Genomic DNA, 130,696 nt, shown 5'->3' on the forward strand with positions numbered 1-130,696 from the left:
ACTACACACTTTTTAGGCCCTTGAAAATCCCTCAAGTGAACCCATCCAAGAGTGAAAAATTACTTGTGTCTATGACTGATGTCCACCCTATACAAGTACAAGCAGGGATAGTTTCAATTAATTTATTAATTTAAGTAAGTAACCAACAGATCCAGATTCACTTCATAATCACGTAAGACAAACTATATCTTCACATTTGAGAGGAATGGTGGCACATTTGTAAGAAAAAGCAAGCAAATAATCAGTCAAAATAAGTCAAAGTTGTTGCAGATTAACTTTTCTGGTGATGTCTGATCAGCTCTTCATTTCAGCTCATTCTGGCACCAAAGGCCCCCCCAAAAAAGGTTGTGAATCACTGATGTACCTGTCAGACATTAAACGGGGAGACCATAACGTATGGCGGACTTCTGTTCGTCGCTGTATCTCATCTCTGGCTTAATGTAAACCAGATGTGACGGATGGTGACTTTTCTCCAGTCTTTCATTCGCTACCGACGGATGCTGACCCGGGGCGTCATGGCTGCCCGGGGTCCCTGTCGGCCTGCCGCCCTCTCTCCACCTCAGGGACGCTCAGTTCCAGCGTTTTAACATGGTGATTAATCACACACACGGCGGCGGACGTGCTGTGCTGAACACGGCCAATCACCTCCATTAAAGCGGGGGAGCTCCGGCGGACACAGAGAGCACTTTGTGCCGGGGAAACACTGGTCATTGTCCGCTGCGAAGCCGACAACCTCGGCCAGAAGACCGCATGTGTGCCTCATTTCCTATTTCATATCCTGGTTTGGTTTACCAGGATTACGTGGGATTAATATAATAGATCACTGTGCTGTTATTTTACTGCGTCTATGATCAATTATGGTTACTTCACTAACAAGAAGCAGCAAAAAGTTTGTGAGCTTACTTTAGCCTATTGTACAAGCGTTTCTGGTGATAGCCTGGTTAATTACCTCAATTAAGGTCATTTACTTACTGAGTTATTTACTTGCTCAATTGATATGCTGCAGTTTAGCTCCCCTAAGTGGTCTCTACCGCCCCCTACTGGTTTCCGTCGCGAACGCACTGTGCATTGCAAATACAAATGTGATGTTCATATGCTTGAAAAGAGATACAACAATTACAGACAAAAGAAGAAAGAAGAAAGACAGTACTAAGAGTACTTTACTTTTCAGAGGTAAAAACAGAAGTGCAACAAAATGTACAGCAGCAAAAGTCCCGCATGTATAAGATCCTGCCAAAGTAAAAGTATTATCAACTAAATTTCAAAGTGCTGCAGAAACGTAGCCCTTTGTGAACTATATGACAAATAACATTATCAATACTGACAGTGGAACTAGTTTTAACTAAAATACTTTATATACAGTTAGGTATTTAAATCCAGTGAGGAACACAAGATAAATCCAGGGGTTATGAGATGATTAATATGGAAAGAAGAAAATTAGATGTTTTTTTTAAAATTTTATCTTTTATTTTGTCATGTATTAGAGAATTTTACATCTTTATCCAAGTACCAAAACTCATGTTTGAATGAAAGGTTGTGAGAAGTTTACAGGGAGAATGTCTTCTTGCTAACAACTCATAGACATCTGAAGCTCCAGGGGCCCCATCTAGGCTCTGAATTGAACTTTGTAGTTATTATCCAAAACCCCCCAACCCTAGGGAGGGACTAGACAAAAATGCCTTTGATGGTCTTCAGCTACTATATATGATAAATTTTTGTGTACTTTTGTCTGGTTACAATGCAGGAAGCTGAAAATGTACATCAAAAACAGCATACATATTGATCTAAAGATCTGACAACCAACATGATTAGGTTTTCTGGGTTGTCATAAAAATGGTAAAAAGCTTCAGAACAAGGATAAGCAAACTTAGAGGTGGGATTGCTTTTGTAAACTGCTGTTTACAAGGTCAAGAACGAACTGTCAAACTCAAGGATAAATGTTACTTGAGACTAAATTGGATACACTAAACCAATGTTTTAAAAAAAAAAAGTATGAATAAAGTTTTTGCAATAAAATGTTGCTTACTATTCCTGATGCAACCTTAAAATAGATTGTCTTCCTTAAAAGAAAACAAGTGACTACTGCTTAAAGCCACTCAGTATTGACAGGGTAGCTAAAGAAACATTTGAGTACACTTAAACACACTTCCAAAGTGTTAGGATAGGAGAGGGATAATTCCTAGTTTCACCCTTGCTTGCAATATGCAATTATGGTTGCGTCTCATGAAAATATGGATACAACGTTGGCCCAACCACACTATAATGTTGGATGCCACACATCGTCATATGCTGCTGTAAGACTGTGTACTGATGTGAGCAATCCAGAGAGTTGATAACAGGCAGTCTGGATGCTGAGGGAAGCAGAGCCAATCAAGAGAGCTGTCAAAGAGGCTTTTCATTGGCCCTGCAGGAAGCTGGGCAGCAGTGTCACCGATGGGGACTCTTCAGTCTGGCAGACATACAGGCGGGCAGAGCCGGGTGAGCGCCCTGGCAGTGGAAGTGGAGCCGGCATTCTGGTGGGGAAGTGGCTGGCACCAGGAGCAGGCTGGCCTCTCCAGTGGCAGAGAAGGAGATCACACACACATACACACTCTGCCACACTCCTGCTGAGGAGCAAACGGAGGCTGGCAGGGAGGACTGCTCCTGAAAAGCTGCCGTTGTCTGGTGATGGCTTTCATGTGAATAGGAACCTTAATAGGCGTTGTGTGACGGCTCTCGCTGCATGCTGAGCACTGAGTGATCCTCTTCTGTTGGGTTTTAATTAATAAGCAATGTCTGAAGGCTACAATGCACTTGGAGGGACAACACAGTGACTCCTTGGTGGCCTTGATGCTGTTTGTTTTTGAGTCTTACTCAAACTCCCACCGAGGTGACCGCATACGCTGGGAGGTGCTTACATTTTTCATAAACTATTTTCACTCATCATAACAAAATAAGAACACTTTTAGGTCTACCAGAGTGCTGTGGCTTTCAGATATGATACTCAAAGTATGGAACAGCAAAAGTTGGTTAACTCTCTACTTTTTCTGATAGTCTTTCACAGCCTCGTTTTTCCTCCAAGCTGTTATGTTAGTCAACTTGGAATATTGTTAAATTAATGATTAAACACTTGGTTGGATCATTTTTGAGTTTGTAGTTATGTTGTGCCTTTTTGTGGCCACTTTATCCACAAAAGTGACTAGCCAAGAGGATCAGCGTGCCCGCAGTGCAGAAAAAAGTGCTTTATAATACTAAGCAAAGCACCAAGTCAGTACTATGGGCAATAGATGCATCAAATGTCCACAAACTATTTTTACAGCGTTAACCTTTGTTTTGATGACACCATCTCAAACATATTTACTGTAATTTCAAACGACAGATGATATGAACCATGAGGATAAGCAAAGTGGGTCTTCTAACAGTTAAATTATGGTCCAAGGCTGCCACCTAGTGTTTTACAAAGACTTCAGCAACTGAGATCCACCCATAAAATGAAGCGCTGGTTTTCATAATATAAAGGCAATGCTTTGACTCCAGCAAGAAATCAAACAAAGGTGTGAAAGAGAGTCAAATTCAGTAAAGTAAAAAATTTGATCATACATTTTGTAGGTTACATGGTTTCACAAAATCAATTTGTTCTTAAGAATGACTGACATGTACCCCAAAACTCTATTTTTTACGTTCTCAAGAGTGGACTTGGAGGTCCGTTTTTAATCTGCGCAGTGTGGAAGTGAGTAGTTTGTGGAACCATGCCGAACCTAATGCTGTGTCTGTGCTACAAATATGGAAAAAAACGCTAGTGTGCACCAAGGAAACCCTGAATGATCAATAACATGATGCAGAAAGGAAACACTTCCAGTTATCAGGACAAAGGGTAGTAGGACATCATACAGCAAAGATCATTTTAATGGTCCCAAATATTCTCAACAACTAAGTGTACACTCATGTAAAAGGGAAAAAAAATGAGAAGATATGACAAAATTCATCACATCTAGAATTCCACTCAATCTTTAATCAAGACGGGATTACAAATTCTCCAAAAAATCTGCAGTTTCAAAGGGCAAAAAGGGTAAAACTAGCTCACCTACTGAGGTCTTTAAAAACCTGTTCAAGTGTGACTGAAAACGTCCTGAACATTTAAAGGCAGGTCTTTTTTGTCGTCATTTACAAAAAACAGGAGAAAGATTGAGAGACAAATAGACAACAAAAAGAAAATAATGACGAAACTGCTGGCTTTTTTTCTCTTCAGAGAAAGAACGTCCGCTGAGGAACGACGACACTGATGACATCATCAAACGACAACAAGGACAGCTCTTTGCCTCATGCTGCCTCCCATCTGGTCCTATATACTAACTTAAGAAAAAATAAAGACAAAAAAAGCAACAGACAAAGAGAGGAAGAAAGAGCAGAGGAGAAAAGAAGTAGAAAGAAACAAAGAGGAAGGTGAATTCTGAGGAAGGGAGACTGTGGGTGCAAGTGGTGGTTCTGGGTCTGAATTGGCCAACCCATTTGGGCCGCTATGATGTCCTTCCCTGAGTGGGGGTGGGGTGGGGGCAGTGGGTTATGGTCCGAGCTTGCAAGCTCTCTGGGATTTCACTCTGTGTGTACATGTGTTTTTGTATGTGGTCTTTTCCTCCAGTTGCTAATGACCAAACTCTAACCGGTCTCATGGAGTCCGAGTCTGCTGACGATCTGGTGAGTCATCATCTTTTCTCCCCCAACTTTCACACATCTGTTCCACTTTTCAGACGGTTTTTCACTCCTGCTTTCCTGATTGGCACTTGTATAAAGTGGGCTAGTCTGAGGAGGCTTTGTATCCGTTCGCAGTCCGCTCCTCTTTCGGCCACCCGCTGAAGGCGAGAGGTGGCTTTCATTCATTCAAATTGTTCACAAGTTTGATCGTTCCTGTGTAAAGTCTATGCGCTGAAACTGCCTGAGCGGAGCACAAGCTGAGACAGTGAAGCTTCTTTAGGAGCTCAGTTTGGATTTCTTCGAAGGTGGCAGAGGGTCCTCTTTACTCTCACCATCCTCCTCATCTTCTTCCTCCTCATCATCATCGTCAGGATAGTCCACCAGTCCCACTAAACCTCCCTAAGGAGGACAAGAAACACACATCCAATTAGTCACACTTAGTAGATTGGCGACTGTAAGCAGAATAGCAGCTCTGGTGGGTTTTAAATTTAAGTGTTAAATTGTTTCTCTTCACAACTTTACAATGCCCATTTCTGTACTGCAGAAAACATGCATGCATACATGCTGTGAAACACATATCCACATAAATGCAAGTTACAGAAGTTTGCCTGGTTGCATCTAGTTTCAAAAGTTCTGAGGTGCACAAGTGAGGGCTGAAACAACATGTGGGGCCTTCACGCGCGAGGCAAGAGACACCGTGACGTCATTTCTGGCATGTAGACCATCATGCCGAGGACACGGCATGAGCATAAACCAGGCATTACTCTCTCCCCCTACATTTTTCCTCATCTAAATAAAGCTATCAAGTACAAATTCTGTCCAGTGGCACTGTGGTGGTTTTGATGACCATTCTTTGTAATACACAACAAGGATTGTGGGAGTTGTGAGAAAATTAACAGTCCAAGTGTGAAGATTCATAGTTAAAGCTCAGTTGTCTCTCTGTTTCTTCCTTTCAGTTAAGTAGTGTTTGCTACAGAACTGTTATTGTGCAAAATAATTTTTGGCTTTGTCCTTAAAACACTGTCTCTCAACAACACTGAAGATGAGTGGACGTTTTTCACAGAGGATAACTGAAGCTTAGGAGCCACGCCTCTACCATTAACAAGGTTGCAGGTACCTTTGTGGTTACAGCTGTGGTGGGGGGTGAGCTCCGTGCCCCTGAGCCTGGAGAACCCGGTGATCCCGGAGAACCTGGGTTCAATGAGGCAGAAGAAGGAGGGCTGGATAGGCTGGTTTTAGTGGAGCCAGAGAAGGCGAGCTTGAAACTGGGGTTCTGCCTGCCTGATAAGCTCGATTTTCCCAGTACGTCTTTGTCCTCTGGGTCTTTCACTGAGTGAAGAGAAGAAGTGGTCAAGAAAAGGGTCATTCTCCTCATTTAAAAGTCCCCCCCCACTACAAACAAGAACCTGAACTTATGCATTTATGCATTGTACCTTCCTGGACCACAGTTGGTTTAATCTACAGGAAAATACTGGGACCATATGCCGTGGATACTTATCATTATTGTCCCCAAGCAGCACTAAAACAAAGTATCACAAAGTATCTGGCAAATAACATGTAAATGTTTCTGTGAAAATAACCTCTGCAAATTTCCACACAGTCTGTCAGCAATGCAGCACACTGACCCAATCTAAGCACAATGATGTTGTTTACAGATCTGCTCTTTTGCCTTTGAAATGCAGCAGAACTGATTTCATGTAAGATTTTGCTTTATGCACATCCTCATTAGTTTGTCTCTTTCATTTCCCATCACGCCAGGGAATGCCAATGCAAACACATACCAGCACAGATCACAAGTCTTTTCCTGACAGCATTCCCTTCACTGTCCTTCTCTAGAGGCTCGTATTTGTCACTGATATTTCTAACACTTGCTACAACCACAAAGGCGCAGCCTGATGTTTTGACATTTTAAAGTTGTATAACAATTCAGCAAATCAGGGTTGTTGTTGGATTACGATTGATTAACAAGCTAGGGGACAACAGAGACAACTTCACTCACGACTGCTTTTGATAAATCAATTCATTCATAGCACATGCAGTGCACCCTTAGTACTGACTAAGGGCGGAAAGCATCTGATGTGTTTTCCATACATTTCTTTCTCTCCATGAACTTGCTTATAGGTTCCATGAGGTCTTCCTCTGTCTTCATCTTGTCAGAAGGAGGAACCACTGCCTCACCATCCTCGAGGTCATCCTCATCTGTGTTGAACCACATCTCCTCTTCATCCTCCAGTGTCCGAGCATCACGACGGAAGCGGTGGTTCCTTAGGATGGAACGCATGCTGAAGAGGATAACGCACCGTCAAAAAACAAAATTACCATACATTTACAGATGACATACCAAAGACATCATTTCTTAAACTACCTTTTCCCATAGAGAACATTTCACAATAATAATAACAATAATTAACCACATTTATGTAGCAGTTTTCTAGACATGGCTACGAAGTACTTCACAGAAGATCAAAAGAGATAGATAAACAAGCAAAACACATCAGATAAAAACATAGGAGACAATCTGCAGATTAAAAAGATGCGATGAGATGAGATGAACTTTATTGATCCCGCAGTGGGGAAATTCACCTGTTGTGGCAGCTCAAGAACACAAGAAATGTCAGCATAACAGCAACAGTAATACGAGTGTAATAGTTGCAGTAGTCGTGCAGCCTTGGTTTTCTCACCTATCCAGTTTGGGGTTGTCTTGCCTCTCTCGCTGCTGTTCATACCGCAGCTTCAGGCCCTTGAATGTCTGCACATAGTCCACATCCTCCAGAGCTTTCCAGTAATTCTCTACTATATGAGCTGTGAGAGATTTCACATCCTCCTGGGAGCAATGGGAGCAGAGAGAAAGAGGGGTGTAGAGACCCAATAGAAGAGGAAATGGTATGGCGAGGTAAGACGAGCAGTTTAGAGTTTAGGCAGAGCAGAAGAGCAATGAAACATGAAGAGATGAGCAAGGAAGAGAAAGAGAGAGGGGAGATCACACCAGACAAGTTAAAATGAATCAATGAAACATTCATCACAAGTTTTCACTTTCGGAGATGCGGTTACACAACCTATGAATACTATTATTATGAATACTACTATTTTTACAGATCTCGTAGGATAATCTTATAAAAAAAATGTATGAAAAGTCATTTCAGAGCAAGTCACCTTTACAATCAAGGGAAATATGATCAAATGTTAAGTATGTAGTTACAGTAAAATGACAATCAATTTACCAAACCACTTGTCAAATGGAAAAAAAAAAACTATTTACAACTGAATGAGTCAACTGAGGTGAAAATGAGTAAATGAGTGTATGTGCTCAAGTGAGCAATACAAAATCCTTATGATACTGCAAGACAAGCATGGCTTTAAGATTTTCTGTTGGACAGGTTTGACAAGGTGCTCAGCTCCGAGGAAACAAAGACAGGAAAGAAAATCAAGGATCCGAAAAAATAAACAAAGAACAACGAAAAAATTATTTTTCCTAAACCAAAGCTAGAGGCAAGCACAGGCTTGAGCTATGGTGAACTACTAGTTCCTATGGTTCTGTGCCATAAATTCCTGTGTGTCATTTAGGTGTTAATAAACAATGCTCCCATCCTGCCAGACACCTTTATACGTGAAGTACTTTCCTTAATACTTCAAAATTTTGTGATCTATTAAAAGAACTAGAATTACTGCCTCATGGCTGTATGCATTCAAGCATCAGTCAAATTGCAGTTTACATCCATGTCTGTCCAGACTTGTATTTACATATGTAGTGACTGTAGCGGTTGGCTACAATGCTTCAAATATGGCTGTTAATGCAAAAGAGATACAAGTTCTAAAAATATGGATGCCTCACACACAAAAGATCAGCATCTGACCAAATGTGAAATATAGTCATAAAAACGTGGGCACAACACCTATCTTAAGTGTTACAAATTTGAGGGAAAAATGTTTTAGGATAAGAGAGAACTTGGTGTCACAGTCCAATGCAACACAATCAGAAGTGACATGAAAGTACACGTTCTATAGGAAAAAAAGCAATACTTACAACACGAACGTACTCAAACATCTCAATGATGGCTGAGTTCATGAGATTGTAGCGTGAGCCATTGTTGAGGAAGGCCTTAATGACAGGCTCAAAGAGAAAATTTCTCATGATGTAGCGATTGTAGAATTCATCCTTCAGACCAATGATCCTCCGCATGAATCGTAGGGCACCTGGGCAAAGGAGATAAAGAACAAACATTTGAGTTGAAAACATTAATTTATGGTGCACAATTTTGTCGAGGTTGGTAGGTACTCAGAATTCATGTGAGACTTACATAGTGCCAGGAAGGCATGCTGAGAGGCAGTAAGCACCAGTACCCTCCTGAGAATGTCCTTGTTGATAATGTAATTCTTGATGTGGTAAGTGTGGTGCTCAACGCAAAATGTCAGCAGCTCCAGAATCAAGGCCAGCAACTGGGATGTTTGAAAATCATCTAGGAGAGGAATGACGAATAGTATGAATAGTAAGCAACATACAGATTTGCGAATTCAGCTCAAGTGTTAAAATACCAACACATATGTAGACACACACACACGCGCGCACACACATCTCATCTCACAGGTATTCAGCACCTTTGCTAGGTTTTTCTTCTGTGGTGTTGGCCAGGAGTGGAGCTGAGAGGACGTGCATGCAGTGCTTGTAGAAGAAGCTCAGGAACTCTGTCTTTTCTGTTTTCTGGAAAGGAAAAAGGACATAGTGTTTTTTTTTTTTTTTTTTTTTTACAGAGAAAAATAACATAACTTTGAAATATTCACAGTGTCTTGTGTCTTTTAAACAACAGTAAAGATACAGAGGTCTGGCCTAACCTGTTACATTAGTGGCACTGTGTAATACTTCTCAAGAAAAACTTGACTGGCAGGAAACTCCAGCTTTACAGTTTGGAATCCCCCCCCTCTCGTTATGCATCTGTACTATGTTCTAACAGCCAACATCCACAAATGGAGAATAACGTTCTCTTTTGCATGTGTGTGAAGTAAATGTGGCACTTGTGTATTGAGTACACTACTTCACTTTGCTAATTATAAAGTCTCCTTCCAGTACTGCCTAACGTGAATGGTGAACCCACAGTTATCTTGCGAGGAAATCATCTTTTTTTTTTTTAATTTTATTATTATTTTTTTTAAACAAAGCTGAAGGAACATTAATGTGTTTTTTACTTCATCCAGTTCAACTGAACATAACTGAACAAGCCACACCTAAACTTTTCACACATACAAAAGAGGAACATATGTTCAAAGTACTTCCGGACAAGCTGTATGTAAGTACCAAGTGCTCAATTTTACATTTAAGCCACTGTCTGTAAAAAGTAGCGTGTTTAGCAGTAGTGCACAAACTCACATTTGCAGTAGCTAGCATGTTCTCAGGGTCCACCAGAGTCCGTAGCAGACCCATCAGCTGCACCGCTCCACCTAGCTCTGGGTCTGTATCACAGATCATGTGTTCAATGATCAGGTTGATGAGGAGGATGTCCTGGAAGGCCAATAAATAAGCATTAGTAACACAACACCTGTGTTTTATACATTTCTGGCTGATTTTGTTCATATACTCACGTCATCATTTTGCTGAGACTCTTGCATGACGAATTCTCGTACCATGGATGGGTTGTACTCCACCAGATAAGAGAAAATATCTGTGGCTGCCCCACGGACCTGAACATCATCCATTCCCTGTTTCATGAACATACATTATATTGGTCAGTTCATTGTGAAGTGTGGAATCAATAAAGTCTTAGCTTATCTCAAAAACTAAATCGAAACAAAGGTGGCAATAAAATAGGACCCAAGTGTACTTGATTTGTCAGACTTACCAATTTCTTTCTTTTTTTGTTTTTAAATCAGTTTAGGTGTGTCGAGAGGAAGGATATATGAAGTAAAGGTTTGGGCAAAGGTGTACTTGTATTACATGTATGAGTATGAATATGTGTTGGTGAACATTTTACCTGCTTAATGTATCTGTTCATACATTTCCCCCTGATTTGCAGGTGTTATGCATTCCATTTTCCCCCCACAAATTTCAATTAAACAAGACAGAAATTTGTACCATGGGGCACAAAAACAAAAATACAACCAACTGCATTTTCAGATGCTGGCTAGATAGATCATGATAGTTGCTATTCACTTTCAGTGCCTGAGTGTTTTAAGGAATTGTTTGTTCCTCGGAACCTCGGTTCTATAATTCAAAAATGAATTAGCTGTAAATCAAGTGAGCTTTCTTGTGCTCATCATGTTCACCGTTCTGTTAAACTGTGATAAGACCACTTTACTAATCAGCAAAATAAATTATCCCAGATTGAGAAGCAGTACAAGAGCATCCTCTCTTTCCAAGCTCTGACCTTCCCAACCTACCACTCACTCACTCTCGTATACAAACACTAGAGACACTGCAGTCTACTTATTATTCTTTTATTGCATCTGGAAAGGTGGGGAAGTTTGCAATATCAACATTCTGGTAGGATTTACATCCACACAGAAATGATCAGGAATGTGACATTACCACTTCTAAATGAAGCAATGTCTCAGTGTGACCAAAAGCCAGCCTAAAAGGGTACTCTCCCCACCTCCACGTAATACAACCAATTATTAGATGAACCAGTTTTTTAAAAAAAATTTTGACTGGACAAGGCAAGGGAAGAATTAATACAACCCAAAACAACCTTTCTACCCTCCTAACAAACAATACCATGACAACCTGCAGCACCCACTCGGATCCTAATGACTGTTTTTAATTTTTGTGTGTACTCAACTTTGTATGTTGACTACACACTGCGGCAAACCTTGAGGTTTAACAATACACAGACAAAAAACAATATCTGGTTTGTTTTCTTGCGGTGCCAGTTCAGTTGCTTGTTGAGGAAAAAAAAATGCTGTGTCATGGTCCTTATGAAAAGTTATGAAATACCCTTAAACTAGAGGATAAAACTTTTTATGACACTCTGTTTCACAAAAACAGATGAACCAGAAAGCTGCCTTCTCAGTAACAAAATGTAATTCAATACCACAGTGAAGGAAGACTCTGTTTCCTCAACATGGTGTTCAATCCATAGTCAGCAACTGTCATTGTAAGGAACTGGTGCACAATTGTATTAACATACTACAAACACGCCAATATAATTTTCACTGATAACACTAGCTTATTTCTACTTAGTCTTATTTTTCGTCTCAGAGTATGCCACTTAATGCAACTTTAAATTTAAGGTACATTCCATAATCCTAATGCAAAAAAGGACTGCATCATTACCGACACTATCAACACCAACAGCACATTTCTTAGCATGTCCGAGCAAAAGTGCCAAATAAACTCAACGCTGATTTATGTTAAAACCGCGGCACTCACCAGTATGACCTCTAGTGCAGGTAGAATGCCCATGTTTGACAATGTCTTGAAGAAGGCGTCTCTGTTTTGAGGTTGTAACGTTTGTGAGAATGCACAGAATTCCTTTAGGAAGTTCACCTATAAGAAAGAAATTAACTCTCTGAAACAAGAGACATTAAGAAAAATGTATTCAGTCAATAACCTTGAATGACAAGCTTGCATACCAGTTCGTGTCTTTTGTCGTCATCTGTAGCCTCATCTGTTAGCTGTGCAAAGAGGTCAGTCAGAAACTTCTCATCATCCTGACATTGAAAGGGAAGGGGAGATAGAGGAGTGAGTATCACATAGAGGGAACAAATCAGGATGTGGGAGAGGAAGGAAAAAAAATCATCCTATGGCTAACTGTACACTGCTAATTCTACTGAAACAAAGTTGCTGATCTACAACAATGTGACTCAGACTCAAATAACCAGGAAACAAAAATGACATCCACCTGATTTACCAACAACAGCACTGGAAGTTGTAGTGTGACATGAATATTCATTATATACATTATACATCTTTAGATTAAACTCACAACCTGAAATCACATGTATCATCAAATCAACATGTATTTTGTTCACTGTAACTAAGTACCATTACAGTCAATCTATTTTATATACAAAGCCAAAAAACTACTTTATGACATTTATGTGGTTTTTCCTGATGAGTTATGTACATAAGGTACTTAACACTGACAATTCAGATCCGATCAGTTATACTTGTGATTTACTATTTCCAGTGCTGGTATAAATTAATACAACAATTGGTCTTTTAATTCTGACTTGACAAGACTGCGTCATGGTAAGTGAGTGGAAAAAAAAAAAAGGTCCGTTTCAGTAGTGTTTAACTTCAGAATTTCACACAGCACAGCGTACCAGAGTCAACAGCGAGCCAGTTTCAGTTTTCCTCTAGCGCAGCATAACTGATTTACACAACACTTCTCCATCTCTATGGAGACAGCCATACATAAACACTGCTGAGTTGACACAGTACAAAAACAAAATGATCACATGACCAAAAAAAGACTAGCAGACAAACTCAGACTGGTAAAGCACAATCAGCCAAAAATAAAACCTCTGAACAGTCCTACAGTTACTTTAATTTCCAGCCTGCACTGCATAAGGACTAAAAATATGCTCTTATGTTTGCATTTTGATGTTAAATATCATGACAGCATTGCCTATTTGTCTTAAGGTCGTATAAATTCTGTATCCTTTGTTTTGGTTGAGTAAATTTTAAAGTGACAATGTGGAGCATACATATATCTTTTTTTAAAAATAAACACACTTCACCGGCAAACCTTGTAATACATGTCTGCCTAGCTCACCTGTAGCATGCCCACAATCTCCACCTTGTTGAAGAAGATGAAGGAGTGCAGGGTGGACAGCATGTTTTCCTCAAAAACAGAAGGCGTGGGCAGCACCATGTCCTGAATATACTGCACCCGGTAGGTCTGGTGTATTTTCTGACGCAGTTCTGGATCAGAGATGGGGATCACCTCCTTAAAGCGGGCTGTCTTAGTTAGAAACTCCCGATGCCGCCGTGGCTGCGGGAGGGCTGGGTCAAATTCCAGACAACCAATGACGTCCATGATGCATTCATCAGAGAACATAACCTCAAAGAGTGCAGTACGATTGAGCAGGAAGATGCCTTTAATGATTTCATACATGTGGTGCAGTCCCTCTCTGTTCTCCAAATCCTCACATACACGGAACAGCTCCAGGAGCTTGCGAATGTAGCCCTCATTCTCCACAGCCAGAGCCAGTTTCTCACGCCGCAGTGGTGACGGAAGCGAGGAGGCCACAAGCTCAGCCAGGTCCTCCAAGCGGTTCAGTTCACATGGTGGTAATTCCAGACCTGGTGACGACATGTCTTCAAAGCGCTCCTCCTCAGACTCATCCACTACATCCTGGGTGATGTCCACCGATGGGTCTTTTCCCTGCACCTTAACAATGAGAAACATAGAAGTGAAGAAGAAAAGTAAGCAAAACCATCACCAGGAACACCCAAACACCCTCGATTTCAAATGCATGTAAATAAAGCAGACAAACATACACTCACACAAAAAGAAGTACAGTTACCTGGCATATTTTCTCCCAGATTTCATCACAGCCAGCCTTCTCCTGGAAGCTGAGTGCCAGATCATAATTTTCAGCCTCCGACCACACTATCAGTGTATCCTTTCCAAAAGGAAAAATAAAGCCAGTTTACAATCAGTAAACAGAGAAGGAAAAGTCAAATTCTACATGAGCATGCTACATCATGTAATGTGCTTACCTGTTGTTTCTGGTAGGCTGTGTTTGGGTTGATTTTTGACTCCAGCAGTAAGGAACCTGTCAGGGTAAGAGTGGTGTCAAAATGACTTTCAGGAGGATAGTAATTTAGGGTATTTGCTATGTACAAGTGAGGGTTACATACATACATATATCAATTACTGAGAGACTACTGTGGTTTCCAATAGACCAGAGGTGATTTCAAAGTAGGCAATGCGAATTGCCAGTTCCCACGACATTAGCTCATTTGATAGCCTTACCATCACTCTCCGCTCGAACCAGAAGAGACGTGCCTTTCAAACGCTCTACATAGCCCGAGGAGACGTGTCCGGTCCCACGGTCATCCCACTGTCTGTCCTCATTGAGGGTGTAGACTTTGACTCGTCGACGAGTGTCTGTCATCCTGGCAGGTAGCTGAAACAGGTTTCCCCCTCCGAACCTTCTTGGCTTTTACAGGGTATCTGCTTCACCTAGTAACGCCACAACTTCAATTCACTTTATCGTTATACACCTGCTCACTTCAACAACGCAGTCCTAACTCGCGCCAGGGGTCATCCAGGATAACAGTTCTTTGAAGGAGCTTAAAAGTATAACACCTGGATGAATATCCGGGAAGATTCCCCGATCGACTATGCAGTCACAACCAAAATATGATTGTTTTAACGAGCTGCCTCAAAACTTATCTCGCCCTAATTATAGGCAACGCGCCACATAAAATCAGCTTACAGACCATTGTAGCTAATGGCTGTCTAATTTACAGTGCGGATTGTATTGGCGTTAGCTAACGTGTTAACGTTAACATACAAAACCAGAGCTGGCAGACACTGCAAAGTTCTAGCACATAGTTGAAAGGAGTATTCATACTAAACCCCACCGTTACGATCTCAGGCTCCCGAAACCCTCTGCCTGCGTAAAAGATTAGTACAGTGTGTACGCTGGCGGACAACGTTTGCCAGCTACGTTAGCTAGCGAACCTATCGAGTTAACTAGCTAGCTAGTACGCTAACTGCCTACACTGCACATATTCACCGTTAAACGACACGCCGAGGCAAAATGACAAGAGCTGTGGATTGATAACATTATTTCACACTTGCGGATCGCAGACAACGTGTTTACCTAATTGTGTCTGAATAATACGCCAGCTAGCTAGCGTTAGCTGCTATTTCTTCCCAAGTGTTCCGCCATGTTCTGGCTCGGGGCCGCGGAGAGACCAATCTCTCCTTACAGATATTCATGCATCGCAAAAATTATGCAAACCAACAAACTGCAGTCGTACAATTACTTCAAGATTTCGCTTTACATCATAGTGCTATTTGCCATTCATTCCCGACGTCTTGCTCAGATAACTGCTAACTGCCCCCCCGTGAGTATTCAGCCATCTTGGGTCCCTTCAGAGTCAGTACGGGGTTTCCAGCACGGCAACAACAGGGCAGCCCGCCACATTTAAAGACACAGTAACACAACAGGCCAGAAATTGTATCAAATCTAATACCGGTGAGCAGAATGAATCTCCGAGAGGCTGCAGCAACATCTAACATCAAACATCATTCTGCCCGTTAACTTCTATATAATTTACCAGCTAGTTACTCTGCATCCTGTTCAACAGGTAGTCCAACCATTTGACATGAACTTGGATCCAGAGAGATACAGACACTTGTCGCAATTTTTATACTTACTCTTTGAATTAACAGTTAAATGTAATCCTCATTGTACATTGTACAAATGTTATATATGTACACAAGAGACACTAGTCAGAAAAAAATACTTTATTTTACTTAAATCAAAGAAAACAGGATCAAGGATAGCTGAAATCAAATTCTACGCAAAACAAAATGTATACAAAAACAGCATTTTACATCACAACTATAGGAACAATAGCAGTAACAGATGAGATATGAAAAAAATCTTCTGTAATTAGTTAAATTGGTGGGTCAGTCAGTCTGCAGGCATTTATCTCAGTCATAAATAAACTGCCTACATTCAAAACAGCATGTTCAGTAAAAAGATCATATAACCTTTAAGAAAATTGAAATCACACTATTAAATGTTTGACAAATAAAAATTTGGTTTTATCCAGACTGGCAAGAATTTTTCCATGCAGGATCCCTCTCATCAATAAGTTAGTCCTTGCAGCCATTAGCCCCACTCTCATCAAAGTATAACAAATTAAATAACATATATATGCTGCCGAGTACGACTTCATCTCTATATAAAGCCGAAGACTTCTGACGTCAACCATTTTTCAAACCCCTCCTTTCCCCAATGTACAGTAAACCCTTTCAAAATGAGTGTAGCAGGACATCTCTTCACTGATGCCTTTACTTTGCTGCTTGCTGAGCTTGACGCCGCAACAGGACATAAATCTTCTCTTTGATCCAGTCTTTGTTGTATGGTTGGTACGTTTGAGTGTCAGCTCTGTACCTGTATAGAAATTTCAATTTCTTTTAACTTGAAGTAAAATTCAATGCAATGTTGTTGATTTATTCAAATCATACTTACACAAGACAGCTCAGATCTGCCAAGTCGTCAATAAAGTCAAACAACTGACTAATGTCATAAGTGATGGAGGGACTGTTTGGATTCATCCTCTTCAGATGCTCTTCATACATTTTGCAAACACCTAGAATAAGGGTACAAGATATGCTGAATAGAAGCAAAACCATTTATAAAAGTCTGCGTCTAAATAAAATAGCTCAGATGGTATATATAACAACAAACCTCATTTTGTGTATGAAGCTGTTTTCACAACAATGTGACAGGATTCATTAGACTTACAGTCAATATAACTACACTATTTCACTAGAAAGGGAGACAGGATAAGTAAGAAAAGAATGAATAAAAAGGGCACAGTTGTAAAACTGAATTAATACATTCTGACAACCAACAACTAATGTTTTAAGTCATTTTGGCATTTGAAAAAAAAGAAAAAGAAAATTTGCTAATGGCAACGCTCCAGTGGCTCTCTGTAGGTCAAGAGACTAGCTTGCAGTTGAAATACTACAGGTACAATTCCAGTTTATGTTATGAGTTTCAATATTTTGCTGTACAGTAAACTTACCATTCACTAGAACTTAACTACAAAAACATCTCTCCTTATTGTTTGTATGTACAAGTTAAGGAATTACTATGCTTACACCTAAATTATTTCAGTGACTTCATTTAGGAATATTGTTGAAATGAAAATGTGATGTTACAAATGGTGCGAAAAAGAGAAGGTGGTCTCAGATTATTTACAGACTTATTACACCCATAAAAACAAAAGTACACTTATTTGTGAAAACTAGTTTAAAATAGCTCAAGACTTACCTTCCATGCATTCATTCACCGATTCATAGTCAGCATATGTGCGGCCCTCGGGTCTCTTGGTTGGCTGGACTAGCAAAATTGTGTGCGACTGTAAAAATGATTAATATTATTTAATACACACACAGCAATGCCAGCTCTTTACAGAACACCACATTTAACCGAATTTCACACGCAGTTTTGTGATTTGATCTCATACACCAAGCATTAAGCGTAACCTTCACCCTAAGGGTTTCAAGTATTGACTATAAACGGTTTCCAGCAGAGGGTACTGTAACGATAGCGTAGTAGCTAGACGTTAACAATATGTGCCGAATATTTTATCTATATTTAAGCGAACAGGTGTGAGTTTATTGCACATTAACGTTAAAAATAGATGCTTTAAACAACAAATGAAACTGGACGAAATAGACACTTGACAAAGTAGCAAACGTTAGCCTCGTAGCCTGTTAGCTTAGCAATGACGGGGTTAACAGAAGCTGATATAGCAAATACTACGAGTTTTCCCTCTTAAAGCGTAAAATAAATCGCTCTTACCATGTTTGTACTGACACGGAGAGTGTCTATGTATTAGGGATGCAAAAAAACAAAAGCAGTCGTTGTTAATTGCTTCTTGACTCCCAGAGTAGTGTACCCGTTGGAAGCAAAATATTCACGGGAAATGAAATAGTCTTATTCCGGTTGTATGTGTAGTGCCTTCAAAATAAAGTTCTGGTTCCAAAATAAAAGCCTTGAAAATACAACAACAATCTTGTTTATCATTCATGTCTAATGTGTACAGAAAAGTAGAAATACTCTATCACAAGTCAAACTACATTAGAATCTAATCTTAAAAGGAAAAGAACTTCAAATGCACTGTAATTCCTTGTGTCAGTGTAATAAAGGAATTTCTTTGTTTTCCAAATCTTTAACAATGCCTGATATTTTAGAAACTGATCATATGTTTTGTGTGTAAAATCATAATCAACAAAGTTGTGAAATAAATGTATCGCCTCTTTAAATGTAATGGAATAGAAGGATAAAGTACAAGCATAAAATAGCATAAAATGAGAATCCTTAGTCTTTAACTTCATCAGCCTGCAAATTTTGTAAGTTGCATCACACCTCTGTGTTTTTTTAAAAAAATTGAAAGTAGATGGAGACACAAGATAAACCACAGCAGTTTTTTCTGTGGGTTACTGGATAAATGAAAATTTATTGATCAGCTTTATGATTTAACTCGGGTAATCACACTGACATCATTTGAGCCCTGATCTATAAGGCAAAACACATAAATGAATGACAACTAAGAATGACAAACAAAAAGCCAAAGATTAAAAGGTAATAAAATCAGAAACGTAAGCTTGAGCCGTATCACTATCATATTGTGAAGCTATCTGCTCATTTTGAATGTAAAGGCCAATGCTAAGATGAAAGGTAGGATGTGGTAATTTTTTTCAAAGCATTTTTGGGAGGAAATTATACATAATCAAATTTCACGTGATTGTCTGCAGAGAGAGAGCACTGACTATTCCATGATTTGGAACTATTACTGGTGAGCACGGTTATGCCCTTGCCCTTGCCCTTGCCCTCAGAGAACCTCTGCGTGACACTGTGCTTGGGGTCTGTCTGCGAGGTGCAGGTGGGGGCTCCCTCACAACACCCCCACACTGTCTCTTGCACTCTTCCAGGGATACAAAGTTATTGCCATTGCCCTGGCAGCTTCCATACCAGAACTCAGTGCATTTCCTAGTGCCTGAGTCATAGTAGAAGCGGACCTTCCAAGTGTCACAAGGGCCTTCATCGCGGGGCAGAGAGCACACATCACCAGTGGATGGAGAGCCAGGAGGTGGTGTTGTGTGCTGCTCAGGGAGAAAAACAGAAAGAGAAAGGCAGTAAAGCTTCCAGTATATCCAGTACATTTGGGAGATATAATTAAATTAAATTATGCCATTGTGATTCCTTGAAGTTTGGGGAGATTGAAACAATTGTGATTAAAACTTGTGCAGCAGAGGTTTACATATGCTCATTTTAACTCATTAATATGGGTCATCAAAACTTCTCCAGAGCCAAAGAAGAGATATTGCTGTTTTTACAGGCTGATTAGCACTTTCCATAAAGAATAAACTGGTTTTGACTCATGAAATCGGTTTCCCCTTTAATAAACCTCTAATGTGTTTGTTGAATGAGATGGCAAATGGATGCAACTCCTACCACAGTTGTTACAGTCGTCTGGTACTCAGGACATCCAGCTCTTCCAAATCCTTGAGCTGGAGTCACTCCATCCAAACAACAGCCGTACCTAAGGAAGAAAGACTCTTTTGAACACTGGAAGTAATCTACTCCGAGCTAATATGCAGTTCATCAGGTTAATTTATGTCATCTGTTGGTTAGAAGAATTGGATCTAGGAAGTGCAACCTGGTGCGAACACAGTCGTCCCGGGGGCAGCCCTCATTCCTGGGCCCCGTGGCAGATGTATGGCCATCAGGACAGCAGCCATAGAAGGACTGTGCACAGAGAGGACCAATCACAGCAGGGTAATGCTCATGTGCAATGTTAGTTTGTGGCCTGGAAGCTAAAACGCAAAAACAGACAAATATGTGGTCAAACAAGCATACTGCTATTGTACATATTATAGACACGTGCCAATGTGTCCTTTTACAAAGGTTTAAGACTAAATTTGGCAGTAGTTAAGTCTGGCTGGATATTTTTTTAGAATCAAAACTTGACTTTCAGAAGTATGGTATTAAAAGAAACACTATGACTTTGAGAAAAGCAACAAGAAAGCAGTGCAGTCGTGGTCTAGACAGTAGCAATTACAATATATAAGGGCACATAAGGACACATTTGGATGAATTCACTCAAAAATAATCTGAGTGATACCTTTCCATTCATATTTTAAATTCTTTGTGCACCTTCTTTATGACTTCTTTGGCGACACATAAACACATATAAAATAATTGCATGTTCAAGCACATAAAGAAAGAGAATATCATTTCAATAAAACATCTCCCACATGCTCTACATACCTGAAGAGTCACCTGGAACATGGGGCACGAATCCTCTTATGGTGGTCTCCTGTCCCCTTGGGTCCTGTACACTTGGAACCCCTAAGGAGAAAGTGCATTGGCCAAACACAAACAAGCATTAACAATCACACTAAAAAGAAAAAAAGATTGTGGAGTTGGTTCGACTCACTCTGTGCTCTGGGGCAAGGCTGTGAGTTGCATGTCTCCACAGAGATGGGTCTGCTAGCTACTCCACACCGGGCGTCTGGGTAGGGGTTCAAATCTGTATCAAAACAGCCAACCCGCCTCTCCCTCACTCCTCCACCGCAGCTTCTGGTGCACTGCAGCGACAAGACAGGAAAGATTAAATCGTGTGGGATGGAGGGGAGATTAAAGTTTTTGTAGTTGCTTCATTTCACCTACCAGTCCATAGTCAGTCACATGCCAGGTGACGTGTGTGTGACAGGCAGGTCTGCGGCAGGTCTGGACCGAAGGAGGTCTTGCCAGTCCACTACAGGCGTGGTCAGCCAGACGTTCACCTCCTGGTCCCACGCAGAGCACTTCCCTCGTCTGCTGGCCTTCCCCACAAGTGACCGAGCACTGACCATCATATGCAAGCAAAAAGATTAAATTATCTATATATCGTAACCAAAACAATTTTGATACCTGATCATTATGATCATTGATAAATGAGACCATGGACAAGACAGTTGGTGGCCTCTATGTCATAGCAGTGGTGGTTGTTAGAGCAACATTTTTAAAGGTTTTACAGCACTGACCATAAACTGTATATATGTTTCCCAGACATTGCATTGCAAGTATTTTCATCCCTCTTGGATACTACTAAGTGATATGACAATGACATTGATTGGTGCACTCATGACACATTTTGCACGGTGCAGGAAAATAGGCTTTTAGCATATTTATCCTTTGAGAAGTCTATTTTTGTAATACCTTTCTTTTATTTTCACAGTTTAATGTCAGAAACAATAGGCTAATATTTGTCTGTTGTGATCAGTTTAAGTTTTTTGCTGTGAGGTACAAACCACACTGAAGCTGGAGACACTGTACTCAGCAGAACACGGATGCATGTTGCAGGCCTGCTGGCTCTGTGGCCGCTGCAGACGCTGGGTAATGCAGTGAGACGCTTCCACCACACGGGGGTTTGCTGGATCCTGAACCCAACACTCCACGCTGCGATACTGCATGCCTCCATTGCAGGTGGCGGAGCACTCGCCATAGACACCAGTTTTGTAGATGTATGTGAGTGTCTCCCTTGGGTGAGGAGCAACAACAACAGGAGCTGCAGAGTGTACGGAATTAGTGTCGTCATCCAAGCCCATAAACTCTCCATGGATCAGTATCTGGACAGAGAGAAAAATAAATTAAAATTTCTACAGCAGTGTTGAATGAAGGAGAAGTGGGCTTTTGAGCAATAGAAAATCAACAAAAGGAAAATCTGAACTAAATTATGGGTTACCATTTGAGAAAAAAGAATCTGTGCTAAAAACCAGCATTCTGAGCCAATTTACTTCTCATGTAGGAAAACCTACCGATGAAGAGAAACAGACAACAATATTCTATAGATATACAGCACGATAAAGCTCTGAAAGTTCCCACCCTGCAGGTGCCATCCACACAGATATCAGTGCGGCCCACATAACACGGTGTCCCATCCACCACTGCAGGTCTGTGTCGATAAAAGAAGTTCTGTCCTCTCGGGACACAGTTCAACTCACATGGGTTGGATGCTGCAATACAGATACAGCCATTACAATTCTGTAGACTCTAACGTGGGTGTACGGTACATAATAGGTCTTATACCTCCATAATAAGGAACCCATGTGTGACGTTTTCCCTGAAAGTCCATCCTGTCAAACTGGGAGCACTGCTCCTCTCTGAAGTCCCTGGATCCGACTGGACATTCCTGCAGCGAGAGAAAATGTTGAATTATTAGCATATTTTTGGATACAGTTGTGCAGGTTTAGTGGGTGACTGTAATTTATAAAGAGGACAAAAATAGTGTAAGGATAATTACATGAGTATTACAGGTTCTGAAGGACTTAGAAGATCCTATGCAGTTATGTCCTCCATCTGTCCTGCAAGAGAGAGGAAACAATACTGTTTGCATGCAAGTTAAATTTCTCTCTTTCTTGTTAAATACATCTGACTCTATTGAACATGTCTAAAACATTTCAACATGCATAATTTGAATGATCATCTATAAACAATGAAGTCATAACTTTAAATAAAAGGGTTAATTTAAGAGAAAGGAGAGTAATAGATGGTTAAATCATAAAATGATGTTAAAACATAACAATGTGCTACTTCTATTCCAGATAATATGCAAGATATGTGTCGATGTGTCCTACCTTGAAGTGATACATTTCCTGGTTCTCACTGCCACTCCTGTGCCACAGGTGCGACTGCAGGGCCCATAAGCTCCAAACTCTCCCCAGTAGTCATGGACTGGCCGTGTTAGCTGGGAAAAAAAGAGTAAAACTCCTACTCACTCGGACACTGGAACACATACTGCTCTCACACACCATATCATGGCCCACCACGAACCACTGACACACACTAAGAGCAATCTAGAGTCACCAGAATAGAAACTATAACATTTAGCCACAAACCGCCTCTTAAACGTTGCGTAATGTGTGTATAAACCGTCTGCATCACTGCTGGCGAGTGTGTCTGAAAGTAAACATGTGTGCTTTTTCATGCTGAGATTTGGACATACAGTACCTATACAGTACGTCTAAAATCTGGTTATTTTATTTTTAATTTTCAATTCCATTCAAATAATACATTTTTATGAATATTAGTAAAAGTGAATCTCACAGTGAAAGCAGGTCCAGCCAGCAGATGAAGGAGACCCAGGACTTGCAGGATGTTCATGTTCACAAGCTAACCGAAGAACTGCTGAGGAGAACAGCAAATAAACAAGTAAACTTTCAATGCAAGTAAATCCATTCATCACATGCATCTGTGTCACGCAGACGCTGAATTACTTGATATCCTTGGTGATTTCTTTGATGATATTTAATACATGCATCCATTGTGCAAAGCTGGATAGATTAAACAGCTATCAATAACTGTCGGCAGATCTTATTTTGTCTTACCTCCTTGAAGTGAGCTCCCAGCTGGTCGTCCAGCAGACGGAGGGGTGTGCACCTCAGTAGTGAAGGTAGGCACTGACACTCAGCTTTTGTATCTCACCCTCTTTGCTCACCAACACCACAACCCATGAGGTGTCAGATTTCAACCACACAGAGAAACACTTTTTTTTTTTCCTCAAAAGACTTCCACTTTTGGATGTTGAATATAAGCTGTGATTTCTTCTATTTGGACCAGGGTGTTATCAGTTAAGACCCCTCAGGCTGCCACACTGCTTGTCTTGTAGTTTTACAACAAGTCTTTTCATTTGCATATGCATGTTTTAGTTCAAGAAATCATCAAAAAACGAAAATTTGCTTTTGGTCAAACAGGTGAGTAAAATCAAATACAGAAGACCAAGAGAATATTTTGATATTTAAACATAATTTAATGGTAGCTTAAATAAACTGCAAACAATAATATCAGTTAAGCTTTTACACAAGAACTAAAATGAGATTTAGGGTGAGAAAGATTGACTTTTTTCAGGTTGCTGACCACTGAATGTCCCTTTCACACATCCCTTAACCACTAAATACAGACCAATAATTCACAGAAGAGGAGCCAGTGGGAGGTAAAAATCACCCTAAGGCTCTATTTAGGTTTATTTCTGTGAGAAACCACAGTGAAGCGTGACCTGGATGGAAACAGAATATGGAGGATGTACCAACAGTGAAGTTAGACCAGTCATCTGGGCCACTGAGAGTAACATATATATTTAACTGTCAACAGAATACCTTAGTGATGGAAAATCATAGCTGTGTTGCCTGTGTTTGTTAGTGGGTGGGCAGGAAGAAAATGTGATGTGACAGAAGAAGTGAAGGTAAACCATTTGTTGACAGGCAGCTCAGGCTGGAACCTATGCTGGATCCAGTATGAAGGCAATGCAGCAAATTGTACCCTCGTTAGGCTCATAATATTCTTGTTTTATTTAAACTGTGATGTGGAGGTGTTGACAAAACTTTATGGTTAGTTTTGGGGCTATAACCTATCTTAATTGATTGTGTGATATTCACAGGACTAAGTGAAGAAATACAGAATCATGCATTTTACATATTGCTTTTCAGTAAAGGTGGTTGTCAGATAAAGACCTATAAAGAAAGCTGCACTGCAAAAAGTTTCTATAATGCCATGAATCTATTTAAAGCATTGTAAAGCAGCATTTAAAGCCATGAAAACCTCAGCGTTTCACACCACATCCACACCCAAATCAAATTTTGACTCACACATCCAAATCCAAAATCACACCCTCTGAAGTTTTTTTGCTTTCTCCTCAATGAAAAACAAAGTCCATCAGCTGCTTTCTGCCCCTCAGAGCTGCCGGTTCAGTTTCTGTGCTTGCTTCTCTTTGGCTTCAAAGGCACTCTTGGTGCTGAACAGGTCGTCCACTGTATCTATGATTTCCTGCATTTCTCTGGACAAATCCATGTAGCTCTCCTTCAGGTCTTCTTGCTGCTTCCTCAGTTCCACCGCCGCACGCATCAGCTCGGTAGCCTGGTGGCTGCAGTGGCCCCGCAGCTGCTCCACATCTGACAGCAGCACCTCCATGCTCTTCATCAGCTGCTCCAGCCTGTTAGCAGTTACTTCAAACCCGGATGTGTCCAGAGTTGCGACCTCGGAGTTGTCCGGAACCTGGGCCCCAGGCTCGGGGTCTGCCTTTGCCTCCATCCTTCTGATATTGCTGCTCTCAGGCACCTGATACTCAAGTCAGACCTCAGTGAATCAGATATCTGGAAGAAAAGGGAATCATTTAGCTGGTTGCCAATGACTGTTAAAGGTCAAAGGGTAGAAAGAAGTCAAATTTTGAGACAAAAGACTGAGAAATGTCAGAGCTGCTTCAATACCCTTTCTCTCACTCTCAGCTGGTAATTAGTTTAAGCTCCTAGCATGGGTGCAAAATTCACTTTGGACTAATCTCCTCCGCTTGTGCACCTGCGTATACAGTGTGTGTGTGTGTGTTCGGGTGCCCTTTCACTGACGTGTTGTCCTGTAATCCATTTAGAGCAGCTATCCTGAGCAACACCCTCCCCAGTCCAGACCAGTGGCTCGGGTGAGCGACAGGCGGGACATCAGATTACGCAATTCTTTCCCTCCTCCCAGCCTTGTCGCTGGCGTGGCTGTCTGAGCAGACAGATTAACTCCATCTTCATGAACTCGTGTGGGTGGCTTTGACTCACATGCATACACTGGTAGAGAGAATATAATCTTTTTTTTCTCTCCTCTCTGAGCCGTCTGTGCTTCAGCCTCCTTTTCCCTCGGGTGTTGATCTAATAATGCACCTCTCACTGTGTGTTAAACTCTTGTGAATTCGTGTAGTAACGCCAGTCAGATTTGAGGACACAGAGCTGATGCACAGCACAGCAGGTTAGCGCTTTATAATAAGGTCATTGTAACAAGCATTAGGTAATAGGTGATAAGGCTCTCCTAAGTCCTTCAAAGATGTTTATCAACGTGTGCTACTAAGATGGTATAACTGTAAATAATAGCATCATAAATACGTTTATTGTTAGATTATAAGAAACAGTTTATAGATTGCTTAAGAACATTAACAAAAAAATTATGGGTTAATGCTATCGACTATATATTTTGTGCATTTATTGAAAGTTAACTTTTTTTATACTTCAGTTTACTTTTTATTTGCAGCGATTAGATCTAAACATTTGTTCATTAAGGTCAATAAATCCTTCATCATGTTAAATAGATTTTATTTCTAATGCTATTATAAACAGTTATCAGAAACTCGAAAGGCTTTTATAAAGGTTCTTAAGTGTTAACAAGTACTTATAAATGTCTTATAACCTATAAAACACATATGACATTAAAAAGAACTCTGTAAGAAATTATAAGGGTCTATGACCTGTCAACTATTACTTATTAGTTGACAGGTAATCTAGTACCTATTATTAATTATAATATTAACAATTATTATTTATAACTTTTTAGGATCTTCATTTATTCACTCCGTCACAGATTTATCTGCCTATCTTTGTGTTAATAGCTTACATGTGTCAGTTAAGCAGTGCACTAAAACATGTAGTGCTGACATTACTCAGATGATCATTACAAATATTTATCCAGGATGTAGGATGAGTTTTACAAAAAGGATGTGAGATGTGAAATGACGACCCCTGATGGCTCGTTTGGTAAAGGAGTTAAAGACACAGCAGCATGTTAAGCCATATTTCAAGACAGAAACGTGTTTATCTGTGAAAGCAAAATATGAAAACTTGCATTTTATAGAAAATTGTGATTTGATAATAAAATGTTGATGCTTAAGTAGTTTGGAAAATGTCAATAAACATGTGTGAAATGCCGAATATGTTAATTTATAAAGATTTTAGATTCAACAACTTACAATAAAATTGAATATTTTTTAATCTATTGGAAATAATGCAGTTATTTATTTGTACTCTCATTTAATCTCTCATTTATATACAAGTTTATATACTAGTGACTTTGGGTGAGGTGACTGAAGCACGTGTTTAACAACATGTTAAAGAGCCAGAAGAGGAATCTGCCATTTAAATGGCTGTAAAGATAAGAAGCTGAAATGGTGACCTCACCACCAGTAATCTCTTATCAATACAAACCAACCCGTGCAGGGAGGCCAGCGTCAAGGGACGACTACGCTCTTTTAGTAACTTCAGTGTAAACATTAGTTGTATCAGAGGATCCTTAAGCAATTATTTGTTTTTGGAGTTTTGGATCATTAACCATAAAACCTCTCCCACCGAAAACAGATCAGTTAATTAGCTACAACAATAATATTATTGTAAAAAAAAAAAAAAAAAGGCCTACTTGTGCATACAGTAAAGCAAAGCGTTGAAAGACAATACAGAAACGAGAATATAGTTGCTTTGTTGTACATTAGATCAATGCAAAGACACCATGGAAAGAACAGAACTTTATTTGTTCTACAGGTGCAACTGGGAAAAACTATAGCCAATAGTCATTACCAAAACATAAGGCAATTATACTGTACATAAGGTAATTATATGTGCATATTATCCACATTAAAGCTTTATAGCTCTGCAAAACTGATAGAAACAACAATAAACAAGAAAGGTAGAAGGAACAAGAAGCATAAGGATACTTCTTCATCAAAGCATAACAAGGCTTCAGATATTAGTAGCAAAAATCCCAATCACCACAATGGAGCGAAGGAAGAAAATACAGTTATTTGTAACATTGTAGTAGAACTACTTTTAAACTAAAACGCATATTTTAGCGGACAGAATTACACATATGAGCATGAAAAGAGACCATTAACTCTTACTTGTTTCTGTGGTTAGGATGTTTCAACATGTGAGCTGAAGATTAGGTAGATATTGTTTGAAGCGTGGATCCCGTCCAGAACAAAGCAGCTCTGCCCACCTCAGGGCAACTAAACTCGCTCGCTGTGACGACGGTTGTGGTGTTGCTGTTCGTAACGAAGACTTAATGCTCGACTGTTAATCAGCAATTCACACAGAAACTTGTGTGAGTAGTGCAACAGATGTCATCCGTCTAGCCTGCAGCCCAAAGGCATCTTTAAAATTTCTGATTAACTTAATCCAATGAATAATTCTAATATTATTTTATCATTATTAAATGTTTTAAAAAACATGTGTTTCAGACTTTCCATCTCCTTTATTTTGTTTATTTGAATGGCTTTTCTTTCTCTTCTTTTTTGTTTTTTGGCTGTGCTTTCTTAGACTGCTCATACTATTATACTGCGTATACTGTGTCGGGTCTACTGAGGCAAAACTGACTTTATTTAATGGTTTATACAAAATAAACATGTGGATTCAGTTAGAATTAAAAAACAATATTAAGTGGACTGCTATACATAATTCTTCCCAGCAACATTTAATAGCACATGAAGTGTCTGTTTACAGTTTAATACAAGGTGCTTTTTATGCTGCTTTTGATTTCTATACTCAAGTATATAACTGATAGATTAATAGGTCTATTGTCATGTAAAAGCCACATTACAGAAAGTTAGATTATTGTTCTAACTTCAGTTTGACAAGCGGATCAAGAGACACCGACACAGTGCCGAAACATTTTTACAACACTGTTTTGATACTAATTTTATCTAAATGAAAAGCAGAAACTACATGAAACATTTTTTCATGTAGTTTTGTTGTTTTCATGAAAGTTTTTGTTTTTCTTCAAAGTCTCCACGTGAGGGCAGTGTTGTCATTCATCGTGATTTTTCTGACTCGTCCTCTCAGGAAAGACGCTTGGGCAACTGTGGTCCTGTATGTACCATGTGTACAGTCTGCCTCCACTCTTGCATGTATGTGTTTTACCTGCTCTTCCATATGAACGTGAGTACATCATCGGTGGGTTTGAGTTACAGATACGTGCTTGTAAATTCTACAGGATGTGAGATTTGCTGCACATGCGACCATTTAAGTGTCAACATGTATATTCATGTGTGTTTCTCTGTCTGTGAGTGCTGTGGGGGGGGGGGGGGGGTTCAGTGGTATGGATTATTTCACCCTGGGTCGTATTCAGAGAAGCCAGCCAAGCGTGAGGCGGAGAAGAGAAAGGGGGCATTGTTGTGGTCCAGATGAGTGTCATAGGTGCCTCAGAAAATAGATTCACTCCTGGGGGGTTTAAAAGAAAACACACTTGCCACAACCGCACGACATCCCAGACTATGACCATGCTTGAACCCCTTTGACAATAATGAAGGGATTTATGTTTCAATCTGTATGTGTCTTTCGTTTGCTGTAACTGAGTGTTGTTACAGTACAGATTACCAAGGAGTAGTTGACAGAGAAACGAGAAAAAAATAAATGAAAAGTGTAAGTATTTTGTCTGGTCTGAATTAAAATTATTTGACTACTGGGGAAATTCCTGGAGGTAATTCTTGTTTACTTGAAGAAGCATGTGGTGGGGGTTGTCAGATCAAAGTACCACAGATAACACTGTCTAAATCTTAACACTTTCTGGCACATATTCCATCCTAGTGTGTGGAAAAACTTGGAAATAACTTTTGATTCAACCACCTTGCCCTTGTCTACCTTGCTACCTTTTTCTTTTCCTTTTCTTTGTCTTACACACACGCAGTCTCCAGCCAAACACTCCCTGTCACTGAAAGAATGGGAGAGTTATGGGCCAGCGGCTCACCTTGGCTACCTCACTCTTCAGGGTTCCTTGAGAGACCAGGGGTTTGCCACGATGTTCTTACCCTCAAGAAACGTTACACTATTTATGGACTCTGCTGGGTGGGCATGGGCCTGTGATTTATGGCTCTCCATCTGGTTCTGTGGGGTCATTGTTGTTCATGAGATGGACGGTCATGGGTGGAATCATGGGGATTGGCTTGTGGTTAAAGGGGGTAAGTCATACGTGGGGAGTTTGACTGAGCATTGGGGGTTGGGCATTTATGAATGAGTGGATGTGGTTGAAGCAGTTAAAAGTAAAGGATGAAGAAAAGCCTGGAAAGATTTGACTGGATTTGACTGATTGTATGGTATGTGGTGTTTAGAAGCATGAGAACTGCAGTACAGTGTGCAGAAATAAATGCAATAAAAAAGATCAACAGACACATTACACAGAGGCAGTTAGTTAGTTACAGTTACAGAAAGACCAACTGCATGTCTGGTTAGCAAGTCCAGTAAGGCCTCTGCTTCCTCCCAGTCCACTAGTGTATAAGGACTGCATATAGTAAAACTGTCATGGTTAGACCTCGAAGAACAGACAGACAGAACAGAGGTGGACCAAAAAATTCTCATTTGACAGGATGATCTTCAAGATCGTTTTTAGCAAAAAAGAAATTCAATTTGCTTAACATAACGCATTAAAACATAAAACCTGCACTACTGAAGCAAATTATTATGTGTAATGTGAAAAATGTCACCATAGTGATGAACCCACAGCTATCTTAATGTGCACAACATACAGCACCTCTGAACACTGGACCCTTTACTTAGATAAGAAAAACTTGTTGAAAGTCCTTTGACAGGAAATAACAATCACTATTTGGAGAAACATAATGACAGCATAAGACAGACAAAGTTCAGACTTACACAGCATGAAGAATATTGATGACAGAACACATAAAACGTCTACATTATAGAACCTGGACCACACACAGCCTCTGAACCATGATGACACGGAGATAAACTTGAAACTATTTTTAACTACATTAAAAGATAAAAACTGAGAAAAAGGACATCTGTGGTTCAGCATCATACTCAAGAACACTGCTTGGAAGGCCAAACCATCTAGTCTTCTCCACCTTCAGACACGGGATGTTTTCTTTGAGAGGAATTTCTATTTAACCTGTCATTTAGCCTACTGTTTCTTTCAAATTTCAGTCCCTCTAGAAAAGAACGACAGCTAAACACCTTTTAAGAAAACTTTGAAATGCATGCAAATGTAGAAAAACAAGATTTAGTTTTTAAAAAATGTGAAGAAAAACAACTAATCTGCGCTCCACCCCGAGACCTCAGATCTGGATCAGTTTTCTCGAGACGCTGCCTTTTTCTGGTAAACAGGCGGGATTCCTGATCCTGTCCCTCCAGGGGAGTACAAGTGCATGAATAGCTAATGTTCTAGTGAAACCTCCCCTAGTTTCATTTGATGCCAGAGAATTTCCTCTCCACTGACAGAGAAACAAAAATGTGAAGTTTACGCAGCTCATTGTCAGAAATCCAATTCAGAAATCTGAGTCAGATCAGAAGTTTGAATATTTCCTTCCAAATTTGTCTGGGAGAACAAACCCAGACTGTGGAACATGTGTGATTTATGTCCCTGCTGAAAGAAACTAAATATGACTCATCTTACTGGTATGTATAAGTTGTGTTTTTTGGATGCTTTAATATAAATAAATCTTATAAAATGAAACCATGTGGACTGGGCCAGAAAATAAAATCAGTTGCTAACAGCGGTGATCCCGATCAAAGGCTTTGGAAGGTAGGCAGGACCTTCCTTTTCAAATTCAAATCACAGAGATGTAATTTAAGGTGGAACGCATCAAGTTGACCTTCTGGTGACTTGTGTCCATTATGAATGCTTAATGTGTTCCAAGTGTCAGTCAAGTGAAGCATTTGGCCCTGTTCATGATAAGCGATACACATTGACATTGATCTGCTCACCAACCCATAACGCTCCATTGTTGGGTCTCTGTTACACCTGATGTGAGATGACTGCCAGCGCTGCACTCCCTTAACAGAGCTTTAATTGTTGTATATCCCCTGCACATTCTTGGGCTTTCAGTTTCTCTTCAGCACACACTCACATGCACACGTTCATACACACACTAACAGATTGAAGCAACAGTCAATGGACATAATTTTTTCTTTCCAGTCCCGTGACGTGCTACACTTGGCTAGCTGTATCCACAAATACAGGAATACGACTTTGTGGTTTTCTTAAGAATAGCTGGCTCTAAAGTGAAACCACTTTTTATCCAGACAGAGTTGAGCAATGACAGCAGCATGACAAACACTTACTGCCATATGTAAAATTAAAATCCCAGCTCACTTGAATCACACTTGAGGCATTGTGGAGTACTACTGCATATGTAAGAAAAAAAATAAGGTGTACCAAGAAACTGCCTCAAGCGATGCCCCTTGAGTCAGCATCAATTGGAGACCAAAAGTCTGAAAATGAAAAACATCTGGTGGATATAGAGGTAGAAAGAAGCTAGAGGCTCAAGGCTATCAGCCACAGCTAACACAACACACCCTGAATCTTTCAGCGGCCGAGTTGCATTGTGGGTAATGAAGGCAGGTTTTCACAAGAAAGAAGAATGAGTAGAAAAAATGGGCAATATTTATGGTTCTGCTGAAAAAGATCCTTTTTTTGCCCTTCGAGCATCTGACAGTGTTGAAGAAGTGCAAGTTTTAATCAGTGGTCTTTTGACACAAAGTAATGTCTGCCTTCAACCCTTTGTCGTCAGATTTATTTTTTGTATCTGAAATTAGTCCCTTTAGTTTGAAGGAAAGTAATGATCAGAGGAAAGCTTGAAATTTTGTGGAGCAGGAGAAAATCGCATCCCTCAGACTTGCATTTTGACCTCTAAGTTTGGCACCACTGTTCATTCATATGAGGAAAGCTGCTATCCTTACCATGTAAGACTGAAAAATTAAAATGTCCGTTCTCATTTCCCACACCTAGACTACACTTGCATCAACTGTCTGATAAACCTTCTTGTATCATAGGTGCTGCCATGTTTTTCTTATCTTCTTTTTGGCCACTTCCTGCTTCTGCTGCTGCCAGGACCTCATTTACTCTTATTCAGGGCTGGGAAACGGGTCTTAGACACTGGGGAAATCTGGTGTGCCTCTGCTCCTCTCACAGCTAATTAGTGTGTGAACTAATTGCATAGCTAACTTTAGCAAAGCGACAGCCTAGTTCCATCTGTCCGCTATCTATATTGCAGTGAGGGAGATGGAGTAGAGCCTTCTGGTCACATCTGAGCTTCTTTTAGAATTTTCTAGCAAGAACTTTTAACTCTGAAGCCTGTCAGCTGGTCTTGCCGGGTTCATATGATCTTTTGTCAGTTTGGCAATACACAAAAGGAAAAAGAGACCTTCTGCAATTGACCGCACTCACACATCTGGTTTACTCAGACTCACCATCAAGTTTCCAAACATGGCTTTGTGTCTTGGAACATGGACAAACTAAAGCTTTTAAAACCATCTGTTTGGATGGACAGACTGACATTTTGGGATATACACTTGTTGCCTTTTTCACAGAGATCTAGATGACAAGCTTAATACCAATCTCAGCATGTATACTAAATATGAAGCAGGCCACCAGCCAGTTATTTTAGATTACCATGCAGACTGGAGAACAGCTAGTTACTTCTCCAGCCAAGAAATAATCCAGCGATCTTCTCATGTAAGTTTCAGCAAGAACCTGAATATATGTATTTCCAAGTCCAACTATTCCTTTGAACTGTTAAATTTGTTTCCCTTTGAAGCATCTGCACTTACTGTACTGTGGTGTTGCAGTCTATTGTGAAACCTTTTTGTACTGACAGTATCTCAAAGATATCTCAATCAAATATAAGATTACACACTGCTATATGCAAATTTTCAAACTGAAAAGTTTTACATGTTCTCACTTTCGCAGCTCGATTATAATGGTCCTTATTTAATGCTTTAAACACTGCGGCCTTTGTGGTGAATGAAACCAAAGTTTGTCTGAGGTGAGCCAGAGACTCTTGGGCTTTGCTGGCCTAGACTTCCCCCCGATCACTCTCTCAGAGCTGAGGCTGACGAGGAAAACAGACACCCATTTCAAACAGACCCCCCACCTACCACTCGTCTTCCTGTGGTCAAGGTTGGGTTGGTGGATCAAGGTGCTCCCCTCAGTCAAATATGATATGTACGCAGTCAGCAGATGACAGGAGAGAGAAACATGAAGCAAGATTATGAGGGACGGGCTTAAAGTTAAGGTTTTTAGGTAACATTGGATCAGGTTTCTGGGAAATTAAGCTGTACACAGTGGGACCTAATGTCTAACGTATTTGTTAAAGTGAACACGTAAAAGCATCAGTCACAAGAGATGGTGGCAAAGTGGCACCTGGTATAGAAATGTCCATACCAGGTGCAAAGTGAATGCCATTCAATGGCATAATGTGAGATCAGAGGTCAAGGTGTGGATTGCTGCTGTAGTGAGAGACGTTAACTCTTTGGTTTGTTTCTGCATTTTGTCACTTTAATCAAATCTGCAATTTCCACATTTTGTGGAAAAATAAAGGGTTACCATTTCAGAAACTTTCTGTATATTAGGTTTTAATAAGGTCAGGTGAATTAATGAAAATTGTTGCATTTCAAGCAATCTGCATATGTGGAACCTCAAACAAAGTTCAGTGTCGACAAACAACATATGTGCCAACAAAAATGGATGTAAACTGAAATGGAAAAGGAAACTGAGAGCTCCTCTTGTCCCTAAATGTTTTGTTTTTGTTTGTTGTGATGAAATCTGAGAGGAAATTAGTCTTTTTGCTTAAATTAATTTACTCTGCGGTTTCTGTGATTTATCTTACAGCTCAAGCTAATTCTCACATAAGCACCGATCATCATTCATCATCATTTTAGTTAGAGCAAATTCTGCAAAGACCATTTTTAGCTTGTGACCCTTCATTTCAGTCATTGATAGACTAAGCAGCAGAGTCAGGTTAAAGAACACGCGTCGTTCCTGGGATCATCCTTTTTTACTGCAGAAAGTTGCTTCACCCAGCTTACATCATCATCTCTGGACAACTTGACACCAGATAGTGATGTAATGAAAATCTGTTAAAAATAGAATAAAAGGACTGGGAGGTACACCAGATTAGGTGCATTGAAATGTTCTTCACTGGAGGTCGAACACTAATGGATTGCGTAGCTCCAGGTGTGTCTGTGCTCCTCTCACACTCCTCCATGCCTTTTACGTAACGCCCAAGTTGTATTTCTTCATTGGGGACTTCAGTTTACCGTTGCAGTTGTTGGCTTTACGTCGTGTACATGCGGGCAACATGGCAACTGTTTCTGATTTTATGGATATTACTTGGCTGATAAGGAAGGTTAAATTGTACATGATGGATTTGCAAAACATGTCCTAAAAGTTTTATCTGATCACCCTCCTTATTTTGTCATGAGATGCAGTTCATGCTGGCACCTGCCAGCCACCTGCTTGTATTTTCCAAAAGATTTTCATTGTTGATCAGTGAACTTGATAGAATAACAAAGTGTAGACGTGTGTTTCCCAAAGGATTCTCGAAGAACCCTATGATAGAAATGACAGACATGCTGTAGCTTCTTCCTGTGCTGATGAGATAGCAACCCGCTGCCTCTCTGTTTCACTGAGTGTGAAATATACACATGGGGGGAAGATGTGGTTCAAACACCTGTGAGATCAAACTTCCTGTAACCTACCACTACCTGCGGTCTCTGAGACTCTTGCTTGGACATAAGGAAAAAGCTCTTTGAGCTTTGTTGTTGAGACAAACTAAAAGCAAAATGAATGTGCAAAATGTGCAACTTTTGTACATAAATAAAATAGGATATACGCTCTTTGAAAAATGTCATTCAGTGGTGCATATGAGATCAATTTACCTAATTAGTCTTTCCACATAAGTTTTGTGGCTCCTTTCACTGGAATATTTGGTGTGCTGGGGTCTTAAAACAGCAGTGATCACAATATAATCACTCTTTCAAAAATATCTCACATTTGTCAGCATATTTAGGATCTCACTTGTTTGCCGCACGTAAAGAAAGCCCCCACTATTTTCTCACCACATCAGCATACATAAAGCGGGTGCCACTTGGGCAGTGATCAGAGATAGCATTACACACCCTCTTAGGCATTTCCTGTGGCGTTTCCTGCTTTCTTTATGACTTCATGTGCTAATGTCCATTAATCCTGTCAAACTCCCGACAGTTCTTTCTGTCTCAGGGTCCGATATCACAAAGGCTCTCTCACTCCCGCTCTCACAGTTGTAGCTGTCAACTGAAAGCAGCAGACTGGGGCTCCCAGTATTTTTCACAGCCGATGGTAAAGATAAGCATTCTAATGCGTGTAGGTGTGTGTGTGTGTGTGTGTGTGAGGGAAAAACACAGATTTGCAGTGTATCCTGCTCAGCCCTAGGGGGAAAAACTGTCTGGGAAATTGCACAATTTATGCCAAGCTGTACAAAATCTGCATCAAAACATCAGTATGAGAGTCCTAATCTAAAGTGATGCTATAGTAAAAGTCATCAGCTCCCAGTGTTGGAACCTGCAATGATTTCTTTCTGTATTGTTATGTCTGCAAGACTTAATGAAGAGTTTTTCAGGACCAACATTATGCATGTGTCATCTGATTAAAACTCTCAGTCAAGTCTATAATGATTTTTATTTTGACTACCCTGATCGTCCTTTCAGTTACAGCCTTTGTTTGTGAGCCTATTTTGGGCTTTTCATCTGCCATATTGCCCTTTGACACCATGAACACCAGACATCTTTTATCTCTAGCGTGACACAAATCAACAGCAATCCTTGCCACGTCTCCTGCACCGTCTGCCAGATAAGCTTCACTCTAACCACCTTGCCATACAATATAGCACAAGTCAGCTGACTCACACACTAATTTACAGATAGAAACTCTAGAAACCATGCACGCACATGTCTCTCTTTCAAGGAAAACCAGCAGTAATTTGAAATGGGTGACAACTGCAGGGATTTGGGAGTTGGTCCTACTTTCTCTTCAGTTACCGTACATGTGAACAGCTTGTATTTCTGCATCTTTGTCGTCAGTAAAACATAACTAATATCCCTCTGTTGTTATCAAATTATTACTTCTGCTTTCTTCCTGTGTTAATCTGTTAATTTATTGCCTACCCATCCAATGTTTGCTCAGGTTGGGTGTGTGAACTGATTACATAATCCAAAATGACATCACAGAGTCCTGTCCAACTTCTTTAACATTCAGCTCGTGGAGAAAAGGGATTTTTGTGTGTCTATGGAGCAAGATAATAACAATAACAGCGAAATAAAAGTCAAGGACAACATAGTACATGAATATACTACTACTATACTATACAATACGATAAACAATAGGCAGTTAGACCTAGCTTGCTTGTTAGTAAGTGTTGTAAGTAAGAAATTGGATTCAAAAAAATATAAAGTAACATTGGCATGAGGAATCTTGCCAGGAAGAAAAACTGACTTCCCAAGGAAAGTACCACATCTAGTGTACAAGGTCTTACACAGAGCTCACAGTTTGTCAAACAGTAAATTAACAATGACTCAGAATATTTTATTAGCAACACATTAGCTTTTGGCTGGCTTGGTTGCCAGTAAACTGACAACAGACAGATTAGCACAAATCAGCAAATCAACATTAAAAAAGTAATAACAAAACAACTCATGTAGCCTACACACACATTAGCAGACATGCATAAACATCGTTAAACACAGGAAATATTTATCTTGAGGTCAGGAAGTCATTTTGTATGTCCCACAGCCCAAGTCATCTGAGATAAATGCCTGTTTTGTGCACCACATAACTTTTTCTGATGTTGCAAGGTGTCACACGATACAACGAAACACTCGGATGTCATGAAAAGTAATTTCTAATTTCTTCAGATTCTTTTTTATATTACAAAGCACAGTTAAGATTTGAAGCAATCAAACAGGCATCATTAACAAAACAGCAGCTCAACCAGTTTCATTTCTTATACTCTTCAAACTCATCAACTTAGTACACTTCAGCTCAGCCAACACCAGTATCATTTTTGTTTTCAGATTGCTCTAAGTTCACGAAAGCAACATTCTTACTTGAACTCAAAACTATTTGGACTATGGCCCTTCCACTTACCTGAAAATGGCCATGCATGCCTACACATGTACAGGGAAAAACAGTTATTAGCAAACTATAATTTCTTTCACTGGAGGACTAGAGACTGACATGTTGAGAAGGCAGCATTGTTTGTCTGTTCAGCTGCTACCTGAGGGGAAATCCTTATCACTTTCAGGATTTCTGTGGTTTCAGTTGACAATGAAGTCATGGTGCTGTGAGAAAGATGATATTTTATGAAAAGACTCCAAGGCCAAGCCCGTCCCTGGTGGAATAATCATTTGAGTCGTGACCTCACCAGCGTCAAAGGTATTACTAGCCAGTTGGCAGAAAACATGAGACCTATAAATCACAATGAAACGGAAGGGTCATTTTTGATGATAATACAGTCCACAACCCAAGGTGCAAATAGTGCCTAACATCCTCGTTATTTCAGCATTTCTAGAGAAAATAAGTTTACTGTGAAGTGCGGTAGCAAGTCATATGATCACCATATAGGAGATAGGAGGAATACATGTGAGACTTAGCAGCTCATTCCCCATGGGCTCCTCACAACGACCCGATTTCCACTCAGTGATCACAGATACGTTCTGCCCCTACACTGTGTTCTTGTGTCCTAATGAGGGACTTTTAATACAGAGGAGCGGACTGAGTTTGGTTTTGGGTTTCTTTGACATTATGTTTGCATGCAGGGAGGTAACTGGAATCAATTACGGGTACTGTGAGGGTCTGTGGAACAAAAACAGCGTTAACTGTCTTTCAAAGTGTTAAATTTAAAGCAACACTGTCTCTGCAGAGACACATTTTTGAGATGCATGATCCATGACTAAAAACACATGGTTTTACTATATTTTGTCATCCAAGAGAGATTGTTAACAAGCGCATCATTTCCCAACAATACTCACACAATTTCCTATCTGGGAAATCCAATATATTTATGGACTTACGCGAGCAGTTCAAGGATTCAAATGTAAGAGGTTCTCTGATCTCTGAGGAAATTATTGCCTCATACGGCAATGAGAAGTAAGCAGAGTATACAGCGGTAATATAAAACTAACTGAACTATCAAGACATAGGGGAGAGCAACTATATAAATCCAAAATGATCACACCTGGGACTGTAAGATGGATGTTGTTGTTCAACACACCTCCATTATTCTTTGAGTCTCTCATTAAGATTACATAAGGAGGATAAAGGGGCTTTACAAAGAATATTTCAGAGGTCAAACCTCAGACCTGACATAAATTACAACAATGTTACCTCTGCTGCTGTCTGTCAGTCCTACAAGAACCATCAGGAGTTGAGATCGCCTCGAGCTAACTGTTGGAGAGACCGACAAAACTGTTAGAAACACGCAAACAGGTTGGAGGCCCAGTGTGGACACTGCAGCACAGAAGTGCCGAGCTCACTGGTGAACAAGCGCTGTGTTTTATTGTTCAGCTCAAACTTTTGGGGGATCTTTCTGAAAATGTAAAAATTTTGGGATGGTATTTTGAAGAAGGAATTCCGTTCATAACTGTAGCTTTTAGGCTTTGCTACGTTATCTTTGTGTTAGGACTTGTTTTCCAAACTAAGGCTGCTCAGGATTCTTCAGTCTTTACTGGAATTAAGATGCAATAAAGACAGGAAAATAAGCTATTACAAAATATTGTGTCCAATCTACTTTATTAGACATAAGTATGGAAAATTGATTGATATACTCTTAGTGAGTGCAGTAAAATTAAAAACCGAGTGAATATATTAATAGTGAATACAAAACCCAGGTCATAGTTTTTAGGATTTTTCTATTTTTCCTGTGTATTCGATTATTGCTGTATACTCTCTTATCGTGCAGCACAAATAAAGTTAGATTGATTAAAACAAAAAGATGGATTTTTTTTCTTTTTAAATTGATTTGTAACGGTAATGTCCGCAGTTACTAAACTGCAGAACCTCCACTCTCATCAGGTGATCCGCCCGTCAGTTTAATGACGACGCAGACAGATGCAACGTCAATGATAAAGCGTGGACAATCGTGGACTGTGGCAAACTTTCCAAATGGTTTAACGTGAAGGCAGTAAAGTGACAGGAAAACTCCCAGCTGATTTTAATGAAGAAGCACTTCTCCAGCAGCACGGAAACAGAACAGCGACATCTTAAAAGAAAAGCAGTGAGTGAAAATTGTCTCCTTTCTCGGTGTGTAATGAATTGGCCCACGGGCGCAGGGAAGACACGCGTCCTCTGTACTGATCCCAACACACAGGTGTGCTTGTGCCGCTCAGGTAAAGTGCGTGTGAGCGCGGTAAACGCTGACAGATGAATGCTGTTAGTGGGTAATAGGGAGATTGACGGTTGAACAGGTTGCATAATGGGGAGAAATAATGAAGACCGTGGAGCAGCGAGATTCGGTCTAGATTATGAGATGGCATGTGAGTGTGTGATGGACAGAAAGAACATGAAGTCCTGCTTTCAGTAGAGTTATGGTCCTGTGATGAGACACGATGAACTCCGACACTGACCCTTTTTGAAATTGATCTTACATAACTGGAGCATCAGATGACAAAAGAACCGTCCAGCCAAAGATTGATGATGTTCTCTGGACAGAGGATATAAAAACTGACAGTTTCAAATCAACCCTTAATGATCTTTTACTTGGACAGGCTTGAAGCTGTTATGCAACAGCAGCAGATGGAAGGAGGGGGGCGGAACTGCAGAGTTTATTTGGCTTTCACAGGTGACTTTCACACTGAATCACTCCAGTCTTCCTAAGTGATGATTAATGCTGAACATCGTCGTAAACAACATTACTGAGTTCTGTGTCTATGATTGACGCGGCCCCTTTCATCCGCTCCTGCTGCCACATGCTGAATTACAGAAATTAAGTTTGACATTTTTAGAAATATTCACTTTTAGAAGATAAGTGCCACTCTCATGAGTGCAATGTATGAAGCTGCAGCCAGTTAGATTAGTTTGGCATAAAAGGCTGGAAACGGGTCAGATGTCGGCCACATAAATGGTGGCAGTGCTGGTTTTGCTCTTCGGGGATTGTGTGGAGTACACAGACAACTATGAACATGTTTGTTCAAAGTGCTGATGGGAGAATCCTCACCGCCAGAAAAAGGTGACAGGTGTTCCTCAAACTTCTATCTCGTGAAAATGTAATCTGAGATTGGATGACCCCCCCAGCCAGCCCAGTGTGCCACGCTGTAATGTTAAACCTAGAACAGTCCAGACCCTCTCCTCTCATGTCCTCTCAGTGGTGATTTACTGTCTTCCACTTGTCTTCTATTGTGGCCCTGGGTTTATGGAGCATGTTGCTGTAGGGACTTTTTAACCATGATGCACAGTCAGTGGGTTAGTCCACCACTTTGATCTTGACTGAAATACCTCTAACAACTTGGACTGGATTAGAAATGTGTACAGGCGTTTCCGTGGTTACCAGAAAATGTATTCTAATGACCTTGGTGTTCTCCTTGACTTTTGCCTTAGCGCCACCTTGAGGTTCACATCTGTGGTTTTGAGGGAAATGTGTTGCCAACTATAAACGTGTTACCATGAAATTTGGTTGTGTCAGCTGTTTGATGCTGACACCTTTCTCACTGCCACATTGTTTTCACACTATTATCTGATTTTGTTGTTATAAAAATATCAATTATGGCTGCCTAAGGTGGTCTGAATGTGCTATTGTCCATAAGAATAGAAACAAAAAGATGCATCATAATATTCTGCCAAGATCTTTTTGTGTTATTAGGATGCCAGTTCTGTGGAAACTCGTAAGTGACAGATGTCTTGTGTGTCATTGGCTCAAAAGGCTATTGTCGCTCCCATTCGTCTTTGTCACATGGAAACAAACCCGTCAAAGTGACGACTGGTCAAGTTTACGATGAGCTGCAGCTGTCAGATAGCTTTCTCTCTCCATGTCTCCTGATTGATGTTTTTACTGGAGATCTTTCAGGCGGATGGCTCCACAGGATGTCTTTGGTCCTGCGCTGTATCATGTTTCTCTCCCTTGAAGATTATCTTAAATCACTCCACAACCTGCCCTATTTATACTGTGGTCCAGGTGGTGTGTATGCAAGTGTACAGCATTGGTGTGTTTGATGGTGGAAGTTCATCGGAAAAACAGTTAAACGTGTGTGTGTGTGTGTGTGTGTGTATATGTCTGAGTTTAATGACTGTATACCTGCTATTCTGATGTCCAGTATGAGCCAACACTTTTATCTCCGTCCTGCCTAAAGCGGATCCAGATGTTAAGAGATCAAACGCACCACAGGAGGAAGAGACCCAACTGCGCTTCCATAGGAGGAATGATGCATATCTGCAACATATTTGATGACAGGAGCAGTTACGGTATTTTTTGAAAGACTGATACTACACAAACAATTTGGAAGGAGACTTCATGAGAAAATAATGAATGGTTAGATTTATTTTAAGAGGAAACCAGATTTCCTCAGTTGTTTCCATATCAGCTCTACTGTTTCAGTTCCTGGCAGCCTGAATTGTAGTAGCAACATAAAGGCAGTTTGATGAAGGGATTTGCCAAATCGCCATTTTATAAAGGGCGACCTTTTGTTAGTGTTTTTGAAATCCTCCTGACGGTCGTGATATCGTTCCTGTTCTCGGTCTCTGCTTGACCCTGGTGCTGAGCTTTCTCTGCCTGCAGGAGGAGGGCAGCGAGTCTTTGTGTCGGGGGTCGCGATCTTTCACCTGCTGCTGGCAGTCTTTCCTGCTGGGAGGTCACATGTAGGAGCTGAGGCGTGAAGGAGTCGACGAGAGTTGGGGGGAGCAAAGAGGAATGACAGAGGAAGGATTTCATTGAAACAGACACATACTTTAATTATTTCTGGACTGTTTTACCTTCAGCATTTTGAGAACTTTAGCTGCTGAGGTTTTGGTGCATAGAACTCAAAACAATGATGACTAGAAGCAAAATTCATGGCAGCTCTGTTGTATTGGGTTGCACTATATTATACAAATCTACCTAATAAAGTGGCCAGTGAGTGTAGATTTTATAGGTCAAGGAAGTGAAATTGATCAACAATGCTGTAATGCTAGTAAGATGAGCAGAAAAGCAATGGTGCTGCAGTCCTGAGAAGCCGCCACATTACACATCTGTCATCACCTAGCTTTGGTGCAGTCAGACAGCCATGGTCTCAGCTGTGCAGCTGAATGGCTTTTCCTGCTCGTCATACAGGAAAAGGAAGTGAGCTGTGCTAACAAGCAGGGCACCCAGCTTTAAATTTAGCATGTTCGTGGATATATACAGGACACAAGGGTCCTCACAAAACTCCTGCATTGTTTGAGGCATTAAATGTTCACTGTACAGAGAATGTTGTTAACCTTTAGTGAAAAAGCGTGTCTTAAGCCTTAGCACCACCCACCTATTAGGAGCATTTCATCTAGAAGCTGTCTAGACAGAATGTCAGCTTTAAGACAGGTACTGCCGCCTCCATCAGGGAATAAAACCCCTCATTTTTTTTGCTACCTGCCGTGAGTGGAGATGCAAACAATACAGTCGATCGGGGCAGACATGCAAAGCACGCCCTTTCACATGCAAAGCTGTGTGGCAGCCACACAAGGTGCAGCCGGGTGTCGTAGACAGAAATATAAGCGTAAAGATCACGCAAGTCACACAGTGTTTCAGCAGCATTCAGGCTGAATTCTGATGATCTCTTGGTATGTTTTGATAATTACGTCCTGTTGCTCTGATTAACGAGCTTGTGCTGCTGTGACTGCTGTTTCCTGTTATAATTTCCAAATTTCACGGATTGTCATCACTTGTGTGTGTCTCTCTGGGTGCGTGCATGTTGGAGGAAAAAAGGTTGATGGATATCGCCATGTGTTTCCTGTTATACTCAGGTGTGTATGTGTGTGTATGCACGTGTGTGGTTGCTCGTGTGTCTTCAGGTCCAGCCCATATTTCCGTGGCCCAGACAGGAGCAGCAGACGGACATGCAGAGACCTGCTGTGTGCTGCGCAGGGATATTTTTGGACTGCAGTGTTACTGCGAGATAGGATGTTGAAGGAACAAACCAAACAAAAACCAAACAAATCTTTTCCATGTCTTGAAGCCTGGATTGTCTATTTACCTGCAGCCTGCTAATTTTCTATTCACAATGTGTGACCATATGTGCAGCATTATAGTAGTGCACACTGACATTGATAACCAGGTTTTTAAAACTAACATCCGCAGGAAAGTTCAGTTTAATGCAGTCTCGAGATTAGAGGACAAAATGTTCTCTAGAAATGTAAAAGGAGACTGTCCTCCTGTCAAGGCTTGATCTAGATGTAAAACTGACCCAACCTCCTTACCTTGGGGCTAAATACAGATAACCCACATACGGAACCTTGACCTGATCTGTGTGGAGCGCAACCACGCTCAGAATCATCCATTGAACTTGCCTAACAAATCCTGACGTGGCCATTTAGCCAGAGGCAGGCAGAAGTTTAGTGTTGATAGAGTCATAGAGCAGTAATCTCCTCTGGATTATTTATTAATCAGGAGCACAATTCTCCAAGATTCTCATAAGTCTCCCACAGGTGGTTGCATTTAAATTTGATGTCATTTTCAGGCTCAGTGCAAAAATGACTCGGGTCATCCCAGGTTTTTGGGTCTGTGCTGTTTGTGTGTCTGGTTTGAATCAGTGAAAATGGGTCAGATGAGCTGTGACATCTGGATTACTGAGGGCACAATGGACTTGACGTGAGCTGTCAAAGGAGCCCAAATGAAACCTGCTGATTTGACACATGCCTGTTCCTCACACCCACACACACGACTACTTCAGATGTGAAATGAAGCGTGTGAGGGCATATTAGTGCATATGCACTGTATGTCACAACTCACCATGTTCATCTGTATTTGTTCAGCAGGAGAAAGCATTCCAGCAGACATACTTATAGGCTGGGATTTAAGAGCATGTGTGTTTTCAAGCTCTTTCTATACTACTAACCACTACTTAAAGTGCTTCAGAGATCTGCTGTAAAAACATGTTTCACCTAATTACAAGGTGTGTGACAAGGAGAGGGAAAGTTTGGCCCGCTGTCTTCAGCACTTAAAATGCTAACCTTAGAAAATATTTTAATGCATGCTTTAAGGTTCGCTTTAATACCCACCTGGTTGAACAAGAATTGCTCTTAAGAGAAGGATTACCAAGGCTGTAGAGTTTGTAGATGATGTAGCTGCTCTGCAAAGATTTATATTTGTGTAAATTAAAATGCTCAAAGGGCAGATGCTGTTCACTGTATCACTCGAGCATGTAGTATAGCGTCAGAATCTGTAAAGCATATGATGTCTATATAGTTGTGTATTAGTGTGTGTTCCTGCACATTCCTTCACTTCTGATGATTTTTTTAAAAAAAAAATATTTTATAATCCCAACATATCTCAGACTTTATCTCGGCCCTTTGATGATTTTATACAACAAAATCTCTTTACAGGTGCTTGTCATGTGAAAAAAGGTTGTATAAGGCCTTTTGTTGCTACAAAGGGAGCTGCATTAGGTCTAAATTGTCATGTGAGAAGTAAGATTTCCAGACCCTCTCATCTCTGCTTGAGGCTAATGGCTCGATGGCTACATCTGCTGATACTAGTATAACACAGAAAATCCCCGACACAACTGTCAGTGGTCGTGCTTACATCCCGGGTTAAATGACCACCAGGCTTTGTGAAGGAAGAAGAATGTGTGCAATGCAAAGACAATGTCTGTGGTTCTGCTACTTTTTCCAGTTGAGAATGACATTGTTATGGGGGTCTGATGCTACAATGGTAGATTACTTCATTAACACCAGTTTTGTATAACGAAAGTGTGGAATCTCAACATTTTTGGAAAAAACTGGATGATGCAAAGTTATTAACCACCAGCAGCAGTTTGTTGCTTGTATTCACTGCACCAGCATTGACAAGTGTTTGCCCATGCACTTGCCTCAGTTCACTGCAGGTTGTGGCCGTGTAAACTAAAGGCTATAAGGTCAGAGGTCAGGGCCAGGGTGAGACTGAAATACTCCTGCTCTGAAAGCAGCAGACTAATTCCAGATAGTATGAAAGGAATCCTAATAGTAGTGGCTATATATGGGAGTGCTGCTCAGTTGACAGACTCACTTATTGTACAGTGTCACTGCTAAGAACTGTAAACAACATGAAGGGCTGAATGTGTGTGTGACCTTGCTGGTGGTTCAGGGTTCAAATTAAGAAGAAGAAGAATCAACTTTATTGGCAGTATATATATTTTTACATACACATACTTAATTTGACTTCTGCATTTATCCCATCCTTAGTTGAACACACATGCAACACCCGGCAAATGACATGCAGTGAAACACACACAGGAGCAGTGGGCAGCATCAAGCCCCATGTGTATATGGAGGGCATATAATGATATGTCAATTATCGCTTCGCCCCTTTGTGTGAATGTGGATAAAGTCTGACCGCCAACAGTGATGGTGGACAGTGCGGCCTACTTCCATTTCGGTGGGATGTGAGTGAATTGACTTCCAAAGCATTGTGGGATAGCAGGACTGCTCAATGATGAGGACACAATATTTATTTATTTTTTTTAATTGTTTTTAAATGAGCCTTAAATTCACCTGGAAGATCTATTATGTTTTGCCATAAAACTGAAGAGCAGGTGATGCGGTGGTCAACCAGGAACTTTATCTGCTGCTGGATGAATGCCAGTGAAGAAGATTATTACTGTACTTTCTATTTTAAATGTCTTTTGCCTGCACCATTACAGATACAAGCAAAAAGTTTGTGAGTGGTGGAGTCAAAGTCTCATCTTCATTGTTATTTATAACTAACTATCGTCACGTTTCTCATTGATATATTTTATTCCACCACCAACATCTCTGATGAAGCTCGTCTCTCTGAGTAAAGTCATTATAATTCAATATCTGTCCTCCTTGTGCAACAGAGCCACTTTAAGCCAAGTTCCCAAGCTCCACATTGAGAACTGACCCTCATGGGGCTCTTTTTTTATTTTTTTTAACCGCTCCATCATGTTGATCAGTGTAATAGTACTGCAACAATCCATCGGATGTTTCCTACTGGGGGGGGACGAGAAGAAGAAGGAGGAGGAGAAAGCCAGCATTGGTTAGGGGTCACCAGTTCACCATAGCCAGAGAATGTCTCATGACAACTAGTGACATTTTTATGCCCGTCGGCCAGATTCCTTGCTAAGTTTATCAGGTTGGTGAACTGTGAAGTGGGAAAGTATGTGGGGTTGAGTGTTGCGGTGGAGAAGAAATTCCTCTAGTTTTATTTAAGTATCTCTTCAGCCCTGGATTGGCAGTGGGAATCTGTTGGTGGATGACAAAGTACGAGCTGCAAGGAAGTTGGGAAGAGTGGCCAACCTTTACACAATATATGTTGAACATAGTTTGGAATCAATCATTTTATTGCATCTGATAATGAATGGAGTACCCATTTTATCATATTTTTCTTTACAATATCTTACTTGGAACATTGTGTGAGCTCTTTTTGTTATGATTTTAGAAATTATTAAATAATCAATGAATTACCCATGTGTTCCTGTCCTCCAGGGTGGGGTAGTCACCAGTTCACCTTTAAACCTGAAATGTCATCAGGTATAAGTAAAACAGATTAAAATCTGATGACTGAGGATGAAACGATAGAAGTGACAAAGGGGATTTTGTTGGGTGATTATCCTTTCTGTTTTGTTGACTCATAACTAACCATAGTAGGTTTGGTGTACGTGCCACACCCAACATGCCACACTCATTACATTTCCCAGCAAATTATTGTGTGTGTTTTTTATGATTAATGATGTAAGGTGACCTTGAGTGTCGAAGTGTGTAGAAAGGTGCCTATAAATAAAATGGATTTATATTATTATTATTACTATTATTATTCACTGGTGATGCAGCGTCATTTGGTTTGTTTTTATTGTCATAGATGTTAGAAGAACCGTCACTATTTTCAAAGAAATAACATCATAGGATGAAGTTTATTTTTACCCAGTCACTTATAGATATAACTAAATTATCTTGATTCAAGTTATATGGATTTTCTGAGGATGCATTTTGAAGTATAAGAGGGCAATCACAAAAAATCTAAATATGAATACAAAGAATATGACTTTGAGTAACCATACTGTCATGAATTCATACAATTAATCACCCAGCTGTTTTCTGTGGAGCCGCTACAGTCAATTTGCAAGAGAGTTTTCATATTCACATCATATTTTCAACAATAGCAGAGCTGAATTCTTACACACAGTGCTGTTCTACTTAGGTCTACTAAATAATGAGGCCACCAGAAACTTGTAGGTTGATCTAGAATGTGAATATGTGCCATTGTTGGCCTCAGCACCTCCCTGTCTCCCTGTTTCCCTCCCTCCACCCAGTGTACTCCCCAAGGCCCCATATATGTGGCCGGCTTCTTTCCTCCCTGATTTTGTTATGTCTACAGTGCCCCCCACAAATACATGGCACTATTTCTGGGATCCGTTCATTTAAATGTACATGCGCTGGGGAGTGAAAGAGATGTAGGGCAAGAGAAGAAGAAGAAGAAGAAGGACGAAAAGGGGGTGTAAGAGCGGATGAGAGTCGGACAGGCTGTTAAATTCAAGCAAAAATAAAAAACCGTGGTGAGGAAGTTGGTGAATTGCAATAAACAACGTTTTTTTTTAGTTTTGAATTGAAATAGAGACTAACCAGCTTGCCTTATGTGACCAAAAATATCCCAAATAAATTTTGTTTTGGGCCTCAATTTGCAAATCTGTTTTCCCACTCGTTTTTATTTGCTGTCTGGTGTTTTACAGTGGCAGGCTGAGTGGAGCGAGCAGCTGTATTTGGATGTCGCCAAGGGGCTGTACCAACTCAAACATCAGACGTGTGACCTGTGGGTCAGACCAACTGTCCATACAGCAGGGGTGTACAAAGTGTACCTTGCTGTTTACCCCCTAGCTCACATACTTGTACTTCATGCGTTTGTTTCCTAGAAACAGTCAGGTAACCAACAACAGGCTGTAAAATGTACTCAGTCAGTGGAATGAGGATATATTGTTTTATTACTTCTTAATATCCGATGCACTAAAACAATGAGTTATGTTGTAACTGATTCCTCAAGCACCGATGTGATGGGTAAAGGGCAATTTTCTGCAGGATGGATTTTTACAGCTTGTCTTCGTCACTTGCAGTGCCATAAATTAATGTGTAATCTAGTTTTACTAATAGCCTGAAACAAATGTAAATGAACGAAAAGTGGAAAAGCCCAGTCAGCGTGGAGTGGGAGATGTAGATTCAGCACGTCGGTTTTGTGGAGCTTTGTTTACTGTTTTTGGTCACCACTCGCATTGTCATTGTGTCATTTTTGGCCTGACTGAACACCACCTGCTGAGCTCCATAGAACAGACAGTGAAACTCCACAGGGTACCTTTAAGAATAAGCTCTACAAATTAAACCTGGATATGAAACAGGGGTTAAAGTCTGACCTGTTGAACCTTGTCACACACACACACACACACACACACACACACACCTGGCCAGCCTCCAGCTCCTGACTTAACAGCAGCTCTTAGCTGTCATCTCAATCCCTGTGTTTAGCACATCATTCAGCGCTCTGCAAGTTAGGCCATGGAGTGACACACTGATTCTAATAGGGAGAATTCCTCAGGGACAGAGGAACAGGAGACTGCGTATGTGCATGTGTGTGCACATGTTGGGATTCCAACAGGACAACAGTATAGCTATAAGCTGTGTCATTGTGCGCTTGTCAATTTGTGGATGCCTGAAGAGACCAGAGGGTGGGCCTCACCCTAACGATAGCAGAGCCTGAACAGGCGGCAGACATAAAAGTAATTTATTTCACTGACAGAGAAAAGAGAGAACTCCCCCCTCCATCCTCTGGCTTTCTTTTTCTCCCGTACCCCCCCGCCCCGATCCAGCTCTCCCACTCAGCAGCTGTTCCTCTCACTTTCCGCCCTCCCTCCACCCCATCCCGCACCCCTGCATGCTCCTCCACCTCCCCCATCAGCCCCAGAGTGATGGCTTTGTTTTATTGTTGTGCAACGTTTGGCAGGGAAACCCCCGTCTGGAGTGGGGCAGGGGTGCGACTCCCTCTGAACACTGGGGTGCAGCAGGGTGGATGCCCATATAAGTGGAGGATTAGGAGAGGCAGTTAGACAGTTGGCCTCTAAATGAGCCTTCATGATGTCCTGAACTTATATTAAAATAATAGTCCAACTGATTTGTTTTTCTGTGTCCAGAATGTGAAGTTTGTGTGTTTTCACACCTCTTCGTCATCCAGACCAGTTTGTTCCTGTGTCATGGAAAAGAAGTCTCATAATTTTAAATTACAATTGTTGCAGCTGGTGTGCTGAAATGATGCATTTTACATTTTCTGTAAATAACAGCGCCAGCCTTTATTTATTTATTTATTTTTTTGCTTGCTTAGGAACCACACTCAAGTTGCAAAGTCTGTCATGTTGCTCTCAAATGAACTAAAAAAATCCCCAGTCCAGAACAGGAAGCAAACATTTATTTGCAGTCTTGATAAATGGCTGTTTCCTGTACAGAGGAGAAAACACGCAGAGGGAGAAAAAAATCAGAAGCAGCTTCTATTCCTGTTGCACCAGCCAAAAAGTATAGCAACACTCGTGAAAACACAGAGGTTGTGTGTTTATCCCGTAACCACCAATCAGCGTGAACATGGTTCTGACGGTGATAGGAAAAGCCTCAGGGTGTACTCGTGTGCAACTTTGTTTTATTGAGGAAATGCTATGTACGCTTAAGTGAAGATTATTCCCTCCGAAGATGCTCTATAGCTCATAGCTCATGTTGTTGTTGATCCAATTTCAGTTCACGCAGTAGTCATTTGTAGCCTGTGTCCTCCATGAAATGTGTTGTTCAATGGTTATCTTGCTGAGATTACGGCATTTCAAAGGTCTGTTGACATTGTTGCACTTATTCCACATCTTAAACTCACTGTAATGTCAACAGTTTTAGAAAAGCCTGTAAGTAAAGCCAGTCTTTTCCTTGCAGTGTAAATAATGAAACTTGTAGAAGGTATGAAGTACCGTAAATTGCAGGCTATTCCAACATGTGCAGTGTACCTTGATCTGATTTACGGATATATGTGGTGGGATGGTTGGGTTTGTGGGTTTGAAAATGAAACCTTGCTGGTTTCCTGTACCCCTTAGTCAGTCCCACCACTGTACCCCCACTGGTAGAGAGTTGAGAAGATAATGACCTGAGCTGTTTACCCCAGAGGGGCCATTTTGGGCTGCTCCCGTCCACATAGGAAATAACTCGGAGTGAGACGGCAGTGTTTTTAATGGTTTTTAATTGTATGTCTGTGTGTGTGTTTTTAGATTAGGGGTTGAGTGGATCCAGTAAGATTTATGCAGCTAACAGATTTGATGTTTAGCATGTATGTGGCTGTGTGGTCCGCTGAACTTGTCTCTTTAGCTGCTGTTGTCAGCCAACAGCCTCTGGCCCTTGAAGGTTATGAGCTGTCCGGTGGCATTTTAAAGCCCCTAACTGACTTCCTGTTGTATTAAAGCTGACATGAAACAGACAGGCTGTAATGAGCTGTCATCCGCAGCACTCAGCCAAATGTCCAACTGTGCCAAGTAGAACTAACATATGGCATCTGTACAGGTTTGTGCGCAGGCGTGTGTGAATTAATGCATCTTTAGGTGTGGGTGTGAGCTCCTCTGTGTATGTGTGTGTCCGTGTGAGTGCAAGAATGTCAGCCTGTGTAACAGGTGGTATCAGCTTTTGGAGTTTGTCACTCAGACTCAGAACAAAAGCTGTGGACATTTCTGAATGCTGGCTTCTGTCTGGCTGCTGCCTTAGTCTTTGTGCTGCAGGGCTACACTGTGTGTAAGCATGTAGGCTTGAGACTTGTGTGTGTGTGTGTGTGTGTGTGTGTATGTGTGTGTGTGTGGTCAGCTATATGGACTGACCATTGTGCCCATGGCCCTCAGCAGATGTGGTCTGAACAATGAGCTGGGTAAATAAAAGGAAGTGGTGTATAAATAGCCTCTTACGTTTGCATGAGTGGAGTTCTGGTGTGTGTGTGTGTGTGTGTGTGTGTGTGATCCTGTTTGATGTGAAGGAATTGTACTTTAGGAAGTTGCACTGTATTGAGCTCTCCGCAGGTGCGGTTTGCTAAACTATCAAACAGTCCTAACTTCCCAGCACAGCAATATTTCAGATGGCTTTGTTTTTATAAATGGTCCCTCCTACCTCAAAGGCTTTTTGTTTTGTTGTGATTTATTCTCAGTTGAGAATATCGCTGCTCCCAAGCTATACTTTCAGTAGAGTTTTCATCTCTGTCTGTCAATGCGAATAGCTCTTCATAAGCACCACGGCAGGTTTTTATGAGCAGCGGAGGTCTGTTAGAAACTCATCTCTAAATCACATCCTGGTGATAAGGGCGCAGGGGAACAACGCTAAAAATAAAAGACACCTCCTCCCTTCTCCCATCCAGCTCCCTGCTTGGCTCTCGTGTATCCAGGCCACATATAGACCAGGACCTTATATTCTCACCAGTGCACATCCCACAGACGTACATCATCTTCCATCTCACACGCGTTCGTATTGTACAACCCTTGTTTTTTGTGCCCACTCACTTTTACTCGCTGTGTTTTTGTGTGTTTTTTCCTTACACAGCAGTTCCTCGTGAAGGTCTGCTGTGTACATCTCATGACTGACTGACTACAGCATGTGAGCTGAGGTAACGATCACAGTATCGATGTTAAAATACAACAAATCAAAACAAAAAACTTGTGTATCTGTGTGTCCGGTAGTGGTGATACAATTAGTTAATTGGCATAAGATCAATTAACAGTGATTATAATTATTCTGACGTAATGTAACAACCAAAACTGCCAGATATTAGCTGATACCAGCTCCCCTAGCAGCTTCACATTATTTACTTTTTTTACTTTACTTTACTTTTTTTTTACGTTTTCTTTTTCTTTTTTTTTTAGCAATTTAATGAAGTTACTTGTGGGTCTGAGAGGGGTGCTTTTTAAAAAAATATCTTCTGACTTTTTTGTAGACTTCATGGTGAATTGATGAAAAAACATTATCATCATCAAAATGCTAGTTTAAACCCTCATTTCAAGAATAATATAGACAGAAAGTACAACGCAGTGTATTAAGCTGTGTGTTTACGTTGTGAACCTCAACGTGTGATAAATGATGTGAAAACAGAACTGGTTTTTCACCTTTTTAAAATAATGTGACGGTTTTCATTTGAAGCCCGTTTACTCTCTCTCATCCTACATGCTGAGTTCTGTTACAGCTCCATGGGGACGAGTGTGTGCGGCAGGTTTGGGGTCCGGGCTGGGCTGTGTGCGATGTCACTGATGCCCCATATTAGCTGCAGCACACTTCAGCTGAAACATAATACAAGTGATGAACACTGCAGTGAACCTAGAGGCACATAACAACAGAGCGAGAGGGAGGGAGATAAACGGAGGTAGAGTTACAGCGGCGGCAAAGAGGAATGAAAAAAAGATGTCAGTGACTCTGGCTTAATTTATTATTGTGTGGTCCTGTGTGATCTTCTCATATGATGAGTAATGATGCGGATGAGCTTTAGATGCAGCACAAACATATCGGTTTCATAGAGAATAGTCGTTTATATCAGTTTCAGCTGCTGATTTTGACCTCAGGATTTTTTTAATGGTTTTTTTCGTGGTTTTTATGAGCCCCACCTAAAGTAACATCTGATATTTCAGGGTATTTTTGCGATAACAATATTCCTGACAAAATTCTGAAAAATAATTTTAGTTTAGATCTCAGAATAGCGAGTGAGCTCTCAGTGCTGTTTACTGCTCAACAGTTTTGTGGTCTCAGACTGTGGATGTGTTGAATCTTCTCTTTGCTGTAGAAAGTGCTGTGTCAGGGTGTCTGTGGGTGTTGAGGTGTTTTTGGGGCCCATCTTCCTCTTGGTCACATCTGGGTCGAGTTAAGACGATGTCATTAACATCTGTCTTCACTGTAAACATGAGGGGAGGAATTTTTTCTAGTTCCAGAGCATTGTACCGACTTTATTTAGGTGGACTGGATACGTATTTCTGGTCTTGATGTCTCACTGTTATTACAGCAATATGTGCTGGACCAGGACCATCAGTTCGGGCTGATGTTTCAGCTACAGTAGCTGACAGCTGAGAGGCTGTAGCAGGACTTGGCCCCTGTGTCCATCAAACAGCAGATTCATGAAAAAAATAAAATAAAATCCTGGCCATGGATCATGTTGCTAAGCAACTATTAAAAAACTGTTATGCTAATATCTGAAATGAATGTCACTCTGCAGTTTCATCTGTCCTTGTTAGAGCCACACTTGCACTTCATATGTAAAACAGTTGCTTCAGTGGAAACCGTGCAGACAATAACATCAGTATGTCAGGGCTTAATCATATGTTAGCAATTGTCATCTTTCAACACAGATTTCCTTTGTAATTTTGAGTCATTAATGAAAAAGTATTCGTCGCAACGACCTCAAAGAGTGCTGCCTTAAAGCAAAACATTTTCTTTGGTTTATTCCGCCGTTTAAGTCAATCTGATGCATGCAACACCTGCGCTGTAACTGCATGGAAACTTTCAGAAAGAGCAGATTACTTTTGAAGTTTGTAAGCGCCCTAAAATCTCCTCCTGTATTCAGTTTCAAATGGGTAATTTGCCAGATTAGTGATCAAGTCTGATTCTTTAGCGAATGCATTGTTTTAAGCACACAGTTGTGTTTGCAAATATTAATTCCCCCGAAGAAAGAAACTTGAGGCTGTTGTGTAAAGCTTATTTTATTTATTTTTTGAAGTTCACCATATGGAACCTCTCCTTTCAAAGGGACTTACATGATCAGCACGGATATTTCTGCCTGTTTTGAATGGCTCAGCGAAGATCGGGGAAACCACGGTTTAGGGCTTATTCCTAATTTTGGGCTTACTGGTTACAAAACCCACTATTTACTTTATTATGGTGGGGCTGAGAGGGCTCAAAAAAGAGAGGGAGAGACATGATTGGAAGAAAGCGAAGATAGAGAAAAGAGTTAGAAAAGTGAAAGGAACTGGAAAAAAGGGAAAAAATGGGGGAAGCATTACAAGGAGACAGACAGCTGACGCTCTGAGGAGGGGGGTTAGTGTTCGGGAGAACAGCGATTTTCTTTTTGGTACTGTAAATAATAGCCCCTGCTTGAGTTGGACGGCTTTCACGGCTTCTTTTGTCTGCAGTGACATCTTAGGTTCCCTAAAGAGAGGAGAGGGCCGGAGAGGGCTCGGCTTCCAGGGTTTTCACTGGCATGGGAAAGGCAGAGTATTAGCCCAATATGAATATGAGGGAAAATAAAGCCTCCACAGGTCAAAGGGAACCTGCCAACATGAACTCCTGGCTCTTTATCCCACTCAAACCCACATAAGTAGGCATCTGCGTGCACACACACACACACACACATCCAGACATGTTTCGAGTGTGGCGCCGACACACACATCAGCACTTCACTCCTGCTTTATCTTAGTCTGAGCAATAATGTGTTTTGGCTCCTGCTTCTGTTGAGAGCAGCCCAGTGGTCGTTGTGGCCTCTTCTTTGTTTCTAACCATGATGTAAAGCTTTTAATCATAATGTCAAACGCATGCACTCCCTAAGATGCCCCATTCATATTTATAGCATTGGGGATTGTAACTATTACACTTTTTAAACCACACCAAGAAATATTATTTTAATCTTTTTAAGAGTATGTGTGTGTGTGTGGGTGTGTGTGTGTGTGTATTTCACAGTTGCCAACATGGAAGTAGTGATGGCTCATTCAAGAGGTGCCTTTAATGCTGGTGATGTTGAGGCTTTTCTAAACTGAAGCCACTTTATCAAGAGTCGGATTATCAGCAATTGTCTCCCACTGTCGTGTCTTCAGATTTTAGAAACGGCTCATGTTACATTTTTTACATTTCACCATGCCAGATGGCACAAATATAAGCTGTATGTGGCCTCCCAGGAATTACAGTTTGTGATTTATTAACTGCACTATTTGGAAAGGGTTCTGAGATAACTTCTGTTGTGATTTGGTGTCATATAAATAAACTGAACTGAACTAAATTAAAAGTGGGGGCTTCATATTATACAGAATATTATTTATATCTAGACTTTGCTCTTCATTCAGTTCATTGCCCTTTGAAAGGATGCACACACATTATTATGCTGTCATATTATCATGAAATAATTAAATATTTTTAAAGTGTTTATCTCAGTTATTTCTGGAAAAATGTGTTGTCCTATAACAGTGATCGTTGTGTTAGGCCTATTGGTGAGGTGGTCAGCAGAAGAAATAATTTAAATGTTAAAACTGAGTACTGTGTCTCGATGTTAATTGTTCAGGTATTTCATAGTTTATAGCAAACACATGTCCAATAATGATTTAAATCAGTGTTTTGCTTTTCTCTTCATATAAAACATTAGGTCACATGAATTTATTCCGCAAGCTGTTATTTGAGGTGACCTCATATAAAGCTGCATTTGATGGTCAGCTTGAGAGCAATAAATGGATTGGATATATACATATAGATAATAGTATCCACACCTCTTTATGGGGCTGTTTTTCAGGGGTTTGCCTCGGCCCCGTACTTCCAGTGAAGGGAAATCTTAATACTTCAGCATACCAAGACATTTCCAACAGTTTGGGGAAGGCATGACTGTGCATGAGTGCATAAAGCAAGACCCATAAAGACATGTGACACGTTGGATGAGTTTGATGTGGAAGAACTTGACTGGCCTGCACAGAGCCATGATCTCAACCCCATCCGGCACCTTTGGGATGAACTGGAGAGGAGATTGTGAGCCAGGTCTTTCTCCAACATCAGTGTCTCGACCTCACAAATGCTCTACTTCATGAATGGACCAAAACTCCCACAGAAACCCTCCAAAATCTTGTGGAAAGCCTTCCCAGAAGAGTGGAAGCTGTTATAGCTGCAAAACTTTCTGTATATTTAGAATGTCATTAAGATCTCCGTTGGTGTAATGGTCAAGTGTCCCAGTACTTTTGTCTATATAGTGTATGTATTCAGATGTCATCTGGGAAAATTGGTCTATTACTTATGAGTCTGTGCTTCCTCATCCAACAGCACTAGGTTGGGGGCGCAAACAGCCATGGCCTAGAGTTTGGAGAAGCGAGCTTGCGATCGGAGGGTTACCGGTTCGATTCCCCCACTGGACGGGCAGGAAAAATTTGGGTGTGGTGGAGTGATTAATGCGAAAAAATCCCCCCCCCCCATTAGCTGGCTGATGTGCCCTTGAGCAAGGCACTTAACCCCCAATATGCTCCCCGGGTGCTTGATGCTGCCCACTGCTCCTGTGTGTGTTTCACTGCATGTAATTTGCCGGCTGTTGCATGTGTGTGTTCAGCTAAGGATGGGTCAAATGCAGAAGACGAATTCAGTGTGTGTATGTAAAAATATGCTGCCAATAAAGTGATTCTTCTTCTTCTTCTTCTAAAACAGTTCTTTCAGTTAAGTATCTCGCTACAGCTCCGAAACTCTTTCTATTCGCCACATTGAGCTAAAATGACACCAGAGAAACAAAAATCATTTTAAGGGAATCAGCAAGCAAGTACTCATTAACAATGCACTCATTAACATTTCCTCTGCTGTCAGCTTGATGCAGGAAATACGTGGGTGGAGGAGATAATGATAAACACGTAATGTTTGGTGACGCTGGAATGACAAAGCCATCACGCCAGTATGATTCACCTGCTTGTTGGTGATGTCACATCCTGTTTGACTCCTTCATCTGTAAACAAGCATCAGAAGACAGGCGGGAAATGGTACTGGGGGAAGCGGTGGGGAGGTTTCTTCCTGTTGTTAGTTGGGAAGGCCCTTAGCTGCTATCCAAGTCACATTTCTACTTTTTTCAGTCTTTTCTGTTTTCCTGTTGGTGAAACATCAGCATCTGTCAACACTTTAATGAACCCATGGTATCCACCAGTGGCTACAGACAAAAATACACTGACCGCTTTCCTTTCTTCCGTTACATCCAGCTATTTTATTCTGAACCTCAGCAAGGCAACAAATAGGAGCTGCCTGTTCGCAGATGGGAACGGGATACGACTGTTTTCCTCATAATAACAATCACTCAGCTGAATGTAGCTCATGACATCAGTGCAGGTTGGACTTCTTCAACTTTCTCAGAGCGTTTTGTAATGCTACAGCTAAAGTAAAATTATTAGTGATCAGTCTTGAGGTTATTTTCTCAATTAGTTGATTAATAGGTTGGTCAGACAATAATGAAACTTGACCATTACAATTTACAGAATTCAACCTGACTTTCAGTTTGCTTCAGTTGTTTTTTTCTTGCCAACAAAATATAGATAGATATTCAAAAGGCAGCAAACAAAACAAGCAGTAAATCTTCACATTTGAGATGCATAAATCAGAAAATGTTTGACATTTTCAAAAAAACTAAACCACACCAATTTCCTATTCATTTCAGTTCCTGCTATTGATTATTATGCTTTTAACTTTCAAAGGAGATCTTGGTCAGAAAAGTTAAAACAAAAACAAACTGAACCTAAATTGTCCTCCAATAATAGTGCTGCTCATCTATTGTCAGTAGCCTTGCGGTGTATACGTAGATTATTCAGTGACAGAACAAACTTTTAAGGAAAACCTTCATCGTAAAACATGGTGCAAGATTTTAGTTTCCAGATATCTCTACTTTTCTGTGCTTGACAAGCCACCTAATGTTTAAGTAAACTCCACCCATCTCGTCCTTGAGGCAAAGTAAAAGCAATGATAAGAGTGACCGGCTGGCAGGAGGCTATCAGCTGGTTTTTCCTCAGTCACGCTGCTATCGTCTTTCATTGTCTCAGTGTGTTTTAAAGTGCAAGGCGTGGTGTTCGGTTACAAAGGCCCGGCCTGTTGTTTGTGAGATTTATCCAGGTTAGGATAATAGTTGCGAATCGCTGACCCACATCTGCTCTGTTTGTATGGTCGCTGGTCACTACAGTAGGTCACAATCAGCGAGACTGGGAAAAAAAGTTTCTCGGTTCAACTCAGTTCATACTGAAAGCCACTGCATTCACGAGTCACGTGTGCTTTTATGGGCATTTAGGTCATTTTTTAATAGTTAAGTATATATATTAGTTGGTTTCTTATCAAAGGTCAATGTTTGTCACCGTCTGCAGTTTCAGCACCACGTGCAGTTTTGTTTTCCCTGGAAAAACTTAATAACATGGAAGTGAGAAAGTGTGTGTGCTGACAGGGTTGGGAGCTACTTTATCAATCCCAGGAAGCCTTGCTACCAGGAGGCAGGAACAACAGCTACTGGCTCCGAGAAAGGGGACTTTCCTCCATCCTGCCCTGTTAGGATGCAGAACAATGACCGAATTACTCACACACGCGCGCACACGCACACACACACAATGACCACTGGCTTGGATGTTTTCTGAGTGTACTCATACAGACTTGCTCACAGCAGGTTCAAGTCTTGTGATCTCTACTTTCGGGCTGTTTTTTGGTAGTTTAACCTTTTTACCCTGACCTGACCTGTTATATCTAAGAAGCTCTACTATTGAAAGTAACACTGGGGAGTCATGACCAGTAGCACTAAAAGAAGCTCTAGAGCTGATGTTATGTGCAACGTGACCCACTTGTCGTTGTTTTTTGGGGTTAGATGAGACAGCTCGTCCTTGCGCTGCTCTCTTTTTCTTTCCTCCCGTGCACCAACTCGTGTCTTTCTGTCTCGCTGGCCTACACCTCTCTTTAGTTAATGACGATTATCTCCCATTAATTCCTGATCAGCGTCGCTCCCTTTCTCTTCGGTCTCTGTGTCACAGTTTCAGTGTAATTTCTGTCACTCGTGTCGCCTGCAGTGCTGGCCACTTTCCAGTTCTTGCAGCGATCCCACATTGTGAGAGAGAGAGAGAGAGAGAGAGAGAGAGAGAGAGAGTGCAAGGGCTCAGTTGGAAAGAGGGAGAGAGACTAGTCTTCCAGCAATAATTGGTCAGGAAGTGGGCTGCTTGGATGTGCAAGCTCTTCTCTCCCTGTCTCTCCCCCTCCCCTCCCAGTGGGCAGTCAGTTCAGTTGCGTTTTGCTTCCATCTGCCCCCCCCCCTCTCTTTCTCTTTCTCTCTCTCCCTCTTTCCTCTCAGTGTCCCTTTTTTCTCTGAACTGACCTCACAGAGGGCTGGACCACGGACCAGACCGGGCCGCCTTGACACGAGCCCTACCTTCCTCTTTAAGTCATTTTTTTCTAAGACTGCACATGTAGAGTGAAACCTTTCAAATGTTTGGACATGGATCTAACGTGTGACAGGATACTGGGATCCCAGCGGCTGAGGAAAGGCTAATCGTGGGAATGGTCTCTCTCAGGTGAGTGACAGGTTGTCATTGTCTTTGTGTGGCGCTGTACCAGGACAGCTGGTTTGTTTTTGATGTGCGAACTGGGTTAATTTACCATAAATGGTTCTGCTCTCACAACATGCTCAGATGTCACAGTGCAGAGTTTATTCCTCCTTAAGAGCTCTTTACTGAATCATAATTGCAGAGGTCGATTCCACCAAACCCAGTCTGACCTCCAATTACTCTGTCCAAAGTTTCAATTAACTCTAATGGCACCTTTGCCCACTTGTCTAATTAGGAACCATAAGTAGCAGTTTGAGTTTGAACTTGGGAGTCGGTGATGGACGTGACAATAATAACGAATTCACGTTTGTGTATTTGAGGGGATGATCCACATTTGTAGGTGTGTCTTGTCTTTTGATGACCTATAAATCCACTGTTAAGCAATGCTGCTAACTTTAGATATATTTTAAACTATTTTATAGTGTAATTTCAGTGCTGTAACATCACAGTCTTGTGTGTGTGTGTGTGTGTGTGTGTGTGTGTGTGTGTACCTACACGTGTGTCCTCCTTTGTGGTCTGTCCTCATTCAGGGAGCTCTAACTGGAGCACCCAGCTTCTGAGAGACACAGATTTATGGACAAAATGGGATGGACTCGTTTATGGTCATGTGTGACTTAATTCATTAACGTTAATGGCGTGATGGTTTTTCTCACTTGATTTTTCTGTTATCACTTTTCTGTTAACTATAGTCGTGATTCCTCGTATGTCGGTTGTACGTTAAGTGAGACATGTTGTCTTATTGCTGCTATTGATGATAACCTGATGATGTAGTATTTCTAAATTCCAGGATAAACTTTTCTGTGATATATATTTATTTCCATTGTTTTGAGTATGGCTACTTGAACACATTTGGAAATATAAGCTGCAGATTTGAGAAATACATGTGCATTTATGTTTTATATATTCCCTTAAATCATATTTATCTATTTGTTTTGCCTTAAAAAAAACATGACATAAAGTGTGCATATTAAATACATCTCTTTGATATGATTATGAGCTTTATATGTGTGTGTTATTTTAGTTTGCGTCACATGTTTTCCTAATGGGAGAGAAGTCCCTCTGTCTCTGCTGGTCTGCTTTCCTGCAGTGGGACCCTTGTGCTGCATTTTAATCTGAGGCCAAACACAGCTTCCTCCATGTATCCGCCGCACATGCTCACATGGTCACTCAACACACAGTAACTCTGCACACGCACACACATGCAAACACAAATACATGACCATGAAGAAATGAAACCCGATCTAGAAATGCCTCACTTTGCAAACTACGTTGGTTAAAATCTGTTGGTGTCTTAACTGAAAGAAAAATAAAGACAGTGTACATCAACAAGGTATTGCTTCACATAGTGTTGATGTGTAAATACATGCTTATTTCTAATCCCTACAGCCAAATAATATTCACTTGCAGGAAACGAAAGTTCTTATCCCTGTGAACCACCTGTTTTTCTGCTCTATCCCCCCCCCACTCTCCTCCTCCTGACGATTGGCTTCTTGTTATTAATCTGCATCTGTTAATGTGAACACCAACCCTCTCCATCCTTGAGTACTGACATTATCTCCTATCGTAAATATTTCTCCTGGGTCGTGCTACCGCCGGCGTGCCACTCTGCTCTGTCATTAGCTGCTGCTGTTGACCTTGTTGTTGTTGTTGACGCGGCAGCTGCAGTTATTTCTGTGTTGTTTAGTCTGCTGCGATGGCGAAGACGCTTCTTGTTTTCCTGGATGTTCCCTCCAGCTTCTCTGGCCAATTTTGAGGGATTCCTGCTCTTATATAAGCTTGAAACCGGTTCTCCAGTCAGATTTCTGGCCGGCGAGAGTCAGAAATTCCTGGACTTGTCCTGGCATTGTGAGCAGACTGCTTCGGCCCAAAGGGAATACCATCTGGGAATATGGAAATCTCATAAATCTGGGAAAGGGAAAATCAGTACAGAATATTAGTTAATCAAGCTTGTAGATTTTACACAGATGAAATTAGCTTTGACACAGGAAGGGTGAAAAGCTTCTTTCTGTTTGATATTAGCTCTAAATGTGCTCATGATTTGGGCTCGGGTGAGCTAATACAGCAGGTGTGGATGCTGAATGAAGTAGATGTGGCCATTTTAGAACCTCACTGACCAGCAGATGAGTCAGTGGTGACAAAGTCATGTGGTACATCTGACATTCGTTCAGATTCTTAAGACCTTAATTTTAGTGGAGATTCCAAAATGCTCTGTGATGCAATTTTTTTATTTTTATATAATAACTCTAAAAAGTGGCAAATTGTCATGCTTACACATTTTTGTGTGGATTAAACACACAAGAAGTAACTTTTCGATGTAACTTTGTATTAGGTTAAGCTAACCAGCTGCTGACTTTAGCTTAATATGAGATGCTACTGGAGCTTCAGTGTCAAATGAAACAAAGCAAAATATCCCCCCTCTCAAACGACTGTGAGGCTGTTGGAGACAAAAGTGTTGTAAGACACACAGATGGATTTTGTCATGTAATTTGCAGGGTATGTGGGACACAGAATATATGTATAAGATATTGTCAGACTGTGAGGAATGATTTTTCCAACTTTCCAGGATACTTAAGTGGAGATAAAAAAGACCAACTGTGTGTTAACGGGTTAATGAAGAGCTCAGGTGGCAAGAACATAAGCTTTATGTGTTGTGACACTTTGAGAGAGAGAGAGAAAGAAGGAGAGTGTGTCTGTGGATGATCCATACCACCAATGACAAAGACAGACAGAGTCACAGAGAGGGGGGGTGGACTGTATATGAATGACCCCTCCACCCACAAACTCCTGTCATTAGTCACAGTCCGTCTCAGCCTAAACCCATTTCTCTCTGTATCCTCTCAGTTTTCTTCTCCGTGTGCTGCATACGTTACCACGGAAACGTTCTCATTCTAAACTGTTGACAGCTAAGAAAATGAAGTAGTTGTCAGACCGCCTGATTTTTCTCTCTCTCACACACACACACACACACACACACTGCCCAACAACCATCAAATAAGCTGTCTGCCCCTCTCGGCCTCGCAGCCCTCCCTCCTCTTCCAATCAGGACAAGCTTTTATTTCTGATTAGACACACACTAAAATGATTTTAATGGGCTGTGGCCTTTTAAGTTCACTGTTCTGTCAGAAAACAAGTGATTGTCTGTGTGTGTGTGTTTGCGTACAACCATAAAAGTTGAATAAAGTGTATATGAACCCTGTGCACTGCCTCACTGTTTGCACTGCCCGAGTGTTATGAGGAATGGAGTGGTTTATTGACAATGAGCATTTCTCTCTCTCTCTCTCTCTCTCTCTCTCTCTCTCTCTCTCTCTCTCTCTCTCGCTGTCTCTCTTTCCCCACGCCACTCTGCCTCGGAGCTGAATGGCGCTGATCATTTTGGCAACCCCACACACTTTCAAACCATCCATTCTGCCTCTGAGTGCTAGGAGGGAGTTTGTGAGGGATGTTTTAAAGTGTTGCTGCCTTGTTACAGCTTGTTGTTAAGGAGGGGAGTTCTGTTGGGAAATCTGCCCTCTTGAGTGGAGAGGGATGACATGCGAGAGGGAAGTGACACTGGAGCAGGGCCGATCGAGGGCGGTGGTGGTGAGATGGAGTTAGTTGTGGAGTGCTGGCTGCACTGCACGGGAGGGAAAAGAAATCACACTGTTGACAGCAGTAGTGCAGAAACTATGAGACTATGTAAGACCAGTGGTTGATTTTAAACCTCTGGTCTTACATAGAGATTTAAAAATCTCTTAAACTCCACACTCTTGCTTGAAGTTAGATAAGACTGATGTCACTATCATGTCTGGAAGTTAAATATGAAGCCAGAGCAGGAGGAAACAGTTAGCCTTGCTGTATCCACAGTAGAAAAATGTTCTTCCCGACATCTCTTAAACTCACGATCAATGATCTCAGTGTATCTGTTAGTTACAATCTTTACACTAACAGAAATTAATGGTTACTATTTCATTTTGCCCAGCAAAGCATGCAATGTGGTTACAACACATAACTTTCTGTACAAGCACAGATTTTTACATTTGTTGGAACTTTTATCTGATATTTTCCAAACAAACAGATCAATCAATTATCATCAATAGATCAGCTTAATGAAGATAAGCATCACAGGAAAAGATTGCTCCAAGGAAAAGACATTTCAGGCAGTCTGTTAAAGGGAGTTTCCTTTTGTTGGATCAAATCTGCAGCCCAAACATCCAACTAATCTTTGATTTTATCAGTATCCCCAGCCTCACCGTCTCTCCTTTCATCCCCTTTTCAAAGTGCTGTGTCTGCATGTGTTGCAGTTCATGTAGCCGTTGTCATGTCCAGTAAAAGAGGAACAATATTGCTTTTCATGTCAGTATCCTGCAGTGAGTGCCGTGGAGGCCGTCGGAGCACACAGGGGCCATCAGATAAGCCGGACCGCTGCTGTAGCTTTCTGTCATCAACAGGTCGTGCTTGGCTGAACCCACGAGTTTAGACGCTCCCTCTGTGTGTTTGCCAAGCTGTCTGACGGGTGGAGCTGGCAGGGGGGACAGTAGTTAGATCCAGAGTGCAGGTTTAGGGGCTTCGTGGGTCAACGGACCCTCAGACCATTAGAGAAAGGGGTTGTGCTTCTTGGGGTCTGGTCTGTGTGTGTGTGTGTGTGTGTGTGTGAGAGAGAGAGAGATGAGTCCAGGGGGTCTCTATTATTGTACTGGTGAGGAGAAGGGGGTGGTTTTAGCAGGACCCCATGCTGCTGGGACCAGTCCCTGCCTTCAAAGAGGGACAACTAATAGTCGACACATTGAGCTTTAGTTCATGAGACTGAGGACGTATTGTCTCTCGTGTGTCTTCCTTATGGGGCACATGGCCTGTCCTGAGCTACAACTGCTTTCTGACGTCAGACAGGTTAGTGGTGGTGCCCAACATGGGGATCATGACACTCATGAGTGGTAATAAGATGGATCTGCGGGGTCCGAAGGTAAAGACAGAAGGGTCTTATTTTATTAAAAGGTTTAGTGTTTATTTTGCCGAACTTTCCTGAAATCTTTTTTTCTTGGGAGTCATTTAATAATTCTAACCCAAGTATTCAGTTAAAACAGTCTTAAAAGAAACAGACAACAGATGGTGACAAGGAGAGGATTGGACTGGATGTCAAATCAACCAAAAAGCTTTTTGTAGAAGTGAGCATCTGTAACTGTCAAATACCGAATACATGCTCAGACGCTTACCTTTCATCTTTGCTTGCATATTTCTGTTGCTCATCACCATATTTTATCAAGGCGAAGTTCTTGTTCTGCTGCTCGTGTTAAAGGGTTACTCTGGGCATTTATCACTCCACATCTAGAAAGCTGGGGGACTTACAGGAGACATATTTGAAATAAGAAATGTCACAATTGAGGCAGCAGAGACTGCTGACTTTTAACTTTCAAGTATGAGTCAAGTCAAGCTTCAAAAGCTGTCCTACAATTACCACAGTGCAAGTCAGCGGTGTTTAACTAAACCCTCCTCCAGCTCTCGAATGCACCACACCTCCATTTTGTAATGTTATTTATTTCAAACTTTGTAAAGCTCACCAGGTGAAGTATTATGGAACTGTTGACTACGGAGTACTCTAAACTTAAATGCTTGTAACATCGGTGGTGTTTAAACACGTGCAGTTTTGCAGGTGTGTTTTGTTAAATGAAAGACACAGAAAAACTTCTGCAGTGCTAAGATTAAACTGACAATAACTGGCCTTTGTTTAGAGGATCACAAACTGAAAAGATTGGATGCCATCGTCACAGAATGTAGTTCATGTGTGCCCATTTTCAGTCATATTCATGTGCCTCTTGAATCCCGCTTCTGACATGTGCGCTCATTTGAACCAGCCTTCTTCTGATCTGGGACACAATGAGTTGTGCAATGTCTCGCAGTGGACGAGGAGCTTTTGTCTGAGCTGGCTCCCAGCCTATTGATCAGCCGTAACCCTCCTCCCTCCCCTTTCGCTCTACCCCCCCCCCCTTCCTTGTAAAGTGTGTGAACGTGTGTGATCTCTGGAGCTGTGCGCTAACAGCAGCAGTTCAGCTGCCCGCTGAGTGTGCAGCAGACGAACGCACACACAAAAGGTGTCGCCAGCCCTACGAGCATCATGTGAACCAGGCAAAAAGTTTGATTTTGGAACAAGCAATGAAGAAACAGAAATGAAAGGGTGGTGGGGGGGGGGGGAGTAAAATGGAAAGAAAGAGAGGAAAAAGGAGAGGAGGCACTTAAGGTGGAACTCCCAGCTCCTTGTAATTTGCTGCGAGAGAGAGGGAGGAGGAGTCAGGGGGAGGGGAAATACCCAGCAGGGAGGGAGCACTAGAGAGCAGAGGCCATTCACTCTGACACACAAACACACACTCACATGCAAACACACACATGAACTCTTTTAGACACACACACACACACACACACACGCAGGCAGTGGATGTGTTGCCACAGGAGAGAAGGAGGAAGAAAAGCATTCAGAAAGAGAGGCAGACAGAGGAGATCCAACAGAAGTGAGAGGAAAGCCAGAGGAGTGTGTCGGTGTGTGTTTTCAGGGGAAAACGCAGCCTGTGAGTGTATGTTCCCGTGTGTGTTTTAGAGGAGAAGGAGAAGGACGACTTGCACGTTAGCTCTCAGGAGAAGGAGAGGATTCACAATGACTGGGAGAATTTTGGATTTTTTTTCCAGATTTTGCTAGGAATACTCTTTGGAATACTCTGGATATGTGACGTGCTCAGGAAATCCCATTTTCCTGTAAACCTGCTCCTCACTTTTTTTTTGTTTTTTTAAATATACTCTTTAATTTACTCTTAATTCCTATTGAAGAAGAGCCAAGCCACAATGCCTACTGGTAAGAAGGAGCTTTTTTCAAATGCATCCAGTGATGTTTCCCGGCACGTTCAAATTAAAGGCACACAGAAGTTTTTCCAGAGGTGTTCCTGTGGTGTGGTGGGACTAGACGTTGCTGTCAAAGGTGTTGCATGTGTACAGCCCTCATCAAACTCACTTGAATCATATACATGTGGAATAATTACCTGTTTTTAGGTGTCTATGGGGTGAAATGAAGAAGATGTGAAACGATGTGCTGAATATTGCTTTAATTATCATAATAAGATCCTGCATGGCATCAAAAAAAGAAAAACTCTAAAAAGCGGTTCAAGTGGCATCTGGTCAGACATACAACAACAGCTTTTAAGTACAAAGTGTATTTACTCGTCATTGATGGTTTAGCTGCTTATCTTAGTGGCTTTTTTCTTGGGTGCGTGTGATATTTTTTCCTCAGCTGACAGCCTCATGTGAAGTGTCTCTGCAGTGACGGTTTCTCGGTAGTACAGTTGTATGAACAGCGTCTTCTGGTTGTTTTCTCACCCCCGGTGTTGACGGAAGCCTGTTTGTTTTCTCGCAGACGTTATGTTGCTAATGATGCTGGGGTGATGGTGTACACAGCTTTCCGCTGTTCTCTCACAATCTCAGTGATGTACATTTTATTTACACTGTAGAAAACATGGTATGTATTTATGTTTGTGTTTATCTGCTCGAGGAATGCAAATGTATTCTCTCACACAGACCAGCTAATTTTTTGCAGCATACATGTTCTCTGAAACATAAATTTAAGAAAATAACAAATAAAACAGACTTCTATCTCTATTCTGCTTTTGTTTTCTATCATACCTCTTAAGGCCAGCACATGTGTCAGTGTCCTCTTGTTGGGTGTAGGTTTGACTGAGCGCTGAGATGCCATTCTGCAGCCTGTGACCCAAATTAGAGCCTTGAGGGCAACAGTTGGGGGATGACTACAAATGGGGATAGAGGAGACCAGAACAGAGAGGAGGAGGGGGCGGAATAATTACTGTTTAGAGCAAACTCTTTGGTTTAGAGGTGCCAGAGACAATGGACCCCTCCGTCCTCCTCCTCCCACCCTGCTAGCCCAGTCCTCCGGGGAGATGGAAGACATCTGCCCCCCCCATCCTGAGCACTCACGTGCTGGGAACTGCAGCCCTGTATGGGGGAAAGCAGGTTGCAAAGTGGGGGGCAGGTCCCTTTGGAGTAATCTGTCTAACATACAAAACAAATCAATAATTTTCCAATCTCATGCGTCAGTGTCCACCCAAGTGTGGCATGTGTGTGTGTGTGTAGCTATTGGACCTGTAGGACTAACAGGAGAGTGACTGACATGGATGCAAAGGGTCCAGTGACAAGCTTTTTTTTTTCTCTCTGCGCTGAAATCCAGAGAATGAGGCTAGTGTGTCACACTCAGAGGGAGGGCAAGGGTGTGTGCAGGAAGGGTTGCATCTGTGTCCTAAGGCCGGGTGTGGGAGCGTGCATGTGTCTGTAAATAGGGAGGTGTAAGTTTGCGAGTGGACATTTTTTTCCCACAGAGGCTAAACACCAGTGCTGTCAGCTAACTGCACATTCCTCTCTGATGTCCAAAGTGTTGATGACAAACAGAATTTCTACTAGAGGCTTTAACTCGTGTCACCTAAACACAACCTAAAGATAAGAGGACATTAATCTGTGTATATAAGACTGCGCTCGTGCAAGGTGGATGTTTTAATTGTTTCTGTGGTTTTACTTTATCACAAGAAAAAGGCCATTTGTTGCCAGTTAGCCTCCCAGCTGTGCTTGTGTTTACTTTTACCATGTTTTGTGGGGCAATGAAAGCCACAGGAGTCTATTAAATCGCACACGAAGTTTGAACTTCTGTCTTTGCCAGCCATGATGTGTGTGTTTGAGAAATAATCTCTTGAGCTTGTTCAGTGTAAACTCAGTAAAGGATGAATGCTTGCTTTACTCCTCTACTTCATGCATCCTCAGAAACATCTGCATTATAATGCATGAGAAGTTGCTCAGTGGAAACCCGATGTCCTGTTTCAAATCCCATCTTTGGCCTCTCCCCATACGTCTCTCCCACTTCTGCCCCTCCGCAGTCATTCGGCTCAGCTGCAGTGTGAAATCCCGAGTGACACTTTAAGGTCCTTAGTGTCAGTTGAGATCAAGCCTGCGTCTCTATCAGAAATGGAGAGACTGACCTTAAGTGGACGTGGCGGAAGATGTGAGACTTTAACTAAACGGACAGCATGGGCTCAGATGGCTCTTTGTGCTGTTGATTCTCTGCTCAGCCTGAAGGGAAAATAAACAGGGTCCAGGCTTTGCATTTGATGCTTTGAAAGATGAAGTTGCTGAGAGAATTTGGTAGATTTGTTAGCTATAGAGAGGATGTGCGAGGGTTAAAGTCCAACAAAAAGCAGGATTCAAAGTGAGACCGAGCAAGTGGGAAATGGAAAAAAGAAAAAGCAAGGGGAGTGGGTGGTGTTTGACCTTCGGCCTTTCTTCTCATCTTTTCTTCCTACTTTCATTCCTTTGGGTCCTCTCCTCCTCATTTCTCACTCTCTCTCAGTCCTCCTATCGACATTGTGTCGTATTTTTAAATTGCAGGACTGAAAGCTAAAATGCTTTGACTTCCAGCTGCATAAAAACAATCTATTCCAAATCTTCTCCGTTGTCCTCAAAACAACCCCTGGATTTGGTTACATTTCAGATTCACTAAGACTGTGAAGTCGATGCATGGCATTGAACTCGAATGCCATCTAGCCAGCATAAAGCATAAACAAGAACACACAAGAACACACACGGACAAACAAGGCTGATTAAAGGATCCGTGAGCTGTACGAAGTGTGTGGTCAAGTCCTGTCTCGTTAACTCACTCCTCACTGGGACAAAAGCTTCAATGTTTGTCCCTCAAATTTTGGGTAATTTCCAGCGGTTTTATTCATCCCAAGCAGTTGTGCTTGTGATGTTGTCAGTTTGAGTCTTGGACTAGCTGGTTAGTTGAAGGCAGATTAAACAGAGCTCCAATGGATGTTGTATTAAATGTCTTCTTCTTCTAATCGTTCTTTTCTATACATGTCATGTTTTATATCTTGTGCTTTCACCCAGTTAACATAAAAAATATGCATATTTTAACATGGAATTTCCTGTATTTCAGTAGAATGTTTTCTGCTTTCTTTTTGTCTTACATGTGTTATTTCTTCAGTGGATCTTTTATGCTTTAATTTTGCTCTTTATTTAGGAAAATGTATCCACAAAATCTTGTTTTCAGGTAGCAATTAAGGTCATTCAAAGGGTGTTAAACCCTAGTAAGTATTATGCATATTACCAACAGTAAGTAAGAAGTTCACTTCAGATGAGACACAGTAATTTGAGAGTGTTATGAACACATGTCCTCCAAATGCAAATCTGAGCGCTGGTGGTCTGTAGCCATATACACAATGTGTATTTTTACATAGCAAAGTATATGCTTGGAGAGAGATGGTCTTAGCCCAGAGGAATGTCCTGGGGAGCTCATATGCACACAGCGATCTTGGAGTTGCTTCATGATCTGCCAAACATATTCTGAGTTTGAATCTCTAATAGGAAGTGGGGAGGAGGAGAATGGCAGGAAGGGGGAAAGAAAATGGCAGGAATCAGAAATGTGGCTGGAATGTCGTAAAGCTTGATGAAAGTGTCAGTAATTAAAAAGGAGTGAGTGAGCAAGGGGAAGCGATAAAGAGATGGGAAGAAGTGATCAACAACAGTATAAGAAAAGGGACAGTCATTCAGCTTGCTAACATGGCCTTTTGTCCTTGCGTTCCCTCATTGACGTCATGTTGGAAATGATGATGTTGATGTGAATTTCGCTGGTGCATCCTCACAAAATAAGTGGTTTGGAGGCTTGGTGATGTAGGGACTATTTGTGGATTGTGCAGTGGCTACCTTTGATTGTGGTTTGTTTTTGTTTTTTTCATGGCAAAATGGATATGAAGAGTAAATCTCTGTTGGCATCGCTTCTCATTTGCCAGGGTTTGCAACTGATTAAAGGTGCAAATCCATGTGTAGGTGACACCCAGCTCTGAACTTTCACAAAGGATATGCCTCCATAAGCAAATCCACTCATATACAAAGTTCTTTTGAAATGAACTGATTATGGTCAGAACATTTGGCTTAGTAATTTGTGTTTCCACATTTTGCTCTCCGTGAAAACAAAAAGTCAATTTATATTTGCCACATCCGCATTGCCATAGACATCCACATGCATGATGCAAATTAGTTATTTACCTGCAGTTTGTCCACAAGAGTCCATGTGGACTGTCCAAATGCAGCCTTAAATTTATGACTGCATTGACTGTGTACGCTTACACCCCAAAACATCTAAAGCCGAACAGCATGCTGGTCCGCGGTGTTTGCAGTCTGTGTGGCCTCATCCAAACCATATCTGCCCTTTTGTTGGTCACTGTAATCATGCATCCTCTCCAAACTGACCCTGGACTGATCTCTCTCTTGCACGACTCAGTCCTCGCAAAAATGCCTTCAAAGTTCAGCCAAATCTAATGTCAGCCTTTGACGCCAGCCAAACCAAGTGGGTATTTTCCATGGTGTTTTCAGTACGAAGTCCCCTCTTTGATTTTCCTGGGACTGTATTTTATTGCTGAGGGATACTCCCTGGCAGTCGCGTGTGGGCTTTGTTGCTGGAACTGCTGTACTATACTATTGTCACTTTATTACACTTGTTTTAAAACCAATGATTATGGACACTGCTGATTTTAAAATAAACACAGGACATTTTTTTGCAGCTGTTCTGTATCCAGAATCTGCATATGACATAATACTTTGAAATATTTTGGTTTATATGTCCACAAAGGATGTTCACATGCCCATTACAAAACGCTCAAGAGTGCTTTGTGCTGTTTGAGCTACTTGTGAGGATCTACAGGCTGTAAAGAGACAAGGGTGCTCACAGCTGTTTGCTGACCACTCCAAAATAAAGAGCACTTCAGGTGGCCATAAAGTGTTTGGCTGAAGTGCACAAGTTGAGTGTGGCATGAGTCATTAAACTTGGCTGGACAGGTAGAGAAGCACAAGACTTGATGGCAAGTCTTCAGGTTTCAGTTGTAGCAGTTTGTCATTTGCGTGCACATGCATGAATGAACATGAACCTTTAGTGCTTTAAATAGACAGTGTTTAAGTGTTCTCAGTTCAGTCCAGGTCGACATATACTCGTTGCATTTTTGTTGCATTACATTTGCATCTTCTGCATCTAGTAATAAAAGTAATTAAGGTGATGATTGTCCCTCTCATGTCAAAACTGTCTCACCACAAGGTCCATTTAGTGGCTGTTCTGGGGTTATCACAGTAGATAGAAATTTAACCATGACAACACAATGTTTCCATGACAACAAGGCAGCTTCATCTGTAGTAAGAGTAAGGTAGAGTAGAGAGAGTAAATTTAAGACAGACAGACAGTTCAGTCTTAACAATTAGTAACAGTCGTGCTTACTTGTGAGAACCACACACTCTTCTGAGAAGTAAAAGTCCAAATGTGATTCTCAGTAGTTTGCTGGTATTTTGTACTCTCTGTGGACCTGGTCAGTCCTCAGTCTGGTTCCTCCTGGTTCTGAGTGTTTGCCTTCCAGACAGGCCTGACTTTAAACATATTAAGCTTAGCTGAATACTAAAGCACCCCGACTCTTTGTCTTTTTAAAGTTAAATGAAAGCCAGAGATTGAAGCCAGGTTGTTCAGGCACTCGCTGATTCACTCCCTCTCTAGTCTGGCACCAGACACAGCCCTCACACTTTCCTAATCCTCCTGTGCACAGACACATACACACAACACACAAATACACACACACACACACACACACAGAGGAGAAACAGTCCCAACCTGCATGCTTAGGACCATAATTAGAGATCATTTACAAGGATCAGGTTGAACATAATCTGGACAGGAGGTAACTAAAGCTTGGCCATCTTTGCTTGCTCTCCCTCCATGTGTGTCTCTTTGTTTCTGTGTGTGTGTGTGTGTGTGTGTGTATGTGCGCACAAGAGCCAGTTCACCCAGGAAACGGCCAGGGTGTGCCCCAAACATGAAGCTGGAAGGTGGGAAGGAGGGGTTGGGCAAACACAAGATGGAGCAATCTCTCTCTTGAGTTGTTTGGGTTTCACTGCAAATGGAAACACATGGCTTCTCTGTATTTGCTTTCCTTCTGTGTTTATGTGAGTGTGTGTGTTTTTGTGTGTGTGTGTGTGTGTGTGAAGGTTGCACATGTGCTTATATCTTACTGCTGAAGCTGGTGTGAGGATCATGAAGTTATTACATGAGTTGGTGTTATCGTTGCGGTGATAAACGTAATGCATTTTGTGTGAAACACAGATTTGCATACATCACCTACTATGATAAGAAAGTATTTATGATAGATTTATCATGCATCAGTTACCCATTAACATCACACTGTGTGATGTAACTCTTTGTGCATTATAGGGTAACTTGAAAGCAGTGGGTTGCTTTTCAAAAACCCAATGCTGGTATTTGAGTGTGTGTGTGCGCGTGTTGTTTTTGCCCACCAGATTCCTCCTCTGGTCTGATCTGTAATTGTTAAAAAGTGGGTCAGACTGGAGAGTGCAAACATTTGGATGGACACCCGCACGCACAATGAATCAGCTCTAAACTTGTCTGGGGAACGTACAGTTTTCATGCCACTTCGTTTTTTGGACGCTCCAATTCCTTCCTGCTTTTCTTGGCAAAGCGGTGGAGCAAAATTAAAAGTAGAGAGAACTGTGATTCAGCACATCAGACTCCCCCTTGTTTTTGTTGTAGATTTGAAGAAATTTCCATGCCATTCGTAAAAACATTGTAACCAGGAACAGCCTTTGTTTTATATTTGTGCGACTGTTTAAGCCTCTTTTAGTTTGTTTTGGTTGGCCTGCAAACTACTTTCTCATCAACCTTATTTCCAGTTGCAACAGCCAGTTCTTTTTAGGGGACAAAAATCTTTGACAAGCTAACTGTATGCTACCTGTCCAACATCAAATAGCAGAGACAAAGGCTGTGATTAGCTAGTGAAGAAAAAAAAAATTTAATGGCTAAAAAGCCAGATTTTTCCCTTAAGAGTTGGTGGAGAACAAAACAGAGCTAAAAGGAGAATGAATATTACTCCTTTGAAAAATAATGAACTGTTAACACTTTTTTAGGAATTACAGAGAATCTAGAAAAAAGCTCAAATAAATTTACAAGGTAATATCAGATGTGGTGTTTTAAACTTGCTCTCCCCCCCAGGCTGCTAAAAAACCTAAAGTTTGGTAATGTAAGTTCAATTTCTTAACTCAGTACAGTCAGTAGTTGCCAGAATACAGTCTGCGACCTTCCCATCACAGACCAGTCTAATAAGCATGTCTGTTGCTTAAGTGCTCTCAAAAGAGGTGTCACCATGGCAAAAAAAGACTTCCAAGGTACCTGTTTGAAAGGTGAGAGTACCGTGGGTATGTACTGGGATTCTTTGTGCTTGTTCTCAGTTTCATGTTTCGTGTTTTTGAACTTTGTCTGTGATCTTTGATGCTTTGAAGTGAGACAGGTAGGTTTGGGCTGAACCGGTGCTCCTGGCAGCAAGAGTGTGACACACTGTTCTATTGGGCTTTGGATCTCAGTGTTGCCACAACACCGGAGCTGCTGGGTCACTGGGGTATCGAGCTTTGATGGTAGAGACTGGTGTCAAACTCTCGCTGAGCTGTTATGCGGCTCGATCATGTTGTCCCACTCTTGCTTTTTAATTGTGTTTCTTTTCTCCCTGTTCTTTCCATCAAAGCTGGCCTTTCTATGAAGCAAGACCTCAGAAAACATTGAGTGAAACTTGGAAGACTTCTGTTTGATGCGCTGCGTGTGTAGTTTCGCTTCAGCTGGCCAGATTGCAGGGCCTTGAGTCAGTAATCATATCTTAACAGATCTCTCCACAGACACAAGGTTGTGAGCCAGTTTGGCACCGGCTTGACGCCAAACAGGCTCCTGTAGCTGCACAAACACACAAGCTTGTCTCTAGAAATAGGGCTTTCATTCATTGCTTCATCGTGTTCTCAGCATTAATCTAAAAACCATAACACTTGATATGTCTCTCTGTCTAGCTCACGCACTTGCATTTAGCACTTGCAGAAATAAATTAGAAGTCAAGTGTTTATCTTTCTTGTCTTTGTGTGTGCTTTCTTTCACTGTTGTGAAGCTACTTGTGTCTGAACTGGGTGGAATTGAGGACAAATCTGGGAGGGCTAGTGGTCCTCGTATAGCGGGTGGTCAGGCAGACTGTGGTCAGCCGGAATTTCAGGAATTGGGATGCTAAACAGATAGAGACTGTAAGAAAATGAACGTGGTATTGTAAGGGTTAGAAGTCACATACAGTGAGCCTTTTAGCATTTAGTTTGAGAGAGGGAAATACAGGGTCACTGCCTGTTGAAAGTGTGCTTTTCATTTGAATTTTAACATCTCTGTGTGTGACCTTCCAGCATCGCTAAATCATTAGGACGGTTTGCTTGAAATATTCAACTCATAACCAATTACACTTAAAATGTAATTAATAGTATAGTGTATGTATTTATATTTGTACTCCATATTCTGTCTATTCTGTTTTAAGGCACCTTTTGCTTGTCTTGTGATTTTCTTATCCAAAATTGAGAGTCTTTATACTACTTAATATTTTACTTTTTGTGCCAGATTTTGGTCGTTTCTTTAATAGCACAAAGAAAAAAATAGTAGAAATAAGGGTGCTGCAGATTTAAACAAGCAGTGACATAATAATGACAGAGGGCAAAACATGCATTATAAATGCAACCATTTATTTAACAACACTTGGACAGCAGTTCCAATGTTTGCATGTATTAGAGATGCCAGTTGTCTAGACCATGATCTTATTTGTTTGCAGTAATGATACCCGGGCATGATGGTTGATATGGCCACCATATATTTAAAAATGCAGCAGGCAGAGCCACCGCTTAGGGGATATTCAGAGCAACAATTTCACATTGCTACATTGATAGCACAGATGCAACAGGAAATACAAGCTAAGAAGTCCAGTTTAGAGTTCATTATTTTGCAGGAGCCCTATGCAGTCACACAAACTAGTGAATTCATTCAAATAAATGAGGAAGAGGGTGTGTGCATATGTTTCTTTGTGTCATGTTTAAAAAGGCACTTAGAAATGAAGCACGAGTTAAACTTAAAATCAAAAGAAGCAAAACTGTAAACTCTGACATATTCATGAGAGTCTTTTCCTTTCTCCTAATTTTCCCTCTAGACGATTATAACTACCTGCCTGATGCATTGCCTCCTCTTCCTGAAGTCCCGGACTCCGGCTCAGTCCTGAGCTCCGTTGACATACCAGCCCGCTGCCTCCGCAATCCGGCCTTCCGTCACGCATCCTCGCGCTACTGCTCAGCCCTCAGCATGGACTCCTCACCTGACAGCGCAGAAAGGCCGATCAGCTACAGCTCCACCTCTTCCTCCGCTTCCTCCCGGGACAGTCACTGCTCGCTGGGCAGCCGCTCCACTCTTGTGGCTGCCCCTCACTGTAACCCAGTGACCTCAGACCAGGACTCTGGAGCGATTCGCTTGGAACTGGTACCAGCCCGTCAGCTGGGTTGCCGGGAGGAAGATGACAGAAACGATGGAGGGATGAACACAGGGAGTGGACAAGGGAGACAAGGCCGTGGACAGACTGTGACAGAACATTCAGAGCCTGAGCTGGGCCCAGATGCAGGAGAGCGGACAGGTCAGGTGCAGGGACCCAGGACATATGTGGACCGGGTGGTGCAGGAGATACTGGACACAGAGAGAACCTACGTCCAGGACCTGCGTAGCATCGTGGAGGTAAGGAACTCAAGGATCTCAACCACAATGATATGAAACGCAAGCTGTGTAAGAAATCAGAAGCAGAAGAATCCCACATATTGGCAGGACTTCAAAGGTATATTAGCCCATTTGAAGGACATCAAATGTGGAATGAGGCCTTGCGTGCTTTTGCAGACTATATTGGCTCCAAATGCAACTTCAAAGTTTTCACGCAGGATGTGTGTGTGTGTGTGTGTTTGAATTTAAAATATTTTATAAAAAAATATTCTGGATAGTTTTTCCTGCAGAATCAATTTTGTTTACTGGTGGTAAGTAAAGGTACCAATACAATAGTTTGAAAAATATTCAATTTTGAGAAACGTCCTGTGTTCTACATGTTACTGAGGTAATGTTACTCTCTGACAAAAATATACTTCAAGTGTCACAGGTAAAAGTGCTTGTTCTGCAGCAAAATGGCATCTATTTTGTATGACCTCATTAGTACTTTATACAGTATTGGTAGTTTAGTCCTGTGGTTCCTAGCTTGTGCTCAGACCCCCTTGAAGGGGTCGTCAGTTAAATTTGCAGGATCCTGCTGTTATTGATGGAAAAAGAAAAAGTAAATGGATGACTTTTCTTTTGTGGACTCACCTGGTTCCTTAAAAAGAAAGCAACCCCTGGTTGTTCACTGGTCGTCGCAAAATTGCCTTTGTTGTTGAATCGGAATGACTTTAAAGTCTCGACGAGAAAAAAATGAATCAAAGAGAAACAAGTGAATATTAGAGTAAAGTCTTAAAAGTTATTCTTAATTTTGTGTAGCAGAAATGTCTTTTTCTGCTGTCCTTTTCTGTTAATCATCTGTCCACCCTAAAGACTTATCAGACTGGAATCCACTGGTCTAATTGAATGAACAGAGGCAAAGATTGAAACTGGAAGGTCATGTCTATCTGTGCTCATGCCGTCATAAATGTGTTTAGGTCCAGTGCTTGCTTGACCTTGCTCTTTTAGCGGGAGGGATAGGGGCTTTCAATCACCAGATAACACACATCCTTTTGGTGTTGGTGCTTTTCCTTACGCACGTGACACACACTGCTCGTTGCCTGCCGGGAACCTTCAATACAATAAGGTCACCTGCACTTGCAGGCGGGGTTTGACCGAGTTACACGACACCAGTGCCTTTGTCCTGTTGGCGCAGGCACACATTCAAAATTTTAAGATGGCTTGAAGGCCACACACAATACTGTATGCACACACACGGAGATAAATACACTGTTTTGTGTGGTTGGCTTTGAACTGCAAGGATACACATTGCCTCTAGTCAGTGCTTTAGAGGCTTTGTTAAGGATCGGGTGTAGTGGTTTGTATCAAAGCTTGCTCTCCTTTCTGTTTCCCTTCTCTTTGTTTCTGTATTCAGCTCTTTTTGCTTTCCCGTGAAACTTAAAGTTCATTTCATCTGTGCAGTTTGAATTGGTTGTATAAAATGATAAAATGTGTGTATGGACATGACTGTGTTTGGAGCTTCGGAGCTACACCCACCTTTTCCGATATCCTTGCTCTTAACAGTGCTTCCTCCCCCACTTTAGGCTGTGGGTTCATGGTCCTGTGTGTGTGTTAGTTGGGGTTAAAAAGGTTCATTCAGGGAATAGCTGTTGTCAAAAAAGAGCAGGAAACTCATATTTTTAAGACATGGGCTAAGTAGGGGGAGTAACGTTTAGAATTTGGAGTTTTGGCCTGTCACCCCTGATCGATGTCCCACCCTCTCCTGTGCCCCCTTCCCTTCCTCCCCTCTTTAGGGCGCAGAGGTGAGGAAAAGGGGGAGAAAGAGAGGAAAGTAGATAGAGGGATTTAGCTCTGAGATAACAATGTCCAAAGTAGGTTAGGAAAACACTGAACAGAGCTTAGGAGCTGTACTTAATAACCCTTTACTTCCTCTACTCTGCAGACCACCTATTGCCATTAGAGAAGCAGACCACCCAGCAGTGGGACACCACATTTACATGGCAGGACAGCTAATTCTTCACCAGTACTCTGGAAAAAGACACATGCATTTAGCCTTTCTTTAGCCTTTAATGACAGTTCCAGTGAGTGCACGGCAGATGGATTGCACTGATTATATCTGTATGAATAGAGCTTTTAACATGGCACTTTACCTATACCGTGGATAGCTGCTGGACATCAGAAGCATAGCATTGACCCATCTATTATCAGCACTGTGCTTTGTGAGCTGGTCCTGCAATCCCCATCTCAATAATCCCTATGCCCATGCTGCTTCCTGCAATGGAAGAGGGTGTGACAGCCTTAAAACAAATATTTACCCAGAATACCCTCACCTGTGCTTCATCTGTCAGCAGTGGAGTTGTGGCCCACGCTCTGCCTGCCTGTGTGTGAGCTGTGTCTGTGAATGTGGCGTACTTACATGTACAGTGCATGTGTATGTATCACCAGGGTTTATCAGTTGGTGCATGACTGCATTTCTACAACGGCCCTGAAAGCTGGATGTGCTGCAACTGCAACAAAAGGAGGCAAACACAGAAACATCTGGCAAACACAGAAAACACAAACATATATAGAAAATGCAACGAAACCAGGAAACATTGCAAGAACACAATGGAAATTACTTACAAAACAGCGAGTAACCAAGGGACACTAAAGTTGATAAACATGCCTTCCCTTTTTTAGTGTCCCAGGAGACATCTGTTGTTTGTAGCTGAATTCCTTTGTGTTCTGTGCAGATTGCAGCATTTCTGTATTTGTGTTCTGTCACTTGGCAGCACTTGCTCTTTGCTTGTCAAATTGGTCACGATGTTTTCTTTTTCTATTTCCACGGGTTTTCTTAAGTTGCAGTGTGCTGAGTCGTCAGGGCACACATTTGTGAAATCTGTTTTTGTTAGTTTTGTGTGATCACGCCTCCTTGGCTCGGTCAGTGTGTGCAATGAGGCCAGTCCGTTATCCACAAACAATCTGAGAGACAAAGCTCTCACCCCCCAAAACCTCCCTCCTATTCCTCCTTTTTCCGCTCGGAGACCTGAAACGCATCACCGGGCCATTTGAAGTTGACCAGGAGTTTGGAAATAAACTGCAAAAATCACTTGGCCTGCAGAAACATTCAAAACAGTGAGACTTGGATGTTTGCACTTTGGCTTTGTCTGGAGGAATGACTTCCTACAGCGGTGAGGAGTGAGGGATGTGTTTGGCATGTAGGAAAAGAGTGTGTACTCAAGGAGGTTAATGGTTAACACAAAAATATCAAGTTTGTACGTGTTATGTCTTGTGCTTAGCAGGGCGTGTACCTGAAGATGTGTGTGTGTGTTTGCGTTAGTGGTTGTTTGTTTGTGTATATCTGAATGCTGCCCATTGTTGAGCTCAGTCAGGATTTGGCTGAGGTGTGATGAGTGAATGGGTCAAGCCGTGACCCCTTGGCTAATACAATATCAAATTACGCATTACCTCCGATTGCCAACAAAATCTAAACACGACCCTTTGATGTGACCCCCGACGTAACCGCCAAACTGCCTGTTAGTCTTCTTGTATAACTCAAATCCTCAAAACGAAAATCTTGGTCTTTAAATAGGAAACATCCAAGATGACTGTCATTCAATCCAAAGTCTAAAATTTATATCAAATCTTTTTAGTTCATTTAGACCCTCCCTTTCATTTAGACCTTCCCTTTGCCTGTCATCAAACACAATTTAATGGACTGTTCAGGCTCAATGACGACGATAATGGCTAAAAACATATAACACTGTCAGGAACAGAAACAACCGCCACAGAATGGCAATCAGGCAAACAGAGTCTCTCTGTCTCTCCCACTTTGGTCTCTTTCAAAAGCACAGAAGCGATGTGCTGAAATGATCAGTGGGTGTGTTTGTGCATGTCCAAGGCAGCCTGGTACTTTTCTCTGTGTTGTAATGTCTATCCTGCCCAGTTGCAGGTTGTGGTTTGAAAACTGCCAGCAGGATGCCTCTGCCTCCTTAACCCCTATCCAGACCTGCTCCCGGTTTAAGGTTTAAATACAGCTGCGTTGATGATTGAGGTCATGTTTGTGGACGTGCGCTTCCAGGTGTTTCAAGTGCACTTCCTGCGTTGCGTGGCTGTGTTTTGGGAGTCGGGTTGATCAGAGCTGAAGACACTTTGTCGGAGGGAGCAGAGAGACTCATGTGGTGACGTTAGCGTTAAATCACCGGCAGCCTGCAGCAGTAGATGTAATAATAGTTTAGTTTTCAAACTTTACTGATCTCACCAAGACTATCAGTGGTAATGAACAGGCAGACAAAGCAGGCCTGCCACAGAGAAACATACAGTTATAACAATAAGTGTTTGTCTTTCTCCCTCCACCTTTTACTTTCTTCCTGCAGGACAGACTCTGACTTGTGGCTGGTGTCACAGAGCAGCAGTCCTAGGCTTTGTCTGACTCAGGGATTCACTTACTCTAAACCTGTTGTGTTATTTCCTTACCAAGCTGTGATGCAGGCAGTGGGTTACACCTGCATCACACCTGGTTTTGACAGTTACAACAAATTTTTAGTTTTATTTAGCCCATTTTAAATCTAATGTGTTCTCAGTCTAGTGTGTTTTACATTGCTGGGTAGTACAAACAATCAATCGGTCAATCAGTCATTAATGAGAAGTCCTTATTATGGGGTCTGTAGGAGGTTCAGTGTGAATGGTTTGCCAAAATTAAGTGTGTGTGTTTGTGTCAAGACCAATCAAAATGGCTGCCATACAGTTCTAACATGACTGTTTTTGTGCTTTCTCTCTGCAGGACTACTTTGAGTGTATCAGTAACCAGTCTCGGCTGGCTTTGAGCTCTGAAGATAAAGGCTCACTGTTCGGCAACATCCAGGACATCTATCACTTTAACAGGTACAACACACACACACACACTTTACAACATCACATAACAAGTCAAAATACTTGACAGCTTTTATTGGGTTTGGCTGATGTGAGGTGTTCTCATTTTGTTGATTGTCAGGCCTTATTAAGAAGCGCTAGTTCGGACGTATCAGAAACAACTGTTTCTCAGTAGTAGTTATGACCTGGAGGCCAACATGAATGCTGTTTTCAGGAAATGTTGTAATTATAATAAGTCTAACACACCATGAATTGACTCACTGAAGTGTTGAACATTCTTGAGAGCAACGGAAAGACTTAACTTTGCCACTTAGCTTCAGTATGTCGTAATCAGGCCTCTTCATTTAATCTAAACAGCATTGGAAAGAAGACTGTCGAGAACGTCACGTCAGAAAGAGGTCTAAACTCAGACATATTTAGTGAATAATATGGAACTTGACTTTCAGTTTGCAGCTGAAGACTTGAGACTCAGCTATCCCCCAAAAGGGCTATAAACAGCTGATGTTATACAGAAAGACTGTGCAAAAACAATGTCCTGCAAATAGGGAAACTGGGCTGAACCACCTGTTGATTTCTGGAAAGGGTGTTGTCGTGACAGTCAGGTGTGTGTAATAAGTCCCCGTCTGCATATTTGTCTCCTCCGGCACCGCTGTAAACCATGTGTGTGTGCGTGTGTGCATGCGCTCAGACGAGGTGGCTAGCTGAGCATCAGCCATGGTGGTCTGGAGACTCAGACACGCACACACTTGTCTCCCACCTATTCATTTCTCAACAGTCACGCGCAGACAAACTGGCCAGTAAAAGGGAAACATAAAAGCAGTTTAAAGCAATGACTTCATGCTTCAGCCATGAAACAATAACTCCCAACAGTGACCTTCTTTTTTTTTTTTCCACACAGTTTGCGCGCACACACACACACATACATGATGGCTACAGTTTGAATTCATGGAAGTTTCTTATTTGTTCAGAGCTGAGTGCCCTAAGACCTAATTTCTGACTCTTGCTCCTGAAATTCACTGTTTGGAACAATGGATCGTGGGAGAGTTTGTATTCATGTGTCTGTGGGTCCACATTTTGTTTCAGAGACCTTCTTCATGATCTTGAGAAGTGCAACGCTGACCCTGTGGCCATCGCGGAGTGCTTTGTTTCCAAGGTAAATTTCATAAAAAAATTAAAGATCTGAGAATATTTGAAGAATTAATACAAATTTGTTATTCAGGACTTTGCTTTCTTTTTCTGTACGTCATTGCATCCTTATATCTGATATCACCTATTATTATAACAATTTATCAGTCCCAGGGTCCGTTTCCCACCTTGTGAGTGAATTTGCTTTTGTACTTCAACTTAGAGGTAGTAGAATAGGAGTTTTACTTGCAAATGAGTATTTTTAGCGTGTTTTACATTTTTTTAAAGGTTCTGAGTACTTCCTCCACCGCTGTCTGTCTCTCTGCCCACATTCACACTCCTCCCCTTCTTGTTGAAACTCGTCCAAACAGCTGCTTCAAACACACACGCAGAAACACAGGACAGAAAATGAGAAACAGGCACTAGTGCTATAGGTGAAAATCAGGTGAAGATGCTGCATGAAGACAGTTAAGTTTATTGCGGTTTATGGGATTATTTGGTTCACTGGAATGTTGGTTTTTTAGTGCCACAAAAGGGCAGATAGGGAGGCCAATTCCAGAGGAATTTAAGAGCCATCCAAATATATAATCACCTTTTTACAGGAGGGGGATAATAGCAGGGCTTCATCAAGAAAAACTGGACTCACCAACTCTCGGTCCTTCAGCCCGTGTTTCAGTTTTTATTCGGCTAATTCACTCGTCTGTGCCCTAAAAAGAAAAAAAAAAAAACATTGCATGATTATGTCCCATGATAATGTGCTGCATTCCAGTGCTTCCTCTAAAACATTTTACATTCCCTTCCTACCCGACTGCAATTACACCCAATACCACAGAGCAACTGTCTGACCATCAAGTCACAGACTCCCTAAATACAGGAGCTGTTGTTGAGACAAACCCAGTTTATAGCAGCCCACACCACCACTCTGCATAATTAACTGAGATCCGTAAACAAACCAGTGCGATGACATCTTGTAACCGATTTGTGTTACAGTTACAAAAAAGTCCCAAGAAGAAAACAAGTCGATCTCAAACAAAATTCCAGACCTGAAACCCGGGCTGCCGACTGTTGACTTATGATCTGTAGCCAGGACAGCATTTATTATAAAACCAGTATGACATCCATATGGTATTTCTTGTGTGGTTTATCCAGGGGTTAAATTGGGTCAAAGCCAACTGAGAATAAGGCTCCACTTGTGTCCAAATCACGTCCTGCCTGGAGTCTGATAACTTCTCTCTCCTGCTACCCAAACTGCAGATGTCTGTTAAAACCATTACATTTTTTAAAAGTCCATGTTTTACTGGAAAGACTCAAGGACCTATCCCACACACTCACACACCTGTGCAGGTGTGTTTCAGAGCCACCTGTGGTCCTGCACAGACCCACCTTTTGCTGCCTTTGTTTTGGGTAATGTTGACACAAAAGATCACCAAGTTGAATCCAGGTGGTTAATGTAACATCAAGTTTGCCCATTTCTCAGGGGACTTTGGATGTTCTAAGCACTTTAAAGACTTCTCGTCTACGCTGGCTTAAACACTGAAGCTGAAAGTGCTCTTTTGAGCTCGGAAATAGACACTAAAATCACCTGGGCAAGCTTCATCTGCTGATGAAGATCTAAAACTCAAGATGTCTCTGTGTTTAAATATACAAAATAACTTGTTCTGTTCCTCTATGTATAAATATTCATATTAGAAGTAGCTCAGATGAACATACAGTTGCTGGGTTGGTGTCTTTCGGCTTCTGTAGATTTGTCAGTGAGTAGGTTTAATACAGATGTATGAGTGCTGCACACAAATACTAAGTCGCGGCTGGCCTTCACTCTCCTCTTCCATTGAGATGACCAAGGACTAACATCTATGTGTGTTTTTATGCGTGTGTGTGCGCCTTAATCATCTCAAAGGCTGACTTCTGGTAAAAGGGTCGTAACCAGAGTAGTAACCAAAGTCCTTTTGTGTTGCTGAAGGTTAGTCACGGTTCTCGAGACCCAGAAAAACCACAAAACCTCTCTTTCACTGTCTGCTATGAAATGCACACATGCATACACACAGCCGATACACAACCCAGCACAGTGTGTGAAGAGGAGACGGCTCTGGTTGTAAGTCTCCTCCTCCCTCTCAGATAATTGGCCATCTATCCTCATGTTCCTCTGTGTTTCACTGAATCCTGACTCTGCTATGTGTTGAGTCAGCCTTTAAAGCATTTTATGGGTCGCTACTTGCTGACTGAAGCACAGAGAGCACAATCACAAATTAAATTTGTTTTTTTCCACCAATATCAGTGATCAGTCATGTTCAGTGCTTACCTGATGAGTCACTGTGACCGGTCCAGTCTTGGAAAAACATGCAGTACTTTTTTTGTTGCACTTTGTCGTTATTAGCTCAAAAAAGTAAAAGTCTTTCTATATAGTTTGTATCTACATCCTGTTCAAAGGCACATGTCTGATTTTCATCATGTATAGGTAGCAGCAACCAAAACGCTCACATGCAGCATTTGTGCATGTACTGATTATATGATTTAGACAGAGTCCGTGTGTACTTCTTTAAGGAAAGTATATTATAGATCTGAGCTATTTCAGGGTCTGCTGATTCCATGGTTGGGTTCAAAGAGTGTGTGCAGAAATGCACACACTGCACAAATTTGTATTCCTTAGCAGCATTTATGTATCTTGCGGTCTCACAGGCCAGAGGGATATTAAGAGTGTGTATTAGGAGTGTGTGTTGTCAGAAATCGATGGTGGCACATCTGGTTGCGTTTAGGCCTGGTTTGTGGCGGCAGACTGCTGGAGACGAGGAGAACTCTGCTCTTCAATTTAGGATGGTTCCCACGGAGCACCTCAGGCTAACAAATCATGAGAGTCTGTGTGTGTGTGTGTGTGTGTGTGTGTTTGGTATATTTTTGGTGAGATGTACTGTTTGTGTTGGTGTAGGCAGGTTGAGTTGTTTGCTGTGCGTTGAATAGGAATGTATATTTACCTAAAGCAAGAAACAAAACATTCACATACATTCAGTCACCAGTTTACTATGAATCACATGTTGGAAAAATGTGTGTGAATGTGCACATTACTCTTTGTTTGTGTGTGTACACGAACCAGGACAGACTTCTGTCATGCGTCCAGTGTTTATGATGTCGCTTCCTGTTAGCTGTCCGCATCCTGCGACCCCCAAGTGTTTATGGACACAAATAGAGTTCAATTAGAAACAGTTATGCAACAGTAAGGGGTTCATCTCCAGGCCTCCAAGAGAGCAGAAAAAGGAGGAACGCATGATTATGAAAATGAAGGAAATCCCAGGAATATCCATAAACGATCGATGAAATGGAAAACATGAGCAGAAATAGAAATCAGGATCATATATAAGTTTCTGGGCGAGAGGAAGACGTTCATTCGAGCTTTGTCAAGTCATGCCGTTTCTGATGTCTTTGATGTTCAGAGAGGCATGCAAGGTGGGAAAAGTCTCAATTAAAGGGGTGGTGATGAAGTATGAGCAGATATTTAATCTGAGTGCTCAGGGCTGTTGGGATCAACAGAGACTCAAAGGCCAGGACAAAGGCTAATGATAAGCTACAAGGTTGACTTTCAATTAGTAAGCAGAAAAGAGAGGATGCTTTGTCTGTGGGCTCGCAGCGTGCAGAGCCGTAAACATGAAATAACTGGCCAGTCATCAAAACTGCCCCACTGCAGATGAAACAACCAGAGAATGAAGAGGCAAAAAAGAGGTCATCGATCTTAACACCAAAAGTGCAGTAACAAAGGTTGTGTTTGTTGCAGGCATCCTCTGTGTTCAAATCATTTTTGTAGACTGTGACATGAACATTTATTATTGTTGTTATTATTATTTGTTTAAGAGTGAAAACTTTCAAACACACTTCACAGGCCTCTGAATAGTATTAGTGTAATTATTCTGAGCCAAAAACCACCAAAAATGCTGCTAAACATCAGCATGCTCTCACCACACGCCTGCCTGTGCCGGCTGACGCCCATAAACGTGACGTGACATCACTGCGCCTCTTCAGTTAGCGCTGTTCTCTGTCACTTAAATGTGTCAACTAATTTGTCCTTGTTGTGTTTTACAGAGTGAAGAATTCCACATTTACACTCAGTACTGCACCAACTACCCACGGTAAGACACCAACCTGTGTGTGTGTGTGTGTGTGTGTGTGTGTGTGGTGATATCTACTGTACAGAGCCCATCTTCTCGTTGTCATTGTTATCCTATCTTGATCTCACCTCCACATACCGCCTTCCCATCGTCTCGCATGGCTCCATTGTGTATGTCGGTCAATGCGTTGCCTTTTTGTCCCCCTCCCTGACAGACTGACACAATCCATAGAAGTCACCTCAGCAGGAGTCAAAGTGTCTGCCTTCAGTTGTGCCTCAGGGTCTTTCTGCCTCCCTCCCTCCTCCGTGCTCCATTTTCTTTCCTTCCATTCTTTTATTCGCTGCCTATTGACAGAGTTACAGCTCCCACCCTGACAGACGGGGTATTATAGTTATCACCTTATCATACTTTATGCCGTTAATGTTTTAATAAGCTTTGTGTGAGCGCGGTCCTCTGGGACACCTGTGTGGATCGCTTGGGAGGAATAATGTGGAGTTATTTTCTATGTCACTGTGTGTATTGTGTGTGTTTTAAATGGACTGAAACGTGAAGCCGTTCTTCATGCCAAGACAAACTGCGCCAACCAAACACACCTTCGCCTCCGGCTTCCTTTTGCTCTTTCACAACCTATGATAAGATGGGCACGTGGGGAAGGAACTGTTTACAGGCTAATGATGACTAATTGATTGCTGATTGTGTGGGTGTGTGTGTGTGTGAGAGAGAGAGAGAGAGAGAGACAGTATGTGTGTGTGAAGGGGTTATTGTCAGCTGTTTGAGATAGACCCTCGCCCACATCCACACCACAGCTGGTGACCCCAACCAAGGTCACACACGACAGAGACACACACACGGGAGACACTCTCACACACAAACACACACACACACACACACAGGCAGCAGATGTATCACGGTCAGGCTGAGCTCTGAGGTCGGATTTCCTCCAGAACAATGTGAGGCCTGTGTGGAGCTTCACTGGAATTTAGGCAAGCAGACATACACATGCATGCACACACACACACACACACACAAACACACAGAAGAAAGGCAAGTTTTGGGGCAGTCCACAACTGTCTTTTTCCACTGTGCATGTTTATGCACACACCCCCACACACACATACGGCCTACATTTGTTCATGAAAAAGGCTCTTATTCTTGTGATCCATAAAGGTCTTACAGGGTTGTTCAGTGCTGCTGTTTTAGTAAAATATGCACCAAAAATCAATTAATCCAAGTCTGATAAAACATTAAAAACATCAACTGCAGTAACAAAAGTGGAATAAACGAGATTACAGGCAAACTGTGATGAAAAGTATGTGTGAAGAGTTTTCACGTCTGTCTTAAAACCGAACACTGAAACTAGTTTTACTTGTCATCCTCCTGTCCACGCTGCCCATTAGAAGATACCAACTAATGTGCTTCCCGTGGATCGCTTTTATGGTACATAGATATACAAGATAACCCACTTAAATTATTTAACAGCAGAAGTACATTAGAAAGGGATCTTCTAATGGACAATATTAAAAAATATGAACCTCTCCTTTGATCTAATTTTTTTTGCATACATTAGAGATATAAATGGACTGTATATGCATGCACACTACAGTCCATGCATTCAGGAACATCACAACTGATTTCAGCCCAATCCAGGGTGAAGTTTCTTTTTTTTTTAAGTATTGTCTGCCAAGATGTACATTACAACTTTTGCCTGTCATCACTGTCAAATTACAGCTTACTACACATCACTGATATCTTATTCTCTGTGTTTGGCCTTCGCAGGTCGGTGGCTGTGTTAACAGAGTGCATGAGGAACAAGGTGTTGGCCAAGTTTTTCCGTGAGCGCCAAGAATCTCTGAGGCACTCCTTGCCCCTCGGGTCCTACCTGCTCAAGCCGGTGCAGAGGATCCTGAAGTACCACCTACTGCTGCACGTGCGTCAGTCTGTCTCTGGCTCTGCACATACAGACAAACAATTCATTTTCAACCACATAAATGCAAACACAGACACACTGTGTGTGCAGCATACACATCAATTTGTATAAGTTATCTTTCAAAAACCTATACAAATTGATGCGCATGGTTAAGCCACAGCATTTCTGACTCAGCTTCCCATGACAGTCTCCACTGGAGAGGCCAAATGTTTACCCATATGGTGCTCAGTGTGTATTGTTCCTGTGTGTGCATGCACAAATGTGAGTTTACATGCAGAAACACAGCATGGGTGCCTGTATTGTGAGTGCACGCCTGTCTTCATGAGCATGATTGTATGAGGCATGTGAGCGTACATGCGGACAGTATGTGCAAGTGCTGACTGTTGTGCATGTTGTCTGTGCAGGAGATAGCCAACCACATGGAGAAGGACACGGAGACTTACGAGGTTGTGCAGGAAGCCATAGACACCATGCAGAGAGTGGCCTGGCACATCAACGACATGAAGAGGAAACACGAGCATGCTGTTAGGTTGCAGGTACAACAAGCTCCCACCAAAAAACACCCAGAAAATAAGAAATAGGCCTGATTGTGTGAAAAGTTCATTTGGGACCGACAGTGTACAGACCTTTCCTGAATACATTAAATGTTGAGTGTGATGTATCCTGCACACTTTCCATGTAATCCTATAACCAAAACAGAGATGAAGTTTTGAGCCTTACAAGGAGCCGATTCTTTTGTAGTTCTGCAGAACAGCTATGTGAACTGTAGGTTTGAATCAGCCAGGCCCCTGTTTCTCCCCAAGTCTCACACAAGTCACTGAGTTTTCCACTGGGATAATGATGGCCTTGCATAAGGAGGATACATAAAAGAGAAGCTTGTTTCTTTTATCAACTGAGAGCCAGAAGGGTCAGATGAATGCAGGAATGTGTCTGGGGAAAGGAATGGCTCAGTAGAAGTTTTTAGCTTTTTTTTAGCTTTTTTCTTTTTGTCCTTTTCATCATCACTTTTTGGCTTACTCCTATGCCTTTATTTTTGTGCTTTTTAATGTAGCTTTTCAGTGATTCACTTACAGTTCTTAGGTTTTAACTTTTACCTGTAGATGGATTTATGTTGGCTATAGTTATGTTATATGAATTAAATTTATCATGATTCATCTTTTAAAAATGTGCACTTTCTCACTGACTCATGTTAACATATGTTTTCCCAAATTTTATATCCTTTTTTTCTATTGCAGTGATTTTTCTTGCATTATGTAACAATAAACACAATTATTTGACATCCCTCACTCTGTGTATTTCGACTCTTTTTACAGGAAATCCAGAGCCTGCTGACCAACTGGAAGGGCCCTGACCTGATTGGCTACGGAGAGCTGGTTCTTGAAGGAACATTTCGTCTGCAGCGAGCCAAAAATGAGAGAACCCTCTTCCTGTTCGACAAGCTTCTGCTCATTACTAAGAAACGAGAAGAAACCTACACATACAAGGCTCATATACTGGTCAGTCCTGCTACTTGGAGCATGACATGTCCCAAAGAGACACTAAATATACAAGCATTTCTGCTCAGTAAACCTATTTTAAACTCAACTTCCTACATGTCTTTTGCAGTGCTGCAACCTGATGCTGGTGGAAGTTATTCCTAAGGAACCATTGAGTTTCAGTGTGTTTCATTACAAGAATCCCAAACTTCAGCACACAGTCCAGGTACAGTCTTATTACATAAGAGAGCACCGCTCAAAGCAAGTCCAAGTCTTTGTGAATGTGATTACACGTCTTACTTGAACTGTACAGCTACCTGCCACATTGAGCAAGAGTGCAATCAGAAAGTGTAACAATCGCTTGCAGATGTCTGATTGTTTTGTAGACTATCCCGGCTCACCTCAGTGAGTTGCTCAGACATGTTGAGTGCTTAGAGGCTAATGTGGCCATTGTTGTTACCTAACCGCTGTGTTTTGGACAAGTGCTGAAAAATATAAGATAATTGGTGCAATGAAAGAAAACTACGTTCCACATGTTTAAGGATTTATCCAAAACCTCTCAGCTGCCCTTTAAAGCACATATCTCCTGTTTCTCTTTGATGCTTCGCGCTCTGCCCATAGGCCAAATCACAGCAAGACAAACGCATGTGGATCTTACACCTCAAGAGACTTATACTTGAAAACCATCCAGCCAAAATCCCTGCCAAGGTAAGACCAGCTTGTCTCCTTGTTCACTGATGCTGTAAACACAGGCTTTGTGTGGGATGTCTTGGAAATGTCTTGGAAATCATTCCCTCGTGCCCACTTCTTTGTCCTTCATCTCCATCTTTCTTTCTCCCCAAATTGTCTCTGCACTTTCCTTTTGATGTGTTCTCAGTTTTGCCACTGATCCATTTTCATTCAGCTACAATCACTTTCCTGTCTCTTTGAATGTCTTTGATCGTGTGCAAGTGGACACTTTTTCTCTACAGGTGTGAAGGTCGCTGAGAAAGTTCACCGTAATTAGATAAAGCTGCTGTTTGTTAAGTTTGAAACGAGGCAAAATTGATGAGCTGTAGTGTGGCGCCACCTTGTGGCAAAGTTTGTTTCCTCTTTAATGGAGCTTGTTGAACTCACCCTCATTTTATTACTTGAATTTTAGGCGAAGCAAGCAATTTTGGAGATGGATGCAATGCGTGAGTGAATTTAACATTATACATAACATAATTTAGTCGAATTTATTAAAACAGCATTCTGCCATATGTATATGGATATTATGTCAGTTTTTCATGCATTTCTTTTGTGATGTGTCATTTCTCCAGATCACCCTGGGTTTCATTACAGCCCTGATGGAGACAAGAAAGACTCCCCTCAAACCAAGGATGGTCCTACTCCTCGTAGAGGACGCAGGAAAGGTAGGAAATGTTAAAATTGCTGTTCATAAAGAAAATAATTACACACCTTACACACCGTGCATATACTTTAAGAATTTATCAGTAATTCATTTGTTCAACATCGCAGAACCTCTGTCCAAATTACTGAAGAATGCCAAGCAAAACGCTGCCAACGCAGATGGCGTAAAGGTGAGGGATGACCAGAGATGGTGAACAGTTTTATTTTGGGATGGTTGAGTATACACATTGACTCAGAATTTGTTTAGTCAACTCTTAAAAATGTGCTTCTTTCCAGCGTACAAGTCTGGGTGTCACCCTGCTCTCACCAGTGTCCCAGCTGGCTTTGGGCACTATTGGTCGTAGCCGCAGCCTCATCAACCAATCACAGGAGTCCCTGGACCCTGGTGATCACTATGACCACAGTGACAGGGAAGAGGAGCCACATCAGCAAGATGCTGATGATGAAGATGACAGTGGCCTGGTGAGTTTAAATTTGGCCATTTAAATTTGCCCTAAATTTGTATAGTTTCAGCTTTCAACTCTAGTCCCTCAAACATGTTGATAATGACAACTCTGCATTCAGGGAGGTGGAAAGCGGCTGCAAGTCCCTGGCAAAGGCAGTAGGAAGAGGCTTAATCCTCAGGCATCTGTCGATAGTATAGAACAGTGGAAATCCTTCAACATGAGCGCTTCAGACCTACAGGTCACATTACTACAGCCACAGTAGTAATTTCACCTTCTTCTGTCCTTATGTTTTTAGAGTGCCTCAACTACATATAAAATAACAACTTCTGCTTCTTCTTTTTCCACAGAGAGCCAGAGAATCCCTGGTTAGGGAAGGCAGTCACCACCCACCGCTTCTCAGGACACCTCATGTGACTGAGGAACCTCCAGAGACACCCATTCCTTCAGTAATAGTCACAGAAAGTGACCATTCTGTGAGGAATATCTGGGCAGACCACCGGGCTCGCAGGGCCATGTTTCCCACCCGCCAGAGAACCATGCAGCCTGATGATGAGGATGAGGACATCTACCAGATGTTTGTCCCCACGGAGCCAAGTGGACCAGAGCCAGAAGTGCCCTCAGAGAGGCCAGGGGCCACCACATCGCCCAAGACAGCTCGGCCCTGCAGCTGGCATGTTGAACAGGTACCCACTGTGCAGATTGACCCTCCATCCAATGGGAGCAGAGTCCTGCGGAGGGCGAGCAGCGCAGGGGAAAAGGCCACAGAGGCTCCACAGAGTCCTGATGATGACCTGCCAGGTCATAGTAACTTGGAAGTGATCCACACTGAATCATCCAGCAATGACATATCTGGATCATCCTCAGCAGAGCAGCTGACAATAGACGATATTGAAAATGTGTATGATAACATCAGCTACGAGGACCTGAAGAGCATGGGACTTGTCAGAAGAGACCCTGAGGACAGCCAGCTACGGAAAGAAACATCTACAGATACACAGGCTTCCTTGGGCAAAGCAGAAAGGGTATGTGCTCCAGAGGTTCTAAGGGTCACAGAGCCTATGACTGAACCGGAGAGTTTCTCGGATAGCAACAGATCCTCCACACAGGAGGGGAGGCCATTTGGGACTTGTGACCTCAAGATAGTGGAGGAAAACATCTATGACACCATCTGTTTCAGGGAGCCCCCATCAACTGAGCTTAAAGGGATGAATGAAGGCAACAAAGCAAAACAAGAGAGAGACAGTCTGTTGGCCTCTGAACAAGACCTGACTGAAAGCCTGAGAGGGTTTGTATCTGAGGAGAGCCTCCACTTTGGAGAGGATGAAGGACCAGATACCTCCCATCCTGGCCCATGTTCCTCTGAGCCAGATTATTCCTCCTCCTCTGCCTCTGAGACCCTCTCTCACCGCTCGCAGAAAGGGGATAAAATGTCAGAGCAGGTTGACGAGATCTGGAACGACCTGGAAAACTACATTAAGAGCAATGAGAAGAAAGCTGATAGACTCCCCGCTGCCTTCCCAGTTAGTGCCAGCGAATCACCTAAGAAGGCTTCCTCTGTCAAAAACAGCCCTACAAAGAGCCCCCTTGTAATTAGTCCTCAAACAGCCAGCCCCCCAGCCAAGAGTCCCCCAGCACATCAGCCTAGACCCCCACCTGTCACCTCCACACCATCATTTACCATCCCAGTCATCAACCTTCCTGACCTTCAAAGTGAAGATGTTACTGCAGAAGAAAACCATAGCCCTACTCCTGCATCACGCCCCCTGCCTCTCACCCCAGAACCCCTCCCAGGCACAGTGAAGAACATTCGTAAAAGACTGGCTCGCCTCAGCAGTGGCAGCTTCCGTCTGGAGGACGACGACTTGGTGGAGGTTCCTCAGCGAAACACACATCAAAGGGATAATGCCGTCAAGGACCTCCATAGCTTGTTTCCAGGAGAGCTGGCTGGTCTGGACTCACCGCTGGCCTCCTCTTCTTTCCTGCTGAGTGACTCTGTGGACTTCCCCCTGGAACTTATGGATAAATCAAAGAGCCGAGTGTTTCTAATGGCACGACAGTATAGCCAGAAGATTAAGAAAGCCAACCAGCTGCTCCGCATGAGGAGCATGGACCCTGGAGACTCTTGTAGTCGGGCCAGAGCAGAGAAGAAGCAAAAAGACCTGGCAGCCATCTTAGAAGAAAAGAAACAAGGGGGAGCTGCCATAGGTAATATAACACATTTAGCTCTCACTATAATAGTTTAAAACTCTGGTACTGCTGATAGTTACGAGTAACAACTGCCTAACCCTTATCCTTCCACTACCCAAACTCAAGGCATCTGTCAATACCGAGTACTGGTCTGACAGTCTTTTCCCTTAAATTTAAAATCTGTATACCTCACTGGGAAATAATTTGAGTTTTTTTGGTAATACAGAATTGACAAGGAGATGTCTGGGCCAGATCAGTGGTCAGATCCAGTCAGAGCAGTGCATCAGACATAAAATGGATCAATTGATTTATGTGTAACTCTGCAGTTCCCTTCTGCTTTATGGTATTGTTCATTGTTCTCATTGATTTTGATTGATTTTCTGGGTCGCAACTTTTACTGTTTTGCGTCACACTCACAACTCTCACCGCTGGCATTTGGAGGTAAACCTAGCATACACTACCTGTCCAGATGACAGATACATAAAAGGTTAGCAACTAGCTGGTGAACAAACCTCAGAAGCTGGTAGACACTAAAAACAGTCTGGGAGTGAATACCCTGCTCACACCTTACTTACATCCTCTGTGTTCCCTCTCCAGGTGCAAGGATAGCAGAGTACTCCCAGCTCTATGACCAGGTAATGTTTAAGGATCCATCTGGTTCGGCTGGTCAGACCTCCGCTACCCGACATCAGATCCATCCAGGGCTGCCATCTTCTCCGTCCATGCCTGAGACTTCCTTGGAGGAGGACTGGCTCCACTCCACTTACAGCAACGGAGAGCTGGCCAGCTACGTCTCCTCATCCAGTGAGGTGGAGGATGCTCAGACGTCTTCCACCCCACATCGCAGACTTACCTCGTCCTGCTCCATCCCTTCTCTCCAGACCTTCCCTCCCTCTCCGACTAGCCCACCTTCCCAGAGATGGAGTATGTCGGCACCAAGTGAAAAAGAGGAGCACGTGTACAGTTCCATTAAGAGAAATCCTTCCTTTAACTCTCCGACTTCACCATCCTCAAAGTCTTCCCCATCCAGTCACTGTCAGTCAGCCAGCTCGCTGGGCAACCATCAGCAGGAGAAGAAGAAATCTGGGCTCAAATCTAATGGACCCACTGTGGACCGATCCACAGACAGACTCCATGGCCCCAGTTTGGGTCGTGTTGGTCGGCAGAGTAGCCTCCCGGAGCGCTCCACCCAGGGACAGTCAGACCTCACTTTACACGACGGTCAACAGGTGGTGGTCCTGAACCGGGCTTCTGCTCTGAGCATACTCAACGCCACCCAGAACTACCTGGCTAATTTTAAGGACAATGAGGAAGATGATGACGACTATGTAGAGATTCGCTCAGAGGACGAGAGCGAGCAGGAGAAGGACAGGTTGGCACGGCGAAATGGCAGCTCGGCAGTCCTTTCCAATCAGAACCAAGGTCTTGTCCACTCCCAGAGTCTGCCGTGCACCCCGGTGCGCTCCTGTGACCCCCTGAGGTCTCTGGACCGTGAACAGCTGGAGAAGTACCTGTGGAGCGAACAGCAGCAGAGCCAACCCAAAATCGTCCAGTCTCTGAGGGAGAAGTTTCACTGTCTGAGCTCCAGTAGCTTTGCCTGAGTCTATATGACAACTAAAAGCCAAATACATACAAACATACAGCATATAGCAACAAAATGGATACTTCCGCTTTGCCTTGAACATCCTACATCATTCAGCATAAAAAAACAATTTAAAAAAAATCTTAAAAATAACTCACCTCTCAACAAAGATCAGAAACAAATTTCTTTGTTTGTGCAGATGTGTTACAACTTACATGAACACCTAAACTCTCTGTTACAGGGCTTCGATGTAATAGGTTAGACTAGTCAAAATGCCACATCCAAGCCTGCATGTGAGCTGCCTTAGCACTTCCAGGTTCAGACTGTCCTCTTTTGTATGTTTCAAAGAGATCTGGCACTGAAAAGTCATTAAGAAGTGGTCAAAACATTTCATTTCTAAAGGCTTTCAATGTGACTGAATGAATTTAATAGAAATTAAACTCTTTGGAGCCTTTTGGAGATAACTATACTCATAGGAATTGATTCTGCTGGAGGAATTGTGCCAGTAAACTGCTGCACAGAGAAACAGAATCTCTTCTGTGCCCTCAAACCGAAGTACTCGTATCAAAAATCTGAGGATCTTTGATGGATCTTGACTCACCGTGTCATGAGTACCTCTTAAAGCTCTTTCTTTCATTTTGCTGTTAAGGTTATTTTAACTGCATTTTCAGCACTACTTAATCTTAACCTGTATAGGAGCGATGAATCACAGTGGCGGCTAGTGTTTTTAGTTTAGTGCTTACACTATGAAAGAGACCTGAACAAGCAGCAGTTCAAATTTGCAATCTTCAGATTTGCTACTCAGGCTAGACTGCCACTTTTAACAGCTTTTTAGCATTAATTGTAACGAAAGAAGATGCAACTGTAAAGAAAACACTTTGGCTATTACAAGATCCGATAAGTTAAGTATAACTACTAGACTTAGACCTGTAAGTCTATTTAAAGTTACTGCATTTCACTCTGCCAACCACCAATAGGGTATCACGCTTTAAAATCAAGAGAGGATGCTGATATTTTAGATAATCTATAAGGAACCATAGGGCTTCATATTTATTTTGAATTTCTGAGTAAATCAGAGATGGTTTTTATGTGTTATGCTCTGGGGACATCCATGTAGATTGAAATGTGCATCTCAACAAGTGGATGATATTTGTGTGTGTCTTTTGTTTGTTTGTTTGTTTTGTTTAAATCACACTAATTTTAACCATTGTTTTTAAGAGGGACCACGAAGGAGAGTATCAAAGAGACATAGTTAAAAGACTACAGTACTGTATTTGTTTTTTTTGTTTTTTTTTTAAATGAATAGTCAGCTGTTTGTTTACTTTGTTTACGTTATGGGACACTGTCACACTACTGATACTGCATCCAGGAAGGATCACAGAAAATCGTGGAAAGGACATCACGGTCACATGGTTATCAGTCACTTTAATAAAGTTCCCACAATTGTTTTCTCTCCCCTTGAAGCATACCCAGTCTTTATCACATTTTTCAAAAATCACTAAAGGTGTCCTGTTTATTTTATGTCTGTTATTTTGGCCCTTATCACTATTATTAATTCAAGCCACAGTCGAGTTGTAAAATAAAGTAACATGTATTTATTAAAAGGTGGTTTTATTCAGATTTAAGGGTGAAGACAAAATTTGAATTAAATACTGTGAATATTTTCAGAAGTGGGTTTTCTATCACGCACTGCTTAATGCAAGTTCCAAATCACAATAACACATGAAATGTTGCAAAGCACAATATCATGGCCTACTGTTCATATCAGGAAATGTGCAGCAAAAGCAAGTTAGGAATATGAAGTATTTTTTTTTTTCATTGTACATTTTAGTCCTCTGTTTCACTGGTGGGGATTGTCAGTCTTCATTGACTCTGTTTTGCACTTTTCTGTCTTTTATACATTTTATTTGTAAACACTTTGTAAAGATGTACATTTTAGGAAAGTTATTCTTGTATGCCATAGGAATGCTTTAATGCTTTAATGTTTAAGTTAAGTGTACTGTATTTTTTTAACTGCCTAGTTGTCATTGCTCCACGAAACAATGTATTGGAGGTAATAAATTCAGATTAAACTCATCTCTGTGTTTTTGTGGTTCATTATTGAATGAATATGTCACCACCTTAAAAATGACACAGAACAGCAGCTGATTAACATACAGATCATCAGTATGAAGTATTCCTCTTAAGGAGAGTTGTAAGACATCCAGTATAAGCAGAGCAGCCTGAAGACATAGGTTTGGTTTTTATATTGTTATTTATTTATATACTGCTATATTTTTATCTTATCTTTTTATCTTTATTTCATTACATGGCATTAGTACTAAGGTGAGAGAGTATATCGATTCTCCTGTATGTATTGAATTGAGAATAAAAAAAAGAAATAAAAAAAAAGAAACAAAAAAGATCTTGAATCTTGAAAATAAGACAAATTTGGTGTGTAAAAATAATTCCAGACTTATTTTATAGCATGCAAATGTCTTCGGGTTTCTCTCATAAGAAAATACAGGTGGCATCACAGTCCCTTGAGGTTTCAAAATAATGCTTAGTGACTATTTGGTTATTACATTTTGGTGGATGCATAAAGAAATTCAGAAATTATGCTCACTCAAGCAAAATTATTTTCCAAGAAGCCCAAGATGTCCTCAAAGATAAAGAGTATAGCTTGACCAGTAATAATTTTTTTCAGGTCAAAACCAATGTATAAATTTGAGAGTTAAAACATCTAATAAACGATTGACCAATATTAATAAAGTCTTAACACAATCATTTTTATAAACATCTTTGTTTATTTTGTTACTTTGTTAGGGTTTTTGAAGAACTGCGAACAAGAGACAAAAACAGACATTTTGAAAAAAGAGGAAAAGGTACATAAAGAGTGTTTCGAAATTTTGCTACCATAAATTCCAGTATAGTCAAAGCAAAATCAACAGCAGAGGGCGCACTGACAGCCCACCATAAACTAAGAATTATAGCAAAAACCACGAAGAAAAGAATGAGTGCATGCTGGGAAATGAGGTTTATAAGAAATAACATGACAAAACCTTGTTTTCTAATTTAATAGGTCACTTGGTTGACGCGAAAACCTCACTATAAACTTAAATTTAGGATTCTTTACATATTCCAATTTCATCATAATGAAATGAAGGACTTTGAAGTGAAATGAAGGATATAATTTTTCTCGAACCTTCCGCTTAATGCCGGTTTACCCATAGTGCATTGCGCCAGTCTCTTTCTTCTTGGTTGTGTGGTGGTCCAAAATGTCGCTGCTAGAGGGTCCGTTAAACGTGTTCGGCCAGAGAACAACTGGCGAATCAGTTCGTACCCAAAATGGTGAGTTATGGTGTTGTTTTATTTGCTGTTGCATATACGTTTCGTGTATTTTCACTGCGCCGTGAATGATCGACAGGGGTGGTGATTTCATTTACCGCTGTGAACACACGTGTGGCTAATGCTAATGCTAACTAACTTTGATGTTAAGTTTAGCATGAAGCATCTGGTCATAGTCAGGTGAAATACTGCAGAGTACAGCAAAGTCTTCTGCACTTTACGCCAACGAAGTTAGTGACGAAGTCGTAATCCCATTATAGTACCTTCCACTCGCATTACCATGAATGGACGGCTATGCTAATGGGATAGAAAAACACTGTCATGGTCTGAGGGTGTGGTTAACTCACCGTGTACCCCGCTAAATAAAATGACAGAATACATGTGCTGAAGGTATTGCTATACGTTAGATATGTTAAAGAATAAACCACCTGTCTTTCAGTTAAAGGCCGTTCAGTAGCCTACTTGTCAACTACTAGCCGCTTCCTTTTTGCCTTTGCAGTCATGGCCGCAGCATCCATCGCCAACATCGTCAAGAGCTCCCTCGGACCCGTGGGTCTCGACAAGATGTTAGTGGACGACATTGGGGTATGTGTCTCATTCAACATTACCTTTTCTGTTTACTCTGTTAACAAACTTTGTGGTATGAGTCGCTGATCTGTCTGATGGACGCTTTGACAGGATGTCACCATCACCAACGATGGCGCAACCATCCTGAAGCTGCTGGAAGTGGAGCACCCAGCTGCCAAGGTCTTGTGCGAACTGGCTGACCTGCAGGACAAGGAGGTCGGAGATGGGACCACGTCTGTGGTGAGTAGGGTCAACAACTGCTCCCATACGGTGTCATACTCTCACAGTCATTTTTAGCTTTGTGCATCAGTTCTAAGTGAATGTCCTGTTTTAGTACCATGCATCTGCCTTTTATTATGGATGTGAGGTTATGCTAACAGGAAAGAGAAACTGTCCATCAGTGTCTGAAGGGGTGGAGCAGCCTCATTTCTGTCCCCCCTAATGAAATGATGGTACAATTTGATTTATTTTTTTTTATTGGTGGTGGGACAAAGTGTTCTCATTTGGAGTATGAACCCACTCTCAGTTTTCACTTAAAATTTTTAACATGCAACATCCTTTTAGGTCATTCTTGCAGCAGAATTGCTTAAGAGTGCAGATGAGCTGGTGAAGCAGAAGATTCACCCCACGTCAGTCATCAGTGGATATCGTTTGGCTTGCAAGTAAGATACCAACTATGAGAACTACTCTTTACCCTGTTCAGAAGTGTTTATACATAGATGCTGGGTATCTCTATGTGCTTCAGATTTTTGGATTTTTTTTTTGTCTTATATACAAACTTGCCTTTATCATCTTCCAGGGAGGCCGTTCGCTACATTAATGAGAACCTCACTATTGGGACAGATGATCTGGGCAGAGAGTGTTTAATCAATGCTGCAAAGACCTCCATGTCCTCTAAAATCATTGGAGTGTATCCTTCTTGTTGTACAGTACATAATATGCTCTAGTGCTATATCTAGAGTTGAGCACAATTTCTTTATATGTTTTGTATTCAGCTGAAGTCCTTATATGCCTTAACACCAAGCCCTTAGTGATGCAGACTTCTTTGCCAACATGGTGGTGGATGCTGCTATGGCTGTGAAGTTTGTGGACAGCAAAGGCGTGGCCAAATACCCCATTAATTCTGTCAATGTGCTGAAAGCCCATGGCCGCAGCCAGAAAGAGAGCTTCTTGGTTAACGGCTATGCGCTGAACTGCACAGTTGGCTCACAAGGTATGTTAGTTCCAAAGCCTGAAATTCCTGAATTTCAAACGTAAGCTGTGAGGATTTTATTTGCCCGATAAATCACCACTGCAGCTGATTAAACTCCCATTTTTAATTTGCTGCTATGTCTCACCTGATGATGTAAGCAGTGATACGCGTGGGAGATAGTACACTGGCTATGAAAGGACTGTAGGTGCAGTAGTTTGTAAACTGTGGTGCCTCTTTTCTGGCCAGACAATGTAATAGTTGTGTAACATGTGCCTTATTAGTCTTATGTTGTTCTCATGATGTCAAGTTTTAAGGGAGAGTCAATTTTTTATTGTTCATCATATAGTTAACATACTAAACATTCTGTTTTTGTGTTTGTTCGAAGGCATGGTAAAGCGTGTTGCTAATGCCAAGATTGCTTGCCTGGACTTCAGCCTGCAGAAGACCAAGATGAAGATGGGGGTCCAAGTCATCATCAACGATCCAGAAAAGCTTGACCAGATCAGACAGAGGTAAATGCTGTGTTTTTGTTTTTTTGTGTTACCAGAAGCACAAGAATGATCCCATTTAAATTTGCTGTGATACTGAACCAATAGTTTACACAGTGATACGCGTGGGAGAAAGTATCAGCAGCCCGAGTCAAGGCAGCAGTTTCTCTCTGAGCTGTGTGCCACTACTGTGGGCTGGACATTATTTATTATATTCATATTGTATTTTGTATAAATATTACAGTTACTTAGTAAATATGGGATTTTGTTGCTGCAGAGAATCTGACATCACCAAGGAGAGGATCCAAAAGATTTTGGCATCAGGCGCCAACGTTATCCTGACCACCGGTGGCATTGATGACATGTGTCTTAAGTACTTTGTGGATGTAGGAGCCATGGCGGTGAGAAGGGTTCTCAAGAGGGATCTCAAACGCATCGCTAAGGCAACAGGAGGTAGGTTTGCACTACACTGATGTTTGTCCAGATTTGCTTTTGTATTACTGATCTTACATACATCTGCACACACACTTTGTTGTCTTGCTCAAGTGGTGACATTTGCTGTATTTGTCCACTCTCAGCCACCATCTGCTGCTCTCTGACCAATCTGGAAGGAGAGGAGACATTTGAGGCCACTATGCTTGGTCAGGCTGAGGAAGTTGTGCAGGAACGCATCTGTGACGATGAGCTCATCCTTGTCAAGAAGTAAGACCTGTAAATACTCATATCCGTGTATTTTTACTTTATACTGTTTGTTTTTCTTCATCACAATGCTGGTTTACTGTTGGATAAGAACATTTCAGTGCATGCAATTGTACCTCATCTGTACTTCTGGCACGAGTTGTGATAATCTGAGGCAGTGATGGATTTGTTCCTCCTGTGTTTGTCTACATATAAATGATTGACAGTGTGATGTGTGTTGACTGTACTGGTTCTGTTTTTCTCCTAACTTTTAATCCTCTCAGTACCAAAGCACGCACATCATCATCCATCATTTTGCGCGGGGCCAACGACTTCATGTGCGACGAGATGGAGCGTTCGCTGCATGATGCCCTGTGTGTGGTGAAGAGGGTGCTGGAGTCAAAGTCTGTGGTTCCAGGAGGAGGCGCTGTGGAGGCAGCTCTGTCAATCTACCTTGAGAATTATGCTACCAGCATGGTGAGACACAGCCTATGAAAAATGTGTTTCCTTGTACTGCATGCAGGTGTTGCTGATGTTTCTTATTTTGCAGATGATTTTCATGAACATAGTGTTGGTTGTGTCCCAGTTTTCAGAAAGCTGAAACATTACTCATCACTTTTGTCTCTTCAGGGTTCCCGAGAGCAGCTGGCTATTGCTGAGTTTGCCCGATCACTCCTCATCATCCCAAAAACACTGGCTGTGAACGCAGCACAGGACTCCACCGACCTGGTGGCAAAGCTTCGGGCTTTCCACAATGAGGCTCAGGTTAATCCTGAGCGCAAGAATCTCAAGTGGTGAGTCTTTCCTCCCTGCAGCAGGCAGGATACTTCAGTATCTGTTTCCGGATTCTCCTTTAGGTTTTTCTACGTAGTGTGACACTCTAGATTTTAGTCCTGCATTGAAGAATTCTGAGGGTTGATAACTTTTCTTTTTTTCGTTTTCCCCTTCTGTTACACTAAACTGAAACTCTTTGGGCGTTTGACTGTCAGTTGCACAAAACAAGAAACTTGTAGATGCCCCTCTTACTGGGAGCAAGTTGAACTTTTTTGCTGTGTTATGGAGAACCAACAGTTTTGATTACTTTCGTTTTGTAGGATTGGTTTGGACCTGGTGAACGGCAAGCCTAGAGACAACCGTCAGGCTGGCGTGTACGAGCCCACCATGGTTAAAACCAAGAGCCTCAAGTTTGCCACAGAGGCCGCCATTACCATCCTCCGTATCGACGACCTCATCAAACTGTTCCCAGAGCAGAAGGAGGGCGGAAAGTCGTACCAGGAGGCCGTGCAGTCAGGATCTCTGGAGGGTTAAAATGCTGTGATTGGTCCACATAGGTTCATCGTCTGTATTTATACATCAGGAGCTCTTCGTGGCTGTTGCTCTAGTGTAGGCCGTGCACTTTGCCTGTTTACTGTTCTCCCGTTCTCGCTTCCAGAATAACCGTAAGTGACTGGTTTTTGTTTTTTTTTTTTTCTTCTTCCCTTTGGACACTTAATAAAGCTCCAATTGTTGTAAATGACTGTTGATTTGCTAATTCAGATTGGCTTTGCTCTGGTTATTGTGCAGGCTTTGAATGAGTTTCAAAGACATTTGACTCTATGGCTTATAATTGTTTATTGATATGTAGAACGGCTGAATTACAGGATACATTTCCCAAAACATCAGGTTATGTACAGGAAGCACAAGGTTATATAAGGCAAGCCTACGTAAGTATATGACACAGTTACGTTTCAAGGCTGCTCTCTTGGTTTGAGAAAGTGGAATGTTGATTAGGATCCATTTCTAGAGCAACATACAGAGCGTGTGAAACAAATTACAAGTTAAAAAAATACACTCTACAGAGAAGGTAGCATGTCTACCAAAGCCTGTCCATACTGGGCACCATGCCTTTGCAGTTGTAGTGTTTCATTTTTAGTCGTGCAGGTAAATGACAGGTTCTTCAGCTGAGAAACAACCACTTTTCACTGATTGCCAAAAACTGCTAACTGCAGTATTCTGCATATTTACCACATCTAATACCAGGTTGTAAGAACAATTTTTAGCTACTACTGGTTGATGTTGAAGTTGTCAGAACAAAAGATTTGCATCATCTACATGTTATAAGTCTTCTAACATTAAGCCACATGTTATTCAGACCTGAGGAGGTACGAATTTAAGTTCACAGTACAATGATTGGCTAAGATCCAACAATCACATCAAATGCTCACTTTTACCTCAACTACAGCGATTTGGAAAAACTCAGGTAAACCAGTTTATATCCTGTCCTGCAGCGTAAACTCATGACTTTCATTATCCCTTATCCATTGAAAGTTCAGTGCAATCCGTAGCGTATAGCGTAGCGTAAATATGTCTCAAACCCTCTCTACGCACATGGCAATGCCCATCCCTCCTCCGATGCAGAGCGACGCCACGCCCTTATGGCCTCCAGTCCTCTGAAGTGCATGCAGCAAGGTCACCAGCACCCTGCAGCCGGACATACCAATTGGATGGCCCAGAGAAATGGCACCACCGTTCACATTCACCTGAAGAGAGGAAGGGAAAAAAACAATTTGGGAGGAAAATTTACACTAGATGGGAAATAGGAACTGCATCTTATGGCAGCAAACACACAACATCCACTTTGTAGTTCAGGACTCCAGGATAAATATGATCTTTCAAAATGATGACCCAATACACTGTTACCTTGTCAACATTCAGACCAAGCTCTTTAACCACTGCAAGAGACTGGGCAGCAAACGCTTCGTTGATCTCAAATAAGTCAATGTCGCCCATCTGCCAGCCTGCTTTCTCAACCTATCAGAAGGAACGAAACAAGAATGAGCGAAAGAAGCATTTTCTCAATCACTGTTACATACAGGTGCATCTTAGTTCTCACCGCTTTCCTGATGGCTGGTATTGGTCCAATTCCCATGACAGATGGGTCGAGACCAGCTTGAGCCGAAGACACAATTCTGGCCATGGGTTTTATGCCACGCCTTGCAGCCTCTGACTGGCTCATTAGGACAGTTGCTGCCGCTCCATCATTAATGCCTTAAATAAATAAATAAGAACTTTATACATTGACTTGGACAAAAAGTTGGCTCTGAATAGTACAGCAATGGCAGACATCTGTTAGTTTAGTGAGGTAAACCCCAGTGACATCTCAACTAAACGTCAGGAAATGATGGAGCAGACCTGAGGCGTTTCCAGGAGTGACCGTGCCGCTGCCATCCTTTAAGAAGTAGGGTCTAAGTTTGGACATGCTACTCATGTTGCTGCCATGCCGAGGAAACTCATCCACCTTCACCTCCACTGGACCTGCAGACAACAGGTAAATGGTAGCATGCGTGCACACTCAGGACTGATCTCTGAAAAAGAAGAAATCAGATCACCAAACAGCCCCTTGCCTTGTCTGGTTTGCACTGTGACTGGGACAATCTCTTTGTCAAAATGTCCCGCCTTCTGTGCAGCCTCCGTTTTGTTCTGGGACTGGACAGCAAACTGGTCCTGCTCCTCTCGACTGACTTGCCACTGCTTCGCCACATTCTCAGCTGATAAGACACAGTCATACGATTTATCACAACAGCAAACACACATTTAGAGAAGTGACAGTAAGTCTGTGTATAATCTCAGCCAAGCACACCTGTGATGCCCATGTGGTAGCCATGGAAGGCGTCTGTCAGGCCATCAGCCACTATGGAGTCCTGGAGTGAGGCATCGCCCATCTTCACACCTGTTCTCATGTACACGGTGTGAGGAGTCTGGTGGTAGAAACCAAGAAACAAACAAGATCAGAATCAAAATAAGCTTTAATGTCATAATACTAAGTACAATGAATGTGTCTTTACAAAAACTCTCTACAAAAACTGCACAAGAGAATTTTCCTAACAACTGAGCTGTTTAAGTTGAAATGACAAAATATGGCAATAACTTCTAAAAAAAAAAAAAGAAAAAAAAAAGAAAAACGTGATAATGATATGATGGGGAGAATAATAATCTTGTGTCACGTCACAGTTAGTTATATGTTTAATTTTTGTTCATTTCTGTGTCACATTTTAACTCTTAGTGCAAATTATCCATTCATGTGAATGCTGTTGATTCCTAAGACAAAATTGGTGACTGATACAAATTTTCTCAAATCACATTTATGTACCATTTAAGGATGAATCTGATCATACTCGTGCTTTTTGCATGAGGCCCACTGACTTCAACTTGATGTTTTCATATGCGTTCATATTAGAACTACAGGGTCAGTATAAAATCGAGTTACTGCATTATTTTTTGATACCTTAATTTGAGAAATAAACATGTTTTTCTGCAAACCTATTTTGTAGAAAAACATGTTTAGGACCAGTATTCCTCAAATGTAAAATTTTGTGTACCAGTGTTTAAAACCGGCAAAATGATATTACGATAAGCTGTTAAAGACGCTACTTATGTCACAACCTACCCTGCTCATACTCTCCATGCCCCCTGCCACCACCACAGTGGACTCTCCAGACTGGATGGACTGAGCTCCCAGACACACGGCCTTCAGCCCAGAGCCACACACCATCTGGCAGCTCCAGGCCGGGACAGGGTAGGGGATACCTGCCCCAACACTGGCCTGACGTGCAGGGTTCTGCCCATGACCTAGACACAAAGTCCAATCAGAATGCTATTACTCAACAACAAAAACACAGGACCTCCATTGCATGTTTATCTTGATGATTCCTGAGCTTTCACCTGCTGTTAGGACATGTCCCATGATAACCTCAGAGACCTCTTCTGGCTTCACTGCAGCCCGCTTTAATACATCCTTTATCACCACTGAGCACAGGTCATGCAGAGACACCGTTGACAGCGCACCGTTCAAGGACCCTGTGTAAAAATGGGAAGAAAAGTTTGTAGCTTGAGTATGCCCTGGTGCATCATCTTTCCCTACAACAAGGAGGGCAAATAAATATGTTTTCTCCTCTGACACTGTTGAATATTTGTATATACATATAATGCAAAGTCATAAAAAAACTATGTTCACTGTTAATCAGTCTCTTAACCATCATGTGAAGTGTCTGATTCATTCCTGTTTGATTTTTGTTTTTTTCTCACACTCACTCCACCGATGAGATCATCAATGCTCTGGTCAAAAGTTACTTACTTACACTTGCATTTGCTGATTTTTTTTTTTTTTTTAATTTTATTTTTGTGAAACACTTTGAACCTCTGATGGAAAAAGTTGCTGTATGAAACAAACAAACAAACTTAGTTACTTCACATAAAGTTGCTTTTTGAAACTGGGGAACGTCCTGCTGTTAAATTGTTGATTTTACTGAACAAACCGTAGCCGTACTACCAAACTACGTGTGTCACATCTTGGACCACAGCGCACACGCCCAACTAGTTCCGAGATACTGGGACCGGACTGTTGCAGGTAACCAATGATAGAAGGCGCGTGCTTCGTGGCACTATGATAGCCAGCCAATCACTTTTCAGCGAATACTCCTGACACATGCGCGAACAAATGAGAATGCTCCAGATTGGAGGAACGCCAACCACTTTGCCAAATTAAAGAAAACAATTGATCAAACGTACAGATAGGGAAATACAAAGAAACGACACGATAGCTGCAATATTAATTAATTGCCGCCGCACTTAATTTGGTCATAGCAACAACGAGCGAGTGTAGCAGGAATAAAGTAGCAATGCGAGAGCTTCACTCAAACTGTTTCAAATGAATGTGTAAGCTTCTGGCTGGATTTTAAATCTTACCAATTGGTGTCCGAGCGGCGGAGACAATGACAACAGGCTCGGAGTTCATTTTGATGGACGGCTGGTCCGAGTTGGAGTCCTTGCTTCAAAGTGCTGTTCCTGGTTATCCACGCTTGCCACTGCAGCGAGCTCTGTCGATACTGTCACTCTGACGGACAGGTTTGCACTGAAAAGGCTTCGTGCAAGTGGTGGGGAAAATGCAATACAGCGCCACCGTCTGTCCTGGAGGATGACCGCAGTGTGTTGTTCAGTCATTACAACGCCACTATCCCTGTGCTGAACTTCACTGATCTGAATAAGTCTCAAACTGTGTATTGTTCGTTTTACAATTAGATTATTTTGTACACTATATCATCCAAATATATATGAGTCTACTGTGCCACGCTGGTTACAGTAACACACACTCACGCAATAGTTTTCTACATTTTATGTTTGCACAATGTGTTTACTTAAATATATCCTGTTTCCTTTCTACCTCTCTGGTCTTCTTGCACCATCATAAAGCTTAATTTACCTCCAGGCATGAATAACATTTAGTCTTCCAACATGTCTCACAAATTACATTTGAGATGCAAGTAAAATATTTAAAATTAAGACATCTCCACTTTAAGTAATACAAGCTAAACCCTTCATTACATACATGTTCATCCTCTCATTATAGTAACTTTAAAGCAAATCGGAAAACTTCTCAGTGGGGTAGATTATGATCTTTTAAAAACTTAATGCAACAGCTGAGTTTACAGATTGCAAGTATTAAGTTTACTTACTAATTAATTAATGGGTAATGATAATAATAATAATGGGGTTCACGCTGTAGTATTAAAAATCTTTATTGGTATTTGGTCAGTACATGAAAAGGACTGAAGTCAGAATAATATGAACGTCGCATATAAACTACTCACAATTCAACAGAATCTTTTGAACAGATGTTTCTCCTCAATGAAAAATTAAAATTGGGTTAAAAAAAAAAAAATACAGGCCAACATCTAAAAATGACTCGACAATGAGTTACAACACCAGATGCCTGTGTCAAGAGCTCAAACAAGAACAGCATAGACGTGCTCAAATAAACAGCTGAATGAAACGTACTAGTTTTATTTTAAATCATACATCCACTCAATTCAAATCTAACATTAAGCCATACCTGTTATATCCCTGTTTAGCAACACAATGTGACTGAGGCATCACGATAGGCAAGGGGAGTAGGGTGAAAACAAAACGTCTTGGACAGCAGTGCCGTGTTACATACTAAGCATTTGTTGCCTTGTTTGTATATTGTATAAAAAAGAAGAAGACGTGTCAAAGTACATTACAAAACCACACTGTCGCTCGTGCTGGAGTCCAGGCCGTTCTGAGTGTGTCGTGACCCTGCAGTCCTGGAGCCCTTGGTCACCAGGGCAGCTTTGTCCTCGTGGGGATCGGTGGTGGAGTCTGTGTCATTCGAGTGCTGAGTCAATGATGTCTCGCTGCCCGTCGGAGAGTCCACACTCTCGTACCCTGCACTCAGCTGGCTCCCGAAACCCACGGGTCCTCCAGCTCTGCCAGCAGCATTCTGACTCCCTGATGCCTCCTCTGAGTGGTTGGACAGTTTAGTCTCAGCTTCACCGGGACTGGAGACCATGGGGGACATGGGAAAGTCTTCCTCTGTGCTGCTGACCTCCCGATACAGGCTGGGTGTAGTGGTCTCGCTCCTCTGGGATGAGTTGCCATTGCTTGGTCCATTGGAGATCCTCCCGTAGTCTTTCCCCAATGTTTCAGAGGGTGCGCTGGCCTGCTCAGGCTGGGTGGATGGCTCCGCAGATGAGCTGGAAGCAGAAGGTGAAGTCCTGCTGGGTCCCGCTCCAGCCAATGACCCCTGAGTCTGAGACAGCTGCTGACGAGAATCTTTCAACTGCTGCTGCAGGACAAGGATGGTGCTCTGCATCCCCTCTACCTCTTCGTCTAGCTGGATGATAAAGTCATTCAATTCTGGGAGAGACAAAGATCAAGAATAACCAAAATTAAAAATCAAAACAACAGCAGTGTGAGAGATTTGAACTGGCCAGGCTGAGAGATGGGGATACCGCTCAAGTTCTTACCGTCTTGACTGCTCTTGAGCTCCTCGCTGTACTTCTTCTGCAGAGCCAACTCAGCCTCTAGCTGGGCGATGCGTCCCTGGGAGAGCTGCCTACCCAGCTCCTGGTTTTCCTGAATCAGCATTCGACACTTGGCCATCAATTTCTTCCCCGTTTGGCTGTAAGGGAAACAAGTCTCACATCACACAGTGAACCAGGAGACAAATACGACAGGCCAAGAGATGTCATCGATCTGTTCTAACCGCCTGACCCACAGGCCAAGGCTCAACAGAAAACTCTTGAACGAAGCCATCCCTAAAGGACTCTCCAGTCCCAACAGGATTGTCATTATATCCATTAGATTCCAATTCAATATAAAATTATCAGAAAGCCACGGAAACAAATCTACTCTGTACAAATAAATGTGAATCATTTTCTTGATAAGACTTTAAGTACAAACTCACTTTTCTGAATCTAAAAGCTGAATTATGAGAATATATTAAAATTCTAAGGTCCTCGCTGTGGCTGAAACCCAAAACAAACTAATGCATCCATTCTTACATTGTCACCTAACTCAACATGTTGCACTGTGACGAGTACTTTACAAATAACAGCAGCAGTTCTGTTCCTATCAAATTCTCACTTGCAAACACACCCACTACATCAGTGAGTGAGAGGGAAAAGCGGTTAAAAAATGTAACAGTGTAACACTAGAATGACACGCTACGAGAAAACCTACAATTTGAATATCAACCCTTAGCTATGAGTGGCAAAAATGGAAATGCGCGCAGAACCCGGCACTGGTTTTGTATAGTCATCACTTCAAATACACAGGAGCAAGTGTTTCAACAGTAAAACCAAGCAGCTTAAAGTGCTGCTTTCTCAACTTCACAACAGGTCAAGGAACACTTCAACATTCCAGCCCATCTGTTATTTTTACATTATGCTTTACAAAATCCCTGATCAAGAAGCCAAAATTTCAAATATGTGACAGACATATACCTTACTTACAACCATAGTTAACTGCCATCTATTTTGTCTATGAATGCCTCTAGAAATGATCTGACCAAAGAAAAATTAAACATTAACAGTAATGGCAAATAAACTCAGCAACTGTACCCTATATGAGAAGCAGCAGTCAAAGTGTTAACAGCTCAGAAAACCATGTAAGTTATTTCTACTTGTCATAAAAAATTAAGCACTATACATTAGTTAATTGCTTTCACTGCACTTCCCAGTAGTATAAGTAATTATCATAACCATTAATTTCTCTAAAGGACTGAGAAGTAATACGCTGTTAGAGGCTGTGTATACACTGCCAGCTCAAATCCCACCTGAGTATTAATTTGTTTTTTAAAACAGGCAAAGACATAACAGATTCCACGTGCGTTTCACTTTGTAAACAGGTGAGAAAAATCTTATTTGCTCTTAGTGTAAATGGCTGAGGGAAAGATTGTGTGGTCAATAACAAAAATACACAGAGATACAATAAATACATTCTCATCAACTCATAACATGACTCGTTAAAGACATTTGCATTCACAACTTGAAAACTGGACTCAATGCACCTACAGCAGTGTGTTTCAGAATGTATGTTGAGAATTAAGCAAGGCTTAATTCAGCATAAAAGTGAAAAAGTTTGCACAAGAGTAGACAATCAAAGCCAATTGTGCTTCTTGGCCCACACACACTGCAGTAAGTGTTTGTTTGAGAGAAACAAGAGAGAGATCAAATGAAAAGTCAATAAAAAGAAACAAGTCACAAAATAAAACATGTAAATACACTCTACCGTGAGTGGGCCCATGCTCAAAGACACAGGCGACTGGACCCTCATGCCTGAATCAAAGTCCTGTGTGGACCGAGGAGGCTCCGCTCAGTCTTAACACCATTTCTAGTGGCTCTTCCCCCAAAGTCTTACTCTTAAATCCTAGAAACTTTCCTCATGTTACTGCAATGTATCTAGACTGTCCAAAAAGTCTTTACGTTTCTCAGGCAGACTAGAAGAGTATGTGTGTGGTGTAATCCACAGTTAAATGTCTTTATAAACCAAGTATGGGAAATGTCTGCAAGATGTTGTGCATTGCTGTTTTAGGCTAGGGATGCTCCCTGCCTGACTCACCCTCCACCATAAACCTCCTATTTAAGGTGTGAACTGTCTGGTTTGAGCTGAGGTGCAGGGAGAGCATATATCCGTGTCGGGAAGTGAGTGACCGCCTCTTCAGGAACAGTCCGGACTCCTTCAGGCCCTTGGACGTTGAGGGGATACGAGGGGAGAGAGCTGAAACAAGTCTCACCTGACCATACTGTCTTTTCACTTTAGGTTATGTGATATGTAGTTGGCACAGTGCAAGAGTACAAAAACAGTTTTGTTTTGCAGTGACTGGCTTTCTGTAAAGTCTGAGTCTCGTGGTGAGTACAGCATTTGTCAGCCTCCCCCCCCACCATAGTTCCTGCATGCCTGCAGTGAGAGTGAGGGTGGGGGGCATGGGGAAGTCTTGACTTTTTTGGGGGAGGGGTTTTATTTTGATTGTCTTTACCTATCAGGTGTAAATTTCCAGGCACTCAGTTCATTTTGGGCCTGCTCCAGTTTGTCTTTAGTCTGTTCTAGTTCAGCCTTCATTTTGAGGAAAAACAAGTTGATGGCTGGGTCCACCATGGATGACCGCAGTTGGGCTGCACTCGGCTGCTGGACTTGCTTGAGGTACTGGATCTGGGTCTGCGGGATAAAGCACAGGTGTTAGTGACTAGTAAAGTGTAATATATTTCTACTAAAATAAACCTTTGACTGTTATGAGTACCAGTTGGATTAGCTTGCCCAGTCTCCAGTTGATTAAGTAACCCCCCCCCCGAAAATTAAATGAACTAAAAATAGTCTAGTTCTAAAATTCGACAACATCATTAAGACATTCAGATGACTTTTCAATCATGAGTATTAGTAGAACAAACCGCAGTTATTCAAGACAAGGACTCAAGCAGTTTCTGCATGTTGACTTTTCAAATAGTCCAATCATGTATCTTTGAACAAATCTTACATTTAAATTACTGCAAAATAAAGATATATGCATTGCTGCATGATTAATCTTAAATATTAAGACTGATCCAATATAAAAGCTATTGTTAAATTATATGTTGCTTTCCAGGACACACCAAGCAAAGAAATTTCACCCAAAGGAAGATAAAACAAGTTCAAAATGTACAAAAACTCACCTGCTGGAAGTCACAAATTTCAAAGTTCCACAGAACATAAGTTATAAGAATAAATTTACATGAGAAGCACAAGGTGCAATTAAAATGCCTTGAAAGGCAACAGCCAGCTAAAAATTAGGCCATATCAAGTGGAAATGGTCTCCAAGTGTTGTGTTTACCCCAGCTGCCCTGTATGAAAGGCATGTGCTGACATAAAGCCACTGGGTAATCTGCTGAGCTGTCAATGTGATAAGGGCAAAGGATACCCTCCGCCACACCATTTACCTTGACCATACACTCCATGACAATACAGGATTCCAGTTTAAAATAAATGCTTACTTGTTTAAGATGACTCAGTAAGAACATTAATTGTACAAATTTAACTGATCAGTTCATATAAAAATAATACAGTAACTAATCAATAATGAACTTAATGATTCATTATTATAGTTGGAATAGCTGGATTCTTGATAGAGATAAGCAGTTATGACACAGTGTAGTTCATTATTACTCAGAAGACTGCTTGAATTTAAGGAAGGCATCGAATGCTCTCGCTCTGAGACAAACATTAACCAAACCAAATTAACCCAAGTAGAGTAATAGATACATACTGTGCACTCTTGCATTTCCTGCTCCTTGGTGGCAAGCCGCATGACCAAGATATTCTCCCTGCGTGCAGATTCCTGCTGCTGCTGCTTGAGTTTTTCCTCAGACTCCTTCAGTCCTGTCACATCATTGGCTAAGACGGCAAAGAGCGGAGGGAAACAAAGTGCATCAGAAAAGATGTCCCTTTCACAGGCAGCCAAATATAGTGAGCAATATGTAATGTTACTAATTATTGCTGTTGGTGCTGCTAGCAATTCACATTTATGCAGTAATTCATTACATTTTAAAAGACAGCAGATGTACTTACAACATAGATCTGCATATTTAGCCTCCAGGACCTGGACATATGCTTCATATTGTTTCCACCTGAGAGGAGCAGAACAAATGTGTAAACATTAACAGCTCAATCTAAATAGATCAAATTAATTCATTCAGTATGATTAATCTCTAATTCTACAGCTGTTATCTACCTTGTGCACAGCTCCTCTCTGGTCAGGGTCTTCACGTCAGATTCACTGAGGCGAACCTGTACAGAAGAAAACCAAGGGCTCGTTAGATAATGAAGGCCATCAATTCATTAAGCTCATTGTTACACATGAAGGGGCTCGTGACACATAATAAGACACTCACCTTCTTGGGTAGAGGCTCCTCGTTGGTCATTGTGAACTCTAGAAGTAAATATGAAAGAAAACCATCATTAACCACACCTTAATATCGTGCGATTAAGCGACCGCACCAAATTTAGCTGTAGCGCGCTGATTGCCCACAAGCCGTAGAACATGTATGACAACTTTACTAAACAGCTACCGATATTGTGGTTGTCGACTATCATGATAAACTAACTGTGTGAACCGAGTGACTTAAGAAGCTGGCCGACCAAATAAAAGTTATATTACCAGTTAATGAGAGCAATGGAGCCTAACGTTCGCTGGAGTGGCATGCAGCAACGACTGATAGCAAGGAATAGAAAGAAGCTAACCAAGGTTAACTCTCCTGTGCTAATAACATTTAGCATCCGCTGCCAAAATTAATAAAGGCTACGAAAGTACAGTGATGAGCTACAGTATTTTCTTTATGTTCTATCGGTCAGTGTGCAATTCTTGGCTCTGTTTTCAGCTCCTTGTTATCACAAAATGGCGGTGAAGGAAATGACTCCCTCCCTTGCGCTCCTTTTCCCGAAGCTAGCGGGCACTTGGCTGCAGGTCTAAGGCCTTCAACCGTCAAAAACACTTACCAGACCCGTTTCTTTCGATGTTTCTGGAACCTCTCGGCTTCACCGGTGGCTTTAAATGCGCAAAATTACAACTACGTTGAATATTTGCTGTGAATTTAAATGTAGGCTAGTTGACTCGCTTCAGCGTAATCACCGTCATCTTCGTCACTGAAAGCAGAGCAGAATGGCTCTGGCCGTGTTGCTGCACTCGTTCTGCTGCAGAGTACGGTCAGAGATGAGAGAGAGAGACAAAACAGACTTCTCACTCCATCGCAACTTCCGGATCCTAAAATGTGGCTGAGGCGCACACGATATTGGGAAAAACGTTCGAAGAACAGCATGCTTAATTGTAAATAGTTTATTTCGAAGAATGATAATGAGAAATGATCATTGCCAAAAAGTACCTGGTTCCCGTTTCTCAAAGTAAATATTTGCAGGTTTCTTTAGTATCTTATCATAATAACTGGACATTTTTGGTTGGACGAAACAACCTATTTGCATACATCACTTTGGACTCTGGAAAAGTTTCTTAAATATTTTGAGCTATGTTTATGATATTATTTAAATCAAGTAATTAAGAAAATTAGCAATTTTATATAGTTCGAGTTGTTTTTAACTCCTAGGTGGTTCATTTTTGTTAATATAGGCTATAGACGATCTCTGGCATTGCCTCATATGCGGTAGAGGAGACGTTCACGTGATTCTTAACTTCGATTTTAGTTTGAAAATCATGCTAATTTGTGTAGCCTACTTGTACAAATTATTTACAGTTGTTATGGGAGTATTTACATTTTATGATGTGTGCTTTATTTACCCTAACAGCGTATGTGTCAGTATGGTAATATTATGTAATTATTACAAAATAAGCAACGACACTTCAGTTGCGATCCTATGGATATCCCATAGACATATGTATGCTTTCATATCTATACTAACCAAACGGTTGTGTTGAACACTATTAAAGCGGGAGGGTTTAAATTCATACTCTAATATATCTAAATGTACTCCAGTATAGCGCGTTTTCATCACTGATATGAATATATATTATTTATTATTATCTATGAAAAGAGTAGTAGCTGCACTTGTCGCAATTTGAGATCTAACAAATTATTTTACACTTTCGCCAGTACCTCCCCACTCCCACCCATGACGATAATGGTACGTTCCTCGCTCTGTCAAGTTGAAATTGCACATTTCAAGGGCAGTTACCAGTGTGTCTGCTCTGTGACGTCTACATTAAGAGCACCACCATGAACATGCTTTGCAGAGTTGGTCAAATACGCAGGTAAAACTGCTGTCAGCCTACCGTTTAGTGCAATTACTCAAGAAATTAGGATAGCGGTAATTGCTCATGAATTTGAGACAGTTGCTTATTCAGAGCTAACTGTTAGCTAGCCAGAATGCTATCAGAGAATGAATGCTATGTAATGTAGCAGTTCAGAAAGATTAGCTTGTGGTGCACCAAATAAATAGTTGTATTATTTTAAAGTCCTGCACTCATACCCTTCTTTGTGAATTGTTAACTTCAAATGTTTAATCTTCGGACACACTTGTTCATTTCTAGCTAACTCGGTGCCACCAGCTCATTCAGCTAATAGACTAGTTCACCACGTAACTACGTAATTAATCCACAACCAACGCCAGAAGTTTAGGTAACTTCAAGCCAGTTGTTCAAAACCTGTCAAACTGTTGTAAGTCCAGTGGATATCCTGGACTAACTCAGTCTAATTTAATACATACAGATTGCTTCAGTTATATTTGTCTTTCATTTGGAAGCCAAAAATTCTCCTTGGTCATGGTCAGACACATGGCTGTTTTCCTCTGCTTTGTTTCAGGTGTGCAGCCAGCCTGAGCCAAACTATAAACCAGGTAGCTGCATCAAGGCACAAGCATACACTTCCTGATCTGACCTATGATTATGGTGCCCTGGAGCCCCATATCAGTGCGGAGATCATGCAGCTGCACCACAGCAAGCATCACGCCACATATGTCAACAACCTGAACATCACAGAGGAGAAATATCAGGAGGCACTAGCGAAGGGTAAGACACAAGCTCTTATGAGCTCAGCATGAATTTCTCCTGTATAGAGGACACAGGATACAGTTTCTTTTAAAGATTGGTGTCAGAAAAAAACATTCTTTTTGTTCCTAAACATCACTGAAATGCACCCATGTGTTTCACATATCAACAGCCCCATGTTTTGACGGACCCAGTATCTTTGTATTCAACTGCATATATTTGACTTGTATTTTAGGAGATGTGACAGCACAGGTTGCACTCCAGCCTGCTTTGAAGTTTAATGGAGGAGGCCACATTAACCACACCATCTTCTGGACAAACCTCTCTCCAAATGGTGGAGGTGAGCCACAAGGTAAGGCACCAAAACTTTGATTACAGCTTGTGTTCTTATTTTTCCTACATTGCTTTGTTTTGCATTTAACTCAAGCCTACATTAAGCAACACATTAATCTGTAATGTGAAAGGAAGTTACCAGTGGGCCAATAGTCAATTCTGCAGCTCTCTGCAGCTTTTAGTATATTGTTTTTTGGGTTATTATACTATATTTTTGAGTCTAATCACACTCTTCAGCCACCATTAGAAAACACAGCCAGCTATTCCCAGAGCTAAAACGGGATTTGATATTGGACTTCTGTTCATCAGGTGGGCAGAAACATGAATCCGGTATTGGGAGTCAGTGCCTGAAGAGCTCACACTATACACTGATACACTGAAGCTGTTTTCTTTGATGTTTCTGCCACCTAGTGGTCAAAGATGCTACCTCTACTAAACAGTCTATATGTTATACAATATATGGCTTGCCTAAAGATATATTTTACCCTTTTTGCTATTTATTACTGAAAAAAGGAATTTGGAGAAGGAGTTATTTTCAGTGAGTATGAGACTGACAGGGCAGCCCACTTCCAGGAAATGTACAAAATCTAAACTGTGTAATTAGGAAAATTAAGTTTACTGAAAATACTTTCTGATTTTAGTTACTACCTTCTAGTCCTGAAGTAGCACCTGTCTGTGTCACTTCATATAGGGGAGCTGATGGAGGCCATTAAGCGGGACTTTGGCTCCTTCCAGAAGATGAAGGAGAAGATCTCTGCTGCTTCCGTGGCAGTGCAAGGCTCGGGCTGGGGTTGGCTGGGCTACGACAAGGAGAGTGGGAGACTTCGTATCGCTGCTTGTGCCAACCAGGATCCCCTGCAGGGAACTACAGGTGAGTTGTGAACAACTTTGCAGTAGAGATTACTTGTATTTCCGACAGCAAGATATTTATATTTTCCCCTCATACTGTCCTTTGTCACAGGTCTCATCCCCCTCCTTGGTATCGATGTATGGGAGCATGCCTACTACCTTCAGTACAAAAATGTGCGGCCAGACTATGTTAAGGCTATCTGGAATGTTATCAACTGGGAGAATGTGAGCGAGCGTCTCCAGATCGCCAGAAAGTAGAATCTAGTCCTCAGTTGTCCTCCATAACCCCTTTCACCATGACCTGGACCTGGATCAAATAGTAGATGCATATAATGTTCAGGTTTTCTGTGTTTGAAATTTTTAGATGATTACCCACATCAAAGTTGATTATCTAAAAATACTCACTATATTGGTGCAGATTACATTGTCTGTATGGCAGAAATACCATCCTACACTCACACAGGTTGAGGCTAAATTAAAATTATATGCAAGTGCTTTTTTATCTCGGGTCTAGTCCCAACTCTCGACTTTTCCAGCACACAAATTGACTTCCTTTCTCATCAAGGTTGGCTTTTGATAATCACACCCAAATACTGACTGCCATACATATAACAAGATAACCAGAGCATATTCAGTGAGCTTTGACTTTGTCCTAACAATTCATACCAAAGCCAGAATGTGTTAGTGCAGTCTATGTTTGATGTATTATAATAAAATTATAGCATTTCAATTGTAAAAGCCTGATGGTTGGTGCGTCATTTTTTTGTGTGTGCTGTGATAGAGATCCCCTAAGATGCTTTTTAATATTGTTTGGAGAGTTATTCATGTCAGAAGGCTTACATAGGATATGAAAACATGGCGATTGTAGTCAGAGTGGTGAAAAACAGAGGCCACAGTTGAGACTTTTCTCTAAATAAAGATCACTGTTGCTGGGTGTTTAGCACAGGTGATGGAATTTCTAAATAAACAAAAAAGAATTCTGTAGGCATGTTCAAGTAAAGCAAAGCACACATTTTTTGTACCATATATGGTGAGGCATGTAGGATACTTAGAATTAGAGTAAAAGAAAGTCAGCTTCAAAGAGCTCTCTCCCTGACTGTAATTCTCAGCTTTCATCTTATATTGTGCTGCATGATGGCTATCAACATTTGTTTTTCTGCAGCTCAAGGTTTTCTTTTCTAAAGCACAGCCAAGTTGGCTTTTGTCCAATCAAAAGATTTAGTTGGGGGAGAGTGCTTGCTGAGAAACCACAGCCTTGCTGATAAAGTCAACAAGATGTGCAAACACTTGTGATTGGAGGACATTGTATACCCTACAGCTGTATGCCCAATACTGAAAACTAGACGGCTTAAACCTCGTGAATGTGTCTGAGCTGAAAAATCTTACTTTAGATAGCTATTGGTCAAACAGTGTATAAGATTCTATACTGCACAAACTCTTCTGCTTCCTCACAGTATTACCAAAAGAGGGCAGCGTTTCCCAAGGTTTCTTGCTATAGATGTCTTCGTTTCTTTGAGATGAATGCATTGTGGATGTATGGAAGTCCTATATTCATCTATAACATGGCTCAGAGATATTCTCAAAAAGACAGTTAATAAATCTCTTCTTCCATAACATACTGTGGATTTTAAAGGGCTTTAAACATACATTGTGTAAGAGACTTGTGAGTTTATGTCAAAAAAGGATGTTTCCTTCAAAATATTATCAAAGACAAGCTTACTTGAACTGTATAAATGGCTTCCAGCTGGCTAATCTCGTGTCATCCAAGTGACTCCACTCTTCCTGTTAGTGATTAGGACTTACCATTTTGCCAGTGGGAATATCACATTCCAGAGATCTTTCCCTTTTCCTGGAGGTGGTGTCATGATGTAGAGGTGAACTGGTTTTCAGTGGACACACTGAGTTCAAGCACATGGTGACCAGACTTCGATCGTGAGACTTTTGGGTTCCATTAAATTATGTATCATTTTGGTCGAGAGCCAGCGGAATGAAGTTACTGAATGAAGCAATAAAAATGAAAACATGTCATTTAAACTCTTGATTTAAACACTTTGCAAATACACAAGTGAATTATTACATATTGGAATTGTTTGGCTCTATTGTTACAAGGACAGTCATTGTAAAATCCAACCTACAGGCCTTCTGGGACTTATACATATCAAGATACTACTGATGTGGCAGAAACCAGCTTCAACAGAAAGCCTGTGGGAACAGACAAACTAATGACAATTGACTTCACACCGCTTTTGGATCAAGCGACAAAGAACTGCTTCAATTTATCAGAGCCATAAATACGAGCACACAAATTTGAGAAGTTTCATTGTGAAGTTTCTGCCAGCGTTTCAAAACAGAAGGCTTCTCGTTTATAAGATGATGGCTTGCTTAAATGTGGCCTACTTTTGCTCCATAAAAGTTTCTCTGTGCCAAAAATTATTTCTCTCTTCCACAACTCATAAAAAATATGGAATTCAGTCAGGATAGAGTTTCTTTAACCTCTGGAATTAAAGAGAGGAAACTATTGAGGAAATGTCTCAGTAACAGAGTTTAAACTCCTCTGAAATCTTCCTCCCTTTTCCCCTTTCTTCCATCGGTTGTGTTTTCTCCTAAAAACTGCCACTAAAAGTGACTCTTTTCATGCAAAAAGCTGAGAGTGAAACATACCAATATGAAAAACTTTGTCACTTATCTCATTTTCAGGCTGCACCAGGAACTTAAAAATGTCCATCTAATAGACATAAGTTGATGATGTTTTAACACATGGTGATAATTGTTTGGAGGAACCTAAAATTGCAATAAAGAAGACAGTTTTGTATTGCTTTCTTCAAACACACACAAATCCAAGCTCCACTGCCTGTGCCTACAGACAAGCATAGTATGAGACTTGCTCATGGCTTTGTTCCACACTCTTATTTTCATTGTCAGGGCATAAGTGATTCCATAGTTCATGACCATCACATACTGTATTCTTTACTCATTCAAATTATGGCTGGCAGTACCACACACAGAGGTTTTTATTTCTCTTGCATAACACTGTTCATGCTGAACCGCATTTCAAAGATAAATGTTGGGTGGCCAAGACAGGGAAAACCATCAAAAATAATATCATATTACTTATTCAGACTTGTTACCATTTTCATGGGCTTTTGTTGGGGTTTTGAACACCAGAAACCATGAAAGTACTGACACAGACTATAGATGAATAGACGGTTGGGTGGACGCATTCAACAGTTGATTACCAGCCAGGGGAATTTGCACCCCAGGGGGTACAGGGATTGAAGGAAATAGTCAAAAAGCAGTTAAGAAATTGTTGAAATAGTGAAAAGGCTAAAAGTCATGCATAAACAGTCAGTTAGCTCAAAGTAGGCTAACATAAATGGTTACTATCTAAAAGAAATAGATAAATTGCCAATTAGGTAAAAGTAACAGATAAACAGTATAAATATTTAAGTTAAATGTAGAATAACATAAAGTAGTAAATGATTCAACTAGTAATCTTAAAAAATGGAAACAGATAAAATGAGGCTAATGGGCCAGTTTACATATTAGCTACAACATAAATAAATAAAAATAGTGGATAAATAGTCTGAACTGATAGCGTAAATAATGGACAAATAACTGAACTAGTTTAAAGTATTTCTACAAATGTTACAAAGCTCATATGATTGATGATTTAACTGACTAGCTTCTGCCACTTAACAACTTAAGTATTAAATTCAATTTATTAAAAAGTTGTTCTAACAAATCCACTTTAATCAGCAGTTCAAATGAACACATTTGGAACGGGTGAGGTATCTGACAGCTGCACAGTATGCAAAAAGTTGAGAACCACGTGCTTTACAGCAGTCACACCTGCAGTGAAAAATCAGTAAACCCTACTCGTCATTCGCCTACAAGCAAATCTGATACCCAAGCTATGCATACTTGTCACATGACTCTCTCCTGAAAGGAGGTCAACATCTTCAATCTATTCTCTGCCTCCCAAACCCAGGCAAGTTTGTCATCACATTTCTGGGCTCCAGACTATCCTCCACCCTGTAAAGCTGTCCCACATTGTTCCCTGGCATGGACTGCTTGTGCTGTTTGCTCTACACAAGCTGTCATTGTCCCATTTGGACTGGAAAGCCATTAGAAAAAGCTAAGTGTCAACATTAAGGAGGTAAAACTTTCCAGCATTTGCTGTCCATTGTTCCTGGCAGCGAGGGTGATGGAGTAAATTCAGGGCACCCGTTTGGGTCTAAGCCTGAGTCTGAGCCCTTTGGAGAAGGAGCTCGTTGCCAGGTGCTGAGAGCCAGGAACCAGACATTTCTGGTGGCAGGGTTTTGTGGGAAGCTTTGATGCCTCAGCTGGAGAGGGTGATTGATTCATCATGGCTGCTGAAAAGACTAGACAGATAGAAAAATGTCCACAAGAGCTAGAATACAGTAAAGGTGTATATTTTTCATCACGTCTCCAAGACTCAATCTCTTCTGCCCCTGTTACTGTTTCATCAGAGCACAAAAATTTCTTCGCCTGGAAATCTCTCTCTAAGAGAGTCTACACTTTAAGAAAAGAAAGGAAAGGATTGTATTGGTGAGAGGGCGTGACTGTGTCCAGTTAATTCCTCTGAGTTATGTAACATTCACTTGCTTTTGGACATCTTTGAGCAGCAGAGTGTGATAAATCACTGCAGGCCTGGGGTCATTTAGGTTTATGTGGTATTGATCCAAACTTGACAAATCCACGCAGACTTCCTTTTGTAGTAAATGTAGCACAAGGGCTAAACCTGCAGACCTAAGAGCCTTGTATCCATAAAATGAACAGTAATTGCACACATTTATACTCATAAAGCCACCACTGCATTATTTCATGGATCATTTTACAGGCCTACAAATCTGTGATGTGTTAGCTTTGAAGCTTGAAAGAGAGAAGCTCTGTAACCTCAACACCTTGTTTGAAAGTTCTTTGGAAAATGATTTCTTTCTCCTGTGTTTTCTTTTTCCATATCCATCATTTCTGCATTATTCATTTTGGCAATTGAACCTGTATTTAGATTTAGAATTCTCACTGGATTTAATCACCAGAGTGCATAAGGTTTTTTGTCAAAATGTGGCCATCTTCTCTCATCCTTTGCTGAGAATCAGCACTCAGCAGGTCCTCTTTGCCCAGGTACTCAGGATGTCAGAGGAGAAGAGACTTGAAACAAACTAAGTAGTATCATAGTGCAATGTGGTACATTTATATGCAGCAGACTGGACCTCCTCTCTGGGATGGATGGGGTTGTGCCAACTCTACAGGCAAACAAGTGGTTGTATTTACAATCATATCAGCTTCTGCTGGTGGCCTCCTACAACAAGGAACTTCACGTAGAAAAACACTCTTCCTCCCTCACTTCTAGACAGTGAAAGACAGTAGCAAGAGAGGCAACTACTTTGAATTGAATCTGTCAAATACAGTGTATTTGAGAAAGGATTTCATCCTTTTTTCATGTACTTTATCTTTGGCTCTGTGCAGGTTGTGTTTACAGTATATCTGTTTCAGTGTGACTGTGTATAGGGCAATTCTTATGTGGTTTTGGCTCCAGGAGAACTGATATCACTTAAATACGCATTTCGACCCTTTAATATGTTTACGGAATCAATGGTACAAGTCCAGAATAGAGTGAAGTGAGGCATGAGGGAGAAAAGCTGCAAATCAAGAAAGATTAAAGAACGGAAGATCTTATCCAATCACTACCGCTATCTTCAAACAGTGACTGACAAACAGATTTGACAAAGTGTAGACAAAAAACACACACTGAAGAACAGCTCATCATTGCTAAAGACGGCGGACATGAGAAAACACTTTGAATCACAGACACAGAGTCTAACAAACTTTTTTTAAATGGGCTAAAGATTTCTTGCTATTTATTTGCTGACATGTGCACCAGTATCAGGATTTAGCCAATAACCTTATATCAGCCAATGTATAACCTCAGAGACAAGACATTCATAGAAAATAAACCAAAAAAATTATGTTTCTGCAGCAATTAAACAACACAACAGTCCAACAGACCTGTGACTCCAGCAAATTAAAAAAATAATTTAAAAAAGCCTACGATGTTTCAGCAGCACTAAACGTGTTCAGTGGCATCCAGATTAAAGTTGCATGTCCATGAATGCATATGAGGTTGAACAAGACATAAACTCTATTAGCAACATATGCCAACGCGCACTGTGGAAACCTGGCTGTGTTAGCAGGAGCAACAGACACTTTTTTTTTTCCAGGGGAGGTGGAATGAAAGAGAATCTTCTTATAACACGTTGGCTGGGCCTTTGACAGATGTGCATGCATTAGAGTTAGAAATATAGAACTGCGCCCTAATCACAAAGGCCGTTGTCCTTACAATGCTGGTGTGATTGTTCATGATATTAGTCAATATTTCTTCCTTCAAATGCTAAATACAGAATGTTTTCCTCACAGACACTAGTGACATTTCTTTAATATAGTCATAACTTCATTCCTGAAAAAACACGCCCCCACCAATGCAGCTCTGCACATTGTTTTAACACAGGGCTGGATATCTGCTAAGGATCTCAGCATGCTGAAGTCTGAAACCCTTTTAAAGATCAAACAGGAAGTCAATATTGATATCTGATGTCCTGGATGACAAAGAATCTTTATAGAAAACTTAAAATATCATTATCTGATGAGTAGTGGGATTCAGTAATATCACAGTTAGCTATTTTAATCTGAGAACTGCTCTCAGCTGTCTTCTTGTGTCACACATAATGTGATCATGCTGGACAAAAGAGATGGCCGTCTGTATTTTTGCATGAATCCCACAGAATCCATTCATCATTCTGGTCTGTTATATTTCATTGTCTGTCTAAACACATCTCCACATGGAAAACTAGGAGCAGAAACCAGCATGGAAAAAATGACTGGGTCACAACAGAAGGTATTTTGAAAAGAGAAGAGGGGGGAAAACCCACTTTAGGTCAAAAGCTACTTCAAATGTCACAGTGGTACATCTTTCACATCCTGTCTCCATTGTTTAAGAAAAGAATAGAAATACGTTTCCCAAAAGGCATCTACAGGAGATTTCAGTCTAAGGGCTGACTTTTGGATGCTTTTTTACTAATTTCCTCTTCTTGTTGTGTTTCACCTGCCACAGGCCCTCACAAATCTGAATCTAGTTTGTAATGGTGACTACATAACAGAGCAAAGAGTCCAACATTTGTTGAGAAGTCCAGACTGGAGCTCTGTAACAAGAACAAGCCTGGGACTGTCCAATGTGGCTTGAAATGTTGGTTGCTCGTGTGGAAGCAAGAGGAAAAGGCAGATGAGGCCAGAGAGGATGTGGTGGGAGATGAGATCTGGATAAAACTGTGTGACAAGTAGATGCAGGCCTGGGGGGGGGGGGGGGGGGGGGGGGGGGGGGTCAAAGGTCAAAGTTACAGTCGATTATATAAGACACCAAAACGTAGATATGATGAAGGCAGAGTTCCAGTGTTTAAGGTCCATGTTTGTGTGCATGTATGTGTGTATCAGAAAGTGTGTGTGAGATGGAGATTGTTCCTGCCAGGGAATTTTCCATAGTCACTGCTGTTTTCAGAAACAGATGCAATATTGGCAGTTGGACCAGAAGTCGGGTAGAAAGTTTTAGAAAAATAAGCCCTCAAAGCGTTCTTCGTGCTGTCCCAACTAATTTCACACTCAACCACTTTCTCACTGCCATTCTTTCTTTTAATACAGCCTCTCTGACCACACTGATTCTACTGATTGTTCATTTTACTCACACCGCACTATTTTATTCCAAGTCTGGGCACATGTCTCCTCTCATTCTTTCACTTTTTCTCTAAACATTCTGGATTAAGCTTCACCTCCACAGCAGTGGGTTGTTTCAAAACATACATGCTGATTAATGTCAGTGTTTGAGAGGCAAATTTCCTGCTAGCTGAAATCTTTTACTTTGATGACAGTCTTTCATTAATGCAGGGCAAGTTAAAATGAATAAATTTATTCTCTGTTCCTCTCTCCTCCAGCCTCTGCTGTTAGTCTGTCCATGCGAGGTGCTTCAGCATCAGTGTAAGTGTTTAAGGCTGCACATGCGTGACCTCAGCCTCACACATCTGCAGCAGTGCTTTACCAACCGTGGCACCATGCAGGGCCTCAGCACTCTGCAGGGGTTATGATAAACACAAGCACAGACCCATGCAGACATATTTTCAATGACCGAATAACTACCGTACGCACACAGAACACTGCACATTTGAATGCAGACACAAATACATCAACACACAAGTAATTACTTTCAGATTTGTTGGGGTTCTTCAAGGAAGTTCCCCAACTGAGAAAGAAGAGCTTTAAAGTGAATATCAGTCACGGTGTCAAAGTTGTCTTCGCGCATGAAAACATACATACAGCATGAACTTTGACACTGCAAAGTCACCAACATAAACATCTTATGTTGTGATCCCTCCTCTGTTGGCCTTCGTCATCCAGCCAGCCAGCCAGCCCAGGCAGCTCCTGTTGTGATGTGACTTTTTCCATCCAGAGCTGTGGGACGAAGCCAATCAGCCAGAGAAGAGAACCGTCTGCTCTTTCACAACATCTCCTGGCTCCAACATCGAGGATGTTTTTTAATGCAGAGTGATTAATAATACATTAAGTAAAATATTTCCTTGAAAGCCTCTTTGGGAAACTGCATCCTAAATTTTCCATGTATGACTTCCCTTTCATATGAGATGATTTTTCAAGATGTGATAATTTTTTTAAAAATCCAGATTTAGTGGTATAATACATTTGCCAAGAAGGGAGGAGAGTGATGCATATCTTCAATCCCCAGTTTCAGATTCAAAAGACAATGGATGGTTCTAATGTTTGGATCAAGCGTCACTTCCGTTCATTGAGTCGAGTGTAATCATGTTTGTATATGCTTATGCATTGTTTTTGCTCAGCTGTTTTTCTTTCAACAAACTATGAGCCACTTATGCCTACACACTGAAGTACTTATGTTTCTGTTTATTCCACATCTGTTAGTAGTGTCCCTCTGCGTATAAATAAATCTTGTCCCTGAAGTGCTTTCCAATGGCAGTTAAATGATAAGTAACAACCTCTATCATGAGCAGAAGAACCAGACCGATTACGCCTTTTTGCTCAAAAGCTTCCGCCTGTAAATCCAGATTGTTTTTATGTGTTGTTGTGCTGGCTGTCTGTCTGTTTCCTCGACCACTGGCAAAAGGGTGTAACATTTACAACCCCAGAAAGTCAGACAGGGTGGGAGTGAGTATAAAAGACTCATGGAAATGGAGACAAGCCACATAGAAAAGAGAAAATTCACCAGGCTCACTTCTAGAGGTGGTCAGCTTGTGTGGCGTAGCATTTGAAAACAGTTCTTCAAACTTGTTTTAATTTGCGTGGTGCACCAGATGATGATGAGAACCAGTAGGTTAGTTTAGCATCCTGTTGAGTTACTCTGGACTATCTCAGATGTCCTGGTCTACCTGCATGGTGCTCTAACAGGTTTGAACCACAAATAATTGTTTGTAACAACTGTTTTCCTCCTCCAATGTCAGGCCAAGGCAGATAATTTTGAGAGATCACAGCAGTAGAGAAGCACTGTTCAATAGCCAAGAGACATATGGGGGAAAATTCCATAATAGTAACGCACATATTCCGCCTTCATCTAACACATGGCAAAGAGGGATAAGTCAACTTGTCAGATTTTCTTAGGTCAATAAATGAGCTGAGAGAATGAAATAGATTAAAAAAAAAAAACAGTTTCCATACCATACTCACATGCAGAGACATGTCTGCTTTACGTTAAGCAACTACAAGGCCATGCTTCATTTTATTGTATGTTTACAGTTTGACCTGCTATGCTGACATCACGCCGGCTCTCTGCATGCACGATACTTGATGCAACATCTCATGAAGTTACCTCATGTGATAAAAAGTTTTACCACCAATTTAACAGTGAATTACAGTCTTTGGCTTAGACATGAGTCATTACTACTGCATCAAAAAGGCAGCTTCATCCTTCATTTCTGTGAGATGGCTGTGTTGGTTGCAGTTGGGTGGGGTGTACCAGAGAGGTAAAAGAGCAGGCTGCTTGGCCAAAAAAGGTTAAGTTGGAAAATGGCAACCAACTCTAATGCTGGAAAGGTGTGTGTGGAGTATTCTACTGCCTCCAGAAAATCACGACACATAACATTCCAAAACAGCAAAATCATACTTCAAAGGAGTATAGACTGCTGTGCAGTGCCTTGGCATCTGATCAGTCTTCAAACTGAATTTCCTGGTTCCTATTTTTTCTTCTCATAGGCACCTGAAGCAAAACACCAACACCGACACCCCCACTGTGAAGCGCCCCCCACCCCACCCCCACACACATATATGAAGCTTGTCTCACCTCCTTCATCTGAGGTGGAACAAGAAACCCAATAATTGCCTGAATGCGGTGTCAATCTTCTTAGCAACAAAAGGAGTAAAAAATAAATAAAAAATAATAAATAAATAAAAAATGCTGACCTATTCCTTTAATGCTAAACATCTCCCAATTGTGAATGTGTAAACATGAACCATTGCTGAGTAGAAACACATGGAGAGTAACAAATTAAATTCAGCTACAGTCATTTTAATGACAGGTTTGCACTTGCCTCTGTGGCACTTTTTTGCACACAGTCATAACAGGATGTTTTAGTGTTTTGGAGAAATAAAGTCGTATTCTGGCGGTGTAAACATTAAACTACTCTTACTGATTATGATGATATCATATCTTTGAACTCAACAATGAGGGCAACCATGCTGGAAAGCTAACAGCGGGAGAAAAATGACTTTCAAAACAATAAACTTGTCAAAGGTAGATACCCTTGCCAACGTTGTGTTTTGATTATCAAGAAAAGCCGCTCCTGGCCTTGGCTTCCTCTGGTACTGACTTTTCCGATGATGATTTTCCAGATATTTTTATCTGCTACAGAGGTGAAGGATAATAATGAAGTAATAGAAAATTTGAACAGCTTGGCATTTGACAAGAACAGTGGAGGTGATTTAATGAACTTTAATCCAAGGTTGAGTTCAGTGTCTGTTGGGTTTATGTTGATGTTTGCTAAGCTGCCACTTACACATACGAAGTATTGTGTGGTGAAATCTTTGCTTGGGTAGGCAGTGATCAGTGTAGTATATGTCTACACTTAATTACTTCAGCAGCCCATGATCATATTACACAGACAGACAAAATACAGCCTGCATTAGTTAGGCTTTTAATCAACATGCCCAAGACCTGCTGCAAAGTCAGTCAGATGTGGAGCCATGAGGAAGCACAAACTCCCTCACCAGCTTTTCTGCCAAGCCCTCATCGGCAGGAAAAGGTGGCTACTCTCATGCTAGTTTTCTTTGTTTTATAGTTTTAAAACCAATGAGCAAAGACAAAGGATCATACAAGATAATGTTAGTTAATTCTCCATGCTAGAGAGCGGAACAGCAGCAGCAAAAGTGCTTTGAACTGTGTAAATAAATATGTTTTCCTCCCATGCTTTTCTTTGTTTCATGTGTATTTATTATTAATAATATTATTATTTGAGACTGAAAATAAAAGTCTGCTTATTATTCCTGCACAGCTCCCAGCCAGCGTCATGTTTCGTGCTTATGCTTTGCCATGTGCTCCTCCGAGCCTCAGTTTACAATGTGATTACACACAATGTAAACTTATACAACACAATAAACATCAATGAGGAGAGAGAAGGAGGGAGAAAGGGAGAGTCGTTGTGACAGAAAATCATTCTACATGTATGTTTTTGGAATACAGAACTACAGATATGACTGATGTCCACTTCTCATCTAACTTGTGGCAAAAGAAGCAAATAAGCATAAATAAGCAGATTCTTCTATCAAAATCTAATCAAATTACAAACTCAAGATCTCTTTTCTGCTCATTATATTTAAAATCAAGCCTGGCAGGCAAAGTCTGACAGACAGACAGACACAATAAACAGAATATTTACAATATCAGTGCTTGTACATAAAATAACATAACTGAACTGATGCAATTCATTAAGTGTGAGATATTATAATACCTAACTGCTGAGATCTGGGAATACAGTAACACAAACAAAACAAAACAAATAAACCTGTGAGGCTTGCATGCTGTAAACAAGGCAGTTTAGCCCAAACCACTTTATTTGAAGGCAGGAGCTGAGAGTAAAACTGGGTCTGTAAACTGCAATGGATGTTTCCAAAAGACAGTTTGTTTTCACGTCCACATAAATTTTGCTAATGGTTTGTTTCAAACTGTCCGATCTTCAGACTAAAGACTGCAGGTATCTGGGAGTATCTGGGGATGGACACTGAAATTCTGAAAATAAGATAATATGTTTTATGAAACTAAAATTTTCCAGAAATCCTCAGTCCTGCAGACCAAACAGAATTTCCCTTTCCATGCAGTTAGCGCCATCCAAAC

At 41.4% G+C, this 130,696-nt stretch overlaps 8 protein-coding genes, 1 long non-coding RNA gene and 2 other non-coding genes across 25 annotated transcripts in view; 5 read left to right on the forward strand and 6 right to left on the reverse strand.

Moving 5' to 3' along the window:
• The window catches only part of LOC124051015, a 23,617-nt gene extending 22,409 nt beyond the window's left edge, over positions 1-1,208 (reverse strand). For all 4 annotated transcript variants that reach the window (XR_006841725.1, XR_006841727.1, XR_006841726.1 and 1 more), the window contains exon 1: positions 365-1,208. This is a non-coding gene — a long non-coding RNA (uncharacterized LOC124051015). The remainder of the gene's footprint in view (positions 1-364) is intronic.
• A 2,659-nt stretch (positions 1,209-3,867) lies between these two features.
• On the reverse strand, positions 3,868-15,768 carry smek1 (SMEK homolog 1, suppressor of mek1 (Dictyostelium)). 6 transcript variants are annotated; one of them, XM_046372425.1, is made up of 16 exons: positions 15,623-15,768; positions 14,583-14,792; positions 14,327-14,382; positions 14,131-14,229; positions 13,377-13,994; positions 12,232-12,309; positions 12,029-12,145; positions 10,246-10,362; positions 10,034-10,165; positions 9,268-9,370; positions 8,970-9,128; positions 8,696-8,865; positions 7,353-7,495; positions 6,763-6,953; positions 5,789-6,000; positions 3,868-5,070 (listed from the first exon to the last, which is right to left on the reverse strand). In XM_046372425.1, the coding sequence occupies exons 2-16, from the start codon at positions 14,722-14,724 to the stop codon at positions 4,948-4,950; spliced, it is 2,460 nt and encodes an 819-aa protein (XP_046228381.1). In that variant the 5' UTR covers positions 14,725-14,792; positions 15,623-15,768; the 3' UTR covers positions 3,868-4,947. The 6 variants fall into 6 exon arrangements, with proteins under 6 accessions (XP_046228381.1, XP_046228382.1, XP_046228380.1 ...); XM_046372426.1 differs by having other exon boundaries at positions 15,599-15,745; XM_046372424.1 differs by having other exon boundaries at positions 15,439-15,743.
• Positions 15,769-16,073: 305 nt separating this feature from the next.
• erh (ERH mRNA splicing and mitosis factor) lies at positions 16,074-18,320 on the reverse strand. Its single transcript, XM_046372432.1, has 4 exons — positions 18,163-18,320; positions 17,629-17,716; positions 16,822-16,942; positions 16,074-16,743 (listed from the first exon to the last, which is right to left on the reverse strand). Exons 1-4 carry the CDS (start codon positions 18,163-18,165, stop codon positions 16,641-16,643), a joined length of 315 nt encoding a protein of 104 aa, XP_046228388.1. The 5' UTR covers positions 18,166-18,320; the 3' UTR covers positions 16,074-16,640.
• A 475-nt stretch (positions 18,321-18,795) lies between these two features.
• On the reverse strand, positions 18,796-28,221 carry paplnb (papilin b, proteoglycan-like sulfated glycoprotein). 2 transcript variants are annotated; one of them, XM_046372430.1, is made up of 14 exons: positions 28,043-28,221; positions 23,736-25,496; positions 23,455-23,532; positions 22,986-23,095; positions 22,652-22,712; positions 22,438-22,540; positions 22,234-22,364; positions 21,660-21,977; positions 21,037-21,213; positions 20,804-20,954; positions 20,635-20,715; positions 20,024-20,180; positions 19,819-19,906; positions 18,796-19,466 (listed from the first exon to the last, which is right to left on the reverse strand). In XM_046372430.1, exons 3-14 carry the CDS (start codon positions 23,509-23,511, stop codon positions 19,170-19,172), a joined length of 1,731 nt encoding a protein of 576 aa, XP_046228386.1. In that variant the 5' UTR covers positions 23,512-23,532; positions 23,736-25,496; positions 28,043-28,221; the 3' UTR covers positions 18,796-19,169. The 2 variants fall into 2 exon arrangements, with proteins under 2 accessions (XP_046228386.1, XP_046228385.1); XM_046372429.1 differs by having other exon boundaries at positions 23,455-23,535.
• An 11,750-nt stretch (positions 28,222-39,971) lies between these two features.
• On the forward strand, positions 39,972-98,117 carry LOC124050403 (pleckstrin homology domain-containing family G member 1). Of its 5 annotated transcripts, none has more exons than XM_046372896.1 (17): positions 39,972-40,183; positions 76,430-77,001; positions 81,725-81,825; positions 82,897-82,966; positions 87,007-87,053; positions 88,809-88,959; positions 89,364-89,495; positions 90,273-90,455; positions 90,565-90,660; positions 91,056-91,142; positions 91,576-91,609; positions 91,736-91,828; positions 91,935-91,996; positions 92,103-92,288; positions 92,391-92,510; positions 92,620-94,477; positions 95,057-98,117. In XM_046372896.1, exons 2-17 carry the CDS (start codon positions 76,579-76,581, stop codon positions 96,058-96,060), a joined length of 4,647 nt encoding a protein of 1,548 aa, XP_046228852.1. In that variant the 5' UTR covers positions 39,972-40,183; positions 76,430-76,578; the 3' UTR covers positions 96,061-98,117. The 5 variants fall into 5 exon arrangements, with proteins under 5 accessions (XP_046228852.1, XP_046228848.1, XP_046228850.1 ...); XM_046372892.1 differs by lacking the exon at positions 39,972-40,183 and adding an exon at positions 40,205-40,295; XM_046372895.1 differs by lacking the exon at positions 39,972-40,183 and adding an exon at positions 60,133-60,338.
• Positions 98,118-99,213: 1,096 nt separating this feature from the next.
• Positions 99,214-103,828, forward strand: tcp1 (t-complex 1). The gene is made up of 12 exons (XM_046372612.1): positions 99,214-99,371; positions 99,868-99,953; positions 100,047-100,175; positions 100,500-100,597; positions 100,735-100,845; positions 100,967-101,148; positions 101,513-101,639; positions 101,893-102,068; positions 102,194-102,317; positions 102,578-102,770; positions 102,924-103,087; positions 103,388-103,828. Exons 1-12 carry the CDS (start codon positions 99,299-99,301, stop codon positions 103,599-103,601), a joined length of 1,677 nt encoding a protein of 558 aa, XP_046228568.1. The 5' UTR covers positions 99,214-99,298; the 3' UTR covers positions 103,602-103,828.
• Positions 99,616-99,753, forward strand: LOC124051117. Its single transcript, XR_006841763.1, has one exon. It is a non-coding gene; the product is annotated as a small nucleolar RNA SNORA29 (small nucleolar RNA).
• On the forward strand, positions 100,257-100,399 carry LOC124051118. The gene has a single exon (XR_006841764.1). It is a non-coding gene; the product is annotated as a small nucleolar RNA SNORA29 (small nucleolar RNA).
• Positions 103,829-103,885: 57 nt separating the features above from the next.
• On the reverse strand, positions 103,886-108,192 carry acat2 (acetyl-CoA acetyltransferase 2). The gene is made up of 9 exons (XM_046372615.1): positions 108,018-108,192; positions 106,995-107,129; positions 106,720-106,901; positions 105,913-106,030; positions 105,677-105,820; positions 105,465-105,587; positions 105,166-105,320; positions 104,973-105,083; positions 103,886-104,812 (listed from the first exon to the last, which is right to left on the reverse strand). Exons 1-9 carry the CDS (start codon positions 108,064-108,066, stop codon positions 104,642-104,644), a joined length of 1,188 nt encoding a protein of 395 aa, XP_046228571.1. The 5' UTR covers positions 108,067-108,192; the 3' UTR covers positions 103,886-104,641.
• A 639-nt stretch (positions 108,193-108,831) lies between these two features.
• On the reverse strand, positions 108,832-115,305 carry LOC124050268 (WT1 associated protein). Of its 2 annotated transcripts, none has more exons than XM_046372613.1 (8): positions 115,098-115,305; positions 114,494-114,531; positions 114,334-114,389; positions 114,171-114,229; positions 113,869-113,996; positions 112,609-112,787; positions 110,096-110,250; positions 108,832-109,985 (listed from the first exon to the last, which is right to left on the reverse strand). In XM_046372613.1, the coding sequence occupies exons 2-8, from the start codon at positions 114,521-114,523 to the stop codon at positions 109,327-109,329; spliced, it is 1,266 nt and encodes a 421-aa protein (XP_046228569.1). In that variant the 5' UTR covers positions 114,524-114,531; positions 115,098-115,305; the 3' UTR covers positions 108,832-109,326. The 2 variants fall into 2 exon arrangements, with proteins under 2 accessions (XP_046228569.1, XP_046228570.1); XM_046372614.1 differs by lacking the exon at positions 115,098-115,305 and adding an exon at positions 114,760-115,071.
• Positions 115,306-116,207: 902 nt separating this feature from the next.
• Positions 116,208-119,016, forward strand: sod2 (superoxide dismutase 2, mitochondrial). Its single transcript, XM_046373861.1, has 5 exons — positions 116,208-116,361; positions 116,912-117,117; positions 117,332-117,448; positions 118,121-118,300; positions 118,391-119,016. The coding sequence occupies exons 1-5, from the start codon at positions 116,327-116,329 to the stop codon at positions 118,534-118,536; spliced, it is 684 nt and encodes a 227-aa protein (XP_046229817.1). The 5' UTR covers positions 116,208-116,326; the 3' UTR covers positions 118,537-119,016.
• The last annotated feature ends 11,680 nt before the right edge of the window (positions 119,017-130,696 follow it).

Source organism: Scatophagus argus, chromosome 19, assembly GCF_020382885.2.
Source record: "Scatophagus argus isolate fScaArg1 chromosome 19, fScaArg1.pri, whole genome shotgun sequence".
NCBI classification, from domain to species: domain Eukaryota; kingdom Metazoa; phylum Chordata; class Actinopteri; family Scatophagidae; genus Scatophagus; species Scatophagus argus.

Excerpts from the sequence above, each read along its gene's own strand:
- tcp1 (XM_046372612.1), top strand. The coding sequence starts at position 99,299 with ATGTCGCTGCTAGAGGGTCCGTTAAACGTGTTCGGCCAGAGAACAACT. Across the intron at positions 99,954-100,046 it reads TGTTAGTGGACGACATTGGG|GATGTCACCATCACCAACGA; the intron begins GTATGTGTCTCA and ends ACGCTTTGACAG. Across the intron at positions 100,598-100,734 it reads GGATATCGTTTGGCTTGCAA|GGAGGCCGTTCGCTACATTA; the intron begins GTAAGATACCAA and ends ATCATCTTCCAG.
- erh (XM_046372432.1), bottom strand. Across the intron at positions 16,943-17,628 it reads GGTGAATGAATGCATGGAAG|GTGTTTGCAAAATGTATGAA; the intron begins GTAAGTCTTGAG and ends CCCTTATTCTAG. Across the intron at positions 16,744-16,821 it reads GCAGATCTGAGCTGTCTTGT|GTACAGAGCTGACACTCAAA; the intron begins GTAAGTATGATT and ends ATTTCTATACAG.
- smek1 (XM_046372425.1), bottom strand. The coding sequence starts at position 14,724 with ATGACAGACACTCGTCGACGAGTCAAAGTCTACACCCTCAATGAGGAC. Across the intron at positions 10,166-10,245 it reads AGTCTCAGCAAAATGATGAC|GACATCCTCCTCATCAACCT; the intron begins GTGAGTATATGA and ends TTGGCCTTCCAG. Across the intron at positions 6,001-6,762 it reads GTTCATGGAGAGAAAGAAAT|TGAAAGACCCAGAGGACAAA; the intron begins GTATGGAAAACA and ends CTCTTCACTCAG.
- LOC124050268 (XM_046372613.1), bottom strand. The coding sequence starts at position 114,523 with ATGACCAACGAGGAGCCTCTACCCAAGAAG. Across the intron at positions 113,997-114,170 it reads TAAATATGCAGATCTATGTT|CCAATGATGTGACAGGACTG; the intron begins GTAAGTACATCT and ends TTGCCGTCTTAG. Across the intron at positions 110,251-112,608 it reads TGGAAATTTACACCTGATAG|CCAAACGGGGAAGAAATTGA; the intron begins GTAAAGACAATC and ends TTTCCCTTACAG.
- paplnb (XM_046372430.1), bottom strand. The coding sequence starts at position 23,511 with ATGAACATCCTGCAAGTCCTGGGTCTCCTTCATCTGCTGGCTGGACCT. Across the intron at positions 21,214-21,659 it reads GTGTCTCCAGCTTCAGTGTG|TGCTCGGTCACTTGTGGGGA; the intron begins GTTTGTACCTCA and ends TATGATGGTCAG. Across the intron at positions 20,716-20,803 it reads GCCTTGCCCCAGAGCACAGA|GGGTTCCAAGTGTACAGGAC; the intron begins GTGAGTCGAACC and ends CTTTCTCCTTAG.
- sod2 (XM_046373861.1), top strand. The coding sequence starts at position 116,327 with ATGAACATGCTTTGCAGAGTTGGTCAAATACGCAG. Across the intron at positions 117,118-117,331 it reads TCAGGAGGCACTAGCGAAGG|GAGATGTGACAGCACAGGTT; the intron begins GTAAGACACAAG and ends CTTGTATTTTAG. Across the intron at positions 118,301-118,390 it reads TCCCCTGCAGGGAACTACAG|GTCTCATCCCCCTCCTTGGT; the intron begins GTGAGTTGTGAA and ends CCTTTGTCACAG.
- acat2 (XM_046372615.1), bottom strand. The coding sequence starts at position 108,066 with ATGAACTCCGAGCCTGTTGTCATTGTCTCCGCCGCTCGGACACCAATT. Across the intron at positions 107,130-108,017 it reads CGCCGCTCGGACACCAATTG|GGTCCTTGAACGGTGCGCTG; the intron begins GTAAGATTTAAA and ends ATTTTTACACAG. Across the intron at positions 105,321-105,464 it reads CACTCCTGGAAACGCCTCAG|GCATTAATGATGGAGCGGCA; the intron begins GTCTGCTCCATC and ends TATTTATTTAAG.
- LOC124050403 (XM_046372892.1), top strand. The coding sequence starts at position 40,217 with ATGAATTGGCCCACGGGCGCAGGGAAGACACGCGTCCTCTGTACTGAT. Across the intron at positions 40,296-76,429 it reads GGTGTGCTTGTGCCGCTCAG|ACGATTATAACTACCTGCCT; the intron begins GTAAAGTGCGTG and ends TTTTCCCTCTAG. Across the intron at positions 91,997-92,102 it reads CCAACGCAGATGGCGTAAAG|CGTACAAGTCTGGGTGTCAC; the intron begins GTGAGGGATGAC and ends GCTTCTTTCCAG.